This window comes from Saccopteryx bilineata, chromosome 6 (assembly GCF_036850765.1).
Source record: "Saccopteryx bilineata isolate mSacBil1 chromosome 6, mSacBil1_pri_phased_curated, whole genome shotgun sequence".
Classification (NCBI taxonomy): Eukaryota; Metazoa; Chordata; class Mammalia; order Chiroptera; family Emballonuridae; genus Saccopteryx; species Saccopteryx bilineata.
In genome coordinates, this window is record NC_089495.1 from 207,119,283 (window position 1) to 207,260,456 (window position 141,174).

General features: G+C 45.9%; 6 protein-coding genes, 2 long non-coding RNA genes and 1 pseudogene across 17 annotated transcripts in view; 2 read left to right on the forward strand and 7 right to left on the reverse strand.

The window, feature by feature from the left end:
* Positions 1-1,464: 1,464 nt before the first annotated feature.
* On the reverse strand, positions 1,465-18,781 carry LOC136308209 (zinc finger protein 343-like). The gene is made up of 5 exons (XM_066235447.1): positions 18,555-18,781; positions 17,544-17,787; positions 17,306-17,364; positions 6,917-7,043; positions 1,465-3,816 (listed from the first exon to the last, which is right to left on the reverse strand). The coding sequence occupies exons 2-5, from the start codon at positions 17,584-17,586 to the stop codon at positions 2,003-2,005; spliced, it is 2,043 nt and encodes a 680-aa protein (XP_066091544.1). The 5' UTR covers positions 17,587-17,787; positions 18,555-18,781; the 3' UTR covers positions 1,465-2,002.
* A 23,550-nt stretch (positions 18,782-42,331) lies between these two features.
* Positions 42,332-53,084, reverse strand: LOC136309452 (zinc finger protein 343-like). The gene is made up of 8 exons (XM_066237591.1): positions 53,044-53,084; positions 52,498-52,571; positions 52,260-52,318; positions 47,728-47,854; positions 43,781-44,229; positions 43,505-43,609; positions 42,964-43,420; positions 42,332-42,795 (listed from the first exon to the last, which is right to left on the reverse strand). Exons 1-8 carry the CDS (start codon positions 53,082-53,084, stop codon positions 42,332-42,334), a joined length of 1,776 nt encoding a protein of 591 aa, XP_066093688.1.
* A 1,305-nt stretch (positions 53,085-54,389) lies between these two features.
* LOC136308232 (uncharacterized) lies at positions 54,390-81,436 on the forward strand. Of its 2 annotated transcripts, XR_010726074.1 has the most exons (6): positions 54,390-55,116; positions 55,977-56,121; positions 59,408-59,551; positions 60,100-64,308; positions 80,447-81,047; positions 81,372-81,436. It is a non-coding gene; the product is annotated as an uncharacterized lncRNA (long non-coding RNA). The 2 variants fall into 2 exon arrangements; XR_010726075.1 differs by lacking the exons at positions 59,408-59,551; positions 60,100-64,308; positions 80,447-81,047; positions 81,372-81,436 and adding an exon at positions 57,724-58,130 and having other exon boundaries at positions 54,400-55,116.
* On the reverse strand, positions 64,306-75,319 carry LOC136308210 (zinc finger protein 343-like). 5 transcript variants are annotated; one of them, XM_066235453.1, is made up of 5 exons: positions 75,230-75,319; positions 73,532-73,775; positions 73,293-73,351; positions 71,175-71,301; positions 64,306-68,247 (listed from the first exon to the last, which is right to left on the reverse strand). In XM_066235453.1, the coding sequence occupies exons 2-5, from the start codon at positions 73,629-73,631 to the stop codon at positions 66,521-66,523; spliced, it is 2,013 nt and encodes a 670-aa protein (XP_066091550.1). In that variant the 5' UTR covers positions 73,632-73,775; positions 75,230-75,319; the 3' UTR covers positions 64,306-66,520. The 5 variants fall into 5 exon arrangements, with proteins under 5 accessions (XP_066091550.1, XP_066091545.1, XP_066091549.1 ...); XM_066235448.1 differs by having other exon boundaries at positions 64,306-68,250; XM_066235452.1 differs by having other exon boundaries at positions 64,306-68,250; positions 75,206-75,269.
* LOC136309139 (uncharacterized) lies at positions 75,830-77,373 on the forward strand. The gene is made up of 2 exons (XR_010726236.1): positions 75,830-75,888; positions 77,147-77,373. It is a non-coding gene; the product is annotated as an uncharacterized lncRNA (long non-coding RNA).
* Positions 81,387-89,895, reverse strand: LOC136308215 (zinc finger protein 343-like). The gene is made up of 5 exons (XM_066235462.1): positions 89,744-89,895; positions 89,031-89,283; positions 88,792-88,850; positions 85,338-85,464; positions 81,387-84,228 (listed from the first exon to the last, which is right to left on the reverse strand). Exons 2-5 carry the CDS (start codon positions 89,131-89,133, stop codon positions 82,583-82,585), a joined length of 1,935 nt encoding a protein of 644 aa, XP_066091559.1. The 5' UTR covers positions 89,134-89,283; positions 89,744-89,895; the 3' UTR covers positions 81,387-82,582.
* Positions 89,896-110,676: 20,781 nt separating this feature from the next.
* Positions 110,677-127,387, reverse strand: LOC136308202 (zinc finger protein 343-like). 5 transcript variants are annotated; one of them, XM_066235430.1, is made up of 5 exons: positions 127,174-127,387; positions 126,491-126,745; positions 119,895-119,953; positions 116,677-116,803; positions 110,677-113,915 (listed from the first exon to the last, which is right to left on the reverse strand). In XM_066235430.1, the coding sequence occupies exons 2-5, from the start codon at positions 126,522-126,524 to the stop codon at positions 111,955-111,957; spliced, it is 2,181 nt and encodes a 726-aa protein (XP_066091527.1). In that variant the 5' UTR covers positions 126,525-126,745; positions 127,174-127,387; the 3' UTR covers positions 110,677-111,954. The 5 variants fall into 5 exon arrangements, with proteins under 5 accessions (XP_066091527.1, XP_066091525.1, XP_066091526.1 ...); XM_066235428.1 differs by lacking the exons at positions 126,491-126,745; positions 127,174-127,387 and adding exons at positions 120,133-120,345; positions 121,286-121,317; XM_066235429.1 differs by lacking the exons at positions 126,491-126,745; positions 127,174-127,387 and adding exons at positions 120,133-120,345; positions 121,216-121,294 and having other exon boundaries at positions 110,677-113,912.
* Positions 127,388-131,072: 3,685 nt separating this feature from the next.
* Positions 131,073-141,174, reverse strand: part of LOC136308223 (zinc finger protein 343-like) — a 10,735-nt gene continuing 633 nt past the window's right edge. Inside the window, exons 3-4 of the mRNA XM_066235489.1 lie at positions 137,075-137,201; positions 131,073-135,468 (exon numbers count right to left, since the gene is read on the reverse strand). Coding sequence (XP_066091586.1) covers positions 134,372-135,468; positions 137,075-137,201 — 1,224 coding nt within the window. The 3' untranslated portion in view covers positions 131,073-134,371. The remainder of the gene's footprint in view (positions 135,469-137,074; positions 137,202-141,174) is intronic.
* On the reverse strand, positions 140,281-140,896 carry LOC136308230 (selenoprotein H pseudogene; annotated as a pseudogene).

Consider the following 141,174-nt stretch of genomic DNA (forward strand, 5'->3'; position numbering starts at 1 on the left):
AACAGGATAAAGCTCCACCCACAATCCCTGCCCACTTTTCTCTTCCCCTGAGTGTCCCCTGGTGCACTATGAGGTATGACTGATTGCTAAAGCTTCTCACAGAGTCCCTCCCAGGCCACCTAAAGTTTCTCCAAATGTAGTGTAGTAGTGCAGCCCAGTCGGAACTACCAGCGTACAGTGTTGCGGTGAAAAAACCTACTCAAGACACAAATTCATTGCAAGGGGGAGAGGCCTGCGGGGGACAGGCAATGACGACCTCCGGAGCCCTTTTCTCACATCTTTTATTGAGCAGAGGACAAAACTTCTTAACAAGAACAAAGGCAACAGGATTATAGAAGAGGAAGGTCAGGTAATAAGTGGAAAGAATGAATGAATAAGGAACTTTTTCCTAAAGCGAAGAAAGGGCTAGTATGGGTCACAACATTCTTTTTCTTTTGCTAATTAACAAGTACATGGGTAGGAAACATCAAGAACCTCTAGGCTACTTTTCTAAAGCCCCTTCAGGAGCATTTCTCTGTCTGCACAGATCACTCACTCAAGTGCTAGTGTCGCAGCCAAAACACATTCACTCTGGACTGTTAACTAAAGTTTCCCAATCAGGTCATAGAGGGTTCAAGTTACATGGCTGGTTGCCTACAATGCAGCCGTTCTATGATGTATCCTGAGGTGAGCTTTTCCCTGGTCTGTGCCCATTCATCTCACACACAAAGAACTTATACGCTGACATTTGTGAGGGTGGTATATGGTCACAGCTGTGACTGTACTCCTTTTACACTTAAGATGTCTGAAAGTACAGTCCCCACAGAGACAATGGATGTAGAATTGAGTGGTTTATTTGTGAGTGAAAGCTGGAATGGGCAGAGAAAGGAGCTTATACCTGCAGTGTCTTCACAAATGCGATCTCAAGGGCATCTCTGGATCCAAAAAAACTGTCTAAACCCCAGAGTCAAGGGGTAAGGTTTTGTATCCCCATCTCAATCAGCCATTGACCAGGAAACACCTGTGTGAAGAGACCAATCTCTGTGGCTAAGAGAAGGTCCTATAGAAGAACTGATCACCATGGCCAACATCAGCAGTTATCAGCAGCTGCAGGAGTGTGGGTCCTAAGGTGATCTGAGCAGAGCTCCACAGGATCCCCACTGAAGGATCTCCCCACGGCATGAGAACAAGAATGCATGATCACAAGATCCCTGTTCACTATCCCTGCAAACACACGGCCCCTCTGCGAGTATGCTGTCATGGGCCTGCCTGTTGGCCACTGGCTGTTCAGTCAATGTTGATGGATTGCTAACGCCTCACCCACAGTCCCTGCACACACAGTTACTGATTAAGTGCCTCCTCCTTGTGCAATGGGGGCTGACTTACGACTAGAGCTACCTGCATGCTGCATGAATGTGACGCCTCTGATGCATGTGTCCTTGGTGCCTGATGACAGGCGAAAGATCTCTGCAGGTTCACTACACACACACACACACACACAGAGTCTCGTGTTCTGCTGGTGTAAGAAGAGGTCTCACTGATTGCTGCTTTTTGTGTTTTTTTTTCAGACAGAGACAGAGCCAGAGAGAGGGACTGATAGAAACAGACAGGAAGGGAGAGATGAGAAGCACCAATTCTTCGTTGTGGTTCCTAAGTTGTTCACTGATTGCTTTTTCATATGTGCCTTGATCAGCGGGCTACAGCAGACCGAGTAATCTCTTGCTGAAGCCAGCAACCTCGGGGTTTTGAAACTGAATACTCCGTGTCCCAGTCCGACGCTGTATCCACTGTGCCACCCACCGCCTGGTCAGGCGATTGCTGAAGTCTTGATAAAGGTCCCTGTACACGGAAACCTTCCCTTCTCCATGTGTCCTCAGGTGTCCTATGACATGTGACGTGTACCTAAAGCTTCACCCACATTCCCTGCAAATATCACACTTGTCCTTCGATATGTTTTCTACTAATTAAGGAGTGCTGCTTTCCAGCTAACGCCTCGTCCACACTCAACACACATAAAAGGATTTTACCCCGAGTGAGTCCTCAGGTGTCTACTGAGGGTTGACTTATCACCAAATCCTCGTCCACACTCAGGGCACACGAAAGGCTTCTCCCCTGTGTGGGTCCTCTGGTGTGTTATGAGAGTTGCCTTATAACCAAATCCTCGTCCACACTCTGGGCACATGAAGGGCTTCTCCCCTGAGTGAGTCCTCTGGTGTATCCTAAAGTTTGACTTATAAACAAATCCTCGGCCACACTCTGGGCACATGAAGGGCTTCTCCCCCGAGTGAGTCCACGCATGCCTCTTGAGTTTTGAATTAACAATAAATCCTCGTCCACACTCTGGGCACACGAAGGGTTTGTCCCCTGAGTGAGTCCTCTGGTGTGCCCTGAGGGTTGACTTATAACCAAATCCTCGTCCACACTCTGGGCACATGAAGGGCTTCTCCCCTGAGTGAGTCCTCTGGTGTATCCTGAGGGCTGACTTATAAGCAAATCCTCGTCCACACTCTGGGCACACGAAGGACTTCTCCCCTAAGTGAGTCATCTGGTGTCCCCTGAGCAGTGACTCACGACTAAATCCTAGAAAACACTCAGGGCACACAAAGGGTTTCTCCATCCAATGAGTCCTCAGGTGTCTCCTGAGGGCATAATTATCACGAAATCCTCGTCTGCACTCAGGGCACACGTAGGGGTTCTCCCCTGAGTGAGTCCTCTGGTGTTTATTGAGGTTTGACTTATAACGAAATCTTCGTCCACAATCAGAGCACACGAAAGGCTTCTCCTTTGAGTGAGACATCTGGTGTCTTCTGAGATGTGAGTTGATACAAAATCCTCGTCCACACTCTGGGCACACGAAGGAATTTTTCCCTGAATGAGTCATCTGGTGTTTCCTGAGGCGTGACTCGCAAGTAAATCTTACAAAACACTCGGGGCACACAAAGAGCTTCTCCCTGGAGTGAGTCATCAGATGTCTCCTCAGGACCATATTGTCACAAAATCCTTTATTGCACTCAGGGCACACATAGGGCTTCTCCCCAGAGTGAATCCTCTGGTGTATCCTGAGGTTTGACTTTTCAAGAAATCCTCGTCCACACTCAGCGCACTTGTGGGGCTTCTCCCCTGAGTGAATCCTCTGGTGTCTCTTGAGTTTTGACTTAAAAGCAAATCCTCGTCCACACTCCTGGCACAAGAAGGGCTTCTCCCCCGAGTGAGTTATCTGCTGTTTTGTGACTTTTGATTTATCACCAAATCTTTGGCCACATTCATCACAAAGAAATGGATTCTTCATCGAAGAGTGAACCTCAGGGTGTCTGAGGAGGTGGGACTGAAGTGTGAGGCTTCGCCCACACTGCCTGCAAATACAGCGCTTCCCCCCTGAGAGGGTCACCCTTTCTGCCCTAACGTTTGAATCCAGGCTGCAGTCAAGATCAAACTCAATACACTTCACAGCTCCAGATCTCGGGTTTTCCAATTTCTTCCTCCCCTTGTCTGTCTGCACAGGGCTTACCCTTTGGGCTGAGCTGGGCTCTATTTCTAGCACCTCATGACCTTCTCTGGAAGGTCCTCGGGGTGGGCTGTGGAATGTGCCTGAGGTTTCCCTCTCCTCTGTCCTCACAAACAAAGGTCTCAAGCCATCTTTTCTGCCTTCACCTTCTGTGTTTTCCCTCCCGCAACTCTGAGAAAAAGATGTCCGCTCCTGATGCCACAGGCCTGAATCCCCTGGATAAAAGTCACATATGTCTGTGCACATGGGAAGCACTTCTTGGCTGAGTAGTGGCTCCCGAGAGAAGGCCAGAAGACAGGAGGTATGATGGTCCATTTTTAACTTTAATTCTGCTGGAAAAAGAAAGTTTGGTCAGAGAAGCCCCAACATACCTGCAGGGAGTCCCCCCTTCTCTCAGGTAAACTAGGGCCCTCCTGCCACACCTGTTATTAATCATATGTGTACAACATCATTTGTTTCCACTAATGATTTCTTTAGGTTCTGTTTCTACACAGTCCCTTTTCTATGGCAATCCAGTGGAACCATCCCAGAAACATCATTGACATGTCACTCAGACTAGGCCCCTTCCAGGTCAGCAATCTGCCCTGTAAATACCTTCAATACCACCAGCTGTTTCTTTCTAGTAAGTCAGCTAAGCCATGACCCTCCCACTGATGCCCTGTTTACACTTCTGTTGTATTTGGGGTGACAGTTTCTATGACCAATGTGGAAATCACTTTAACGACTTTACTTATTAAAAAAAAAAACCCAAAAATGAACACATAAAAAGTTATTTGGGCCCTGGCTGGTTGGCTCAGTGGTAGAGCGTCGGCCTGGTGTGCAGAAGTCCCAGGTTCGATTCCCAGCCAGGGCACACAGGAGAAGCGCCCATCTGCTTCTCCACCCCTCCCCCTCTCCTTCCTCTCTGTCTCTCTCTTCCCCTCCCGCAGCCAAGGCTCCATTGGAGCAAAGATGGCCCGGGCGCTGGGGATGGCTCCTTGGCCTCTACCCCAGGCGCTAGAGTGGCTCTGGTCGCAACAGAGCGATGCCCTGGAGGGGCAGAGCATCGCTCCCTGGTGGGCAGAGCATCGCCCCCTGGTGGGCGTGCCGGGTGAATCCCGGTCGGGTGCATGCGGGAGTCTGTCTGACTGTCTCTCCCCGTTTCCAGCTTCAGAAAAATAAAAATAAATAAATAAATAAAAGTTATTTGATCAGGAGGGCTTCCAAACACAAGAAATGGTACATTACACAGTGGTTGAACAGAGTGTATATCAACTGAATCTGAATTTCACCCTATGCATCTGCAAACAAATACGAAAAGAAATAATTCCTAAGTACTAAGTTCTCTACTAGGTACTGTGACTCCCGCCATGGATAAGAAAGACACAGTTCATCCTCTCATGATTTTGAAACCCTGCACCCTGTCCAATCTCATCACACTGACATCACACTTGGCAACAGGATTTCCTTGGGCCAACAGAGATTGGTGAAAAGTTATTGCCACTTTGAAACACATTTTTAAAAGCCACATGTGGTTTTCTCATTGCTGGTTTCCCCTTTCTTTTTTAAAAATATGAAACCCAGCCTGACCAGGCGCTGGCGCAGTGTAATCAGACTAGTATGCGGAGCACTGAGGTGCAAAACCCCGAGGTCGCCAGCTTCAGAGCAGATTCATCTTTGAACCAGGCCCACAGGCTCGAGCCCAAGGTGGCTGGCTTGAGCAAAAAGTCACACGCTCCACTGTCAACCCCGCCCCGGGTCAAGGCATGTGAGACAAACAAATTAATGAACTAAGATGCAGCAAGAAAGAATTAATGCTCTTCATCTCTTTCTCTTCCTGTCTGTCTGTCCCTATCTGTTCCTCTTTCTGTCTCTGTCATACACACAAAAACATACCAGCTCCAAATAGAGGCTGGTTCTTTTGCCCAAGATTTCAGGCCGAAAGAGCTGATAAAGAGGCAACAGAAGACATGAGCATTTGGCCCTGGCCTGTGCTCTCAGTGCTAGAGCGTGGCCGAGCATGTAGGTGTCCCGGGTATGATCTCTGGTCAGGGCAACAGGAGAAGCGACCATCTGCTTCTCTACCCCTGTCCATGTATCTCTCTTCTCTCTCCCTTCTCCTCCTACAGCCATGACTCAGATAAAGGAAGGGAGACCCAGATGCTGAGGATGGCTCCATGGCCTCGCCTCAAACGCAAAAGTAGCTCTGTTGCCAAGCAACAAAGCAACGGCCCAAGAGGGGCAGAGCATCACTGGTTCAGGTATTGCAGGTTGATCCCCATCGGGGCCCAAGCGGGAGTTTTTCTCACTGACTCACTGCTTCTCACTTAAGAAAACATTTAAAAAAATTTTACATTTTCATTACATGTGAAATACTTTGAAAGATTACAAGAGATAAGATTGTGAATTTCATCCATTCATGTCTACCTTTTTAAAAATGTAGTTACTAGAAAATTTTATATCATCCCCGTGGCTCACCCTGTATTTGCACAGCACAGCACTGACCTAGAACAAGAGGTGGGAGAAATAGAGCTTGATACCTACTTCATCCTCCACTGTCTCTCTGTACAATTGACCGGCTCAGGCTGGTTTTTAAATTGTTCACAAGATAGAAACAAGTCAAAAGAATGATAGTTAATGACACATAAAACTGATATAAAATTCAAACTTTGGTGTCCAAAGAAAAAGTCTTCCCGGGACACAATCACACTCATTCATCCCCGTACCGTCCTGGCTACTGAGGATGACAGGGAGAGTTCAGAGCAGTTAGAGATCGCATCGCCCACAAAAGACCTAAAATAGCTATTCTCTGGCCCTTTACCGAAAAAGTGGACAAGGGGTGACTCAGGGTAATGTTGCAATCAAAAGTATTTATCAACCTAGGATTAAAGAATCAATGTATGTTTCTTAATAAGAGAAAAAACGTAGTGTATAGAACACAAACCTCTGATGGTTGCAGAAGGCGTTACTCTCTACTCTCCCACGTGCAAACTACACTTCCAGTCCCACCGGCCTCCTTACAATTCCCTACCCCTGGGAGGGACCATCCCTTCTTTAATGTCTTAGCGCCAACACGTCTCTACCTTAAACGCTAGTATTTCCTTTCACACATAGAGTCTAACTGTCACCACATTATGTCTTTGGTGACATGTTACCTCCTCATTGATTTAATATTCAGTTCTCCAGCATATCACAATCGATACTCCTTTATCCTGCTTCATTGGATAATTCTTTTTGACTAGGAAGTGCTTATCACTGTCTAATGTACCATCCTATCCCTGCACGGGATGCTTCTATCTTATTTGTCTCAATACATCCTGAAAAGTAAGCCCCCATGGGCAGGGGCTGCTATTCCCTCACTTCTGTGAGGCTCTAAGTGTCTAGTACATTTTCTGGCCCACGGTAGGTGGTCATCCCGCTACCGCAGTAAGGAAGGACAGAACACAGCCTCACCCAGCGAGAGCAGGTTCCTGATGTTCTCCAGCATCACTTCCTTGTACAGGTTCCTCTGCGCAGGGCTCAGCCTCCTCCATTCCGCCTTTGTGAAGACCACGGCCACATCCCTGAACGTGATCGGTACCTATTAACAAGCAACCCATTAATGAGCAGCAAGTCACCATCAATTTTCCAAGCACAATGAGTAAATCTCATGACAGTGAAAGTTCTGGAGCTACAAAACCTTGTTCCAGTTCTTTCCCTAGTACACAGTTCTATGCACCAAATTCTAATAGCCGCAACCACAGCTTTGTATTAAAATTTAAAAAGCGAAAAGCTGACGTATAAACCAATTCTGAGCCCTAAACATTTGATTCTTTGGAGAAGTGATTTGTAAATCAATTTGAAACTTGTCCTGACCAAGCAATGGCAAAGTGGATAGAGCAGAGAACTAGGACGCGGAGGACCCAGGTTCGAAAAATTGATGTTGCCGTCTTGAGAGCAGGCTCATCCGGCTGGAGCATCGGCTCAATAGCGTGAGTGCAGGGCCGCAGGCTTGAGCTTGGTGTCATAAACATGACGCCATGGTCACTGGATTGAGCACAGAGTCACTGCCTTGAGCAAGGGGTCACTCGCTCTGCTGTAGCTCCCACCTCAAAGCAGAAGTGAGGAAGCAATGATTGAACAGTAAGGTTGTGCAATGAAGAACTGATGCTTCTCATCTCTCTGCCTTCCTGTGTGTCCCTATCAGTCCCTTTCTGACTATCCATCTGTGTCAAAAAAAAAAAAAAAATTGAAACCAAAAGGAGGGCCCAGAAAGCTTACTTTGAGGACACACTATGGAAGATTTTGAGATGGAAGAGTTCTAGGTGGGCAGAAAAGTTCAAATTTGAAAGAGACTTGGTGTCCATAGTTTATCGTCCAACACACACACAATGTCCAGGGACAATGTAACTCAGCACAGAACTGGAAAGCTGTTTTCACTTTGCATAAGGGGGAAATTTATTTAGACTTCTTCTCATTCTCATATTCGTATGTTCTCTCTTAGTTTCTTTCTCACCCTGTATCTCTCCCCTTCAATACACTTTCTTTGTTAAAATAACCTTACATAAAATAAAATGAAAAAGAATCAATGCAATGATTAACACACCAAAGAAACTTCGACTGGGCTGTAGCTGTACACAACACCACCAGACAAAAAAAGAAAAAGGTCAGCCTGAGTCTTAGAGTAATACCTACTTAAAACAACAGACTAAAAAAGAAAGAAAAAAAGAAAGAATTATAACTATATACAAATTCTTAGGTTTCATTTCTTTTCTTTTTTTTTTTTCATTTTTCTGAAGCTGGAAACAGGGAGACAGACAGACTCCCACATGCGCCTGACTGGGATCCACCCGGCACGCCCACCAGGGGGTGATGCTGTGCCCACCAGGGGTGTCGCTCTGTTGCATCCAGAGCCATTCTAGCGCCTGAGGCAGAGGCCATAGAGAGGTTTCATTTCTTTAACCCTGCCAGCATGAGTTTTGTTTCAGGGCATGGGGCAGGTAACCAACCACAAAGGAATGTCGGATGAAGTCATGGCCGGTTGAAACAGCTGACGACTGAAAATGCATCACCACCTGTAATTAGTGGAAAAGCACCCCTGCGCCAAGCGATAGCGGCAGCCAATCAGCAGATGCCCCGCTCATCTTCCTACTTCCCTAAACCCAGCCTGAAAACAAGGCCCAAGTCCGTAGCCGGGGCTGCTCTCCTTAGGAGACAGGCCGCCAGGTTTCCTTTCATTCAAGCTTGTGAGGCCTGACCTGTGGTGGCGCAGTGGATAAAGCGTGGACCTGGAAATGCTGAGGCCGCCGGTTCGAAACCCTGGGCTTGCCTGGTCAAGGCACATATGGGAGTTGGTGCTTCCAGCTCCTCCCCCCTTCTCTCTGTCTCTCTCATCTCTAAAGTGAATTTAAAAAAAAATTAAAGCCTGTTACTCTGGTCTTTCAGACTCTGATTGATTCTCTCAATTGGTACCAAAACCCGGGACAGGGTACTAACTGCCTAGACGATCCCCGTTTGCCGTCAAAACTTACAACCAGGGAAGCAGTGGGCAGCGGCAGATCGTGCCGGGCTTACTCCCTGATTCTGTTTGGACGTGTAATTGTGGGTTGATTGGCCGGCAGCCTGACCCTGTCCCGAACCCCTGCCGAACCAGAGGTAGGAAACTTCTTCGAGGTCTTCCTATCCCTGCTAGGTCCTTGGGCCTCCCACCCGTCCCCGGCCCAGGGTCCTGCTTCGGGAGGACTCTCGTTTAAGTAGCCTGTCTCATTTCTCATTTTCTCAAAAAACATAGAGGTCTAGTCAGGTCACTCGTTCTCATTAGAACCGAGGTCTCGGTGAGGACTGGTCGCCTCACATTCTACTCATTTCACAGGAATAATTGAGGGAGTCGAGGACACTCTTCTCCCTCCTTATTCTCAGCCCATCATGGGCACCTCCCAATCATGACCCTCAGAGGCTACAACCCCAGGCTTTCTCTTAAAAACCTCGTCAAACTCGGTCTCTCGGACCTCAAGCCAAAAAAAAAACCGCATCTTCTTCTGCAATACAGCCTGGCCCCAATATAAACTTGACAATGATTCCTATTGACCAGAAATCGGCACATTTAACATAAATATCCTTTGGGACCTAGACAATTTCTGCCATCGGACTGGGAAGGCCTCAGAAATTCCCTAAGTAACTGGCTTTCTTCTTTCTCCAATCTCGACTCTCCCTCTGTTCCTCTTGTTCGACCTACCAATTACTTTTAGCAAAAAACCCCTTCTCCCCCGTCCTCCTCCATTCTCCTCCAAGCTCTGATCTTTTGACCCCTCTAACCACCTGGTGCCGCCACCAGCACCTCAACCTCCTCCTCCTCCTCCTGCAGATTCTGACCCTCCTTCTTTCCACCCAGCTGTTCACACTGTCTGTGCGTCTGCTTCCTCTCTTCCTCCCCTCTATGCTGGCAACTCCCTGCCATCTCAAGAAGCTTAAAAAGGCAGAGTTGTCTATTGAGCCATGTAAGTAATCTGTTTTGTCTCTTTGTCTGTCAGAAAATATCTCTAGTAAGTCTTTGTTTAATGTGTAACTGTATCTGTTTCTAAGGCCTTAAACCAACGGTCGGGAACCTATTGCTGGAAAGCCATATATGGCTCTTTTGATGGCTGCATCTGGCTCGCAGACAAATCTTTAATAAAAAAAATAATAACGTTAAAAATATAAACATTCTCCAAAAGAAATTTAAATATTTTCATGTATTACAATCCACTCATTTCCTACCGCTCACGTTCATGGTTGTGGGTGGCTGGAGCCAATCACAGCCGTCCTTTGGGACAACACAAAATTTTTATTGGATAATGCGTAAAGTACACGGGTCGTTCGTTGTATGGCTCTCACGGAATTACATTTTAAAATATGTGGCCTTCGTAGCTCTTTCAGCCAAAAAGGGTCCTGACCCTTGCCTTAAACCAATAATTATCCACCTCTTAAATGAAGGCTTAATCATCCCCATAGACTCTCCCTGCAATACCCCCATCTTTCCTGTTCAAAAACCTTCAGGGGCTTATCACCTCGTACAAGACTTACGCCTAATCAATGAGGTGGTAGTTCCCCACCATCCAGTAGTCCCTAATCTCTAAAGGTTACTGTCACACATTCCCTCAGACACCACTCACTTCATGGTCCTAGACCTCAAGAATGCCTTCTTTACCATTCCTCTACACCCTGTCTCTTACTTTCTGTTTGCCTTTACTTGGATTGACCTGGACACTAATGCAGCCCAGCAACTTACATGGACTGTCTAACCCCAGGGGATCAAAAACAGTCCACACCTGTGTAGGCAAGCACTAGCTCAGGATTTAGCAGCATGCAATCTCAAAACTAGTACTCCCTTACAATATGTAGATGACCTACTCCTCTGCAGCCCCTCCCTGCCTCCTTCAAGGAGACACAGAGCAGCCCTTATTAACTTCCTCACCTCTGCTAAGGCTCAACTTCACTCTCAGTCCCTAGTCTATCTGGGCAACATCTTAACCCCCACCACCCGAGGTCGCACCCTAGATCGAATTCAGACCCTCCACATTCTCCAACCACTTACCACCGTGGATCAAATCCTTTCTTTCTTCGGTCTATTAGGCTTTTTTAGGCACTGGATTCCCGACTTTGCTCCCTTAGCCAAACACCTCAACGAGATCTCCTGAGCATGGCCTTTTAAGGTCTATAACAGGGGTCCCCAAACTTTTTTCACAGGGGGCCAGTTCACTGTGCCTCAGACCGTTGGAGGGCCAGACTATAAAAAAAACTATGAACAAATCCCTATGCACACTGCACATATCTTATTTTAAAGTAAAAACACAAAACTGAAATAAATACAATATTTAAAATAAAGAACAAGTAAATTTAAATCAATAAACTGACCAGTATTTCAATGAGAACTATGCTCCTCTCACTGACCACCAATGAAAGAGGTGCCCCTTCCAGAAGTGCAGCGGGGGCTGGATAAATGGCCTCAGGGGGCCGCATGCGGCCCGCGGGCCGTAGTTTGGGGACCCCTGGTCTATAATAACCGAGAGGAACAGGAAAAGGCAGACAGCCCAAAGGAGATCAGGCAAAATACTAACTCTTGGCAGTTGACCTTAAGGTCTCCAACGCCCCTAAGGGCCCTCGTAGAACTTGACCAGGGTCCTGCTTCCAGTGTAGAAAGAAAAGTCATTGAACAAAAGCCTATCCGGCTCCTCAGCCCCAGCCAAAGCCTTGTCCTCATTGTGGGGAAACAGGGACACTGGAAGGTAGACTGCCCCCTCACTCCTCTAAGGGAGGGTTCTGTCTCTTCTAGCCCTACCCCAGTCACCTGTGACCTAACCTTGCCTAGCCTGCTGGCACTTAACACGGCTAACTAAAGGTGGCCAGGGCTGTCGGCCCCATCTCACATCACCATCAAAGAGCCTAGGGTAGCCATCCAAGTAGCAGGTAAGTTTATTTCATTTCTTATACACAGAGGGGCCACATACTCTGCCTTACCCAAATATTCAGGTCCTGCTTATCCCTCAAAGATCTCTGTTGTGGGTGTTGATGGTCTTATTTCCTCCCTATTGGCCACAGATCCACTGCCCTGTCTAATGCATGGTGTCTCCTTTGCACACTCTTTTTTCCTCCCGCCTTAATGTCCTATGCCAATTTTAGGCTGGAACCTACTCTCCAAATTCAAAGTCTCTCTCTCTTTTCACTTCCCCTCCTCAGAGTCGGCCCTGTTACTGCTTCTAGGCCAGCCAGATTTTCCCAATTCTGCTATAAATTTATCTCTACCACCCAGCATAGTGAATCCCAAGGTTCTCCTCACTACACCCACAGAGGTAAAACTCCCGGGAAAGGCCCCCTAGTATCATGTCTCCAGGTTAAAGAAAACAGAAGCTCCATCTCCACACATGCCTACGAATGACCCCAGACAACCTGAGTCATCACCTAAATGCACCTGTTCCCCCTCAGGGTCCACCAAGGTCAGACTAATTAAAATCTGAAAGAAGAAGAGGGACAGCCTGAGCTGAGAGTAACTGTGATCACCCCCTGACAAGAGACAGGATGGAGATTCCAGCTTGCTCTATTCTTTCTTATCTCCTTACCCTTAAAGGCATACTCTGCCCCCATACCCTCCCTCTTGGAATCCTCACCTCTAGAGAGCTCTCTTAATCTTATTAAAATCTCGTAATCAACACTAATTCCTACTATGCTGCCAACTGCTGGATATGTCTGTCCATGTCATCTTCAGCTTACTCAGCTCTCCCTATTCCTCTTAATACTCATCTCCTTCACACCACTCTTATGTACAAGATTCAGAAAGGGGCCACCTTCTTTGAGAGAGCTGGCACTCTCATAGGAGATTACCCCACTTCAGCTGCAAACTGAGCAAACAAGCTATACTAAACCTACAGTTCTCAGCTTGACAAGCTCCTTCCACAGCCCTTTCCAACCAAGGACTCACACCTATCAATCCTCCCTCGGGACCAGTTCTACAAGAGGACACAGGGGAAAAAAAAACCCTGTCCAGCCTACCTGGACAGGGCCCCAAATTGTTGTCCTATCCACCCCTACCACCATCAGAGTGGAAGGAGACTCACACTGGACTCAGCTCTCCCACATGAAGCCTTATCCCACCAATACCCCTAAAACCTACATCTCCACCCCCACAGGTCCTCTGCCTCTCAAAATCTCCACATGTTCCTTTTATTCAAGAAGAACCAGACCAGTCCATCTCATAATGCTCCTCCAAGAGGCCGTATCCCGCCATACCGCCCAGTCCAGCAGGCATTCACAACAGGCAACTGCCAATGACCACCTTGCCAGACTCTTCTGCTTCTTTCTCCAGGCCTCCGAGGACCTCTCCTGGTTTAGGCCTCCCTCCAGTAAATGTGACAGACTCCTCAACTGGATGCAGGACTTGGCCAGACAAGGTTCTCTACTTGAAGTTTCTCCAAAAGAAACAGCAGCTTTTCAATTTCTTCTTCTCTTCCTCTTAATCACCCCTGTGCCCAACCACCATGCCCCCAGTTCTTGATCTCCTCACACCAGCTCTACTTTCTCTCTTACTGGGCACCACATATGCCGCCCCATCTCCTCCCTCCTAGAGGACATGTATATAGAACGCTCTCTTAACCTCACTCAAACTTTTAATTGAAGCTAATTCTTCCTACGCAGTTAACTGCTGGATGTGTATGTCTATGTGCTCCTCAGCCTACTCTGCCCTCCCTATCCCAAACAACAGCACCCACCTTCTACGGACAGTTCTCATATACCAAACCCAAAAATGCGCTTCCTTCCTTGAGAGAGCCGACGCTCTTATAGGAAATTATCCCACTTCAGCTGCCAACCGAGGAAATAAATTATATCAAACTTATTATTTCCAGAACAAAAAATTAAAACCCCCAAATTCCCCCTGTTCCGGGACTAGTCACCCTGAATGCCCCTCTCCATTCACCAGCTCCCCTATGCTTCAAGGCTCAGGGTGACATCCCAGCTGGTCACCTCACCTCTAACCTCTGCAACACCACATAACTATTCAATTTCCCAAAGACCATCAGAACCATCAAATTAACTAGCAGGTTTCTCCAGAAACAAATGGATTAATTTCTAATCCTGTTCGATCCACAGGACCCCCTACCCTTATGGCTCCATCTCATAAATGATCCTATCCCGCTATCTTAACCAACTCTATCCCTGGCTTTCCTCAACAGCTTCAACTACCTATAAATGCTCAAAACAATCCTCTACTCATATCTCCCCACTTATTGGGGTGACTCTGTCCTCCACGCGAACAATCTGGAGCTCAGAAACAGAAAAACAACAATGACCCTTGGTTCATCTCTTCTCTATTCACCTCTCAGCCTGCCTCACCCAAACAGCGGCTTTCTCACCCTACTAACTGGACAGGAACCTGTACCCTAGTCTATCTCACCCCAAATATCAACCTAATCCCACCCCATGAGCCTCTTCCAGTTCCTAGTACATTACCCGTCCATCTAAGGACCAAACGAGCTATACAGGAAATCCCTCTTCTTGTTGCTTTAGGAATCTCGACAGGAGTAGGTCTGGGGCGGGGGACTGGCCACTGCCCTGTCTTATTCCCACTTTCTCTCTCTCTCTCTGAAGCCCAGTGAATCCATGAAAAACAAGTTGAATCTTGGTATCAGTGATTTTGCAAAAACTGGGTATATTGACTATTAATATTGCCTTTCATTGGTCCACTCACTCTCCTATTTATTTTTCTATCTTTTGGACCCGGCCTCTTACATTTGTTCACTAGTTTCTTACAGAACTGCATGCAGACTTTCGCCAATCAGAAAATTGGAGAAATCTACCTAGCCCTACATACCAATCCTGAAACCTGCCCTCACGAAACAGAAAAATCTGGACCCTGTAAATATATCCCTACCTGGCAGAAAGCCATCACTGCATCTCTCTACTCCCCACTGAGAGTGATCCTGACAAAGGCCATAACCACTCACTGCCCCTAATCAGCTGGAAGAAGTTACAAAAGATGATGATGTCCATCCTCTTTTCCCTTCAGGCTTCTCTAGGAATCATTCTCTTTTCTTGTTATATAAATATATCAAATAGTCGGGAATCTTAGGTTTCATTTCTTTAACCCTGCCAGTATGAGTTTTGTTTCAAGGCATGCGGCAGGTGACCAACCACAAAGGAATGTCCAATGAAGTCATGGACGGTTGAAACTGCTGATGATTGAAAATGCACCAAAATCCAAAATTAGTGGAAAAGCACCCCTGTGCCCTGCAATGGCAGCAGCCAATCAGCAATGCCCCGCTAATCTTCCTACTTCCCGAAACTTAGCTCTTAAAACCTGGCCTAAGTCTGTAGCCGGGGCTGCTCTCCCTTGCAAGACAGCCCGGCAGGTTTTCTTTCATTAAATCCTGTTACACTGGTCTTTCAGACTCAGATTGATTCTATCACAAATTTCATCAAACCAGGGAAGCATACATAACCAGACAAGGAAGTTTCAGCCAGGTCTGCAAAATGGGCCTCCCACCGTGCGCATTTACAAGTACGGTCCTCTAGCCCTGGTCGGTTGGCTCAGTGGTAGAGCGTCAGCCTGGCGTGCAGGAGTCCCGGGTTCGATTCCTGGCCAGGGCACACAGGAGAAGCGTCCATCTGCTTCTCTACCCCTCCCCCTCTCCTCCCTCTCTGTCTCTCTCTTCCCTTCCTGCAGCCGACGCTCCATTGGAGCAAAGATGGCCCGGGCGCTGAGGATGACTCCATGGCCTTTGCCTCAGGCGCTAGAATGGCTCTGGTTGCAACATAGCAATGCCCCAGATAAGCAGTGCATAGCTCCCTGGTGGGCATGCTGGGTGGATCCCGGTGGGGCGCATGCGGGAGTCTGTCTAACTGCCTCCCGTTTCCAACTTCAGAAAAATACAAAAAATAAAATAAAAATAACAAGTACAGTCCTCTACAAAGACCTGCAATTCAGTTCTGCCTAAGCCCCAACCAGTTTTTATGGAAAGAGTTTGGCTGGAGGCTTTACCATGAGGACACTTTCTGGGAACAAAGAAAGGTCACCACATTCAGAATAATTAACTAGGTGGGCAATGAAGTGATTAAGCACATCCTTCCCAGTAGAGGGGAAACTAGAATAGGACCTCTTAACCCAGAGACAGTAACTCAGGCCTTCCTGAAAAAATTCTGTTTTTGGTGACATTTACTGTTCATGTTCAATTGAGTTCAAATTCACTATTTTTAAATACTATTCCTACATTCTATACTCTGCTCCTCTACTTGTTCAAAAATTTCAACAGTAAAAAGATGCCCACTGCAAAAGACAGTATCTTTAGCTAGTGTGATGTGAAGTGATATTAAATACATGTAAAGCCAGTAGCCATGGCCACCATCACAGCCGCCTGCCCACACAGGTTCACATTTGATTCGGACAGCCGGTAATAAAACAACGGAGCCAAGAACTGGTGGGCCATTAGCTTTAATCCGTGCTTGCACCCAGCGGGCAAGTAAAACCACAAACTGGCCTCCAAAACCCACTCATTTGGTGTTCACAAAGCTACTGATTTATCCGAGTTTCCTAGAATCACAGGTTTCTAGCTCACCAGACTTATTCAGCTCTGTTCCCCATCTCCTTCTCTCTGTACAAACTGCCTTCTCCCTCAGCACTCCACCATCTTGGCTGCTTCTCCTGGCCTCTTCTACGTGGCTTTCTCTGCTCTCTCCAATACTAATCTCAGAAACTGACAAAGAGCAAGCTCCAGGTCTGCCCCACTTTTATAGTGTAGAAATGAAAATCTTTAATCCAATATACAAATAAGGAAGTCTCTGATACAAAGTCACTTATCTTAGACAAAATGGGATTCCTCATGAGAGTGCACCACCCTACATCAAAAAGGGTGGGAAAGGCTTAGTCCCAAACCAAGCCCCAGGCTACAAAAATCCTGCCCGCCCACAGCCCACCCCCAACACACATTAATATAATCACGCCCATCCAAAGCAAGAAGGGCAACCAATACCATCACCTGGGCAACGGGTTTCCAAGTGGGCACCACTTTCTTTAACAAAGTGAGCATAATATATTTTATCTGCTCAACAATACACATTTAAAATTTTAAATAATCTCAGTTTTAAAAAATATCCCTTTACATACTTTGCACTTTCCTGGGATCTACTAATCCTGGGTAGATTTTCCAACAACAAAAAATAAAACAGACAAATGCAGGAGTCATTCTAAATAGGACAACAATGTGCCTGACACAGGCATGGACTGTCTAATGCTGTTGCTTTTTCCCTTCCCCAGAAAATAAAATATCGTGTTTGCCTATTCTCCGGAAAATGAAGCAGCATTTCAGAAAAAAAGGGGGAAATGTAACCCCAACTCACCAGTGTTTTGGGCTTTACCTTCTTTTCTTGGAGCGAGTCAGTGCAGTTGGAAGGCAGACCTAGGGGAAGAACAAAGCTCTGAGGGTGCAGGCCTCCCAGAATGCCCTGGGAAGCAGCTCCTCGGAGCCCAGGACAGAGGGAGCAGTCCCTTTACTCAGCTGCGGTCACTACAGTGCTCTCAGCTAAGCCCAGAGCCTTACTCCTCCTCTCACCTCTCCAGACTCTCAACAACTCTCACCTTTAGCCTCATGATTTCGGGTCAGATTCTTCCTGGTCTTCATGTCTTCCCTGTTCTCCTCCTGGTCCTGCTCTTCCAAGGCCGAAGATTCAGGCCAGGTCAAGGCCCCAGGGTCAGATCAGTGTTTGCCCTGAAATGTTACCTCCAGGCCAGATAGACGCTAAGATCAATTTCTGCTTCTGAAGGAGGTCACTTCTCCTTATCGCCCTTGTGAAAGTCCTCTGTGTTTCCACGAAGCCAGCACCTGCGGGTGGAGCAGCAATGTGACGTTTCCACAGTCCTTACTGTATAATCAGGCACTGCAGGTCCTGAGAGCTCCCACTCCATCCACATCCACACGCGCTAACCGACGTGGGTCATACTCAGCCACACAAAAACAAGCCCCAAACACAGAACTCTATATTCACCATCAGTCCGGGGTTCCCACAGCCATTCACACACGCTTGACTCAAGTAGGTGTCTCCTGTGTCCCCTTGCCAAAAGCAGGGGGGCTATAGGGTCGGCTCTGCACCCACACCCACCTCAGGGAATGCCTATTTAGGTGTCTTACCTCGTGTGCCCAGAGCCCAAATAAACCTCGGAGATGCACATCTGCAGCCACCACCCTATGTGAATTGTATGTCCCAGAATCATCCCAACTTCTCCCAAAAAACGATATGAGCCTGACCAGGCGGTGACGCGGTGCATACAGCGAAGGACTGGGACGCCAAGGACACTGATACAAATCAGAGGTTGGCAGCTTGAGCGCGGACTCATCTGCTTTGAGCAAAGCTCACCAGCTTGGAACCAAAGTTGCTGGCTTAAACAAGGGGTCACTTGGTCTGCTGTAGTGCCCCCCTCCACCCTACCCCTCTGGTCAAGGCACATATGAGAAAGCAGTCAATGAACAACTAAAGTGCAGTAACTAAATACTGACGCTTCTCATCTCTCTTACTGTCTGTCTGTCCCTATATACCTCCCGGTGACTGTCTGTCAGTATAAAAAAAGAATGATATGAGAGTTTTTGCTCACCAGCCCCAGCGGGAGACGGAAAGACCCTGGAAGGGCCCCGCTACTGAGAATTCCGATCAAGCTGAGTCTCAACCCAGTTCCCCGTCCCTAAATACACGTCTGGGGCGGCGTCCTGGCTTCCAGATTGAGACGTCCACACTTTCCGTTCTATCTACTGCACACCTGCCTTCAATTCACTCAGATCCAATCCACCAGCTCCCCAGCACAGTTCCTAACCTTACGCGCTGCCTCTCCCGTACCTCCTTTCAGCACTGTAGTCACCTCCGCAGGCCCCGCTCACCGGAACTTCAATCAGAGGTCCACGTGGTCTCCCTGATCATTTGTGAAAGAACTACAATTCCCAGAATCCCTGGAGGCGCCGCCTCACAATGTACGCGACAGAGAGAACTTAAACCAAGAGTTTAATATACCTGAACAGTGTATACCGTAGTGACAGCCGACCCCTTTTTCAAACTTTCGAACTTTTGATTTACTGATTTTAGAGAGTGCCAGTGGAACTCAGAAAAACAGAGAGAGCGAGAAACATGGTTAACTTTTCCCACTTATTTTTACATTCCTTGGATGATTCTTGTATGTAACCTGACTGGGGATGAAAACTACAATCTTTTCGTACATTCCACAAAGCTCTAACCAACTGAACAAACCGGCCAGGTCTACCCATCTCTTTTCTTAAGATACTCAACTATAAAACATACAATATTTCCGTAAAGAAGTCTGTTACCAGGGTTTCAAAGGTAAGACTACAATTCCCAGAAGGCTCTGCGGCAGTTGCTCGTGAGGTTTTTTCCCGGTCCACTCAGTCCTCTCCAGAGTTCTATTCGGAGAAGGCATTTCCGGCTTCAGAGTCCTGCTTGTCTCGCGCGCAAGCTGCGGAACTGTTCTGGTATTTTGCGTGTTTTTCACTTCCCCCTGACCCAGGGTAACTCACTGTGTCTAAGCTGACTAGCACACACGCCTCCTTCTGTGCGCGCCTTCTAAGTTTGGCTCCGTGCTACTGCCCCGCCCCTGTGGGCAGGCCCACGTTTTTAGCAGGAAAATCATGGAAGAAATGCAAAGCTGTCACCCACTGTGGATACTGTGCACTCGATTTCCTCTCTCCAAGTCAGCTGATGGCAGAGAAATGCAGGACGGCTTCACAACAGTGATAGAGCTGCATGAAGTGTTTCCTGAGATGGACAGGGAAGCTCTCAGGAGGGTCTAAGCACCGAGGTGACTGGACCTGGCCCTTGCCCACAGCTCCAGACTCATCTCTGTCTTCCTCATTACTCCAGTAGACAGTTCCACCCTCCTAGACCTCGCATTTCCTTCTGAAGGAAAACTCCACCTTGTCTCTCTCTCCAGCCTTCTCCCCATGTTTACTTAGTGGACTCAGCCTCCCTGAGGTGTAGGCTCAGATTTCTTTACCTCCAGGAAGTCTCCTCTGGGCTTCATTGTCTGACATGAATTTCCTTGATCCCCAGAGAACATTTCCCAGAGCTCTTACCATTCTATTCTGTCCTAGTCCGTTCAGAGCTGTCAGTTAGGAGACTGTGACCTTTCTGAAAAATGCACCATCTACTGCAATGATACTCAGCCTGGTCTGTAGCGCCCAGTAGTGGGCGGTAGCAGAGCAACTGAAGTATAAATAGAAAGATAGATTTAAGTATAGTAAGTTGGTTTATAAAGATTTATGCTGCCACACTTAGCAAAAATCCGACATAAAGTACTTAGTAAGTAATTATTATTATATGCTTTAATTTGCTCTAACTCTGCTTCATAAATTTTATAAAGTAAAGTTACTTCCCTACGTTATAAATCACCATTACTGTGGAGCCGGTGGGCGGTTAGAAAATTTTACTTCTAACAGAGATACAAAAGTGGGCGGTAAGTATAAAAAGTTGACTACCACTGATCTACTGTGTGATTGCGGCCTTATATGTCTGGAATAAACCTTGAAAATATTATTCTCAGAATGAATCATTGCATAGATGGATAGTGGATGCATGGAAGATAACTTCATGGAAAAGACTCAAGGACTTTAGCCAATTGCCACCTTCTGTTGGGGTGATGGCTTTCTGTTCAGGGGCAGGGCAGAGATAAGGTGGCAAGGTTGTAGCACATGGTGCCTTTAATTGTTGTTCTTACAGAAAGTCGGACCATCTGTATTCCTCCCAACCCCACATCTCCATCTTCTGTTCCAGCTATCCACTAAAGGCAATCATAACATCAATCGCTGGATTCTCTTCAATTATTACAGCTCTTTGAGGTAAAACGAGAGTTTCCTCCGGCAACCGGTGCGCACTTCTGACTAAATCAGGGTTCTTGCTGGGAGACAGCGTGGGCGCTGTGAGTAGCTGTGCTCTCCTGAGCTCTCCCGTTCTCCCTTTCTCTTACTCCTTTCTGGGTGTTTCCATCTTGAAGCCACTAAAATGTCCAGCCAGTATTTCTCAGGAATGTTCCACCTTTACACTCAACCATGTTTGCTGGGTCCACCTACACCTCTCTCTGCTTCATTCATCAATCCGCTATCACTTGAATTTATTTTCAATTTACCTGTAGATTTCAGTGAGAGCCTAACTAAGGTTCTCCTCCTGGAAATCATTAATATATCAATACTCCTGAAAGTTGAATACAGGACTTTGCGTGTATATGTATCTGTGATTGTATCTGTAAAGACAAAGATATAATTTTATGAGTCTTAAAAAAATGTTTTATTGTGACAGAGACAGAATGAGGAACAGATAGAGACAGACAGGAAGTGAGAGATGAGAAGCATCAATTCTTCATTCCCACATGAGTTCTTTATTGATTGCTCTCTCATATGTGGGACTGTCCAATTGGGATATTTGGGCTCAGATGTAGGAGGAATAGGAAAGGGTGTGGACAAAGTGCCAGGACTTTAGACTAAAAAACAATAGCTGGGATATGACGAAGCTATCTTGGACAATTAGTAGGATGATATGTCTACGCAGGAGTTGTGGGTTGGAAAGCTGAGGTGACTTGGAATTGCAGTTGCATTTATGGGTCTTTAAACCCATAAGTAGCTATGAGGTTCAAAGCAATGACTCATGATGGGAGAACAGGTCACAGCTAAATTATCTGCACTTCAAATACAGAAGTCTAAAAAGAGTGTACCAATAAAGGGTTCGTGAAAAAGCAGGATGTGAACAGACTGTTAAGGAACAATGATGCCTTGTGGGGATGAGAGGTATTTAGCAGAGACCTGAGTAGAGATTAGGGAGAAAAAAACCCAAGATATGGAGCCTGCACAGCAGCCAATGGGAGTAATGATTCAGAAGCAGCAATCCAGGACTTGGTGACCAGGAAGTTTCTCCCCTCTGGAACCTAGATTACCCTGTTTAAAAATTGCCTCAGATTCCCCAACAAATGTACTATATTTGGGACTTATTTATTTCTCAAGGTTTGGATTCATGCAGGAAACCTGGGCTGTGAATATGAAGTCCTTTCCAGATGCATGTGTGAGTAAGGGAAATAGATTGAACTCATTTATGAAAGAGTTTACAGTAAAAGAACAAAAACACACTAGGAGGAATTGTGTATGAAAATAAAACATGTGGTCATTTTTAGGTTACTTACATAGAACCTTGTACTTCTTTATTTCCAGTAATTACTAAAAGTGGGAACATAAGATAAAAACATGTCAATTTAGTTGCGAGTGCCATTCTCACTCTCAGAGTATGGGGGAGGAGTCAGGATGTCTGAAACTCCATCCAAGATGACTGAGGTAGTGGATGGTGGGGGCACAAACACCTCTTGGTCTTTTGAGGATGAACAACAGGATAAATCTCAACCCACAAACCCTGCCGAGATAGGTCTTCTTTCTGAGTATCCCCTGGTGCACAATGAAGTATAACTGATTGCTGAAGTGTCACACAGAGTACTTCCCTGTCCTTGTTGTTAGAATCCATTGGTGTTTGAAAAGACCAGTGTAACAGGTTTTATTGAAAGGAAGAAAGGAACCCTCCTGGGCTGACTTGTAAGGAAGTGTCCTGCCTGGCACAGGCTAGGACGAGCTTTCTAACAGTTTAGGGGAGGGGGAGTAGGAAGGGTTGTGGGGCATTTAGCCAATTGGCTGCTGGACAAAGGATGGTCCTTTATGGTAGTTTGAGTATGTTTAACTTCTAGCAGTTTTCAATCATCCAGAACTTCTCGGCTTGTGACATCAGACATTTCTTTGCGGTTGTTCATCTGCCACAAGCCCTGAAATGGGACTTACTGGGAGGGTTAAAAAAATAAAACCTAAGATTCCTGACTATTTGATATATATAAAAAAAGGAAAGAGAGTGGTTCCTAGAGAGCATCAAGGGAAATGAGACACAGGTCATTATCTTCTGTAACTTCTTCCTACTGAGTATCAGCAGTGAGGGGTTATGGCTTCTCTAAGGATCACTCTCAATGAGGGGAAGAAAGATGCAGTAATTGCTTCTTGTCGGGTAGGGGTGTATTTATAGGATCCCAAATTGTTTTGTTTCTCGAGGGCAGGTTTCAGGATTGCTGTGTAGGGTTAGATAGATTTTTTCAGTTTTCTGATTGGCGAAGGTCTGCATGCCGTTCTGTAAGAAACTAGTGAACAAACATAAGAGGCAGGTTCCAAAAATTAAAAAAATAAATAGGATGGGTGTTGATAGTCCTATTTTCTGCTGCTTTGCTTAATATATAGTGTTTCCTCTATCCCTCCTACCTCAATGCCCCACTCATATTTCAGGCTGGGACCTACTCCTAATTTAGAGCTCTCTTTCCCCCTTTTACCAACTTCTATTATGAATCTACCTTTGCCACCCAGCTTAGTGTATCCCAAGGTTCTCTTTACCATGCCACAGTCGCAGAGCTCCAGGGAAAAGCAACCTGATCTCATCTCTCCAGGCAAAGGAGAACAGAAGCTCCATATCCACGCATGCTGCAAATGGCTTTTCCAGTCTACCTGAATCATTACCAGGTAGAAGCAGCGGTCATTGGGACTTGGACATGAACTGCAAAGTATAGAATGGTGACAACTCCAGTGCCATGTGGACTTTTCCTGGATGTGGACTTTTCCTGGACTCCTGCTCCCTGTGACAGCTCCTAACAGACTGAACTGTGGTTGGGTTGCATTTTTCAGGGATTTGGCATGGTGGTGGGGCCAACTTGGACTTGGTGAACATGTTAAGGACACTACTCTTTTATGGATTCTTGCTGTATTGGCCAAGAGTTTGCTTAAAGGCTTTTAATCACTGTAAAAAAATAGAAGACTGGATAAAGAAGATGGGGCACATATACACCATGGTATAGTATTCAGCTAGAAGAAATGATGACATCAGATCACTTACAGCAGAATGGTGGAATCTTGATAACATTATGCAGAGTGAAATAAGTGAATCAGAAAAAAACAAGAACTGAAGGATTCCATACATTGGTGGGACATAAAAATGAGACTAAGAGACATGGACAGGAGTGTGGTGGTTACGGGGGGTGGGGGGAGGGAAGGACGGAGAGGGGGAGGGGGAGGGATACAAAGAAAACTGGATAGAGGGTGACGGAGGACAGTCTCTCTTTGGGTGATGGGTATGCAACAGAACTAAATAACAAGATAACCTGGAAATGTTTTCTTTGAATATATGTACCCTGATTTATTGATGTCACCCCATTAAAATAAAAGTTTATTTATAAAAAATAAATAAATAAATAAATAGGAGAGTGAGTGGACCAATGAAAAAAATATAGTCAAGACACCCAGTTTGTGTGAAACCACTGATTCCATGACTCGATTTAATTTTTTTACGAATTTGCTGGGCTTCAGAGAGAAGGAGAGGGAGAGAGAGTGGGAATAAGACAGGGAAGTGGCCAGTCCCTCTGCTCCTAGACCTATTATTATAGAAAATTTTGAAACAACAAGAAGAGAAATTACCTTATAGCTCATTTGGTTTGTAGATTGACAGGTAGTGTATTACGAACCGGAAGAGGCTCATGGGGTAGGATTTTGTTGATATTTGGGGTGAGATAGGCTAGGGTACATGTTTCTGGCCAATTAGTAGGGAGACACATATGTATGTTCCCACATAAGTAGAAAGCCCCTTATTGGATGAGACAAGCTGAGAGGTGAATAGAGAATAGAAGAACAAGGAGTCAGTTTTGTTTTTCTGTTTCTGAGCTCCAGACCATCAGGGTGGAGGAAAGAGCTGCCCCAATAAAAGCAGAGAGTAGAGGATTGTTGCCTAGGGTGACTAATTAAACATTTTTCAAAAACCAGTTTTCTGACTGTTCAAATTTTTTTTTCATCTGTACAAACATCCTTCAACCTGCACAAACGTTCTACAACTTACATAACCCTCAGCTTTAATGAACTTTCTTATCCAAAAATAACTGGCTCTCCTAACAACTTGCTTTTTCCTTTTTCTTTCAAAAGTATTTCCATACTCTATGCCTTCTATTATCAAAACCATATAATTATTTTCTAGTCAGAACTCTTGATTTAAAAATCTTTAACCTTTAGTGACAATTAATTTGAATTTCTTTTTACTCTAGTTTCCCTTTTCCAAAAGTCTGATTAAAAGAGTCCTTAGTTTCTTTATATATTCACCATATGTAGACTAACCAGCTTCCAGTTTGTGGTTGGAGTAAAGCATGCCCTTTTTCTACTTTAGCAGCAGTGGGAGTTGTCAGGATCATGGTGTGTGGGCCTGTCCACGTGAAAGTCAGTCCTTGGGTTATATAATGCTGGAAGCACATCTTGGACAGTCTTTGAGCAGTTTGCTCAGTAACCTGTAAATCCTGCAAGTACTTAGGGAAAGGTGGTTACATTTCTTTTACTATTTGATTCATGTATAATAATCTATTTGTTTGGACCTTTTGGTACCTGTGGGCACAATGTAAATTCAAATTAGTTTCTAATTAATACTAGAATGGGCAAGCAATTTCTTAACATGTTAATATAATTTCACTAAGTTTGAGAAATATCCTAAAGAACAGGAGTTACATATATTCAGGAAATCCACAAGGCATTGGAGATATGCTCACATTTCTAACTTTGAAGCTAGAGTTTAAGTTCTAGTGACCACTTCTTCTAGCTGGAGTTAGCAGCAGGTCCAGCCTACAATAGGCATGGAGCATTGAGACAAAAGGAATAAAAGAGACACTATACATTAAATAAAGCAACAAAATCAGACAATACCCACAGTAGAGATCTTCGAGGGATAAATAAAACTCAAATATTCAGGCAAGGCATAGTAGATGGCCCTTGTGTTGACAAGAAATGAGATCAGTTTATCTGCTACTTGGAAGAAATACCTTAGGCTCGTGAATGATGTTCTTGGGATCTCAGTGGCAATTCCCAGCATGCTGGGCAAGGTCAGCTCACAGGTAGCTGGAGAAGGGATAGAAAACACTGAACCCTCCCTCAATGGAGCAAGGGAGCAGCTTACCTTCTCATGTCCCTCGTTCCACAGCAAAGATGGGTCCCTTGGTGGGGTCGAGAAGCCTGGCAGACTTCATTTCAATGACCTTTCTTTTCACTTTTGAAACAGGGCCCTGATGGAATCCTATGAAGACTTTAAGAGCATAAGCCAAAAGCTGGTTTTTTCTGACTTCCTTTGGGCCTAGTTGCCTTTTCTGTTACTCCTTTGGCCATTGTAGACCTTAAAAGCTATATTTAGAAGATCTCACAAAGGGTCTTGACTAAGACAGCAAAATTGGGAATCCAGTGTCTAAAGAAACCTATTAGACCGGGGAAAGGAAGGATTTGATTTGTGATGATAGGTGGTTGGAGACTGCAGAGATGTCTGAGTTTGATTAGTATGAGACCTCAGGTGGTGGGGGTTAAGGCGATACCCAGATAGACAATGAACTAAGAGCAAAGTAGAGTCTTAGTAGTGAAGACGCAATATCCCTTCATGGAGAGGAAGTTAAGAAGCTTGGTGGTGTGTCTCCTTGACGCAGGCAGGTTGGGGCTGCAGAAGAGTAGATTATTTACATATTTTTAGAGAGTACTAGTTTTGACAGTGCATACTGTTAGATCCTGAGCTAGTGTCTGCACAAACAGTTGTGGGCTGTTTCTGTACCCCTGGGGTAATAGAGTCCACATAAGCTGCTGGACTGTGTTAGTGTCCCGGTCAGTCCAAGTAAAGGCAAACAGAAAGGGTGTAGAGAAATAGTAGAGAAGACATTCCTGAGGTCTAGGACCGTGAAGTGAGTGGTGTCTGAGGGAATGTGTGACAGTAACCTATAGAAATTAGGGACTACTGGATGGAGGAGAACTACCCCTCATTGATTAGGTGTATGTCTTGTACAAGGAGATAAGCCCCTGAAGGTTTTGAACAGGAAGGATGAGGATATTGCAGGGAGAGTCCGTGGGGATGAATAAGCCTTGACTTAAGAGGCAGGTAATTATTGGTTTAAGGCCTTAGAAACAGACACAGTCACACGTTAAAGAAAGATTTTACATATAAATTATAAATTAAGAGATTTCAATAAGTGCGCTTTACTTGTTTCAATTAAAATTATACTAGGGATATTTTCTGACAAACAGAGAGACAAAACAGATTACTTACTCACCCAGCTTAATAGACAACTCTGCCTTTTTAAACTTTTTGAAATGGCAGGGAGTTGCCAGCATAGAGGGGAGGAAGAGAGAAAGCAGACGGATGGATAGCGTGAACAGCTGGATGGAAAGAAGGAGGGTCAGAATCTGCAGGAGGAGGAGGAGGAGGAGGAGGTTGAAGTGCTGGAGGTGGCATCACGTGGTCAGAGGAGTCAAAAAGATTAGAGCCTGTGTGGAGAAGGGAGAGAACAAGGGGGAGAAAGGCACAGCTGTAGCCTGTGAGGAGGGGAATTGGGGTGAAAAGAAGAAAGACAGAGCCTGGAAACACAGAGCGAAAAGCGAGACTGAAGGTAGGAGAACGCCTGCACGTAAGGAATCTCTGAGGCCTTTCCAGTCTGGTGGCAGAAATGAGTGAGATCTTTCAGTGTACTATAATTGAAAATAGTGTTTATATTGAGGCCACACCGTCCACGGGGCCAAGTTTGACGAGATTATTTTTAAGAGGCATCCTGAAGGAGGAGTCTCTGAGGCCTGAGATTGGGAGGAGCCCATGTTAGGCTGAGAATAAAAAAAGAGAAGAGCATCCTCAAACTCTTTCAATTATTTTGAGTAGAGTAGAGTGTGTGGGACATAAGGAAACCGGTCATCACCGGAGACCTCAGTTCCAGAGAAGTGAAAGCAACCTGCCTAGGCACCTTGACATTTGAGGAAGTCCATAGAAGCAGGGTGCTCGGAGTAGACGCCTCCCAAACTGAACATCAGAAGAGTAGAGTGAGGGTGAGGGAAGGAGAGGATCCTACTGGAGATTAAGAAAGAGCAGAAATTTCATACTTCTGGTCCGGGCAGGGGTTTGAGACAGGGTTGGGTAGCCGGCCAATCAAACTACATTCAAACAGCCAATAAGAAAGTAAGTCTGGGACAAGCTGCTGCTGCCCACTGCTTCCCTGGTAGTGAGTTGGGCTGGTGAAGGGGATCGTCCAGTCATCCGGTACCATGTCCTGGGTTTTGGCACCAAATGTTAGAATCCATCGAAGTCTGAAAAGACCAGTGTAACAAGCTTTATTAAAAGGAAGAAAGGAAGTCTGCCGGGCTGACTTGTAGGGAGAGTCGTGCCAGGCACAGGCTAGGATGAGATTTTTAAGGGTTTAGGGGAGGGGGAGTAGGAAGGGTCATGGGGCATTTAGCTGATTGGCTGCTGGACGAAAGATGGTCTTTTATGGAAGTTTGAGTATGTTTAACTTCTAGCAGTTTTCAATCATCCAGGACTTCTCAGCTTTTGACATCAGACATTCCTTTGCGGTTGGTCATCTGCCTCAAACCGTGAAATGAGACTTACTGGCAGGGTGAATGAAATGAAACCCAAGACTTGTAAAGTTTCTCCTAATGTAGCTGTTCTATTATGTATCCTGAGCTGAGCTTTTCCCAAATCACTGCCCATTCTGCCCAAACACAGAATGTATATGCTGCACTGTGTTGAGGGTGCTTCATGGCCTATTCATGTCTATACTCCTTATACACTTAAGGTGTCTCACAGTGGAGTCCCTGGAGAGACAATGGATGGAGAATTGAGTGGTTTATTGATGAATGAGTGCTGGAATGGGCAGAGAAAGTAGCTGACCTTCAATGGGTTCACAACTGACATCTCATGGGCATTTTTAGATCCTGGATGACCCTTTGAACCCAAAAGAGTCAAGGGGTGTGGTTTTGTCTCCCCATTTCAATTAGTCATTGACCAGGAAAGACCCTATGTGAGGAGGCCGTTCTCTGTAGCTTAGAGCAGGTCCTAGAAGAATTGATCACCATGTTCATCAACAGCAGTTATCAGTAGCTGCAGGGGTGTGGGTCCTGATAAGGTGATCTGGGCAAGCTCCAGAACATCCTCCATGAAGGATCTCCTCATGGCATAAGAACAAGGATGCATGATCACAGGATCCTTGTTCACAATCCCTGCAAACACACGGCCCCTCCCTGAGAATGCCCTCATGTGCCTGCCTGTTGGCCACTGGCTGTTCGGTCAGTTTTGAAGTAGTGCTAATGCCTCATCCACAGTCCCTGCACACACGCTTCCTGCCTAAGTACCTTCAGCTTGTACAATGGGGGCTGACTTATGGCTAGAGCTACCTACATGCTGCATGCATGTGACTGCTGTGGTGAATGTGTCCTTGGTGCTTGATAACAGGTGACACACCTCTGCAGGTTCACTACTACATATACATACACACACACACACACACACAAATGGTTTGGTGCCTCTCTGGTGTAAGATGAGGTCTCACTGATTGCTGAAGTCTTGACCGAGGTCTCTGCATATGCAAACCTTCCCCCCTCCTGTGTCCTCAGGTGTCTAATGACATCTGATGTGTATCTAAATCTGCACCCACATTCTTGCAAATATCACACTTGTCCTTATATATGTCCTCTGCTGATTAAGGATTGCTGCTTCCCAGCTTTAGCCTCATCCACACTCACCACACTGCCGTGGACCAGCGCGGCTCCTAATAATGGTGCGGAATTAAGGAAACACACTTATCAAAACAAAAACAATGGGACCGGGAGGACTCTTCAAAATGCCTGGCAGTATCCCAATGTTCCATAGCCCCAGTTCACTTTATTATATAGCCATATGCAAATCAAGGACCTTGATACAAAGCTGCACATCCAAGGCTAAGACAGGAGCTCTCCCAAGGCATAAAACAGGATACATTAGTGAAATCTAGCAACATCTGAAAACAAACAGTCAGAGGAAGGGCAGGTATATTGCTTCCAGCAACCTAAGGAAGCAAGTGAAGTGGGTGCAAATACTCAGCATCACAGCCAATACGGAGATGGAGGGGGGAGAACTTAGCCTTTTGCTAAGCCTCGAATCTACAATGGCTTTTTGCCATTTACGGTCCACAACATATCCCCCTTTTCTTTTTTATTTTTAATTTGTGTGCTGAGATTTGCACTCATCTGATTTCCTAGTTTCCTAGATTCTAATTTGGAGGCAGACTGAAAAAATACAGGACAAACACAAAATTAGTATAGTCAATGCTAACAGATACCCAAACAAGTATTCTAATACATTACAGTGATTAAAGCCTTTAAGCAAATTTTTAACCAATATAACAAGAATCCATAAAAGAGTAGTATCCTTAACATGTTCACCAAGTCCAAAGTTGACACCAACACCATTCCAAATTTCTGCAAATGCAACCCAACCCCAGTTTAATCCATCAGGAGCTGTCACAGGAGCAGGAGTCCAGGAAAAGTCAGCATGGCATTGGAATTGTTGTCACACTTCCACACTCTGCAGCTAGCGCCCAGAGGGGTCGGACATGACAGGGAGAGAGTTGAAGGTTGGTGAAGAAGGAAAAATCAGAAGTGAAGGGTGTAGCTGAGGTGTCTCTGGCCAAAAGGGGCCTGCGTCATAGAGCAGATGGCACAGAGATTAGGACGAGAGTGCAAACGCTGGAAACCCTGAGTGTAAGGGATCTCCAACCATTTCCCCTTCTTCAGAAATAGTTAAATTGGTGAAGGTCTTAACATCGAAAGTCTCCTGCCTGACCAGGTGGTGGTGCAGTGGATAGAGCGTCGGACTGGGATGCGAAAGGACCAAGGTTCGAGACCCTGAGGTCGCCAGCTTGAGCGCGGGTTCATCTGGCTTGAGCAAAGAGTTCACCAGCTTAGACCCAAGGTCGCTGGCTCCAGCAGGGGGTTACTCGGTCTGCTGAAGGCCCGCGGTCAAGGCACATGTGAGAAAGCAATCAATGAACAACTAAGAAGTCGCAACGCACAACAAGAAACTGATGATTGATGCTTCTCATCTCTCTCCATTCCTGTCTGTCTGTAAAAAAAAAAAAAAAAAAAAAAAGAAAGTCCCTTCAGTGGCCTGGCCACATTGGAGAAGAAGATCAATTTCTTCTTCCTTAGGGAGGAAGAGATTCTGGATAAGGCACACGAGGAGTGTTTTTGAGTCAGATTTAGATTCCTGTGTCTCAATGGCCACTCTCAGCCCTCAGAGTAATCAGAAATGACAATTGGCGTCACACAACTCAAGCTCTGGCCATCGGACGGTTAGGTAGAGTGGGAGTATCCGGGACATCTCTACGGGCACACACTCACTTGGAACAGATAAGAGGTCCCTAACACAGCTGTGATTACGGACATGGATCTCCCGGGTTTTTGCACCAAATGTAAGGTACTTTTCCCCACCGAGAAAGAACAAAGGGCATAGCCATACAGTGTGGAATAGCAAAAGCTTTATTTAGTAGTGCGCCTCTCGGATGACGTTCTCTGGTCCAGAAAACGGGCCAGAGAAGTCGTGCCACCTGCCCCGTTTGGGTGTAATTTACAGCGTCAGTATGGTGGTCAGGTAGATATGACATGGCAAAATTTAATTGGCTGAGAGGCAGTCTTTCTTTTTCAAAGGGCCTCTGAGCTTTTGGCAGGCATGAGTGTGGGTGGTTCCAGCCACAGTTCCTGAGCCTGGTTCCGCATGTGACCTTCCCCCATTGCCCACTGACCTCACACTTTCTGTTACCCCTTTCCTGGGTATTTCCATGTTGAAGCCACCAAAATGTCCAGCCAGTATTTCTCAGGAGGGTTTTACCTTTACATGCTTCCATGTTTCCTGGGCCTATCTAAAATTATTTCTGCTTTATTCGTCAATCAGCTATCACTTGAATTTACTTCCAGTGTACCTGTAGATTTCAGAGAGATCCCAACGAAGGATCTCCCCTTGGAAATCATAAATAAATACTCCTGAAAGTTGAACAGGATCGTGTGTGTATGTGTATGTGTGCATGATTCTGTAAGGACAATCAATAGTTATTCTTAGTCACTAAAAAGTTTTATTGCTGCGACAGAGACAGAGAGAGGGTCAGATAGGGACAGACAAACAGGAAGGGAGAGATGAGAAGCATCAGCTCTTTATTCCAGCACCTCAGTTTATCGATTCCTTTCTGATATTTGGAACTGTCCAATTGGGCTACATGGGTTCAGGGGAGGAGGAGTTGGAAAGGGAGTGGCCAAAGCACCAGACCATGGACTAAGAAACTGTTGGAATCCATGGGAGTCCGAAAGACCAGAGTAACAGACTTTATTAAAAAGAAGAAAGGAACCCTGCCCGGCACTTCTCAGGGGAGAAGAGCGCCGGTTACAGACTAGGGGCCAGTTATATAGTGTTTGGGAGAGCCTGAGGGGATACTGAGGCAAAAGTCCTGGTATGTCCAGAATGCTCCTCCTTGGGGGGCTTCGAGCATATGGGTGTTGAGTCAAATGTCCTGGTATGTCTGGAGCCCCTCCTTGGGGCGGCTTGTCAGCTTTTTGGAATTCCTCTCTCTCAGGGGCGATAGTCCAGTAAGGGTGAGGTCCGACAGAGAAGCGGAACATCAAGAGGGCAGTTTGGAATACACATATCTATCATTTCTCAACTCTGTGGTTACATATAAAAGAAAGGCAGTTATTAATTTTATAATATATGGCGAGGGGTGATGAGGAGAAAGAGGAGAAAAAAATGGAAAATTATTGCTTCTTCTGGAGAGAACTCAAGAAGGGAACCTTGCCAAGCCAAGGTTCCAGTTAAGGAGGTTGTCGATTTCCATGCTGTAAGGTCTGAACCAGGCGATGTTTCTGAAAACCTGACTGAGGAAGTAAAAAAAATGTGTGAGGTAATAGTTGTTAGTTGCTTGCTGCGAGTGCTGTTTGAACACATGACCTGGTGACGCATGGTCTCCTGGATGAGCCTCATGAGACGTGCTGGTCTGGTTCCTCTCGAATGGGAGGACATGTGGAGATTTTTAGAGACAGGGAATCTGTTAGAAGGACTGAGTATGTGTGGTTAAAAGGAAGGGAGTTTGGAGAACATTCAGGAGGGAACTTCTCGGGCTGAGGGGCGGCTTCTTCCTGCTGTCATCCCTACCTATTTGATATTTCCCTCGTGAAGTTCTCCTCGGGGTATTGGCAACAGGAGTGTAGGAGCATTTGATTATAGGTAATCCCAGTGATTTCTCTCATCCGGGCCTGTAGGAACTTGATAAAGAAGGGGGCAAGTATTTGGATATCAGGAATGCAGAGATAAGGAGGGTTGTATAGCGGGGGTGAAAGATTTTCCATGGTAAAGTTAGAGATATTTTTTCCTGGCAGCCCTGGAGAGAGCAGTTAGCTTGAGCTAAAAGAAGTGTTTCATGTCTGTTTGTAAGCTCTTCTTTGGCCAAAAAGACCCAGCAATCTTGTCCCCTTACTATGTAAAGGGTAAAAAGATTGAGAAGCGTTAAGAGGTAAGTGCTATTCATTCTCCTAGTTCTTCAAGGATATGGGAGAGCTTTAGGGTTAGGGGACCTGTAGGGTTTGAAAGATAGGGTTTAGGAGGTTTGCTGATATAGGGTTTCAGATTTTTCACTTTGCGAGGGCAAGTTTCAGGGTTGGCATGTAGGGTTAGGTAGATTTTTCCAATTTTCTGATTGGCGAAGGTCTGCATGTGGTTCTGTAAGAAACTAGTAAACAAGCATAAGAGGTAACATCTAAAAGTTAGAAAAATAAATAAGAGAGTGAGTGGACTAATGAAAAGCATTAGTCAAGACACCCAGTTTTTGTGAAACCACTGATTCCATGTTTATGAATTCGCTGGGCTTCAGAGAGAAAGAGAGAGAGAGAGAGAGAGAAGGAATAAGACAGGGCAGTGTGGCTAGTCCCCCTGTTTCTAGATCTACTTTTATAGAAAATTTTAAAGCAACAAGAAGAGAAATTACCTGTATAGCTCGTTTGGTCCTTAGATTGACGGATAGTGTATTAGGAACTAGAAGAGGCTCATGGGGTGGGATTAGGTTGATATTTTGGATGAGACAGATTAGGGTACATGTTTCTGTACAATTAGCAAGAAGACACATATAGGTGTTGGTCTCATACAAATAGAAAGCCCTTGATTGGGTGAGGTAGGCTGAGAGGTGAATAAAGAATAGAATGACAAGTGGTTGGTTTTGTTTCTCTGTTTCTGAGCTCCAGATGGTCAGGGTGGAGGAAAGAGTCGTCCCAATAAGTGGGGAGAGTAGAGGATTGTTAGCTACAGTGACTGATTAAACATTCTTTAAAAAATTAGTTTTCTGATTGTACAAATTCTTTTTTCTTGGTACAAACCTATAACCTGCACAAACCTTCTAGAACTTACATAAACCTTCAGCTTTCATGCACTTTCTTATCCAGAAATAACTGGCCTTCATAACAACTTGCTTTTCCTTTTTCTTTCAAAAGTATTTCCATACCTTATTACCTTCTATTATCAAAACCATACGATTCCTTTGAAGTCAGAACTCTTGATTTAAAAATCTTTAACCTTTAGTGACAATTAAGTTGACTTTCTTTTTACTCTAATTTCCCTTTTCCCAAAGCCTGACTAAAAGAGCCCTTAGTTTTTTCATATATTTGCCATATGTAGACCAACCAGCTTCAGGTTTGTGGTTGGAGTAAGACATGCTGTTTTTCTATTTTAGCAGCAGTGGGAGTTGTCAGGATCATGGTGTGTGGACCTGTCCATGTGAAAGTCAGTCCTTGGGTGATGTAATGCTGGAAGTGCCTCTTGGACAGTCTTTGAACAGTTTGCTGAGTAACCTATAAATCCTGCAAGTACTTAGGGAAAGGGTTACATTTCTACACTTTGCAGTTAGAGTTTAAGTCCTAGTGAATATACTGCTTCTAGCTGGAATTAGCAGCAGGTCCCAGCCTATAACAGGTATGGGGCATTGAGATAAGAGGAATAAAGGAGATACTATACAGTAAATAAAGTAACAAAATCAGACTGTCAATACCCACAGTAGAGATCTTTGAGGGATAAATAAAACTTAAATATTCAAGGGAGGCATAGTACATGGCCCTTGTGTTTACAAGAAATGAGATCAGTTTATCTGCTACTTGGAAGAAATACCTAAGCCTCCTGAACTATGTCCTTGGGCCTCCAGTGGCAATTGCCAGCATGCTGGGCAAGGTCAGGTCACAGGTAACTGGAGCAGGGCTAGAAGAGACTGAACTCTCCCTTCATGGAGCAAGGGGGCAGCTTACCTTCTCATGTCCGTCTCTCCACAGCACAGGTGTGTCACCGGTGGGGCTGGGAAGCCTGGCAGGCTTCAGTTCAATGACCTTTCTTTCCACTCTGCAGCAGGGCCCTGATGGAATCTTATGAAGCCCCTAAGGGCGCTGGAGCCAAACACCGGTATTTCTTGACCTCTTTTTGGCCTTATTTGCCTTTTCTGTTACTTCTTTTATCATTATATACCTTAAAAGCCACCCTCAGAATACCTCACTGAGGGGCTTGACTCAGAGCAAAATCGGGAATTCAGCGTTTATAGAAGCCTATTAGATCGAGGAAAGAAAAGATTTGATCTTCAGTGGTAGGTGGTTGGAGACTGTGGAAGGTCTGAGTTTGATCTAGAGTAAGACTTCAGGTGGTGGGGGTTAAGGTGATGCCTTAGATAGACTAGGGACTGAGAATCAAGTTATGCCTTAGCAGAGAACACACAATATCCCTTCATAGCGAGGAAGAATGGTGGTGGTGTGTCTTCTTGAGGCAGGTAGGAAGGGGCTGCAGAGGAGTAGGTTATCTACATATTGTAAGAGAGTGCTAGTTTTGAGATTGCATGCTGTTAAATCCTGAGCTAGTGCCTGCGCAAACAGGTGTGGGCTGTTTCTGATCCCCTGGGGTAAAATAGTCCAAGTTGCTGGGCTGCATTAGTTTCTGGGTCAGTTTAAATAAAGGTAAACAGGCCTGACCTGTGGTAGCACAGTGGATAAAGCATCGACCTGGAAATGCTGAGGTCACTGGTTTGAAACCCTGGGCTTGCCTGGTCAAGGCACATATGGGAGTTGATGCTTCCAGCTCCTCTCTCTCTGTCTCTCTCTGTCCCTCTCTGTCTCCTCTCTAAAATGAATAAATAAAATTAAAAAAATTTTTAAAAATAAATAAATAAATAAAGGTAAACAGATAGTAAGGGTCATGGTGTAGAAGAATGGTAAAGAAGGCATTCTTGAGGTCTAGGATCCTGAAGTGAGTGGTGTTTGAGGGAATGCGTGATGGTAACATGTAGAGATTGGGGACTACTGGATGGAGGGGAATTACTGCCTCATTGATTAGGTGTAAGGCTTGTATGAGGTGATAAGCTCCTGAAGGTTTTCAAACAGGAAGGATGAGAGTATTGCAGGGAGAGTCCGTGGGCTTGTGTAAGCCTGGTTTAAGAGGTGGGTAATTATTGGTTTAAGGCCTTAGAAACAGACACAGTTACACATTAAACAAAGATTTCACATATTATGAATTAAGAAATTTAAATGAGCAGGCTTTACTTGTTTCAATTCAAATTATACTAGAGATATTTTCTGACAAAGAGACAAGATGGATTATTCACACACAGTTCAATAGATGATTTTGTGGGCTTTTTTAAAGCTTTTCAAGATGGCAGGGAGTTGCCAGCATAGAGGGGAGGAAGAGAGAAAGCAGAAGAATGGACAGTGTGAACAGCTGGATGGAAAGGAGGGTCAGAATCTGCAGGAGGGGGAGGAGGAGGTTAAAGTATTGGTGTGGCGCCACATGCTCAGAGGAGTCAAAAAAGATTTAGAACTTTGAGGAGAGGGGAGGGGGCGAGAAGGAAAGAGGCACAGTCACAGTTTGTAAGGAAGGAGGAGGAATCGGAGAGGAGACAGACAGAACTGCAGTTCATAAGGGGTCAGAAAAGAGACAGGCACCGCAGCCAGAGCCACAGCTGCTAAAGGGGGGGGGGGGGACGAAGAACACAGTGGAGAAGGGAGAGGCCCCCGGCCAGCAGGGGAGGAGAAAGAGACTGGTGAATGAGAAAACAGGATTTAGTAAAGGGAGGGGGCTTTCTGGAGGGAAGAGACTCCAGAAAAAAAAGATTTGCTGAGGGAGTAGAGAGGGGTCCTGAGAGAGGGGTGCCCCGGGGGTCAGGCAGGAGGGAGAGAGTTGGGAGTCCACAGAGAAGGAAAGATTAGGAGCAGAGGTTTTAGGTGAGGTTTCTTTGGCCAAAACGGCCTGCGTGTAGAACAGAAGGCACAGAAATTAAGGACAGGAGAGAAGGGAGAAGAAAGCCTGCATGTAAGGAATTTCTGATGCCCTCACTGTCCGGTGGCAGAAATTGTCAAGATCTCTTAGGATATTGTAACTGAATGTCCTGTTTTCAGGCCAATGGGAGTCATTGTCTAGTCTGTACTGAGGCCATGCTGTGTTACAGAAGATTAATTTCTTCGGTTTGAGGTCTGAGAGACCGAGTTTGGTGAGGTTTTTTATGAGACATCCTAGAGGGGTCTGGTCAGAAGGCTTAGACTCTGAAGAGCCCATAGTGGAGACAGGTGAGCAAGAGGGGGCGTCCCCGCCTTTTGTCACTGTCCCAAGAGGAGAGAATCTCCGTGTGGGGGAGTCGTCCCTGATAGAGGTCATCACCACCTGTCAGGGAGCTCCGAGGACGAGAAGTCTGAGAGAGTGGAGAGGTTTGGCTAGGCGCCTAGTCTTCCGTGCAGTCCACTGAGACTGAGTCAAACCCCTCAAAACGTGAGGCGTGTCAGAGAAAACCGTCCGACCAGGAAGGAGTGTTTTTAGAGAGAAATTTAGAGGCCAACTGGGGAAGGGGAAGGGAGAAACTCCTTACCTTCTGGTCCAGCAGGGGTTCAGGACAGGGTTAGACTGCCAGCCAATCGACCTACAATTACACGTCCAGACAGAATCAGGGAATAAGCCCGGGACGAGCTGCCACTGCCAATTGCTCCCCTGGTTGTAAGTTTGGACGGCAAAGAGGGATCGTCCAGGCAGTTAGTACCCTGTCCCGGGTTTCGGCACCAAATGTTGGAATCCATGGGAGTCCGAAAGATGAGTAACAGGCTTTATTAAAAGAAAGGAACCCTGCCGGGCACTTCTCAGGGGAGAAGAGCACTGGTTACAGACTAGGGGTGAATTATATAGTGTTTGGGAGAGCTTGAGGGGATACTGAGGCAAAAGTCCTTGTATGTCTGGAATGCTCCTCCTTGGGGGGCTTTGAGCATGTGGGTGTTGAATCAAAAGTCCTGGTATGTCCGGAGCCCCTCCTTGGGGCAGCTTCTCAGCTTTTTGGAATTCCTCTGTCTCAGGGGCGATAGTCCAGTAAGGGTGAGGTCTGACAGATAAGCGGAATATCAAGAGGGCTGTTTGGAATACACATATCTATCAGAAACAACAGCTGGGGTATGACGAAGCTGTCTTGAACAAATTAGTAGGATGATGTTTCTTAGCAAGAACGGTGGATTGGAGAGCTGAGGTGACTTGGTATTGCAGCTGCATTGATGGGTTTTTAAACCCATGAGGACCTAACAGACACAAAGCAATGATTTATGATGCGAGGAGTGGTCAGAGCTAAAAGACCTGCACTTAGAATATAGAATATAAAAAGTCTGTGAAAAAGCCAAACTGGAAAATACCGTTAATGGACAGTGATGTCTTGATGAGGTTGAGAGGTATTCAGCAAAGACCTGAGTAGAGAATGGGAGAAAGAAAACCCAGGAGATGGAGCCTCCACTGCAGCCAATGGGAGTAGTAAACCTTCAGGAGAAGCATCAATCCAGCCCTTGGCAACCTGGGTAGTTCCTCCCCTCTGGAACCTCAGTCATCCTCTCCACGCAAAAGCTCAGATGCCCCAACAAATCTACCAGATTTATTTGGGACTTATTTATTTCTCAGGGGTTGGATTCATGCAGGAAACCTGGGCTGTGAATGTGAACTCTTTTCCAGATGCATGTGTGACTAAGGGGCACAGACTGACTTAGTAAAGAGTTTACTGGAACAGAAGGATGAGAAAACATGAGGATAAACTGTGTATGAAAATTGTAAAGCTGGTGGCCCCGGACACGGCCATGCAGATGCAGGTTCACATTGGATTCCGGCAGAAGGTAAAGGAACAGTGGAGACAGGAAATGGTGGGCCACTCTGTTTATTAATCTTAAACGCAGAAGAGCAAACAGGCAGGGGAGACCCCTTCCCTCTCACTCAAGGCTCCCAAACCCAGACTCATGCTCAGGTTTTTCGGGAGTCCTGGGCCCCCACAAAACTCAGCAGGGCTACCAAACACCTCAACACTCCGTTTCTCCCTATGCACTCTCCAGCAAAAACAGTCTGGGGGGAAAAAAAACATTCTCCAGCAAACAATAGGAAACAATACACCCCCCCCCCCCCAAGCAGGAAGGCAATCCAGTTTGCAATCTCCTTCCCTGAGGGCAGCACCTGCATCCTTCCATACACTATACACACAGGGCGCTGCCCCAACACAAAGGAGCAAACCTAGAAACATTTGTTTTGACCCTACACGAATATAAAAGTGGTCTTTCTTAGGTTACTTAAATGAAACCTTTTATTTCTTTATTCCACTTAGAAAAAGTAAAAAAAATAAAGATATGTCTATTTAGCAGTTAGTGCCATCCTCCCTCTCACATAGAGCAGGAAGGAGGGCTCAAGACTTCTGAAAGCCCCTCAAAGGTGACTCATAACTGAGGTAGTAATTTCTGCGATCAAGAATGTCCTCTTGGCATGACCAGGCGGTGGTGCAGTGCATAGAACTTCAAACTGGGATGCAGAGGACCCAAGTTCGAGACCCTGAGGTCGCACGCTTGAGCGTGGGCTCATCTAATTTGAGCAAAAGTTCACCAGCTTGGACCCAATGTTGCTGGCTTGAGCAAGGGGTTACTCAGTCTGCTGAAGGACTGTGTGGTCAAGGCACATATGAGAGAGCAATCAATGAACAACTAAGGTCTCGCAATGAAAAACTGATAATTGATGCTTCTCATCTCTTTCTGTTCTTGTTTGTTTGTTCCTATCTATCTCTCTCTCTGACTCTCTCTGTCCCTGTAAAAAAAAAAAAAAAAAAAATGACCTCTTGGAAGGTAGAGGAGAAACATCAGGATAAAGCTCCACCCACAAACCCTGCCCACTTCTCTCTTCTCCCTGAGTGTCCCCTGGTGCCCTGTGAGGTGTGACTGATTGCTAAAGCTTCTCACAGAGTCCCTCTCAGGCCACCTAAAGTTTCTCTAAATGTAGTGTAGTAGTGCAGCCCAGTCGGAACTACCAGCATCTAGTGTTGCAGTAAAAAATCCTACTGAAGACACAAACTGACTGCAAGGGGAAGAGGGAGAGTCCTAGGGGACAGGCAATGATGACCTCCAGAACCCTGTTTCTCACAGCTTTTATTGCCCAGAGGACAAAACTTCTTAACTAGAACAAAGGCAACAGGATTACAGGGGAGGAAGATCCAGTGAAAAGGGGAAAGAATGAATGAATGAATGAATGAAGGCCTTTGTGCTGATGTGAAGATAGGGCTAGTATGGGTCACAATGTTCTTTGTTTTCCTAATTAACAAGCACAAAGGAAGGGGAAAATTAGAACCTCTAGGCTACTTTTTTAAGCCCCTTCAGGAGCATTTCTCTGTGTCAGCACAAAGGTCACTCACTCAGAGTGTCCATGTTGCCATCAAAACACACTTACTGCCTGACCAGGTGGTGGCGCAGTGGATAGAGCGTCGGACTGGGATGCGGAAGGACCCAGGTTCGAGACCCCGATGTCGCCAGCTTGAGCGCGGGCTCATCTGGCTTGAGCAAAAGCTCACCAGCTTGGACCCAAGGTCGCTGCCTCCAGCAGGGGGTTACTCGGTCTGCTGAAGGCCCGCGGTCAAGGCACATGTGAGAAAGCAATCAATGAACAACTAAGAAGTCGCAACGCGCACAACGAGAAACTGATGATTGATGCTTCTCATCTCTCTCCGTTCCTGTCTGTCTGTCCCTGTCTATCTCTGCCTCTGTAAAAAAAAAAACAAAAAAAAACACACACACTTACTCAAGGCTGTTAACTAAAGTTTCCCAATCAGATCATAGAGGATTCGAAGTTAGACTGGCTAGTTGCCTACAATGCAGCTGTTCTATGATGTATCCTGAGGTGAGCTTTTCCCTGGTCTGTGCCCATTCCTGTCACACACATAGAATGTATACGCTGCCATTTGTGAGGGTGGTATATGGTCACAGCTGTGATTGTACTCCTTCTATACTTAAGATGTCTGAAAGTTCAGTCCCCACAGAGACAATGGATGTAGAATTGAGTGGATTATTAGTGAGTGAAAGCTGGAATGGGCAGAGAAAATAGCTTACCTGCAATGTCTTCACAAATGCGATCTCAAGGGCATCTCTGGATCCAGAAACACTGTCTAAACCCCAGAGTCAAGGGGTAAGGTTTTGTATCCCCATCTCAATCAGCCATTGACCAGGAAACACCTGTGTGAAGAGACCAATCTCTGTGGCTAAGAGAAGGTCCTATAGAAGAACTGATCACCATGGCCAACATCAGCAGTTATCAGCAGCTGCAGGAGTGTGGGTCTTAAGGTGATCTGAGCAGAGCTCCACAGGATCCCCACTGAGGACCTCCCCATGGCATGAGAACAAGAATGCATAATCACAGGATCCCTGTTCACTATCCCTGCAAACACACAGCCCCTCCCTGAGTATGCCCTCATGGGCCAGCCTGTTGGCCACTGGCTGTTCAGTTAATATTGAAGTATTGCTAATGCCTCACCCACAATCCCTGCACTCATGGTTACTGATTAAGTGCCTCCTCCTTGTGCAATGGGGGCTGACTTATAACTAGAGCTACCTGCATGCTGCACGCATGCGACTCCTCTGGTGAATGTGTCCTTGGTGCCTGATAACAGGCGACACATCTCTGCAGGTTCACTTACTACACACACACACACACACACACACACACATGCAGTCTGGTGTTTATCTGATGTAAGATGAGGTCTCACTGATTGCTGCTTTTTTAATTTTTCTGATAGAGACAGAGCCAGAGAGAGGGACAGACAGAAACAGACAGGAAGGGAGACACGAGAAGACCCAATTCTTCGTTGTGGTTCCTTAGTTGTTCACTGATTGCTTTTTCATATGTGCCTTGACTGGGGGGGCTACAGCACACCGAGTGACCCCTTGCTCAAGCCAGCAACCTCGGGGTTTGAAACCTGGGTACTCCATGTTCCAGTCTGACGCTGTATCCACTGTGCCATGGCCTGGTCAGGCAATTTCTGAAGTCTTGACAAAGGTCCCTGTATATGGAAACCTTCCCTTCTTTATATGTCCTTAGTTGTCCTATGACATCTGACTTGTATCTAAAGCTTCACCCACATTCCCTGCAAATATCACACTTCTCCTTCGATATGTCCTCTGCTGATTAAAGTGCTGCTCTCCAGCTAACGCTTCATCCACACTCACCACACATCAGAGGATTCTACCCCGAGTGAGTCCTCAGGTGTCTACTGAGGGTTGACTTATGACGAAATCCTCGTCCACACTCAGGGCACACGAAGGGCTTCTCCCCTGAGTGCGTCAACTCGTGCCTCTTGAGTTTTGAATTAAAAATAAATCCTCGTCCACACTCTGTGCACATGAAGGGCTTGTCCTCTGAGTGAGTCCTCTGGTGTGTCCTGAGGGTTGACGTATGATGAAATCCTCGTCCACACTCAGGGCACACGAAGGGCTTGTCCCCTGAGTGAGTCCTCAGGTGTCCACTGAGGGTTGACTTATGACGAAATCCTCGTCCACACTCAGGGCACACGAAGGGCTTCTCCCCTGAGTGCGTCAACTCGTGCCTCTTGAGTTTTGAATTAAAAATAAATCCTCGTCCACACTCAGGGCACACGAAGGGCTTGTCCCCTGAGTGAGTCCTCTGGTGTGTCCTGAGGGTTGACTTATAAGCAAATCTTTGTCCACACTCTGGGCACTCGAAGGGCTTGTCCCCTGAGTGAATCATCTGGTGTTTCCTGAGCAGTGACTCATGTCTAAATCCTCGAAAACACTCAGAGCACACAAAGGGCTTCTCCACCGAGTGAGTCCTCAGGTGTTTCCTGAGGCCATAAATATCACAAAATCCTCGTCTGCACTCAGAGCACACATAGGGATTCTCCTTTGAGTGAGTCCTACGGTGTTTCTTGAGGTCTGACTTATAACGAAATCCTCGTCCACAATCAGGGCACACGAAGGGCTTCTCCAATGAGTGAGACATCTGGTGCTCCCTGAGCTTTGAGTTAACACAAAATCCTCGTCCACACTCTGGGCACATGAAGGGCTTCTTCCTTGAGTGAGTCATCTGGTGTTTCCTGAGCAGTGACTCATGTCTAAATCCTAGAAAACACTCGGGGCACACAAAGGGCTTATCCGCCGTGTGAGTCCTCAGGTGTCTCCAGAGGACATACTTATAACGAAATCCTCGTCTGCACTCAGGGCACACGTAAGGCTTCTCCCCTGAGTGAATCCTCTGGTGTTTCCTGAGGTTTGACTTTTCAAGAAATCCTCGTCCACACTCAGGGCACTTGTGGGGCTTCTCCCCTGAGTGAATCCTCTGGTGTTTCTTGAATTTTGACTTAAAAGCAAATCCTCGTCCACACTCCAGGCACACGAAAACCTTGTCCCCAGAGTGAGTCCTCTGGTGTGTCCTGAGGGTTGAGTTATCTTCAAATTCTCGTCCACAGTCTGTGCATAAGAAGGGCTTCTCCCCCAAGTGAGTCATCTGCTGTATTGTGACTTTTGATTTATCACCAAATCTTTGGCCACATTCATCACAAAAAAGTGGATTCTTCATCGAAGAGTGAACCTCAGGGTGTCTGAGGAGGTGGGACTGAAGTGTGAGGCTTCGCCCACACTGCCTGCAAATACAGCGCTTCCCCCCTGAGAGGGTCACCTTTTCTGCCATAACGTTTGATTCCAGGATGCAGTCAAGATCAAACTCAATACACTTCACAGCTCCAGACCTTGGGTTTTCCAATTTCTTCCTCCCCTTGTCTGTCTGCACAGGGCTCACCTTTTGGGCTGAGCTGGGCTCTATTTCTAGCACCACATGACCTTCCCTGGAATGTCCTTGGGGTGGGTTGCAGAATGCACCTGAGGTTTCCCTCTCCTCCGTGCTCACAAATAAAAGTCTCAAGCCATCTTCTCTGTCTTCACCTTCTGTATTTTCCCTCCCGCAAATCTGAGAAAAAGATGTCTGCTCCTGATGCCACAGGCCTGAATCCCCTGGATAGAAGTCACACATGTCTGTGTGCATGGGAAGCACTTCCTGGCTGGGCAGTGGCTCCCGGGAGAAGGCCAGAAGACAGGAGGTATGATGGTCCATTTTTAACTTTGATTCTGCTGGAAAAAGAAAGTTTGGTCAGAGAAGTGCCAACATACCTGCAGGGAGTCCCCCATTCTCTCAGGTAAATAGTGCCCTCCTGCCACACCTGTTATTAATCATATGTGTTCAACATCATTTGTTTCCACTAATGATTTCTTTACGTTCTGTTTCTACACAGTCCCTTTTCTATGGCAATCCAGTGGAACCATCCCAGAAACATCTTTTACATGTCACTCAGACTAGGAGCCTTCCAGGTCAGCAATCTGCCCTGTAAATACCTTCAATACCACCAGCTGTTTCTTTCTAGTAAGTCAGCCAAGCCATGACCCTCCCACTGATGCCCTGTTTACACTTCTGTTGTACTTGGGAGTTACAGTTTCTATGACATATGTGGAAATCACTTTAATGACTTTACTTGTTTAAAAAAAAAACAAAACTAAAAAAACTGAACACAGAAAAAGTTACTTGATCAGGAGGGCTTCCAAACACAAGAAACGGTACATTACACAGCGGTTGAACAGAGTGTATAACAACTGAATCTGAATTTCAGCTTCGCCATCTGCAAATACTTAGAAGAAATAATTTCTAAGTACTAAGTTCTCTACTAGGTACTGTGACTCCCGCCATGGACAAGAAAGACGCAGTTTATCCTCTCATGATTTTGGAACCCTGCACCCAGACCAATGTCATCACACTGACATCACACTTGGCAACAAGATATTCTTGGACCAACAGAGATTGGTGAAAAGTTACTGCCACATTGAAACACATTTTTAAAAGACACATGTGGTTTCCTCATTGCTGTTTTCCCCCTTCTTTTTTAAGAATATCAGACCCAGCCTGACCATGCGCTGGCGCAGTGTAGTCAGACTGGGATGCAGAGGACTCAGGTTCAAAACACCGAGGTCGCCAGAGCAGACTTATGTCCTTTGAACCAGGCTCACTGGCTTGAGCCCAAAGTGGCTGGCTTGAGCATGAAGTCACTCGCTGACTGACCAGGTGGTGGCGAAGTGGATAGAGCGTCGGACTGGCATGCAGAACACCCAGGTTCGAGACCCTGAGGTCGCCAGCTTGAGAGCGGGCTCATCTGGTTTGAGCTAAAGCTCATCTGGTTTGAACTAAAAGCTCACCGGCTTGATCCCAAGGTCACTGTCTCGAGCAAGGGGTTACTCGGTCTGCTGAAGGCACACAGTCAAGGCACATATGAGAAAGCAATCAATGAACAACTAAGGTGTTGCAACGTGCAATGAAAAACTAATTATTGATGCTTCTCATCTCTCTGTTCCTGTCTGTCTGTTCCTGTCTATCCCTCTCTCTGACTGACTCTCTCTCTGTCTCTGTAAAAAAATAAAATAAAATAAGAAGTCACTTGCTCCACTGTCACCCCCACCCTGGGTCAAGGCATATACGACAAACAAATTAATGAACAGCCAAGATGCAGCAAGAAAGAATTGATGCTTTTGGACCTGGCCGGTTGGCTCAGCGGTGGAGCCTCGGCTTGGCGTGCGGGTGACCCGGGTCGATTCCCGGCCAGGGCACATAGGAGAAGCACCCATTTGCTTCTCCACCCCCCCTCCTTCCTCTCTGTCTCTCTCTTCCCCTCCTGCAGCCAAGGCTCCATTGGAGCAAAGATGGCCCGGGTGCTAGGGATGGCTCTTTGGCCTCTGCCCCAGGCGCTGGAGTGGCTCTGGTCGTGGCAGAGCATCGCCCCCTGGTGGGCAGAGCGTCGCCCCCTGGTGGGCAGAGTGTAGCCCCCTGGTGGGCGTGCCGGGTGGATCCCGGTCGGGCGCATGCAGGAGTCTGTCTGACTGTCTCTCCCCGTTTCCAGCTTCAGAAAAATACAAAAAAAAAAAAAAAAGATGCTTTTTATCACTCTCTCTTCCTGTCTGTCTGTCCCTATCTGTCCCTCTTTCTGTCTCTGTCACACACACGGAAAAATACCAGCTCCAAATAGAGGCTGGTTCTTTTGCCCAAGACTTCAGAACCAAAAGAGCTGAACAACCGGCAACAGAAGACGTGAGCATTTGGCCCTGGCCTGTGCTCTCAGTGCTAGAGCGTGGCCGAGCATGTAGGTGTCTCGGGTATGATCTCTGGTCAGGGCAACAGGAGAAGCGACCTTCTGCTTCTCTACCCCTGTCCATCTATCTCCCTTCTCTCTCCCTCAATCTCTCTCTTCTCCTCCTCCAGCCATGACTCAGATAAAGGAAGGGAGACCCAGATGCTGAGGATGGCTCCATGGCCTCGCCTCCAATGCAAAAATAGCTCTGTTGCCAAAGAATAAAGCTATGGCCCCACGGGGGGCAGAGCATCACCTGGTTCAGGCCTTGAGGGTTGATCCCCATCGGGGCCCAAGCGGGAGTTTTTCTCACTGACTCACTGTTTCTTACTTAAGAAAACATTAAAAAAAAATTTTATATTTTCATTAAATGTGAAATATTTTAAAAGATTGGATGAGATAACATTGTGAATTTTACCCATTCATGTCTACCTTTTTAAAAATGTAGTTACTAGAAAATTTTATATCATCCCCGTGGCTCACACTGTATTTGCACAGCCCAGCACTGACCTAGAACAAGGGGTGGGAGAAATAGAGCTCGAGACCTATTTCATCCTCCCCTCTCTCTCTGTACAGATGACAGGCTCAGGATGGTGTTTAAATTGTTCACAAGATGGAAACAAGTCGAAGGAATGATAGTTAATGACACATAAAACTGATATAAAATTCAAACTTTGGTGTCCAAAGAAAAAGTCTTCTTGGGACACAATCACACTCATTCATCCCCGTACCGTCCTGGCTACTTAAGATGACAGGGAGAGTTCAGAGCAGTTAGAGATTGCATCGCCCACAAAACACCTAAAATAGCTATTCTGTGGCCCTTTTCAGAGAAAGTGGACAACGGCTGACTCAGGGTAATGTTGCAATCAAAAGTATTTATCAACCGAGGACTAAAGAATCAATGTAAGTTTCTAAATAAGAGAAAAACGTAGCGTATAGAACACAAACCTCTGACGGTTGCAGAAGACGTTACTCTCTACTCTCCCACGTGCAAACTACACTTCCAGTCCCACCGGCCTCCTTACAATTCCCTACCCCTGGGAGGGACATCCCTTCTTTAATGTCTTAGCGCCAACACGTCTCTACCTTAAACGCTAATATTTCCTTTCACACATAGAGTCTAACTGTCACCACATTATGTATTTGGTGACATATTACCTCCTTATTGATTTAATATTCAGTTCTCCAGCATATCACAATCGATACTCCTTTATCCTGCTTCATTGGATAATTCTTTTTGACTAGGAAGTGCTTATCACTGTCTAATGTACCATCCTATCCTTGCACGGGATGCTTCTTCTTTCTTATTGGTCTCAGTACATTGCGAAAGGTAAGCCCTCATGGCCAGAAGTTGTTATTTCTTTACTTCTGTGAGGCTCTAAGTGTCTAGAACATTTTCTGGCCACGGTAGGGGGTCCGTCCCGCTACCGCAGTAAGGAAGGACAGAACACAGCCTCACCCAGCGAGAGCAGGTTCCTGTAGTTCTCCAGCATCACTTCCTTGTACAGGCTCCTCTGCGCAGGGCTCAGCCTCCTCCATTCCGCCTTTGTGAAGACCACGGCCACATCCCTGAATGTGATCGGTACCTATTAACAAGCAATTCATTAATGAGCAGCAAGTCACCATCAATTTTCCAAGCGCAATGAGTAAATCTCGTGACAGTGAAGGTTCTGGAGCTACAAAACCTTGTTCCAGTTCTTTCCCTAGTACACAGTTCTATGTACCAAACTCTAATGGCCACGACCATGGCTTTGTATTAAAATTCAAGGGGCGAAGAGCTGACGTATAAACCCATTTCTGGGCCCTAAACATTTATGATTCCTTGGAGAAGTGATTTGTAAATCAATTTGAAACTTGTCCTGACCAAGCAGTGGCAAAGTGGACAGAGCATAGCACTAGGAGGCGGAGGACCCAGGTTTGAAAAATTGATGGTCCTGTCTTGAGAGCAGGCTCATCCGGCTGGAGCGTCGGCTCAATAGCGTGAGTGCAGGATCGCAGGCTTGAGCTTGGTGTCATAGACATGACCCCATGGTCACTGGCTTGAGCAAGGGGTCACTGTACAGCTCTGCTGTATGTCCCACCTCAAAGTAGAAGTAAGGAAGCAATGATTGAACACTAAGGTGCTGCAATGAAGAACTGATGCTTCTCATCTCTCTCCCTTCCTGTCTGTCCCTATCGGTCCCTCGCTGACTGTCCAAATCTGTGTCAAAAAAATAAAATTGAAACCTGAAGGAGGGCTCAGAAAGCTTACTTTGAGGACATACTATGGAAGATTTTGAGACAGAAGTTTTCTAGATGGACTGAAAAGTTCCTATTTGAAGGAGACTAGGTGTACACAGTGTATTATATACACACACAATGTCCAGGGACAATGTAACTCAGCACAGAACTGGAAAGCTGTTTTCACTTTGCATAAGGGGGAAATTTATATAGACTTCTTCTCATTCTCATATTCGTATGTTCTCTCTTATTTTCTTTCTCACCCTGTGTCTCTCCACTTCAATACACTTTCTTTGTTAAATACTGAGCATTGTAGGTAAAACATTGTAGCAACTCTGGAGACCAACCCAGCTCCCTCTCAGGCTCTGGCTCTCCTCACTTGTTCATGTTTCCTGACTCGTCTTGGCAAGTTCAGTAAAGGCTACAGCCCCCGAACATGGGGCAAATGAGCAGGGGAGGCCTGGACATTCACAATTGCGCTGACCCCCCCAGCTCCAGAAATGACAGTCCTCTTAGCAGGGCTCTCTTGGCCATTCTCCCGGAACTACTTATGTAACCTTACATAAAATAAAATGAAAAAGAATCAATGCAATGATTAACACACCAAAGAAACATCAACTGGGCTGTAGCTCTACACAACATCACCAGACAAAAAAAGAAAAAGGTCACCCTGAGTCTTAGAGTAATACCTACTTAAAACAACAGACTAAAAAAGAAAGAAAAAAGAAAGAATTATAAGTATGTACAAGTTCTTAGGTTTCATTTCTTTAACCCTGCCAGCATAAGTTTTGTTTCAGGGGTATGCAGCAGGTGACTAATCAGAAAGGAATGTCCAATTGTATAGCCAGTATACAAGGCCAGGGCCACCATCACAGCCGCCTGGACCATGCAGGTTCGCATTGGATTCGGACAGTCAGTAAAGAAACAATGGAGCCGGCCCTGGCCAGTGGTTGGCTCAGCGGTAGAGCGTCAGCCCGGCGTGCAGGGAACCCGGGTTCGATTCCCGGCCAGGGCACATAGGAAAAGCGCCCATTTGCTTCTCCACCCCCCCCTTCCTCTCTGTCTCTCTCCTCCCCTCCAGCAGCTGAGGCTCCATTGGAGCAAAGATGGCCTGGGCGCTGGGGATGGCTCCTTGGCCTCTGCCCCAGGCGCTAGAGTGGCTCTGGTCATGGCAGAGCGACGCCCCGGAGAGGCAGAGCATCGCCCCCTGGTGGGCAGAGCATGGCCCCTGGTGGGCGTGCCGGGTGGATCCCGGTCAGGCGCATGCGGGAGTCTGTCTGACTGTCTCTCCCTGTTTCCAGCTTCAGAAAAACACAAAAAAATAAAATAAAATAAAAATAAAAAAAGAAACAATGGAGCCAAAAACTGATGGGCCATCATCTTTAATCCTAGCTTGCACCCGGTAGGCAAGTAAAAACACACACTGGGCTCCAAGACCCACTCATTCAGTGCTCACAAAGCCATGGACTTATCCGAGTTTCCTAGAATCAAAGGTTTGTAGCTCATCAGACTTATTCACCTCTGTTCCCCATCTCCTTCCTTCTCCCAGATACAAACTCTGCACAAACTGACCTCTCACTCAACACTCCATCTTGGGTGCTTCTCCTGGCCTCCTCCACGTGGCCTTTCTTTGCTCTCTGCTCTTTAATGCTAATCTCAGGAACCAAGAGAGTAAACTCCCGTTCTGCCCCCATTTTATAGTGTAGAAATCAAAATCTTTAATCCAATATACAAAATAGGGAAGTCTCTAATACAAAGTCACTTCTGAGGCATGATGGGATTGTACCACCCCACATCAAAAATGTGGGAAAGGCTTAGTCCTATAACCAAGCCCCAGGCTACAAGGATTTTGCCTGCCCATACCCCACCCCCAACGAACATTAATATCACCTGGGCAACGGCTTCCACGTGGGCAGCGCCATCTTTACCAAAGTGAGCATAATATATTTTATCTGCCCAACACTGATGAAGTCATGGACGGTTGAAACTGATGATTGAAAATGCACCAACATCCAAAATTAGTGGAAAAGCACCCCTGTGCCCAACAATAGCAGCAGCCAATCAGCAATGCTCCGCTAATCTTCCTACTTCCCTAAACCTAGCCCTTAAAACATGGCCTAAGTCTGTAGCCGGGGCTGCTCTCCTTTACAAGACAGCTTGGCAGGTTTTCTTTCATTAAAGCCTGTTACACTGGTCTTTCAGACTCAGATTGATTCTGTCACAAATTTCATCAAACCAGGGAAGCACACAGAACCAGACAAGGAAGTTTCAGCCAGGTCTGCAAAATGGGTCTCCCACCATGCGCATTTACAAGTGCAGTCCTCTACAAAGACCTGCAATTCAGCTATGTCCGAGCCCCAACTGGTTTTTATGGAAAGAGTTTGGCTGGAGGCTATACCATGAGGACACTTTCTGCACAGCCTCTCGGAACAAAGAAAGGTCACCGCATTCAGAATAATTAACTAGGTGGGCAATGAAGTGATTAAGCACATCCTTCCCAGTAGAGGGGAAACTAGAATAGGATCTATTAACCCAGAGACAATAACTCAGGCCTTCCTGAAAAAATTCTGTTTTTGGTGACATTTACTGTTCATGTTCAATTGTGTTCAAGTTCACTATTTTTAAATACTATTCCTACACTCTATACTCTGCTTCTCTACTTGTTCAAAAATTGCAACAGTAAAAATGTAAAAAGATGCCCACTGCAAAAGACAGTATCTTTAGCTAGTGTGATGTGAAGTAAACTTAAATACATGTAAAGCCAGTAGGTATGGCCACGATCACAGCCTCCTGGCCCACGCAGGTTCACATTTGATTCGGACAGCCGGTAATAAAAAAATGGAGGCAAGAACTGGTGGGCCATTAGCTTTAATCCTAGCTTGTACCCAGCGGGCAAGTAAAACTACAAACTGGGCTCCAAAACCCACTTATTCGGTGTTCACAAAGCTACTGATTTATCTGAGTTTCCTAGAATCACAGGTTTCTAGCTCACCAGACTTATTCAGCTCTGTTCCCCATCTCCTTCTCTCTGTACAAACTGCCTTCTCCCTCAGCACTCCACCATCTTGGCTGCTTCTCCTGGCCTCTTCTACGTGGCTTTCTCTGCTCTCTTCTCCAATACTAATCTCAGAAACTGACAAAGAGCAAGCTCCAGGTCTGCCCCACTTTTATAGTGTAGAAATGAAAATCTTTAATCCAATATACAAATAAGGAAGTCTTTGATACAAAGTCACTTATCTGAGGCATAATAGGATTCCTCATGAGAGTGTACCACACTACATCAAAAAGGGTGGGAAAAGCTTAGTCCCAAACCAAGCCCCAAGCTACAAAAATCCTTCCTGCCCACAGCCCGCCCCCAACACACATTAATATAATCACGCCCATCCAAAGCAAGAAAGGCAAATAATACCATCACCTACGCAACAGGCTTCCATGTGGGCACCATCTTTAACAAAGTGAGCATAATATATTTTATCAGTCCAACAATACACATTTAAAATTTTAAATAATCTCAGTTTTAAAAAATATCCCTTATACATACTTTGCACTTTCCTGGAATCTACTAATCCTGGGTAGATTTTTCAACAAAAAAATAAAACAGACAAATGCAGGAGTCATTCTAAATAGGACAACGATGTGCCTGACACAGGCATGGACTGTCTAATGCTGTTGCTTTTCCCTTCCCCAGAAAATAAAATATCCCATTTGCCTATTCTTCAGAATATGAGGCAGCATTTCTGAAAAAAAGGGGGAAATGTAACCCCAACTCACCAGTGTTTTGGGCTTTCCCTCCTTTTCTTGGAGCGAGTCAGTGCAGTTGGAAGGCAGACCTAGGGGAAGAACACAGCTCTGAGGGTGCAGGCCTCCCAAAATGCCCGGGAAGCAGCTCCTCGGAGCCCAGGACAGAGGGAGCAGTCCCTTTACTCAGCTGGGGTCACTACAGTGCTCTCAGCTAAGCCCAGAGCCTTACTCCTCCTCCTCATCTCTCCAAACTCTCAACAACTCTCACTTTTAGTCTCATGATTTAGGGTCAGATTCTCCATGGTCTCCATGTCTTCTCTGTTCTCCACCGGGTCCTGCTCTCTCCCAAGGCCGAAGATTCAGGCAAGGTCAGGGTCCCAGGGTCAGATCAGTGTTTGCCCTGAAATGCTACCTCCAGGCCAGGTAGACGTTAAGATCAATTTCTGCTTCTGAAGGAGGTCACTTCTCCTTATCGTCCTTGTGAAAGTCCTCTGTGTTTCCACGAAGCCAGCACCTGCGGGTGGAGCAGCAATGTGACGTTTCCACACTCCTTACTGTATAATCAGGCACTGCAGGTCCTGAGAGTTCCCACCCCAACCACATCCGCACGCACTAACCGAGGTGGGCCATACTAAGCCCCACCCCCACCCCCCAAAAAGCAGAGAACACAGAACTCTATATTCACAATCAGTCCGGGGTTCTCACAACACAGTCATGACCCTAGTAGGTATCCCCTTGCCAAAAGCAGGGGGGCTATAGGGTCGGCTCTGCACTCCCACCCACCCCAGGGATGCCTGTCTTTTAGCTGACTTACCTCATGTGCCCAGAGCCCAAATAAACCTCGGAGATGCACATCTGTAGCCACCACCCTATGTGAATTGTATGTCTCAGAATCATCCCAACTTCTCCCCAAAAATGATATGAGCCTGACCAGGCGGTGACTCAGTAGATACAGCGAAGGACTGGGATGCGGAGGACCCTGATACAAATCACCGAGGTCGCCAGCTTGAGCACGGACTCATCTGCTTTGAGCAAAGCTCACCAGCTTGGAACCAAAGTTGCTGGCTTAAACAAGGGGTCACTTGGTCTGCTGTAGTCCCCCCCTCCACCCTACCTCTCTGGTCAAGGCACATATGAGAAAGCAGTCAATGAACAACTAAAGTGCAGTAACTAACTATTGATGCTTCTCATCTCTCTTACTGTCTGTCTGTCCCTATATACCTCTCCCGGTGACTCTCAGTCAGTATTAAAAAAAAAAAAAAAAAAAAAAATGAGCCTGACCAGGCGGTGGCGCAATGGATAGAGTGTCGGACTGAGATGCAGAGGACCCAGGTTCGAGACTCCAGCAATGGGTTACTCAGTCTTCTGAAGGCCCGTGCTAAAGGCACGTATGAGAAAGCAATCAGTGAACAACTAAGGTGTTGCAATGCGCAATGAAAAACTAATGATTGATGCTTCTCATCTCTCTCCGTTCCTGTCTGTCTGTCCCTGTCTATCCCTCTCTCTCACTCTCTGTCTCTGTAAAAAATAAATAAATAAATAAATCATATGAGTTTTTGCTCACCAGCCCCAGCTGGAGACGGAAAGACCCTGGAAGGGCCCCGCTACTGAGAATTCCGATCAAGCTGAGTCTTAACTCAGTTCCCCGTCCCTAAATACACGTCTGGGGCGGCGTCCTGGCGTCCAGATGGAAACGTCCCACACTTTGCGTTCTATCTACTGCACACCAGCCTTCAATTCACCCAGATCCAATCCACCAGCTCCCCAGCACCGCTCCTAACCTTACGAACTGCCTCTCCCGTACCTCCTCCAGCACCGTACTCACGCCCGCAGACCCCGCTCACCAGAACTTCAATCAGAGGTCCACGTGGTCTCCCTGATCATTTGTGAATGAATTACAATTCCCAGAGTCCCTGGAGGCTCCGCCTCTCACTGCCCGCAACAGAGAGAACTTAAACCAAGAATTTAATATACCTGAACATTGTATACTCTAGTGACAGCCGACCCGTTTTTGAAACTTTCGAACTTTTCATTTACTGATTTTAGAGAGTGACAGTGGAACTCAGAAGACAGAAAGAGCGAGAAACATGGATAACTTTTCCCACTTATTTTTACATTCCTTGGATGATTCTTGTGTGTAACCTGACTGGGGATGAAAACTACAATCTTTTTGTACACTCCACAATGCTAACCAACTGAACAGAGGGGCCTGGTCTACCCATCTCTTTTCTTAGGATACTCAAGTATAAAACCTACAATATTTCCGGAAAGAAGTTTGTTACCAGGGTTTCAAAGGTAAGACTACAATTCCCAGAAGTCTCTGCGGCAGTTGCTCGTGAGGTTTTCTTCCGGTCCATACGGTCCTCTCCGGGGTTCTATTCCAAGAAGGCATTTCCGGCTTCAGAGTCCTGCTTGTCTCGCGCGCAAGCTGCGGAACTGTTCTGGTATTTTGCATGTTTTTCACTTCCCCTGACCCAGGGTAACTCACTGCTTTTAAGCTGACTAGCACACACGCCTCCTTTTTTTTTTTTTTTTTTTTTTTTCCACACGCCTCCTTCTTTGCGCGCCTTCTAAGTGTGGCTCCGTGCTACTGCCCCGCCCCTGTGGGCAGCCCCACGCTTTTAGCAGGAAAATCATGGAAGAAATGCAAAGCTGTCACCCCACTGTGGATACTGTGCACTCGATTTCCTCTCTCCAAATCAGCTGGTGGCAGAGAAATTCAGGACGGCTTCACAATAGTGATAAAGCTGCATGAAGTGTTTCCTGAGATGGACAGGGAGCACAGTGACTGGACCTGGCCCTTGCTCATCGCTCCATCCTCATCTCTGTCTTCCCCGTTCCTCCAGTAGACAGTTCCACCCTCCTGGACCTCGCATTTTCTCTCGAGGTAAACTCCTCCCTGCCTCTCTCTCCAGCCTTCTCCCCATGTTTACTTAGTGGACTCATCCTCCCTGAGGTGTAGGCTCAGATTTCTTTACCTCCAGGAAGTCTCCTCTGGGCCTATTGTCTGACATGAATTTCCTTGATCCCCAGAGAACATTTCCCAGAGCTCTTACCATTCTATTCTGTCCTAGTCCGTTCAGAGCTGTCAGTTATAAGACTGTGACCTTTCTGAAAAATGCACCATCTACTGCAATGGTAGTCAGCCTGGTCCCTAGCGCCCAGTAGTAGGTGGTAGCAGAGCAACCGAAGTATAAATAAAAAGATAGATTTAAGTATAGTGTTGTTTTATAAAGATTTATGCTGCCACACTTAGCAAAAATCCAACATAAAGTACTTAGTAAATAATTATTATTATATGCTTTAACTTGCAGTAACTCTGCTTTATAAATTTTATAAAGTAAAGTTATTTCCCTACTTTATAAATCACCATTACTGTGGAGCCGGTGAGCAGTTAGAAAATTTTACTATTAACAGAGATACAAAAGTGGACGGTAGGTATAAAAAGGTTGACTACCCCTGATCTACTGTGTGACTGCGGTCTTATATATCTGGAATAAACCTTGAAAATGTTATTCTCAGAATTAATTATTGCCTAGATGGATGGTGGATGCATGGAAGATAACTTCATGGAAAAGACTCAAGGACTTCAGCCAATTGCCATCTTCTGTTGGGGTGATGGCTCTCTGTTCAGGGGCAGAGATAAGGTGGCAAGGTTGTAGCAGATAGTGGCTTTAACTGTTGTTCTTACAGAAAGTTGGACCATCTGTATTCCTCCCAACCCCACATCTCCATCTTCTGTTCCAGCTTTCCACTAAAGGCGAGCATAACATCAATCACTGGACGCTCTTCAATTATTACAACTCTTCCAGCTAAAATGAGAGTTTCTTCCAGCAACTGGTGCACACTTCTGACTAAATTAGGGTTCTTGCTAGGAGACAGCGTGGGCACTGTGAGTAGCTGTGCTCTCCTGAATGTTTATTCCCTTACTCCTTTCTGGGTGTTGCCATCTTGAAGCCACTACTATGTCCAGCCAGTATTTCTCGGGAATGTTCCACCTTTACACTCACCCATGTTTGCTGGGTCCAGCTACACCTTTCTCTGCTTCGTTCATCAATCCACTATCACTTGAATTTATTTTCAATTTACCTGTAGATTTCAGTGAGAGCCTAACTAAGGTTCTCCTCCTGGAAATCATTAATATATCAATACTCCTGAAAGTTGAATACAGGACTTTGCATGTATATATATCTGTGATTGTATCTGTAAAGACAAAGATATAATTTTATGAGTCTTAAAAAAATGTTTTATTATTGTGACAGAGACAGAATGAGGAACAGATAGAGACAGACAGGAAGCAAGAGATGAGAAGCATCAATTCTTCATTCCCACATGAGTTCTTTATTGATTGCTCTCTCATATGTGGGACTGTCCAATTGGGATATTTGGGCTCAGAAGTAGGAGGAATAGGAAAGGGTGTGGACAAAGTGCCAGGACTTTAGACTAAAAAACAACAGCTGGGGTATGACGAAGCTATCTTGGACAATTAGTAGGATGATATGTCTACACAGGAGTTGTGGGTTGGAAAGCTGAGGTGACTTGGCATTGCAGGTGCATTTATGGGTCTTTAAACCCATAAGTAGCTATGAGGTTCAAAGCAATGACTCATGATGGGAGAACAGGTCACAGCTAAATTATCTGCACTTCAAATACAGAAGTCTCAAAAGAGTGTACCAATAAAGGGTTCATGCAAAAGCAGGACATGAACAGACTGTTAAGGAACAGTGATGTCTTGTGGGGATGAGAGGTATTTAGCAGAGACCTGAGTAGAGATTAGAGAGAAGAAAACCCAAGATATGGAGCCTGCACAGCAGCCAATGGGACTAATGATTCAGAAGCAGCAACCCAGGACTTGGTGACCAGGAAGTTTCCCCCCTCTGGAACCTTGATTACCCTATCCAAAAATTGCCTCAGATTTCCCAACAAATGTACTATATTTGGGACTTATTTATTTCTTAAGGTTTGGATTCATGCAGGAAACCTGGGCTGTAAATGTAAAGTCCTTTCCAGATGCATGTGTGAGTAAGGGAAATAGATTGAGCTCATTTATGAAAGAGTTTACAGTAAAAGAACAAAAACACACTAGGACAGTGTTTCCCAACCTTTTTTGTGCTATGCCCCACCTTAACCTTTCTAAAATTTTTATGTCCCCCCCCATGTAACATACATAATTTTTAACATTAAAAAATTGATTTGTTCACTTAATAAACATAAATGATAGGTTCTAGGAAGAAATCACTATGAAATTGTTAACAAAACACAGTAAGTAAAATTTCAAAACATATAATGAAAAGCAGAAATTTAAATTCCAAATAATTTTAATACAGATTTTTCTATATTAATTTATTATTTTAACTTAGTGTGATCCTTGCGCTTGATGCTTGCTGCACGGAGATTTTATATTAGGTTCCAATTTGGTTAGCTTTAGTCTCAAGTCTCCACGTTGTGTTATATCCAGCCAATTTCTTTTTTCTTTTTTTTTTTTTTTAACCAGTAAATCATTTACAGCACTAAATCCACATTCAGCTAAAAATGAAGATGGAAACGGGCCTGACCTGTGGTGGCGCAGTGGATAAAGCGTCGACCTGGAAATGCTGAGGTTGCCAGTTCGAAACCCTGGGCTTGCCTGGTCAAGGCACATATGGGAGTTGATGCTTCCAGCTCCTCCTCCCTTCTCTCTCTCTGTCTCTTCTCTCTCTCTCTCTCCCTCTGTCTCTCCCTCTCCTCTCTAAAAAATGAATAAATAAATAAATAATTTAAAAGAATAGTTTAAAAAAAAAAAAGATGGAAACGGTAGCAATAGTTTTCTTGCACATTTGGTTGAATTTGGGTATTTGATTTGTTTCCTCACAAAGCCATGCCATCGCTCCTTTGATATTAAATAAAGCTTTAACTGACTTATCATTTTGCAATTCTGTGAGTTCTTCTTGATACTGCATATTTGATATATCAGACAAATCCACTAACACTGGCTGCATCATCCATGTTGGGAAATCAATTTGTTTTAAATCAGAAAATCTTTCTTTTAAATCAGCTGATAGAATATTCAAATGATTGACAATAACAAGTAAAGCGGTATCAGTTACTTCACATTTTTGGAGCCAATGAAACTGTTTAAAGTTTTTGTTGTTAATATGTTTCTGACATAACTCAATATTGGTAATGAAACCAAATATCTTTGCTTTTGCATCAACAAGAGTTTTATTTGTTCCTTGAAGTTGCTTATTTAATATATTTAGTTTTTCAAAGATAGCAGCTAAATAACTCACAAATACTTCACCATCTATTGTTAACAGATACTTCATTTCAGGTTTGTCGCTTAAAAAATCACTAAGAGTATCAAACAGTTCTATAAATCTTTTCAAACAGTTTCCTTTAGATAGCCATCTTACTTCAGTATGAAGTAAAAGTCTCACATGGTCTTCATTTTGTTCTTCACAAAATAGCTTGAAAAGATGCTCACATTTGGCACTATAGTGCTTTAATAGCATTAACACACTTTATTACTGTATGTAATACTTCATTCAGAACAGGCGAGATGTTTTTAGCTACCAAGTTTTCCCTATGAATAACACAATGCACAAGAATCATTTCTGGATTCGCATCTTTCATCAATTTTAAGCAGCCATTTTTCTTGCCCATCATATTGGGAGCACCATCTGCAGCACAAGATGTTATATTTTTCATTGGTATATCATTGACATCTAAGTAGTTTTTTAGCTTATTATATATATCTTTGGAGGTAGTGGTGCTTTCTAATCTTTTACAGAACAACATTTCTTCAGCAAAATGTCCTTTATCAATATATCTTATGTAAGTTATCAATACTGCCTCGCTGTCTCTCAAAGTTGATTCATCCATTTGCAAGGAGAATTTTCTTGTTTTCAGCTTTTCAATAAGTTGTTTTTCAATATCCTCATTCATTTTGTCTATTCTTCTGCTAACAGTATTGTCACTGAGTGGCATAGTTTTTACATCTTTGTCATCTTTTTCAAGAACCGTTTTAAGAAATGCTGATATTGACGGTTTTATTAAATTCTCTCCTATAGTGTGATTTTCTCCAGTTTTAGCAATGAATAAAGAAATTTGATAACTAGCCTCAAGAACACGATTATTAGTTGAAGTATGAGCAGTAAATAGAGACTTTAATGTTCTTTTTTCAATTTTTTTCTTTAAAGTTTTAAAGTAACTCAAATCTGAATTAATATGAGCACTATGTTTCGTCTTCAAATTCGCCTCAATACGACCTCGTTTCATTGATGTGTTGGTCAAGTATTGCTGGCATAAAAGACAAAAAGGAATCCACTCATCATGAACAGCAGGTATGAACCCAAATTTTAAATATTCCTCTGAATATTGACGAGTTTTTTTCTTGCTTGCACCACTCATTTTACTATGGGCTATAAGAAATAAAAATAAGATCAATTAAAAACTAATATTAAAATATGTGTTAAAATATATTCAATGTGACATAGAGTAAATGTATACTAAAAATTCATATTTATTTAAATGTATATAACATATTTACTACACTACCACCGCAAATCAAAAGGTATCTATATTTTTTCCACTTGACAAAATTTTCTGGAAAGTTATGCTTCTAAAATTAAAATTGTCATGCATGCACTATTATAGCCCCAATAATATTTATAAAATATTAGTGCTTTCTAGCCCTGATGCAAGAAGTACTTAATAAAGAGTTTAATATTGATAAAAATAAAATCAGGCCCTGGCCGGTTGGCTCAGCGGTAGAGCATCGGCCTGGTGTGCGGGGGACCCGGGTTCGATTCCCGGCCAGGGCACATAGGAGAAGCGCCCATTTGCTTCTCCACCCCCCCTTCCTCTCTGTCTCTCTCTTCCCCTCCCGCAGCCAAGGCTCCATTGGAGCAAAGATGGCCCGGACACTTGGGATGGCTCCTTGGCCTCTGCCCCAGGCGCTAGAGTGGCTCTGGTCTCGGCAGAGCGACGCCCCGGTGGGGCAGAGCATCGCCCCCTGGTGGGCAGAGCGTCGCCCCCTGATGGATGTGCCGGGTGGATCCCGGTCGGGCGCATGTGGGAGTCTGTCTGACTGTCTCTCCCCGTTTCCCGCTTCAGAAAAATACAAAAATAAAATAAAATAAAATACTTACCAATTATATCTATACAATATATATGTATATTTATTAAATCAACGAGCTTTTACAACAGTTTTGACTGACACTTATTTCAAATTAACACCAACTGAATGATGTGAAACACTACAGAAGTTGTGATGGGCCAATTAGATGAGAATAACTGCGTTGTTTAGCGAGTTTTTAAAACGTCCGGAGTTCCCTGCGGCGGACGGCACGCTCCGCGGTGAACCCAGGACAAAGTTTACTTGACAACACCAATCACCCAGTTGATATTTTGGTCTCGTCAAACAAAATTATACTTAATAATTATTTACCGCAATTATTTAAGAATTGCATTTTTTGTTAAATTTGGCAACGATATCTAGCATTGCATTTAAATGGCCCGGGGCGAAAGAGTTAAAGTCGTGTCGAGTCCATTTTCAAATTGCCCCCCTTAACTATCGAATTGCCCGCCTGTGGGGCGTGGGCCCCACGTTGGGAAACACCGGGCTATAGGGTCCTACTTTCCTGCCCTGGCCCACATGTGAGCCAACCTACACGCTGAGCTCAACAAGCTGCTACCCCAACCTTTCCAACAACTAAGACACACTTTTCACTCCAACCCGGAGACCAGGTGTACAAGAGGACCTGAGGAAAAACACCACTCCAGCCAGTTTGGATGGGATCCCACACAGTCATCCTGAGTACTCCCACAGCTGTTAAAATAGAAGGAGATACCCCCTGGACTCACCTCTCTCATATCAAACCCTACATTAGCAAACCTCCTAAATCCTCTCTGTCCACCCCTACAGGACCTCTAACCCTCAAACTCTCCTCTATTCCGGAGGAATGAGCCCACTTCTGTGCCGAGTCGGCTTAGCTCTCTACACTCTCCTGTCATTCTCTTGCCCCCAATCCTATGGCCGATGGCATGTCTGGAGATTCTTCATAAATGAAACTGTTGGGCTTTCATATTCACCACAATCTCCACGCACAGTTGGAACTGCGGATTGTTCCCGTACAGGGTGTCAATCTTCCATAATAGTCCCAATTCTATTACAAAATCTCCAATCCCTACAAAAATCTACCCCCTGAAATCCTACCTTATGTTTTCCTCATACACAAAGCAAACTTCACTGCTCTGCCAGGAAATCTGGACCCTGGGGGGCATTCCCTGGGGGACCCAAAGAGGCCATAACCACTAGCTACAAATTCTCACCCCTTCCCCTCTACAGACTATTTCAATTTTACTATAAATGACCCCTGGGCCCCATTTTGGGAGAGAGGCATAACAGCTTCTATCTTCCGATCCTCATCATCGCAGAACCCCTCTGGATTACTGTCTTTAAACCGACAATGGGTAAGGAAAAAATCTCCTTCAAAACTCCTAAAGGAGCTAACATTCTATCCTTACCCATGAGGATAAACTTAAAACACAAGCATCTAACCCCTACTCCCGACCCTTCTTGTGGCTAGGACTCATCAAGCAGGGCATCCAAGTTCTCAACCTCACTTCTGTATACAACACTTCTCACTGCTTTCTCTGCGCCTTTCTAAACAAGCCTCCCATCACCACGGTTCCTTTACCATACCCACTCAACACCACCAAAATTCAAGACCCCTTTCCTCTCTCTGGAGTTCCTCCCTTCCTAGAAGACCCCACTTCAACCTTGAATGTCTGCTACAATAATCGTCTTTTAATAATACTATCCCAATCAAAACTTCTCTAACAAGCCCTAATGGAACTCACTTCTGGTGTAATAGAACTATTCTAAAAACTGTGAACACCTTCTCCCCTCTCCCTGTGTCCCGGTAATAATTGCACCACAATTAACATATTATGGAGAGGAAGAATTCTCAGCCCAGCTGAGGAAAGACAAGAATAAGTGGGCTGCCTTCCTTCCAGTCCTCCTTGGCCTTACCCTTGCCACCTCTAGAGCGGCTCTAGGGATGGGCGGGGCTGGCTTAGGCCATAGTATATGGACTACTAACCAACTAAAGGCAGACTTGGAACAGGCCCTTGATAATTCAGCTACCTCTCTAGCATCCCTCCAGAGACAACTGACCTCTCTAGCTCAGGTCGCCCTACAAAACCAGAGAGCTTTAGATCTACTGACAGCTGAGAAGGGCGGTACTTGCTTCCTTTTACAGGAACAGTGTTACTACTACATTAACGAGTCTGGCCTGGTCGAGGAGAGTATCAACTCTCTCTGAAAACTTCAAGAACGAATCCACAGTGGCAGGGCTGGTACTGACCCCTACTCCGAACAATGGTGGGAGAACCCCTTGTTCTCCATGCTAACACCAATTATAGAACCAATCCTAATTCTGTGCCTAATTTTAATGCTTGCCCCCTTCTTTATCAAGTTCCTGCAGGCCCAAGAGAAATCTCCAGAATCACCTACAATCAAATGCTTTTACAACCCCTACTCCAACTACCCCAGGGGGGGTTCACGAAGGAGGCCCCCAATAGGGATAACAGCAGGAAGTAGCTCCAGATGGCCGGTCTGAGACCAACCTCCTTCCTGAACCCTACACCCTTTCCTTCCCCCACCTCTTTTCCTTTTATTCATACCACAGAGTTGAGAAATGATAGATACATGAGTTTACCAGACTTTCAACTGTCCTTTCACTGTTGCTTACTTACTATCGCCCCTGAAGCAGCACAGTTCCAGGAAGCTGGTCGACCGCCCCAGGAGGAGCGTCCCAGGAAGCCGAAATCATAGGACTGCAGAAGGGAGCACACCAGAACTGCTGACTCGACGCACACTTGCTCAACGCTCTCCACTATACTATAAAATTTTGCCTCAGAGTCTGTTTCAGTGCCCTTCTCCCCCGAGAAGTGCCCAACAGAGTTTCTTTCTTCCTTTCAATAAAAGCCTGTTAACTCCAGTCTTTTCAGACTCCCATGGATTCCAACAAAGGCTCCCTAAAATACTGAACTTAAACATACCAGTAACAAACAGTAATGTCCTGATGGGGATGAGAGGTACTCAGCAGACACTTGAGTAGATTGGGAGAAAGAAAACCCAGGAGACGGAGCCTTCACAGCAGCCAATCGTAGTAATTCTTTAGAAGCATCAATCCAGGTCTTCGTCACCTGGGAAGCCCCTCCCCTCTGGAACCTCAATCACCCTCTCCATGCCAAAGCTCAGATTCCCCAACAAATCTACTAGATTTATTTGGGATTTATTTATTTCTCAGGGGTTGGATTCATGCAGGAAACCTGGGCTGTGAATGTGAACTCTTTCCCAGAGGCATGTGTGACTAAGGGGCACAGACTGAGTTTATGAAAGACTTTCTTGGAACAGAAGGACAAGAAAACATGAGGAAGAACTGAGTATGAAAACTGTAAAGCTGGTGGCCCCAGACATGGCCATGCAGATGCAGGTTCACATTGGATTCCGGCAGTAGGTAAATGAACAGTGGAGACAGGAAATGGTGGGCCATTCTGTTTATCAGTCTCAATGGAGAAGAGCAAACAGGCAGGGGAGATCCCTTCCCTCTCACTCAAGGCTCCCAAACCCAGACTCATTCTCAGGCTTTTTGGGAGTCCTGGGCCCCCACAAAACTCAGCAGGGCTCCCAAACACCTCACCACTCCCTCTCTCCCTATGCACTCTCCACCAAAAACAGTCTGGGAGAAAAAAAAAACATTCTCCAGCAAACAATAGAAAAACAATTGCCCCTCCCAAGAAGAAGGCAATCCAGTTTGCAATCTCCTTCCCTGAGGGCAGCACCTGCATCCTTCCCTACACTATACACACAGGGCGCTGCCCCAACACAAAGGAGCAAACCTAGAAACATCTGTTTACCCGACACAAATATAAAAGTGGTCATTCTTAGGTGACTTCAATGAAACCTTTTATTTCCTTATTCTGATTACAAAAGGTGAAAAAATAAAGACATGTCTATTGAGTAACTAGTGCCATCCTGTCTCACACAGAGCAGGAGGGAGGGCTCAAGACTTCTGAAAGCCCCTCAAAGGTGACTGACAACTGAGGTAGTGCCTGACCTGTGGTGGCGCAGTGGATAAAGCGTTGACCTGGAAATGCTGAGGTCGCCGGTTCAAAACCCTGGGCTTCCCTGGTCAAGGCACATATGGGAGTTGATGCTTCCAGCTCCTCCCCCCCTTCGGTCTCTCTCTCTCTCTCTCTCTGTCTCTCCCTCTCCTCTCTAAAATGAATAATAAAAAATAATAATAATAATAAAATTAAAAAAAAAAAAAGAATGTCCTCTTGGAAGGTAGAGGAGAAACAACAGGATAAAGCTCCACCCATAAACCCTGCTCACGTCTCTCTTCTCCCTGAGTGTCCCCTGGTGCACTGTGAGGTGTGACTGATTGCTAAAGCTTCGCACAGAGTCCCTCCCAGGCCACGAAAAGTTTCTACAAATGTAGTGTAGTAGCGCAGCCCAGTCGGAACTGCCAATATCCAGAGTCACAGTGAAAAAACCTACTCCAGGCACAAACTGACTGCAAGGGGAAGAGGGAGAGGCCTGCGGGGACAGGGAATGACGACCTCCGGAGTCCTGATTCTCACAGCTTTTACTGAGCAGAGGACAAAACTTCTTTACAAGAACAAAGGCAACAGGATTACAGGGGAGGAAGGTCAGGTGATAAGGGGAAAAAATGAATGAATAAGGGACTTTGTGCTGAGTGCAGAAAGGGCTAGTATGGGTCACAACATACTTTTTGTTTTCCTGATTAACAAGTAAAAGGGAAGGGGAAAACTAGAACCTCTAAGCTACTTTTCTTTTTCTTTTTTAAATTTAATGTAGTGACATTGATAAATCAGGGTACGTATGTTCAGAGAAAACATCGGCAGGTTATTTTGACATTTGATTATGTAGCATACCCAAAGTCAAACTGTCTTCTGTCCCCTTCTCTTTGATTTTCTTTGTGCCCCTCCCTTCCCCTCACCCCCTCACTCTCTACAGCCTCTTCAGGAGCATTTCTCTGTGTCTGCACAAAGATCACTCACTCACAGAGTATCTTGGTGTTGTAGCCATAACACATTCACTCAGGGCTGTTAACTACAGTTTCCCAATCAGGTCATACAGAATTCAAATTTAGATGGCCGGTTGCCTACAATGCAGCCGTTCTATGATGCATCCTGATGTGAGATTTTTTCTACTTTGTGCCTATTCAACTCACACACATAGTGTACGCTGACATTTGTGTGGGGTGGTATATGGTCACAGCTGTGACTTTACTCCTTATACACTTATGGTGTCCCATAGTAGAGTCCCTGGAGACAATGGGTGGAGAATTGAGTGGTTTATTGGTGACTGAGGGCTGGACTGGGCAGAGGAAGAAGCTGACCTGCAGTGTGTTCACAGCTGAGATCTCACGGGCACTCCTGACCCAGGATGACCCTCTGAACCCAAGAGAGACAAGGGGTGAGGTTCTGTCTCCTCGTCTCAATCACTCATGGGCCAGAAGTGACCCTGTGTGAGGAGGCCATTTCCTGTGGCTGAGAGCAGGTCCCATAGAAGAATTCATCACCCCGCCCATCAGCAGCAGTTATCAGCAGCTGCAGGGGTGTGGGTCCTGATAAGGTGATCTGGGCAGAGCTCCCCAGGATCCCCACTGAAGGATCTCCCCACGGCATGAGAACAAGGACGCATGATCACAGGATCCCTGTCCACACTCCCTGCAAACACACGGCCCCTCCCTCAGTATGCCCTCATGGGCCTGCCTGTTGGCCACTGGCTGTTTGGTCAATGTTGACTTATTGCTAATGCCTCACCCACAGCCCCTGCACACATGCTTCCTGCCTAAGTGAATCCTCCTTGTGCAATGGGGGCCGATGTATGGCTAGAGCTACCTGCATGCTGCATGCATGCGACTCCTCTGGTGAATGTGTCCTTGGTGCCTGATGACAGGCAACACATCTCTGCTGGTCACTACTACACACACACACACACACACACACACACACACACACACACACACGGTGTGGTGTCTCTGGTGTAAGATGAGGTCTCACTGATTGCTGAAGTCTTGACTGTGATCCCTGCATACACAAACCTTACATACTCCTTGTGTCCTCAGGTATCCGATGACATCTGATGTGTAAATAAAGCTTCACCCATATTCCCTACAAATATCACACTAGTCCTTCAATATGTCCTCCACTGATTGAGCAGTGCTGCTTTCCAGTAAAACCTCATCTACACTCAGCACACATAAAAGTATTCAACCAGAGTGAATAATCAGGTGTCTCCTGAGGTGTGTCTTTTGACCAAATCCTTGTCCACATTCTGGGCACACAAAGGGCTTCTCCCCTGAGTGAGTCCTCTGGTGTGTCCTGAGGATTGTTTTCCGACCAAATCCTCGTCCACACTCTGGGCACACAAAGGGCTTCTCCCCCGAGTGAGTTCTCTGGTGTGTCCTGAGTTGTGAGTTATCACAAAATCCTCGTCCACACTCTGGGCACACGTAGGGCTTCTCTCCTGAGTGAGTCATCCGGTGTTTCCTGAGTTGTGGGTTAAGACAAAATCTTCGTCCACATTCGGGGCACACGTAGGGCTTCTCTCCTGAATGAGTCCTCTGGTGTGTCCTGAGGTGTGACTTAAGACAAAATCTTCGTCCACATTCTGGGCACACATAGGGCTTCTCTCCTGAGTGAGTTTTCAGGTGTCTCCTAAAGCATGAAGGATCGCGAAATTGTCGTCTGCACTCAGGGCACACATAGGGCTTCTCCCCTGAGTGAATCCTCTTGTGTATCTTGAGTGCTGATGTTTCAACGAATCCTCGTCCACACTCCGGGCACACAAAGGGCTTCTCCCCCGAGTGAGTCCTCTGGTGTGTTATCAGCCTTGATTTTTGACCAAATCCTCGTCCACATTCTGGGCACACAAAGGGCTTCTCCCCTGAGTGAGTCCTCTGGTGTGTTATCAGCCTTGATTTTCGACCAAATCCTCGTCCACACTCCGGGCACACAAAGGGCTTCTCCCCCGAGTGAGTCCTCTGGTGTGTTATCAGCCTTGATTTTTGACCAAATCCTCGTCCACATTCCGGGCACACAAAGGGCTTCTCCCCCGAGTGAGTCCTCTGGTGTGTTATCAGCCTTGATTTTTGACCAAATCCTCGTCCACACTCCGGGCACACAAAGGGCTTCTCCCCCGAGTGAGTCCTCTGGTGTGTTATCAGCCTTGATTTTTGACCAAATCCTCGTCCACACTCCGGGCACACAAAGGGCTTCTCTCCCGAGTGAGTCCTCTGGTGTGTTATCAGCCTTGATTTTCGAACAAATCTTCGTCCACACTCCGGGCACATGAAGAGCTTTTCCCCAGAGTGAGTCTCCTGCTGTATCGTGAGATTTGATTTATCACCAAATCCTTGAACACAGTGATAACACAGAAAAGGATTCTCCATTGGCGAGTGCATTTCAGGGTGTGTGAGGAGGTGTGACTTCAGTGTGAAGCCTCGCCCACACTGCCTGCAAACGTAGGACTTTTTCCCTGAGAGGGTCACCCTGTCTGCCATTACGTTCGGTTCCAGGCTGCTGTCTTGTTCGAGCTCATTACATCTCAAAGCTCCAGATCTTGGGGTTTCTAATTCCTTCCTCCCCTTGTCTGTCTGCACTGGGCTTACTCTTTTTGCTGAGCTGGGCTCTATTTCCAGCACCACATGACCTTCTCTGGAAGGTCCTCCGGGCAGGCTGTGGAATGTGCCTGAGGTTTCCCCCTCCTCAGTCATCACAAACAAAGGTCTCCAGCCATCTTCTCTGCCTTCACCTTCTGTGTTTTCCCTCCAGCAACTCTGAGAAAAAGACATCCGCTCCTGATGCCACAGGCCCGAGTCCCCTGGATAGAAGTCACACATGTCTGTGCACATGGGAAGCACCTGCTGGCTGGGTAGTGGCTCCCTGGAGAAATCCAGAAGACTGGAGGAGCGATGGTTTGTTTCTAACTTTGATTCTGCTGGAGAAAGAGAGTTTGGTCAGAGAAGCCCCAATATAGCTGCAGGGAGTCCCCCCTTCTCTAAGGAAAACGAGGGCCCTCCTGCCACACCTGTTATTAATCATTGGAGTATTAATCATTGTGATGTTGTCACTTGTTTCCACTAATGATTTCTTTAGGTTCTGTTTCTACACAGTCCCTTTTCTATGGCAATCCAGTGGAACCATCCCAGAAACATCTTCTACATGTCACTCAGACTAGGCCCCTTCCAGGTAAGCAATCTGCCCTGTAAATAGCTTCACTACCACCAGCTGTTTCTTTCTAGTAAGTCAGCCAAGCCATGACACTCCCACTGATGCCCTATTTATTACACTTCTGTTGTATTTGGGGCTGACAGTTTCTATGACCAATGTGGAAATCACTTTAATGACTTTAATCATTAAACAAACAAAAAACCCTGAACACATAAAAAGTTACTTGATCAGGAGGGCTTCCAAACACAAGAAACGATACATTACACAGTGGTTGAATAGAGTATATAGCAACTGAATCTGAGTTTCAGCTTCCCCATCTGCAGACAAATACTTAGAAGAAATAATTTCTAAGTACTAAGTTCTCTACTAGGTACTGTGACTCCCGCCACGGACAAGAAAGACGCGGTTCATTGTGTCAGGATTTTGGAACCATGCGCCCAGATTAATCTCATCACACTGACATCACACTTGCCAACAGAGACTGGTGAAAAGTTATTGCCACGTTGCAACACATTTGTAAAAGCCACAATGGTTTCCTCATTGCTGCTTTCCCCTTCTTGTTTAAGAATACCAGACCCAGCCTGACCCAGCGCGGGCACAGGGTAGTCAGACAGGAATGTTGAAAACTCAGTTTTGAAACCTCGAGATTGCCAGCTTGAGCACGGGCTCCTCTGTTCGGAACCAGGCTCACTGGCATGAGCCCAAAGAGGCTGGACTAAGGAAGAAGTCACTCACTCCACTGTATCCCCAGCCCTGGGTCAAGGCATATATGACAAAAAAAATTAATGAACAACTAAGGTGCAGCAAAGAAGAATTGATGCTTCTCATCTCTCTCTCTTCATGTCTGTCTGTACTTATCTGTCCCTCTCTCAGTCTCTTTCTATCACCCACACAAGAAGATACCAGACCCAAATAGAGGCTGGTTCTTTTGCCCAGGATTCCAGAACCGAAAGAGCTGAACAACCGGCAACAGAAGACATGAGCGTTTGGCCCTGGCCTGTGCTCTCAGTGCTAGAGCGTCGGCCGAGCATGTAGGTGTCCCGGGTTTGAACGCTGGTCAGGGCAACAAGAGAAGCAACCATCTGCATCTCTACTTCTCACCATCTCCCTAATCTCCCTCAATCTCTCTCTTCTCCTCTTCCAGCCATTACTCATTTGAAGGAAGTGGGACCGAGATGCTGAGGATGGCTCCATGACCTCGCCGGAAGTGCTAAAATAGCTCTGTTGCCAAGCAACAAAGTAATGGCCCCAGGGGGGCAGAGCATCACCTGGTTCAGGCCTTGTGGGTTAATCCCAGTTGGGGCTTAAAGGGGAGTCTTTCTCACTAACTCACTGCTTCTCACTTAAGAAAAAAACATTTAAAATTTTTTTTATATTTTCATTACATGTAAATATTTTTAAAGATTGGATGACATAATATTGTGAATTTCACCCATTCATGTCTACATTTATTAAAACGTAGTTACCAGCACATTTTTAATCATTCCTGTGGCTCACACTGTATTTGCACAGCACAGCACTGACCTAGAACAAGGGGTGGGAGAAATAGAGCTTGAGACCTATTTCATCCTCTCCTCTCTGTCCGTATAGTTGACAGACTCAGGGCAGATTTTAAATTGTTAACAAGACAGAAACAAGTCAAAAGAATAATAGTTTATGACACATAAAACTGATATAAAATTCAAACTTTGGTGTCCAAAGAAAAAATCTTCCTAGGACACAATCATACCCATTCATCCACGTACCGTCCTGGCTACTTAGGATGACAGGGAGAGTTCAGAGCGATTAGAGATCACATCACCCACAAAACACCTAAAATAGTTATTTTCTGGCCCTTTACCGAAAAAGTGGACAAGGGCTGACTCAGGGTAATGTTACAATCGAAAGTATTTATCAACCTAGGATTAAAGAATCAATGTATATTTCTAAATAAGAGAAAAAACGTAGCATAAAGAACACAAATCTCTGGCCTGACCTGTGGTGGCGCAGTGGATAAACCGTCGACCTGGAAATGCTGAGGTTGCCGGTTCAAAACCCTGTGCTCGCCTGGTCAAGGCACATATGGGAGTTGATGCTTCCTGCTCCTCCCCCCCTTCTCTCTCTCTCTGTCTCTCTCTCTCCTCTCTCTCTCCTTTCTAAAATTAATAAATTAAAAAAAAAAAAAAAAAAAAAGAACACAAACCTCTGATGGTTGCAGAAGGCTTCCTCTCTACTCTGCCACGTGCAAACTGCACTTCCAGTCCCACCGGCTTCCTTACAATTCCCTACCCCTGGGAGGGACCATCCCTTCCTTAATGTCTTAGTGCCAACACGTCTCCACCTGAAATGCTACTTCCTTTCACACACAGAGTCTAACTCCATCACCACATTATGTCTTTGGTCACATGTTACTTTTTCATTGATTTCATATTCAGCCCACCACCATGTCACAATTGATATTCCTTCATCCTTTCTCATTGGATCATTACTTTTGATTAGGAACAATTACCATTGTCTAACGTACCATCCTATCCCTGCACGGAAGCTTCTTATTTCTTATTTGTCTCAATACATTGTGAAAAGTAAGCCCCCATGGACAGGGGCTGCTATTCCCTCACTTCTGTGAGGCTCTAAGTGTCTAGAACATCTTCTGTCCCACGGTAGGTGGTCCATCCCGCTACCGCAGTAAGGAAGGACAGAACACAGCCTCACCCAGCGAGAGCAGGTTCCTGTAGTTCTCCAGCATCACTTCCTTGTACAGGCTCCTCTGCGCAGGGCTCAGCATCATCCATTCCTCCTCTGTGAAGACCACGGCCACATCCCTGAATGTAGTCAGTACCTATTAACAAGCAATTCATTAGTGAACAGCAAGTCACCATCAATTTTCCAAGTGCGATGAGTAACCCTCAGGTCTCATGAGCCTCAAGGGTCGGGAGCTACAAACTTTTTTTTTATAACAGAGACGGAGCAAGAGTCAGAAAGATAGATAGGGACAGACAGACAGAAACGAAGAGATGAGAAGCATCAATCATCAGGGTTTTGTTGCGGCACCTTCATTGTTCATTGATTACTTTCTCATATGTGCCTTGACCGTGGGCCTTCTGCAAACTGAGTAACCCCTTGCTCAAGCCAGCCACCTTGGGTCCAAGCTGGTGAGCTTTGCTCACACCAGATGAGCCCGCGTTTAAGCTGGCGACCTCTGGGTCTGGAACCTGGGTCCTCCTCATCCCAGCCTGACACTCTATCCACTGAACCACCACCTGGTCAGGTGGGAGCTACAAACTTTATTCCAGTTTTTTTCCTAGTACACAGTTCTATGTACCAAATTCTAATGGCCACAACCATGGCTTTGTATTAAAATTCAAGGGGCCCTGGTCGATTGGCTCAGTGGTAGAGCATCAGCCTGGCGTGCAGAAGTCCCGGGTTTGATTCCCGGCCAGGACACACAGGAGAAGCGCCCATCTGCTTCTCCACCCCTCCCCCTCTCCTTCCTCTCTGTCTCTCTCTTCCCCTCCCGCAGCCTAGGCTCCACTGGAGCAAAGATGGCCCTGGCGCTGGGGATGGCTCTGTGGCCTCTGCCTCAGGCGCTAGAGTGGCTCTGGTCATGACATAGCGACGCCCCCGATGGGCAGAGCGTCGCCCCCTGGTGGGCGTGCCGGGTGGATCCCGGTCAGGCGCATGCAGGAGTCTGTCTGACTGCCTCCCCGTTTCCAGCTTCAGAAAAATATAAATAAATAAATAAATAAACAAACAACAGACCATAAAAATAAAATAAAAGACTTAGAAGTATGTAAATCTCATCCAACCCGGGAAGCACACATAACCAGACCAGGAAGTTTCAGCCAGGGCTGCAAGATGGGCCTCCCACCGTGCGCATTTACAAGTGCAGTCCTCGCCTGACCTGTGGTGGCGCAGTGGATAAAGCGTCAACCTGGAAATGCTGAGGTCGCCGGTTCAAAACCCTGGGCTTACCTGGTCAAGGCACATATGGGAGTTGATGCTTCCAGCTCCTCCCCCTTCTCTCTCTCTGTCTCTCTCTCTGTCTCCTCTCTAAAAATGAATAAAAAATAAAAAAGAATCCAGTTAAAAAAAAAACACAAAAAACAAGTGCAGTCCTCTACAGAGACCTGCAATTCAGCTATGTCTGAGCCCCTACCAGTTTTTATGGAAAGAGTTTGGCTGGAGGATATTCCATGAGGATCTTTGCTGCATAGACTCTAGGAAGAAAGATAGGTCACCACATTCAGAATAATTAACTAGATCGGCAATCAAGTGACTAAGAACATCCTTCCCAGTTTAGGGGAAACTAGAGCAGGATCTCTGAACCCAGAGTCAATACCTCAGGCCTTCCTGCAAATATTCTTTTTTTGGTGACATTTATTGTCCACATTTAATTGAGTTCAAATTCACTATTTTTAAATACTATTGCTCCACTCTATCCCCTCCTTCTCTACTTGTTCAAAAATTTCCATAGTAAAAAGGTAAAACGATGTTCGCTGCAGAAGACAGTATCTTAGCTAGTGTGATGTGAAGTGAATTAAATACATATTTAAAATTTTTAATAATCTCAGTTTTTAAAAATATCCATTATACTTTACACTTTGCAGGGCTCTACTAATCTTGGGTAGATTTTCCAACAAAGAAAATAAAACACATAAAGGCAGGAGTCATTCTAAATTGGACAATATGGTGCCAGGCACAGGCATGAACCGTCTAATGTTGATTGCTTTTTTCCTTCTCCAGAAAATAAAAAATATTCTGTTTGTCTATTCTCCGGAAAATGAGGCAGCATTTCAGAGAAAAGGGGAAAAAAACGTTACCCCAACTCACCAGTGCTTTGGGCTTTCCCTCCTTTTCTTGGAGCGAGTCAGTGCAGTTGGAAGGCAGACCTAGGGGAAGAACACAGCTCTGAGGGTGCAGGCCTCCCAGAATGTCCCGGGGAGCAGCTCCTCGGAGCCCAGGACAGAGGGAGCAGTCCCTTTACTCAGCTGGGGTCACTACAGTGCTCTCAGCTAAGCCCAGAGCCTTACTCCTCCTCCTCACCTCTCCAGACTCTCAGCAACTCTCACCTTTAGCCTCATGATTTGGGGTCAGATTCTTCATGGTCTCCACGTCTTCCCTGTTCTCCTCCTGGTCCTGCTCTCCGAAGGCTGAACAATCAGGCAACATCACCGCCTAGGGGTTACACCAGTGTTTGCCCTGAAATGCTACCTCCAGGCCAGGTAGAGGTTAAGATCAATTTCTGCTTCTGAACCAGGTCACTTCTCCTTATCCTCCTTGTGAAAGTCCTCTGTGTTTCCACAAAGCCAGCACCTGCGGGTGGAGCAGCTGTTACATCCCAGGAGACAGACCACAGCAGACCCAAAGTAAATTTTATAAGTTTTATTGCAAACCTGTGCAGGGACTGCAGGTAACCCACACAGGGGAACACTGCAGCCCCCCCAAACCTGCGCAGGGACTGCAGGCAACCCACGCCTCCGAAGAGACTGGAGCACTGCAGCCCCGAGCTTCTAAAATGGCTCCTTTTTATAGGGTGGCTATCTAGGATGAGCAAGCACCATACAGAAGCTGATGTGGCTGTTAGCTATTTGCTAGGGAGGTCGTGCGCAGTTACGGGGGGGGGGGGGGGTATTACTCAGTGGAGAATTTCAAACATAAACTTCTGATAAGGGTCTCTGACTCATCTGAACTCTTTGTTCTCAGGGTCACAGGGGCCTTTGTCAGCACTCCCTGTTCCTTCAATAGTTACACTCTCGGCAGCTCCCACATATCAGCACTCCCTGAATCTAACAGCAGCAATGTGACGTTTCCACACTCCTTACTGTACAGTCAGGCACTGCAGTTCTTGAGAGCTCCCACCCCAACCACATCCCCACTCACTCACTGACTTGAGACATCCTCAGCCCCACACAAACAAGCCCCCAAACCCAGAATTCTATATTCACAATCAGTCCAGGGTTCCCACAAAATTCACACACGCATGTCCCTTTTAAGTGTCCCCTTGCCAAAAGCGGGGGGGGGGGGGGGCTATGTGGTCGCCTCTGCACCCCCACCCACCACAGGGAACGCCAGTCTATTTAGCTCTGACTGACCTCGTGTGCCCAGAGCCCAAATTAACCTCGGAGGTGCAAGTCTGCAGCCACCTCCGTATGTATAGTGTATGTCCCAGAATCATTCCAACTCCTTCAAAAAGTGGTATGAGCCTGAGCAGGCGGTGGCGCAGTGCATACAGCGAAGGAATGGGACGCGGAGGACCCTGATACAAAACAACGAGGTCGGCAGCTTGAACGCGGGCTCATCTGCTTTGAGCAAAGCTCACCAGCTTGGACTCAAAGTTGCTAGCTGGAACAAGGGGTCCCTATGTCTTATGTAGCCCCCCCGGTCAAGGCAGATATAAGAAAGAAGTCGATGAACAACTAAAGTGCTGTAACAAAACATTGATGCTTCTCATCTCTCTCTTACTGTCTGTCTCTGTCCCTATCTACCCCTCCCGGTGACTGTCAGTATCCCAAAAAAAAAAAAAAAAAAAGATATGTGAGTTCCTGCTCACCAGCCCCAGCGGGAGACGGAAAGACCCTGGAAGAGCCCCGCGACTCAGAACTCCAATGAGGATAAGTCTCTACCCACTTCCCCGTCCCTAAATACATGTCTGGGGCGGCGTCCTGGCTTCCAGATTGAAACCTCCCGCACTTCCCGTGCCATCTACTGCACACCAGCCTTCAATCCACGCGGATCCAACCCACCAGCTCCGCAGCACCGCTCCTAACCTGACGAACTGCACTCTCCATCCCTCCTTCCAGCACAATAGTCACCTCCGCAGCCCGCGCTCACCAGAACTACAGGCAGAGGTCCACGTGATCTCCCGGATCATTTGTGAAAGAACTACAATTCCCAGAGTCCCTGGAGGCTCCGCCTCGCGGCGCAACAGAGAGAATTTAAACCAATTCTTTAATACACCTGTACATTGTATATTCTAGTGACAGCCGACTCATTTTTCAAACATTTCATTTACTGCTTTTAGAGAGAGAGAGAGTGGGACTCAGAAAGACAGAGAGAGAGAGAAAAACATGTATAACTTGTCCCATTTATTTTTGCCTTCATTGGATGATTCTTGTATGTAACCTGACTGGGGATAAAAACTGCAATCTTTTTGCATATTCCACAATGCTCTAACCAACTGAACAAACGGGCGAAGTCTACCCATCTCTTTTCTTAAGATACTCAAGTATAAAACATACAATATTTCCGGAAAGAAGTCTGTTACCAGGGTTTGAGACGGTAAGACTACAATTCCCAGAAGTCTATGCGGCCGTCACTCCTGAGGTTTGTCCGCTCCCGATGGCCCTCTTCCGGGTCCTATTCTGAGGAGGCATTTCAGGGTTGCCGAGTCCCGTTTGTCTAGCACGCAGGCTGCGAAGCTGTTCTGGTATTTTGCATGTTTTTCCCTTCCCGTGACCCAGGGAAACTCACTGCTTTTAAGCTGAATAGCACACACGCCTCCTTCTGTGCCCACCTTCTTAGTGTGGCTCCGTGCTACTGGCCCGACCCTGTGGGCAGCCCCACGTCACTAGCAGGAAAACCATGGAAGGAATGCAAAGAGGTCACCCCGCTGTGGATGCTGTGCACTCCATTTCCTCTCTACTAGTCAGCTGGTGGCAGAGAAATGTAGGACGGCTTAACAACAGAGTACAGCACACGATGTGAAAACTGAAATGTGACGTGGGAAAGCCAGGTTCCCCCAAATTATAATGAAGCTCCTCTCTCCTACTCCTCCTTCCACGTGATAGAGCTGCATGAAGTCTTTCCTGGGATGGGCAGGGAAGCTCTAAGGAGGGTCTAAGAATGGAGGTGACTGGACCTGGCCCTTGCCCACAATTCCATCCTCATCCCTGTCTCCCCCCTACTCTAGTAGACAGTTCCACCCTGGTAGACCTCGCATTTACCCTGGAGGTAAATTGCTCTATACCTCTCTTTCCACCCTTCTTCCATGATAGATTAGTGGACTAATCCTCCCTGGGGTGTAGGCTCAGATTTCTGTGCCTCCAGGAAGTTTCCTCTGGGCCCATGGTCTGATAAGATTTTTTTTGATCACCAGAGAATATTGCCCAGATAATTAACATTCTATTCAATTTTAGCCTGTTCAGATTTCTCATTTAGGTGACTGTGATCTTTCTGAGGATGGCACCATCTACTGTGTCATTGCTACCTTATATGTCCTGAATAAATCATGAAAATATCATTCTCAAAAGAGATAATGATTGGATTAATGGCTGGATGGATAGATGAAGGATCATTTCAGGAAAAGACTCAAAGACTTCAGCCTATTGCCCCTTTCTGTTGGGAGATAGAGCTCTGTTTAAGGGCAGGGCACAGATACGGTGGCAGGGTTGTAGCAAATGGTGGCTTTAATGGTTGTTCTTACAGAAAACAGACCATCCCATTTTCTCTGAACCCCACATCTCCAAATTCTGTTCCTGCTTTTCAATGAAGACAATCAAGAACATCACTCACTGAGCTCTGTCCAATTATGACAACACTTCGACTCAAAACGAGTGTCTCCCAGTCAGCCCTGCCCTCTGCTAACATGCCTACTGGTCTTCCTGGGGCACAGCTGTGGGCATTGTCAGTAGTGTGCTCTCCCAAAATGTTTATTCCTGTGCTCCCTTCCTGTTACTTCTTTCTAGGTGTTTCCAGGTTGAAGTCACCAAAATGTTCAGCCAGTATTTCTCAGGAAGATTTCACCTTTACCAAACTCCCAAGTTTCCTGGGTCTTCCTACACCTGTTTCTTCTTCATTCATCAATCTGCTATCACTTGAATTTATTTCCAGTTTACCTGTAGATTTTAGTGAGATCCTACCTAAGAATCTCCCACTGGAAATCATGAATAAATAAATACTCTTGAATGTTGAATATAGGATCATGTGTGTAAATGCATGTGTGCATTATTCTGTAAGGACAATCCATAGTTTTTCTTTCTCTAAAAATTTTTATTACTGTGACAGATACAGAGAGAGGGTCAGATAGGAACAGACAGAAAGGGAGAAATAAGAAGCATCAATTCTTCATTCCTGCACCTCAGGTGTTTATCAATTTCTTTCTCATATTTGGAACTGTCCAATTGGGCTCCATGGGCTCAGGGGGAGGGGAAGTAGGAAAGGGAGTAGCCAAAGCACCAGACCATGGACTAAGAAACAACAGCTGGGGTGTGACGCAGCTGTCTTGGATAAAATAGTAGGATGACATGTCTAAGCAGGACCTGTGGACTGGAGAGCTGAGGTGACTTGGCATTGTAGCTGTATTGATGGGTGTTTAAACCCATGAGTTGCTAACAGGCCCAAAGCAATGATTCATAATGTGAGGACAGGTCTTACAGACCTGCACTTATAATATGGAATATAAATTGTCTGTGAAAATGCTGGAATTGAAAATACTGTTAACAAACAGTGATGTCTTGATGGGGATGAGAGGTCTTCAGCAGACACCTGATTAGAGATTAGGAGGAAGATAACCCAGGAGACGGAGTCTTCACTGCAGCCAATAGGAGTAACCCTTTAAGAGAAGCAGCAATCCAGGCCTTGGTGACCGGAAGTTCCTCCCCTCTGTAACCTGGATCATCCTCTCCATGCAAAAGCTCAGGTTCCCCAACAAATTTACTAAATTTATTTTAGACTGACTTGTTCTTCAAGGGTTGGATTCATGCAGGAAACCTGGGCTGTGAATGTGAATTCTTTTCCAGATGCATGTGTGACTAAAGGGCACAGACTGAGCTCATGAAAGACTTTATTGGAACAGAAATACAAGAAAACATGAGGAAGAATTATGTATGAAAATTGTAAAGCTGGTGGCCCCGGACATGGCCATGCAGATGCAGGTTCACATTGGATTCCGGCAGAAGGTAAAGGAACAGTGGAGTCAGGAAATGATGGGTGTTAGGCAGATAAAATATATTATGCTCACTTTGTTAAAGATGGCGCTGCCCAAGTGGAGGCCATCACACAGGTGATATTAATGTGTGCTGGGGGTGAGCTGTGGGCAGGCAGGATCCTTGTAGCCTGGGGCTTGGTTTTGGGATTAAGCCTTTCCCTTTTTGATGTGGGGTGGTACAATCCCATCATGCCCCAGATAAGTGACTTTGTATGATATTAGACACTTCCCTATTTTGTATATTGGATTAAAGGTTTGGATTTCTACACTATAAAATAGGGGCAGGACGGGGGCTTGCTCTCTTGGTTCCTGAGATTATCATTAGAAGAGAGAGAAGAGAGCAAAGAAAGGCCACGTGGAGAAGGCCAGGGGAAGCAGCCAAGATGGAGAGTGTTGAGTGAGAAGCCAGTTTGTGTAGAGTTTGTGCAGGGAGAAGGAAGGAGATGGGGAACAGAGGTGAGTTTTAAACTGGCTTTACAGTGAGTCATTCTGTTCATTAGTCTGTTAACAAAGAAGAGCAAACAGAAAGGACAGACTGCTTTCATCTCACTCAAGGCTTCTGTGAAGCCAGTATCCAGGGCCACCATCACAGCAGCCTGGCCCATGCAGGTTCACATTGGATTCGGACAGACGGTAAAGAAACAACAGAGCCAAACACTCGTGGGTCATCATCTTTAATCCTAGCTTGCACCCGGCGGGCAAGTAAAAACACACACTGGGCTCCAAAACCCACTCACATTCAGTGCTCACAAAGCTACTGACTTATCCGAGTTTCCTAGAATCAAAGGTTTCTAGCTCACCAGACTTATTCACTTGTTCCCATCTCCTTCCTTCTCCCTGCACAAACTCTGCACAAACTGCCTTCTCCCTCAGCACTCCGCCATCTTGGCTGCTCCTCCTGGCCTCCTCCACGTGGCCTTTCTCTGCTCTGCTCTCTAATGTTAATCTCAGGAACCAAGAGAGCAAGCTCCTGTTCTGCCCGCATTTTATAGTGTAGAAATCAAAACTTTTAATCCAATATATAAAATAGGGAAGTCTCTAATACAGGGGTCCCCAAACTACAGCCCGCAGGCCGCATGCGGCCCCCTGAGGCCATTTATCCAGCCCCGGCTGCACTTCCGGAAGGGGCACCTCTTTCATTGGTGTCAGTGAGAGGAGCATAGTTCTCATTGAAATACTGGTCAGTTTGTTGATTTAAATTTACTTGTTCTTTATTTTAAATATTGGATTTGTTCCCGTTTTGTTTTTTTACTTTAAAATAAGATATGTGCAGTGTGCATAGGGATTTGTTCATAGTTTTTTTTATAGTCCGGCCCTCCAACGGTCTGAGGGACAGTGAACTGGCCCCCTGTGTAAAAAGTTTGGGGACCCCTGCTCTAATACAAAGTCACTTATCTGAGGCATGATGGGATTGTACCACCCACATCAAAAAGGGTGGTAAAGGCTGTCCTAAAACCAAGCCCCAGGCTACAAGGATCCTGCCTGCCCACAGCCTGCCCCCAATACACATTAATATCACCTGGGTGAAGGGCTTCTACGTGGGCAGCGCCATCTTTAACAAAGTGAGCATAATATATTTTATCTGCCCACGTTTCCAAACCCAGACTCATTCTCAGGCTTTGGGGACTCCTGGGCCCACACAAAATTCAGCATGGCTGCCACACACCTCAACACTCCCTCTCTCCCTATGCACTCTCCAGCAAAAACAATCCCAGGGGGGAAAAAAGCATTCTCCAACTAACAATAGAAAACAACTGCCCCTCCCAAGCAGGAAGGCAATCCAGTTTGCAATTTACCTCCCAGAGGGCAGCACCTGCATCCTTCCATACACTATACACACAGGGCGCTGCCCCAACACAAAGGAGCAAACCTAGAAACATTTGTTTACCCAATACAAATATAAAAGCAGTCATTCTTAGGTTACTTCAATGAAACCTTTTATTTATTTTATTTAGAAAAAGTAAAAAAAATAAGGACATGTTCATTTAGAAGTTAGTGCCATCCTTCCTCTCACACAGAGCAGGAGGAAAGGTTCAAGGCTTCTGAAAGCCCCTCAAAGGTGACTGACAACTGAGGTAGTGATTCCTGGAATCAAGAATGTCCTCTTGGAAGGTTGAGGAGAAACATCAGGATAAAGCTCCACCCACAAACCCTGCCCACTTCTTTCTTCTCCCTGAGTGTCCCCTGGTGCACTATGAGGTATAACTGATTGCTAAAGCTTCTCACAGAGTCCCTCCCAGGCCACCTAAAGTTTCTCCAAATGTAGTGTAGTAGCGCAGCCCAATTGGTAAAACCAACGTCCAGAGTTGTGGTGAAAAAACCTACTCAACATACAAACTGATTGCAAGGGGAAGAGGGAGAGGCCTGCGGGGACAGGGAATGAAGACCTCTGGAGCCCGGATTCTCACAGCTTTTATTGAGCAGAGGACAAAACTTCTTTACAAGAACAAAGGCAACAGGATTACAGGGGAGGAAGTTCAGGTGATAAGTGGAAAGAATGAATGAATAAGAATCTTTTTTGCTAAAGTGAAGGGCTACTATGAATCACAACATACTTATTCTTTTACTAATTAACAAGTAAAAGGGAAGGGGAAAACTAGAACCCCTAGGCTACTTTTCTAAAGCCCCTTCAGGAGCATTTCTGTGTCTGCACTCACACAGTATCTTTTTTTTTTTTTTTTTACAGAGGCAGAGATAGACAGGGACAGACAGACAGGAACAGAGAGAGATGAGAAGCATCAATCATCAGTTTCTCGTTGTGCGTTGCAACTTCTTAGTTGTTCATTGATTGCTTTCTCACATGTGCCTTGACCGCGGGCCTTCAGCAGACCGAGTAACCCCTTGCTGGAGCCAGCGACCTTGGGTCCAAGCTGGCGAGCTCTTTGCTCAAGCCAGATGAGCCCGCGCGGGACCTCGGAGTCTCGAACCTGGGTACTTCCGCATCCCAGTCCGACGCTCTATCCACTGCGCCACCGCCTGGTCAGGCACACACAGTATCTTGATGTTGCACCCAAAACACATTCACTCAGGTCTGTTAACTAAGTTTCCCAGTTAAGTCATACAAAATTCAAATTGAGAAGGCTGTTTGCCTACAATGCAGCTGGTTCCATGATGTATCCTGAGGTGAGCTTTACCCTAGTTTGTGCCCATTCATTTAACACACATAGAACGTATATGCTGGCATTTGTGAGGGGTGGTTTATGGTCACAGCTGTGACTATACTCTTTGTACACTTCAGATGTATCCTGTGAGGGGAGTCCCTGGAGAGATCATAAATGGTGTACTGAGTGGTTTATTGGTGAATGAGGGCTGGAATGGGCAGAGGAATGTGTTCACAACTGAGATCTCACGGGCACTCCTGACCCAGGATGATCCTCTGAACCAAACAGAGTCAAGGGGAAAGGTTTTCTCTACCCGTCACAATGATTCCTGGGCCAGGAAACACCCTCTGTGAAGAGGCCATTCTCTGTGGCTCAGAGCAGGTCCTATAGAAGAATTCATCACCGTGCCCATCAGCAGCAGTTTTCAGCAGTTGCACAGGTGTGGGTCCTGATAAGGTGATCTGGGCAAAGCCCTGGAACATCCTCACTAAAGGATCTCCCCAGAGCATGAGAACAGGGAGGCATGATCACAGGATCCCTGTCCACACTCCCTGAAAACACACGGCCCCTCCCTGAGTATGCCCTCATGGGCCTGCTTGTTGGCCACTGGCTGTTCGGTCAATGTTGACTTATTGCTAACACCTCACCCACAGCCCCTGCACACTCGCTTTCTGCCTAAGTGCATCCTCCTTGTGCAATGGGGACTGATGTATGGCTAGAGCTACCTGCATGCTGCATGCATGCGACTCCTCTGGTGAATGTTCCCTTGGTGCCTGATGATAGGCAACACATCTCTGCAAATTCATTATTACACACACACACACACACACACACACACACACACACACGGTCTGGTGTCTCTCTGGTGTAAGATGAGGACTCACTGATTGCTGAAGTCTTGACAGAGGTCCCTGAATACACAGACCTTCCCTCCTCCTGTGTCCTCAGGTGTTTGATGACATCTGATGTGTATCTAAAGCTTAACCCACAATCCCTGCAAATATCACACTTCTCCTTCAATACGTCCTCTGCTAATTAAGGAGTGCTGCTTTCCAGCTAAAGCCTCATCCACACTCATCACACATAAAAGGATTCTACCCTGAGTGAGTCCTCAGGTGTCTCCTGAGGGTTGATTTATCACCAAATCCTCGTCCACACTCCAAGCACACGAAGGGCTTCTCCCCCGAGTGAGTCCTCTGGTGTGTTTTGAGATTGGACTTATAACCAAATCCTCGTCCACACTCCGGGCACACATAGGGCTTCTCCCCTGAGTGAATCCTCTGGTGTATCTTGAGCTTTGACTTAAATGTAAATCTTCGTCCACACTCTGAGCACACAAAGGGCTTGTCGCCCGAGTGAGTCCTCTGGTGTGTCTTCAGGGCTGATTTGTCACCAAATCCCCGTCCACACTCTGGGCACACGCAGGGCTTCTCCCCCGAGTGAGTCATCTGGTGCCTCCTGAGGAGTGACTTAAGAACAAATGCCCGTCCACACTCAAGACAGACGAAGGGCTTCTTCCTTGAGTGAGTCATCTGGTGTCTCCTAAGAAGTGACTTATGAACAAATGCTCGTCCACACTCAAGACATACAAAGGGCTTCTCCCCCGAGTGAGTCCAATTGTGCCTCCTGAGGATTGACTTATCACCAAAGCTTCGTCCACACTCTAGGCACACAAAGGCCTTGTCCCCTGAGTGAGTCCTCTGGTGCTTCTTGAGGTATGACTTATCACCAAATCCTCGTCCACACTCTAGGCACACAAAGGGCTTCTCCCTCGAGTGAGTCTTCTGGTGTCTCCTGAGGAGTGACTTATGAACAAATGTTCGTCCACACTCAAGACACATGAAGGGCTTCTCTGCTGAGTGAGTACTCTGGTGTCTCCTGAGGGATGATTTATCACCAAATCCTCGTTTACACTCCGGACACACAAAGGGCTTGTCCCCTGAGTGAGTCCTCTGGTGTATCTTGAGTGCTGACTTATCACCAAATCCTCGTCCACACTCTGGGCACACACAGGGCTTCTCCCCCGAGTGAGTCATCTGGTGTCTCCTGAGGTGTGGCTTATGAACAAATGCTCGTCCACACTCAAGACAAACAAAGGGCTTCTCTTTTGAGTGAGTCATCTGGTTTCTCCTGAGAAGTGACTTATCACCAAATATTTGTCCACACTCATTACACAGGAAAGGATTCTCCATCAATGAATGCACTTCAGGGTGTCTGAGGAAGTGTGACTTAAGTGTAAAGATTCGCCCACACTGCCTGCAAACATAGGGCTTCTCCCCTGAAAGGGTCACCCTGTCTGCCATAACATTTGATTCTAAGCTGAAGTCTGGTTCGAGCTCACTGCACCTCACAGGTCCAGATCTCAGGGTTTGTAATTCCTTCCTCCCTTTGTCTGTCTGCACTAAGCTTACCCTTTGGGCCGAGTTGGGCTCTATTTCTAGCACCGTATGACCTTCCCTAGAATGTCCTCTGGGTGAGCTGCAGAACGCACCTAATGTTTTCCCCTCCTCCATCTGCACAAATGAAAGTCTCAAGCCATCTTCTCTGCCTTCACCTTCTGTGTTTTTCCTCCAGCAACTTTGAGAAAAAGATGTCTGCTCCTGATGCCACAGGGCCGAATCCCCTGGATGGAAGTCACACGTGTCCGAGCACATGGGAAGCACCTGCTGGCTGGGCAGTGGCTCCCGGGAGAAAGCCGGAAGACAGAAGAAGCGAGGGTTTTTTTCTGGCTTTGATTCTGCTGGAGAAAAAAAAGTTTAGTCAGAGAAGACCTAACATCACTACAGGGAGTGCCCCCTTGTCTCAGGTAAACTAGGGCCCTCCTGCCACACCTGTTATTCATCATATGTGTACAACATCATGTTTCCAGTAATGATTTCTTTAGGTTCTATTTCTACACAGTCCCTTTTCTATGGCAATCCAGTGGAACCATCCCAGAAACATCTTCTACATGTCACTCAGACTGGGTGCATTCCAGGTAAGCATTCTATTATGTAAACCCCTTCAGTACCACCAGCTGTTTCTGTCTCGTAAGTCAGCCAGACAGAGAGAGAGAGGCAGGGACAGACAGACAGGAACAGAGAGAGATGAGAAGCATCAATCATTAGTTTTTTGTTGTGCATTGCGACACCTTAGTTGTTCATTGATTGCTTTCTCATATGTGCTTTGACCACGGGCCTTCAGCAGACCGAGTAACCCCTTGCTCGAGCCAGCGACCTTGGGGTCTCGAACCTGGGTTCTTCCACATCCCAGTCCGACGTTCTATCTACTGTGCCACTGCCTGGTCAGGCGAATCTCTGTAAGTTTTTAAATAAGACAATAAACATAGTTTATAAAACACAAACCTCTGACTGTTGCAGAAGGCGTTTCTCACCATTCTGCCACATGCAAACAGCTCTTCCAGTCCCACCAGCCTCCTTACAATTCTTTACTCCTGGAAAGGACTTCACGTCCTTGAGGCTGAAGCACCAACAAGTCTTTACCTGAAATGCTATTTCCTTTCAGACAGAGTCTAACTCCGTCACCACATTATGTCTTTGGTCCCATGACTTCCTCACAGATTTCAAATTCAGTCCACCACCCTGTCGCAATAGATAATTCTTTATCCTGCTTCATTTAATCATTATTTATGACTAGGAATGCTTATCACTCTCTAACGTACTATCCTATCAATGCACAGGAGGCTTCTTCTTTCTTATTTGTCTCAATATATCATGAAAAGTAAGCCCGCATGGGCAGAGGTTGCTATTCCTTCACTTCTGTGTGGCTCTAAGTGTCTAAAGCATTTTCCGGTTCCAGTAGGTGGTCCGTCCCGCTACCACAATAAGGAAAGAGAGAACACAGCCTCACCCAGCAAGAGCAGGTTCCTGTAGTTCTCCAGCATCACTTCCTTGTACAGGCTCCTCTGCAGAGGGCTCAGCATCCTCCATTCCGCCTTTGTGAAGACCACGGCCACATCCCCAAACGTGATTGGTACCTATAATCAAGCAACCCGTTAACGATCAGCAAGTCACCATCAATTTTCCAAGTATACAATGAGTAAATATGTGCTTATTTACTCTATGAGCATGGGTTCATAGATATGACCCCATGGTCACTGGCTTGAGCACGGGGTCGAAAGCTCTGCTGTATTTGCCTGACCTGTGGTGGCGCAGTGGGATAAAGCGTCGACCTGGAACACTGAGGTTGCCGGTTCGAAACCTTGGGCTTGCCCGGTCAAGGCACATATGGGAGTTGATGCTTCCTGCTCCTCCCTCCCCTTCTCTCTCTCTCTCTCCTCTCTCTCTAAAAATTAATAAATAAAATATAAAAAAAAAGAACTCAAACTACTTAAAAAGCTAAAATAAAATCATATTAAAAAGAAAGCTCTGCTGTACCTTCCACGTCAAAGCACAAGTGAGGAAGCAATACTTGAATACTAAGGTGCTACAATGAAGAAATGAAGCTTCTCATCTCTCCCTCTTCCCATCTTTTCCTATCAGTCCCTCTCTAACTCTCCATCTGTGTCAAAAAAAACCCAAAAAAACAACTGAAACCTGTAGCACTGCTCAGGAAGGTGACCATGAGGACAAACTATGGAGGAATATTGAGATGACAGAGTTCCAGATGGCATCTAAGTTCCAATTTGAAAGGGACCTGGTGTCCACAGTGTATCGTCCAACATACATCTCATAACCAGTAAGGGAAGGATGAATGTACAATCCAGGGAGACTGTAACTCAGCACAGAACTGGAAAGTTGTCTTCATTTTACATAACAGGAAAATCTATTTAGACTTCTTCTGATTCTCATATTCGTATGTTCTCTTTTATTTTCTTTCTCACCCTGCATCTCTCCACTTCAATACACTTTCTTTGTTAAATACTGAGCATTTTAGGTAAAACATTGTAGCAACTCTGGAGACCAACCCTGCTCCTTCCTCAGGCTCTGGCTCTCGTCACTTGTTCATGTTTTCTGACTCATCTTGGTGAGTTCAATAAATGCTTTTGCCCATAAATAATGGCAAATCAGCAGGAGGGGTCTGGACATGCACAATCATGCTGTCCCTCCCAATCCAGAAATGACAGTCCCTTTATATGGCTCACTTGGTTGTCCTACCTGAACTACTTACATAACCTTAACTAGAATAGAAAAAAAAAAAAAGAATCAATGCAATGAGGAGTTACACAGCATCAGCAGATGAAGAAAACATTTGCCTGGGCTGTAACTCGACACATCACCAGACAAAAAAAAAAATTAGCCCGAGTCTTAGAGGAGCCCTGAGGAGCCACTGCGCCACCTCACCCGCAGGCGTTGTAAAGTACCAAAAGCTACAGAATCGATATTAATATTTTAAGAGGCTTAAAGAACATTTTATCAATTTAGGTTAAGGTGTGCAGAGAAATTTTGTGAATAATCTCTGTACTGTGTGATTGGCATAAAACCAGGATGGCCCTTGGCATTGTATTGTAAATGCAAAGGGAAGGAAAACATGGATTCCCTGACATTCCACCACACCTGTGGGGATAGGGATGAATAGCTAGCCAGGTGCGGGAAGAGAAAAGCCAAAATAAACCTTTTCTTATAGTAATGAGCCATTTGTGGGCATTTGTCCCCCAGGAAACTACCTCTCCCATATAAATGCATATAGTTAATATGTGTGACTCTGGACAAAGAGATGGCGGATAAACATTAGAAAATATAGGAATGTCCCTTAATATGTAAAGAGACATCTTTCTATCATTGTGTTAACTTGTAAATTTTGTGTTCTCCAAAATGATGTATGGCTTGCAAATTGAACATGGTCCTATCGTATTAAAGGGCATATGACTATAACCAATAGTGGTAAAGGGAACCTAATTGCAATTTTTGCTTCTATACTTCCTGATTGCAAAACTATAAAAACTAAGTAGAACAAAGGGCTGGCACACTCTCCCTTAGATTTCTGTCGGAGTTGCCACCGCTTGGCCAAGCTAGACAATAAAGCTTTGGTGTGTAATCGACGGGTTTTGTTCGTGTCTTCAATGTTTCGAGTCCCTCTGGATTAGGCTTAACAGTAATAGCTAGTTAAAACATTAAACTAAGAAAGAAAGAAAAAAAAATTATAAGTATGTACCGATCTCACCAAACACTGGAAAAACACATAACCACACCAGGAAGCTTCAGCTGTGACTGGGAAATGTGCCTCCCACCGTGCGCATTTCCAATCAAGAGTCCTCTAGAGAGGACCGCCCATTCAGGGGTGTCTGAGACCCTACCAGTTTTTATGGGAAAAGTTTGGCTGGAGGCTATTAATAGCAGGAGGCCTCTTCCTTCATAGTCTCTAGGAACAAAGAAAGGTCACAGCACTTAGAATAATTAACTAGGTTGGCAATCAAGTGATTAAGAACATCATTCTCAGTTTAGGAGAAAATAGAGCAGGACTTCTCAACTCAAGAGTCAATAATCAGTAATTCCTGCAAAAAAAAATTTTTTTGTGATCTTTTCTGTTTGTGCATTTGAGTTAAAATTCTCTTATTTTTTAAATACTGTTCATCCACATTATGCTCTGCTTCTCTAGTTGTTCAAAAATTTCTAAAGTAAGAGAGTATAAAGATGTCCACGGCAAAAGACAGTATCTTTAGCTAGTATGATATGAAATGAAATACTACATTTAAAATTTTTAATAATCTGCCTGACCAGGAGGTGGCGCAGTGGATAGAGCGTCGGACTGGGATGCGGAAGGACCCAGGTTCGAGACCCTGAGGTCGCCAGCTTGAGTGCAGACTCATCTGGTTTGAGCAAAGCTCACCAGCTTGAACCCAAGGTCGCTGGCTCGAGCAGGGGGTTACTCGGTCAGCTGAAGGCCCGCGGTCAAGGCACATATGAGAAAGCAATCAATGAACAACTAAGATGTTGCAACGTGCAATGAAAAACTAATGATTGATGCTTCTCATCTCTCTCCATTCCTGTCTGTCTGTCTGTCCCTGTCTATCCCTCTCTCTGACTCACTCTCTGTCTCTGTAAAAATAAATAAATAAATAAATAAATAAAATAAAATAAAATAAAATAATTAAAAAAATTTTTTTAATAATCTCAGTTCTTCAAAAATATCCCTTATACTTTGTACTTTCCTGGGATCTACAAATCTTGGGTAGATTTTCTAACAAGAAAAATAAAACAGAAATGCAGGAGTCATTCGAAAACATGCTGCCTGACACATGCATGACTGTCTAATGCTCTTTGCTTTTTCCCTTCCCGAGAAAAGAGACTATCCCGTTTGCCTCTTCTCTGGAAACGGAGCCAGCATTTCAGAAAAAAGGGAAAAAAATGTAATCCCAACTCACCAGTGTTCTGGGCTTTCCCTCCTTTTCTTGGAGCGAGTCAGTGCAGTTGGAAGGCAGACCTAGGGGAAGAACAAAGCTCTGAGGGTGCAGGCCTCCCAGAATGCCCCGGGGAGCAGCTCCTCGGAGCCCAGGACAGAGGGAGCAGTCCCTTTACTCAGCTGGGGTCACTACAGTGCTCTCAGCTAAGCCCAGAGCCTTACTCCTCCTCCTCACCTCTCCAGACTCTCAACAACTCTCACCTTTAGCCTCATGATTTGGTGTCAGAATCTTCATGGTCTCCACGTCTTCCCTGTTCTCCTCCCGGTCCTGCTCTCCCAGGGCCGAAGGATCATGCAACCTCATGGCCCCCGGAGTAAGACCACTCTTTGCCTGAAATGCTACCTCCCAGTAACGTAGACGTTATTTCATCTCAAGACCAATTTCTGCTCCTGCCCCAGGTGACTTCTCCGAACCTCCTTGTGAAAGCCCACCGCGTTTCCATGAAGCCAGCACCTGCGGGTGGAGCAGCAATGTGACGTTTCCACAGTCCTTACTGTACAAATCAGGCACTGCATCTCCTGAGAGCTCCCACCCCAACCGCAACCCCACTCACTCACCGCCTTGGGACAGAGTCAACCCCACACAAACAAGCCCAAAACCCAGAACTCTATATTCACACACAATCTGGGGTGCCCAGAACTACTCACACACGCATGACCCCAGTACATGTTCCCTTGCCAAAAGCAGGGTGGCTCTCAGGTCGCCTCTGCACCCTCACCCACCACAGGGAACGCCTGTCTATTTAGCTCTGGCTGAACTCGTGTGCCCAGAGCCCAAATGAACCTCGGAGAAGTACGACTGCAGCCACCTCCCTATGTGAATTACACGGCCCAGAATCATCCCAACTTGTCCAAAAAACAAACAAACAAACAAACAAACAAACAAAAAAAACGATATGACAGCTCCTGCTCACCCGCTTCAGCGGGAGAAGGAAGGACTCCGGGTTCGACCCGCAACTCAGGGACTCCGAGGAAACTGAGTCTCACCCCACTTCCCCGCCCCTAAATACACGTCTGGGGCCGCGTCCCGGCTCCAAAAAATGAAACCTCCCTTAGTTCCCGTTCCATCGACTGCACACCAGCCTCACTCATCCCGGGTCCAACCCTCCAGCTCCCACCAGGAATCCTAAGCCTAACCTTCGCCGCACTCGTCCCTCCTTCCAGCACCGTAGTCAACCTGGCTGACCCCGCTACCCGGAACCAGCAGCAGAGGTCCACGTGGTCTACCGGCTCATCTGAGTAAGAACTACGATTCCCAGAATCCCTAGAGGCTTCGGCTCCTGCAACACAATGATCTTTAAACCACGAGTTTAATATACGTAACATTATATACTGTAGTGACAGCCGACCTGTTCATCCAATTTTTTTATTGATTGATTTTTTAGAGAGAAAAAATGGATGCCTGACCTGCGGTGGCGCAGTGGATGAAGCGTTGACCTGGAATGCTGAGGTTGCCGGTTCGAAACCCTGCACTTGCCTGGTCAAGGCACATACGGGAGTTGATGCTTCCTGCTCCTCCCCCCCTTTCTCTCTCTCTCTTTCTCTCTAAAAATGAATAAATAAAATCTAAAAAGCAAACAAAAAAACATTTAAAAAAAAAAAAGAGAGAGAAAATGGAAGGCAGAAAAAGAGAAAGGCAGTGAGAGAAAGAAACATGGATTCGTCCCACTTATTTATGCAATCATGGTTGATTCTTGTATGCACCCTGACTGAGATTAATACTGCAATCTTGGCATATCCCACGATGCTTCCTTCAACTACTTGAAAAAACCGGCCTAACTTACCCATCTGTTTTCTTAAGATACCTACGTATAAAACAGACAATGATTCCTGAATAAAGCCTTTTCGCCCGGCTCCAATCGCCGGAAAGACTACAGTTCCCGGAAGCCTTTGCGCCGCGTCCCCTGAGGTTTCTCCTGTATGACAGTCCTCTCCCGGGTTCTATGCGGAGAAGGCATTTCTGGTTGAAAGGTCCAGTAGCTCTAGTGCACAGGCTGTGGGGCCGTTCTGCGCTTTAGCATGTTTTTCTCTTCTCATGGCGCAGTGAAATTCACTTAGTTTAAGAAGGAAAGCAAACATGCCTCCTTCCGTGCGCCTCTGCTAAGTGTGGCTCCGTGCTAAGGGCCCGCCCCTGTAGGCAGCCCTGCGTTACTAGCCGGACAACCACGAACGGCAAAGGGGTCACCCCACTGTGGATGCTGTGCAGTCGATTTCCTCTCGCCAAGTCAGTTGATGGCAGAGAAATACAGGACGGCTTAACAACAGAGTACAGCACACGACGTGAAAACTAAAATGGAAGGTGAAGATGCCAGGCTTTCCCAAATTATAATGAAGCTCCTCCTTCCTAGCCTTCCTTCCACGTGATAGAGCTGCATGAAGTGTTTCCTGAGATGGACAGGGAAGCTCTCAGGAGGGTCTAAGCACGGAGGTGATTGGACCTGGCTTTTGCCCAGAGCTCTGTCCTCATCTCTGGCTTCCCTCCTACTCCAGTAGACAGTTCACCCTCCTAGACCTCGCATTTCCTTCTCGAGTTAAACTCCTCCCTCCCTCTCTCTCCAACATTCTCCCCATGTTTGGTTACTGAACTAATCCTCCCTGAGCTGGAGGCTCAGATTTTTTTGCCTCCAGTAAATCTCTTCTGGCCCCTTTGTTTGATAGGTATTTTTTTTTTGATTCCCCGAGAAAAATTCACAAAACAATTATTATTCTATTCTGTCTTGGTTTGTTCATAGCTGTCACTTAGGAGACTGGCTTTTCTGAGGCATGCACCATCTACTGTGGCACTGCTGTCTTATATGTCCGGAATAGAGGCTGAAAATATTGTTCTTAAAAAAATTAATGATTCAATGGATGTATGGATGATATCTTCATGGAAAAGACTCAAGAACTTCAGCCAATTGCCACTGTCTTTTGGAGGGTGGCAATCTGTTTAGGGCCAGGGAAGAGATGAGGTGGCAAGGTTGTAGCAACTAGTGCCATTGTTGTTTCTATAGAAACACTTGGACCAACCCTCTTTCTCCAAACCCCACATCTCCAACCTCTGTTCCAGCTTTCCAGTGAAGAGACCATCAAGAACAGCACTCACTGAACTCTGTTCAATTATTACAAGTCTTTCGGCTTTTTTTTTTTTTTACAGAGTCAGAGAGAGGAATAGATAGGGACAGACAGACAGGAACAGAGAGAGATGAGAAGCATCAATCATCAGTTTTTCCTGCAACACCTTAGTTGTTCATTGATTGCTTTCTCATATGTACCTTGACTGTGGGCCTTCAGCAGACTGAGTAACCCCTTGCTCAAGCCAGTGACTTTAGGTCTATGCTGGTGAGCTTTTTGCTCAAGCCAGATGAGCTCATGCTCAAGCTGGCGACCTCGGGGTCTCAAACCCAGTCTTCCTCATTCCAGTCTGACGCTCTATCAACTGCACCACCGCCTGTCAGGCAACTCTTCGGGCTTTAATAAGACTATTTCCTGGCCACTTTTGCACCTTGCTGACATGCCCAGGGATCTTGCTGGGAGACAGCCATTGGCATTGTGAGTAGCTGTGTTCTCCTGAAATGTTTATTCTGGTTCTCCCTTCCTGTTACCCCTTTCTGGGTGTTTCCATGTTGAAGCAACCAAAATCTCCAGCCAGTATTTATCAGACAAAGTTCACCTTTACACTCAACCATGTTTCCTGTTTCCACCTAAACCTCTGCTTCATTCGTCAATCTGGTATCACCTGAATTTATTCCCAGTTTACCTGTAGAATTCAATGAAAGCCTAGTTAAGGCTCTCCCTTTAGAAATCATGAATAAGTACTCCTAAAAGTGGAATGCAGGACCTTCCGTGTATATGCTTCTGTGCATTTTTCTGTAAAGAGAATTAAGTTTTTATTAGAGTCTCAAAAAATAACATTTGTATGTGACAGTGATAGAGAGACACAATCAATTCTTCATTCCGCACATCAGTTTTTCATTAATTGCTTTCTCATATGTTGAACTCTCAAATTGGACCATGTGGGCTGAGAGGAAGGGAGATTAGGAAAGGGTGTGGCCAAAGTACCAGGCCTTTGGGATAAAAAAACAACACCTAGTGTAAGAATGAGCTGTCCTGGACAAATTGGTAGAATAATGTATATAAGCAGCACCCTTGCATTGGAAAAATGAGGGGACTCAGCATTAAACGTGTATTTATGAGTCTTTAAACCTGTGTGTACCTACCAGGCCCAAACCAATGATTCATGGCTGGAGGAAAGGTCATAGCTAAAGGACCTGCATCTAGAATACAACACCCTGAAGGAAGTATGTCTATAAAGCCTCCATAAAAATTCAAGACTTGAACAGACTTTTGAAGAACAGTGATATCTTGATGGGGATGAGAGGTATTCAGCAGAGACCTAAGTAGAGATTAGGAGGAAAAAAACCAGGGGATGGAGCCTTCACAGCAGCCAATGGTAGTAATCATTTAAAAGAAGCAGCAATCTAACCTGACCAGCGGTGGCGCAGTGGATAGAGTATCAGACTGGGATGCAGAGGACCCAGGTTCAAGACCCCGAGGTTGCCAGCTTGAGTGTGGGCTCATCTGGTTTGAGCAAAAATTCTACCAGCTTGAGTCCAACTCGGTCTGCTGAAGGCCCGCGGTCAAGGCACATATGAGAAAACAATCAATGAACAACTAAGGTGTTGCAACGCGCAATGAAAAACTAATGATTAATGCTTCTCATCTCTCCGTTCCTGTCTGTCTGTCCCTGTCTGTCCCTCTCTCTGACTCTCTCTCTGTCTCTGTAAAAATAAATAAATAAATAAAATAAAATGAGCAGCAATCCAGAACTTGGTGACCTAGGAAGTTCCTCCCCTTTGGAACATTGCTCGTCATCTCTATAGAAAGGTTCAGATTACCCCTAAAATCTACTAGATTTTTTTGAGATTATATTTTCTCAAGGGTTGAATTCAGGCTGGAAACCTGGGCTGTGAATGTAAATTCCTTTCCGGATGCATGAGAGACTAAGGTACACAGGCTGAGCTTATTTATGAAAGAGTTTACTGGAACAGAAGGACAAGAGAACATAGGGAAGGATTGTGTATGAAAATAAAAAAAAGTGGTCTTTTTTAGGTTACTTACATAACACCTTTCACTTCTTCATTCCCAGTTATTTAGAAAAGTAAAAAAATAAAACCATGTCTATTTAGTTGCTAGTGCCATCCTCACTCATACAGAGGATAGAAGAGGAGTCAAGACTTCTGAAACCACCTCAAAGGTGACTGAGGTAGTGAATGCTGAGGAAAAAAACAATCTCTTGGTCTTATGTAGATGTAAACAAGATAAATGTCCACCCACAAACCCTCCCCAGCTAGGTCTTTGCCCTGAGTGTCCTTTGTTGCACAATGAAGTATAACTGATTGCTAATGCATCACACAGAGGCTCTTCCTGTCCTCATAAATTCCTCTTTCTGTTCTCTTAATGCAGCGTTTCTATGATGTATCCAGAGGTAAGCATATCCCCAGACCCTGCCCATTCTCCCTGCACACATAAAATGTATAAGCTGGGATTTGTTTGGTGTTATTCATGGTTACAATCATGTCTACACTCCTTGTTTACTTAAGGTATTGAGTGCAGTCCTTGGAGAGACAATGGGTGGAGAATTGAGTGGTTTATTGGTGACTGAGGGCTGGAATGGGCAGAGGAAGGAGCTGACCTGCAGTGTGTTCACAGCTGAGATCTCATGGGCATCTCTAGATCCGAAATGACCCTTTTAACCCAACAGAGTCAAGGGGTCAGGTTTTGCCACCCCATCTCAATCAATTATTGGCCAGGAGCTACCCCAATTAAAGGGCCTGTGGCTGAGAGAAAGTCCTCGAAAAGTATTCTTCACCATGGCCATCAGCAGCAGTTATCAGCAGCTGCAGGGCTGTTGGTCCTGATAAGGTGATCTGGGAAGAGCTCCACAACTTTCCCAGAGAAGGATCACCCAATGGCATGAGAATAAGCTTTCATGACACGAGCCTTCTCCAAAATCCCTGCAAACACACGGTCCCTCCCTGAGTATGCCATCATGTACCTGCCTGTTGGCCACTGGTGTTCAGTCAATGTTGACTTATTCCTAACGCCTCAGTCACACTCCCTGCACAAATGCTTCCTCTCTAAAGGCATTTTCCCTGTGTAATGGGGGCTGACATACGGCTAGAGTTACCCACATGCTGCATACATGCAATTCCTCTGGTGAATGTGTCCTTTGTGCATGATAGCAAGCGACACATCTCTGCAAGTTCAATACTACACAATCACATACAGACAGTCTGGTGTCTCTCTGGTGTAAGATGATGTTTCATGGTTGGCTAAAGTCTTTTTTATTTTTTTACAAGAACAGAGAGAGAGTTAGAGAGAGGGATAGGTAGAAACAGACAGACAGGAATGAAGAGAGATGAGAAGCATCAATCATCAGTTTTTTGTTGTGACACTTTAGTTGTTCATTGATTGCTTTCTCATATGTGCTTTGACCACTGGCCTTCAGCAGACCAAGTAACCCCTTGCTTGAGCCAGCGACCTTGGGTCCAAGCTAGTGAGCTTTTTGCTGAAGCCAGATGAGCTCATGCTCAAGCTGGCAACCTTGGGGTCTCAAACCTGGGTCCTTGGCATCCCAGTCCGATGCTCTATCCACTGCACCACCACCTGGTCAGGCTTGCTGAAGTCTTGACCGAGGTCCCTGCACACGTAAACCTTCCCCCCTCCATGTGTCCTCAGGTGTCTGATGACATCTGTCTTGTAGCAAAAGCTTCATCCACATTCCCTGCAAATATCATGCTTGTCCTTCAATATGTCCTCTGCTGATTAAGGAGTGGTGCTTTCTGGCTAAAGCCACATCCACACTCAAAACACATGTAAGGATTGTTCCCTCAGAGAATCCTCTGGTGACTTCTGAGGACAGAGTTATCACCAAATTGTCATTTACACTCTGGGTTCAGGTAGGGCTTCTTTGCCAAGTGAGTCTACTGGTGTTCCCGAAAGTCTGATTTATCAACACATCTACGTCAGCACTCTGGGCACACAAAGGGGTTCTCCTCTGAGTGAGTCATCTGGTGTCTCCTGAGGTGTGACTTCAGACCAAATACTTGTCCACACTCTGGGCACAGGTAGAGCTGCCTTACCCAGTGAGATCACTGTGACCGAATGCAGTCTGAACTCTGTCTGAAGCTCTGCCACACTCCCTGAAAGCTTACATGTACCGTGAGTGTTCTGGTGAAACTGGAGGGATGACTTGTGGACAAAGAGTTGCCCACACTCACAGCACAGGTACGGCTTCTTCCTTGAGTGAGTCCTCTGGTGTGTCCTAAGGTTTGACTTTGCATCAAATGCTCGTTCACACTCTGGGCACACAAAAGCCTTCTCCCTTGAATGCGTCCGTTGGTGTGTCATGACTTTTGATTCATCACCAAATCTTTGGCCACACTCATCACAAAAAAAAAGGCTTCATCATCGATATGCGCACACATGGGTGTTTGATTAAGTGTGATTTGAGTGTGCAGCCTCGCCCACACTGCCTACAAATGTAGGGCTTCTCCTGAGAGGGTCACGCTGTCTGTCATAACGTTTGATTCCACACTGCAGTCTGGTTCATTCTCACTACAGCTCACAGCTCCGGATCTCGGGGTTTCTAATTCCTTCCTTCCCTTTTCTGTGTGCACAGGGCTTACCCCTTGGGCTGAGCTGTGCTCTATTTCTAGCACCGCATGACCTTCCCGGAAGGTCCTCTGGGTGAACTATGGGATGCACTTGAGTTTTCCCCTCCTCAGTCTGCAGAAAAAATTGTCTCAAGCCGCCTTTTGTGCCTTCACCTTCTGTGTTTCCTTCCGGCAACATTGAAAAAAAGATGTGCGCTTTTGATGTCACAGGTCTGAATCTTTTGGATAGAAGTCACACATGCCCGAGCACATGGGAAGCACCTGCTGGCTGGGCAGTGGCTCCTGGGAGAAGGGCGAAAGTCGGAAGCTGTGGGGGTTCGTTTCTGGTGTTGATTCTGCTGGAGAAAGAAAGTTCGGTCAGAGGAGCCCAAACAGGGCTGCAGGGCAGTCACTCCTGGTCTCGAGAAAACAAAGCCCTCCTGCCACACCCGCTATTAATAATATATTTACAAAAAACTCTCTCCTTTAGGCTCATGATTTGGGGTCAGATTCTTCATGGTCTCCACGTCTTCCCTGTTCTCCTCCCGGTCCTGCTCTCCCAAGGCCGAAGGATCAGGCAACATCCCAGCCCTGAGAGTCAGACCAGTGTTTGCCCTGAAATTCTACCATCCCAACCATGTGGACCTTATTTCATCACAAGATCAATTTCTGCTCCTGCCCCGGGTCATTTCTCCAACCTGTCCTTATGAAACCCCCCATTTTCCCACAAAGCCAGCACCTGCGGGTGGAGCAGCAATGTGACGTTTCCACACTCCTTACTGTACAAATCAGGCACTGCAGGTCCTGAGAGCTCCCACCCCAACTACATCCTCACTCATTCACTGACTTGGGCCATACTCAGCCTCACTGAAACAAGCCAAAATACCCAGAACACTATATTCACAATCAGTCCAGTTTTCCCACAAACATTCACACTCGCATGACCCAAGTACGTGTCCCGTTGCCAAAAACAGGGGGCTATATTGTGGTAAGGTACCAAAAATTTGCAAAATTAATATGGATATTCTAGGAGGAAAAGTCAGGCTTCCTATTTCATCCTTTCTTTAGGGAAGGGAAGGAGAAGAATGTAGAAGCTTCCTAACTTACAAGTACAATGGGTCATTTAGTTTTAACTATAGATTGAAGGTTGTCTGAGGAACTTCTTTTCTCTTTCAGTAAGAGGCTGAATTTATATACCACCCTACATTTATTTTGGCTCTTCCTCTCTTCCTGGAATCCTGAGAGTAACATACCTCTAGGCTAAGGAGGACAGACAGACACTGACAGATTTGTAAATGTCTTTGATTGTATTGCCTTGAAAGTTTTAATGTTCTTTTTTGTTTGTGTGTGTGGCATAGACAGAGAGATTCAGAGAGAGGGATAGATAGAGACAGACAGACAGGAAGGGAGAGAGATGAGAAAGATCAATAGTTGATTGCAATTTTTTAGTTGTTCATTGATTGATTTCTCATATGTGCCTTGACCGGGGGGCTACAGCAGACCGAGTGACCCCTTGCTCGAGTCAGCGATCTTGGGCTCAAGCTGGTGAGCCTTGCTCAAACTCGATGAGCCCACGCTCAATCTGGCAACCTTGGGGACTTGAACCCGGGTCTTTCACATCCCAGTCTGATGCTCTATTCACTGCTATACCACCTGGTTAGGCAGTTTTAATATTCTTGTGAATCCTCTAAACAAATGTTGTGGGTTTGTTAATAATTGTGTCATGATGTCATGCTCCCCCCAGCCTGTGTGTGTGATCTGATAGATATATGAAATTCCAACTGCCCTTTTGTTGTCCCACCTGGCTGCCTGACCACACCCTTACTTACTAGATAATTGTCCCTGAGGCAGAAGAGTTCCAAGAAGCTGGTCAACCACCTCAAGGAGAAGCGTTCCAGGAAGCCAAAACCATAAAATCATAAAAGGGAATATACCAGAACTTCTGACTCAGTACTCCCTCAGGATCTCCCAAACCCTATAAAACTCACCACTAGTCTGTAACCGATGCCTTTCTCCCTGGAGAAGTGCCGGCAGGGTTCCTTTCTTCCTTTCAATAAAGCCTGTTACTTTGGACTTTTTGGATGCCCATAAATTCCAACATAATCATGGGTATATAACCAGCTTCTGAGATGTATTTGGTATGCACAATTTGAGTCTGCAATGCCCCGTATTAGTCATATGTGGCTGGCATATTTAATAAATCTCTTCCTTTAATAAAACCCTTCAAAATTCATCTGGACTTGGTGTCTCTTCATAAACCCACAGAAGTGAGGTACAGGTACTTTACAACATTTGGCGCCCAATGTGGGGTGCTGTGTTTTGCTTCACCGGGTATAGACACCCCAAATAGGCTGGTCTCTTCGGGGGACTGCCTGACATCACTGGAATCTGGAGGAGAGGCACTCCTCCTGAGACATTTTCAAGTTTCCCTGTTTTTCTGTAGGGTTTGGACAGTTCTTCAGCAGACGCCCCCAGTTCCCAAATTTAACGATTTGGACAATTCAGCAGAGAAATCAAGGAGGTAGGTAAAGCAACTTTTTGCTTTACTGAATTCTAGCTTTTCTCTGAATTCTTGTTTTTCTGTTCTATTTGGGACTAGTCAATTTTTTTTAATTTTATTTATTCCTTTTTAGAGAGAAGAGAGAGAGAGGGAGAGAGAGAAATAGAGAGAGAGAAGGGGGTAGGAGCTGGAAGCATCAACTCCCATATGTGCCTTGACCAGGCAAGCCCAGGGTTTCGAACCAGCGACCTCAGCATTTCCAGGTCGACACTTTATCCACTGAGCCACCACAGGTCAGGCGGGACTAGTCAATTTTAACTACTGTATGTGGATTGGACACAATCTTACTCATGCAGTAGGCTCTCCAAGCCCAAGATGTCAATGGGGAGTTTTTTGGTCCTGCCTTGTGCTCCTCTGGGAGACATCTGGTTGTACTCTGGAAGGATAATTATTGGGGATTAGGTCCTGCCTCAGACTCCTGGGGATATCTGCTTGTACTCTAGGAGGGCGTTAGTGGGAACTGAGATAACCAGGTTAGTCAGTTCAGCCTTGGACCTCCAGATACGTCTGTTTATGCTCTAGGGAGATGATTAGTGGGGTCTTCATCCTTCCCAGAACTTCCAAAGACATCTAGTAGTGTTCTCTGAGGGAGACATTAGTGGGGACATTTGTTCATGCTCTAGGAAGAAATAGTTGAGACTGAATTGACCAGGATTAATCAGTTTCACATCACACTGCATCAGTGGAGACTAAGTTAACCAGGATTGATTGGTCTCGCCTTGGACTTCCAGAGACATCTCTGTGTTTGTCAGATCTCGTTCTTTCCTTTTTAATGTTTCTGTGTAAACACCCTGAGTAATTGGTGTATAAGTGAAAATCTCTGGTGACTGAACCTAAGCCCTACCAGGGATGGGGCCTGCAAGCACCTGAGAGGCCACTAGGTGGAACCCTTTCCCTTATCTATTGAGCAGTGTGCTTAAATAGTAAGTAATCTGTTTTGTCTTTTTGTTTGTCAGAAAAAATATCTGACATAATTTTAATTGGAATAAGTAAAGCACGCTCGTTTAAATTTCTTGATTTATAATTTGTGTATGTGAAGTCTTTGTTTAATGTTTAAATGTGTATGATTTTAAGGCCTGGCTTAAGTTCTTGTGTCAAAAATTGGAAGTTTCTGGCTTAAACCTAGAGGGCGATCTTAAATGGTGAATTGTCTGTACTGTAGATTCTCTTTGTTCATCCGAGAAATCTCTCGTGACATTTCATGGTTTGAACCTCTCTCCCTGAACCCACTATGTCTCTTTTCATGGATTCAAGATCTCTGGCTTCAGGGCACTCTGTCTGATTTCTCCCCTGAAGAAATTATTCTCTTCTGTTGGCTCTTTCTCCTTGTCCTGTGTAATAATTAATACCTCTATAGTCAAACAACCTTTATTTTGAGTACTAATTATTGTCTGTCTTAACTTTCTTGCTTTTATTGGTGTGCTAATTCCTGCCTTCTCCTGGAAAGTTTCCATTTTGTAAATCGGCACCCCAAACGTGAAATATGGGAAAAGAAGGCTGGTGAGGTAGAAACCTTTGATTCCAGGAAATTCGAATGAGTCAGTGTTTTGGGGAGCCCTGAATGGAAAGGGAAGTGTTTCTTCAGCCCCTGGGGGGGAAGGGCTGGCAAGTAAGTGGTTTGGGTGAGAGAAGAATGGAAGGCAGGGCCAGGATGTGCTGTGTGCAGAACAGCGGGGGAAGGGTGCGGGAGTAAGGGGGAGGTGACCGGAGGCAGTATAAAATAGAAACTAATTTCAGATATTCACCTACTGGTCAAAAGTAGTTTTGTCCATTTGGAAAATACAAGATAGGAATAGTATTAAAAATCAGAACTTTGCTTTAGAAAAATCTTAGAAAAACAGAAAAAAAATACATGGCAGGTAAAAAGATTTAGAAATTAACAAACCATGGGTGTGGACCTTGCTGGTTATCAGTTTCTTGAAATAAATGGCAACTCCAGAATAAGTGATAAAACCACAAATAATAGGATTATAGGAAATAGAATGATCTGATACGGGCCTTCCAGCTGCCTCTACCCTTCCCCTCTTTAGGACATAGGTGTCGCACGTGGGCCCTTCATGGGTTGAGGATGGTGGCTTGTTGCCCTCCACTGGTGTGTAAAAAATTATAGAAGGGAAAAATAAATGTAAAATATGCAAGACTAACAATGGAAGAAGGGTTCTGACTCTCTCCCGTGGGACCAAGGTGGGTGTTGGGTCCCCTCCAAGTTTCACCTACCCTTCCCCAATTCCTTTGTGTGGCAAGGTTGTTGTCTGATGTGGTAGGCATGGGATTCATGGGGGAGATCCACTGCTTTAGCAATAATAATAGAAAATTGTAAAAAGAATTCTCAGGGAATTGTGGAATAATTAAAAACCTCATGTGGGCTAAAGCAGCCCACTGTTGGGAAGGTAAATTTGTAAAATTTGTATTTTTAAAAAAAGGATCTTATTTATTCATTTTAGAGAGAAGGGGGGGAGGAGCAGGAAGCATCAACTCCCATACGTGCCTTGACCAGGCAAGCCCAAGGTTTTGAACCGGCAACCTCAGCGTTCCAGGCTGATGCCTTATCCACTGCACCACTACAGGTCAGGCTGAAATTTATATTTTTAATTTGCTGCTTTTGTTGTGGAAAATAGCACTGAGCAGCTGCTCAGAGCAAGGTGGTTAGTTTCAGGTGATGGATTGGATTAAAGTCCTTCTTGGGAAAAACCATTGTCTTGCTAATGGCTTGACTGAAGGAAAATCAATGGAGAAAAGAAAAAAAAAGTAGCAGACTCCTCTCACAGCTCCCAGAGCCTGCTCCAGGAATCCCAGGCACACTGACCCTTATATTGACTTAATAATATAAAGCACTGTAGGTCAAAAAGAGGGTTAGTATCTCTTTGTCAGCTGAGTAGTTACAAAATAGTGAGTGCATTTTGACCATTCCTTATTTTTCTCAGTAAATCAATAGTTCATTGGGATAGTAGTTTACAATCCTCTTATTGTAAACTGTACTAAAACTGTACTAATGATAAAGCATATAGAATTGTATACTATGCCAAATCCAAAGACTTCCTTTTTGTACCAAGGATCCCTTATTGTGTAAAAAGTATTTTCCAAGTTAGAAATGTATATGTTATTTTAAAAGCCTTTTGTTAATTCTCCTTTTATTTGCTGTTTCATAGCCCTGTTGATATTGAAATCGTGGTTTAGATATTTGGGAAATATGTAATATTTATTAATAATGTCTTTTATATAGTGTATAAATGTTCAGCCTATTATCATTTTGAAGCAGTATTGTTCAGTGTTAAATCACCCAAAACCCAGAGTAACAGATAGTACTATTAATTAGCCTACCAGTAAAACTCAACAAATGCTTAAAGGTCAATTGTAAATAATATAAAAAAGAGGGAAGTTATATCCTGGAACTACTGCAAATCTATTTTTATAATGCTCTTTACTTAAAGATTTCTTTTGAATGCTAATGTACAGAGTTATTCAGCAGCAGAGAGACTCTGGGATCCTACAGGAGACGCCAAACTGTTTCTTCTGCAAACTTCTACCCTCTTTTATTTGGTCCAGCTAGTAATGCTGTTTTGTCTATTTCCAATTAGTTCCAGATATACGAAAAAAGTTTATATAAGCAGATAAGTACCCACAAGCCCCTCAGCAAGATCTTCTGAGCATGGCTTTTAAGCCCCTCAGCAAGATCTTCTAAGCATGGATTTAAGGAACAGAAAAGGCAAATAGAGCCCAAAAAGAGATCAGGCAAAATACCAGCTCTTAGCATACACCAGGGGTCCCCAAACTATGGTCCGCGGGCCGCATGCGGCCCCCTGAGGCCATTTATCCGGCCCCCATCGCACTTCTGGAAGGGGTACCTCTTTCATTGGTGGTCAGTGAGAGGAGCATAGTTCCCATTGAAATACTGGTCACTTTGTTGATTTAAATTTACTTGTTCCTTATTTTAAATACTGTATTTGTTCCCGTTTTGTTTTTTTACTTTAAAATAAAATATGTGCAGTGTGCATAGGGATTTCTTCATAGTTTTTTATAGTCCGGCCCTCCAGTGGTCTGAGGGACAGTGAACTGGCCCCCTGTGTAAAAAGTTTGGGAACCCCTGGCATACACTCTTAAAGGCTCCAATGCCATGAAAGAGCTTCCATCAGGGCCCTGCTTCAAGAGTGGAAAGGAAGATCATTGAGCTAAGGCCTGCCAGGCTTCTTGGCCCCCACCAGGGACATGTCTTTGCTGTGGGAAAAAGAGACACTAGAAGGTAAGCTGCCCCCTCACTCCTCTAAGGGAGGGTTCAGTCTCTTTCAGTCCTGCTCCAGCCACCTGTGACCTGACCTTGCCCAGCCTGCCAGTTATTGCCAATAAAGGCTAAAGGTGCCCAGGACTGTCAGCCCCATCTCATGACACTTTGGACGAACCTAGGGTGTTTCTTCCAAGTAGCAGGAAAACTGATCTTCTTTCTTATAGACAAGAGGGTCACTTCCTATACCTAGCCTGAATATTTGGGGTTTGTTTATCCTTCAAAGATCTCTGTTGTGGGTATTGATAGCCCTATTTTCTGCTGCTTTGTTTAATGTAGAGTGTCTCCTTTATTCCTCTTGTCTCAATGCCCCATACATATTTTAGGCTGGGACCTGCTCCTAATTTGAATGAATTTACCTCTCTCACCCAGCATAGTGTATACGAAGGTTCTCTTCACCACACCACGGTTGCAGAACTCCAGGGAAAGGCATCTTAGGTTCGTCTCTTCAGTTTAAAGAAAACGAAAGCTCTGTCTCCATACGTGCTGCAGACGGCTCTTCCATTCTACCTGCATCATTGCCAGCTAGAAACATGGTCATTGGGACCTGGACACTAACTGCAAAGTGTGGAAATGTGACCATAACTCCAGTGCCTTGTAGACTTTTCCTGAATGTGTGACTTCTCCTCCTTAGGACAGTTCTCAGACTGACGTGGGGTTGGGTTACATTTACAAATAATATGAAGCAGTAATAGTGTCAACATGAACTTGGTGAAATTACATTAACATGTTAAGGACATTTAAGAGTATAAGAATTTTATTTTAGATCCTGTTGTATTAGTTAAGACTTTGCTTGATAATGTAATAGGCTTTAATCACTTCATTGTATTAGGACACTTGTTATAGTACCTATTAGCATTGGTTATTTTTAATTTTATTGTTTATTTTATATTTTTCCAGTCTGCCTCAAAATTGGATCACGGGAATTCAAATGAATATGAAGATGCTACCTAAAACCAGTGAGGGCTTTTAGGAAATTTTAATCTAGCCCCCTGTCGCACTTCTGGAAAGGGCACCTTTTCCACTGGTGGTCAGTGAGAGGAGCACTGTATGTGGCGGTCCTCCAACAGTCTGAGGGACAGTGAACTGGCCTCCTGTGTATAAAGTTTGGGGACCCCTGCTCTAGAGAATCTGATGTCTCTGAAGCCCCAAGGCAGAACTGGTGGACCTGGTCCACTCAGTTCTCACCTATGTTCCTCCAGAGTATGAATAGATATCCCCTAGAGTTTGAGGCAAGACCTAGAACTCTCCATCAATGTCTTGGTCTTGGAGAACATACTGCGAACATGCCGACCACATCTGATCTATTTTGCTGTACCCCAAAACATAAAGACTATAGACTAGTTACAAACAGCAAAGCAGTTTTGAAAGCCCTACCTACTCCACCAGGGTTCCACATCCCCAGAGTCCCAAATCAGCAAAGCTTCCAAATCTGCCCTACCTACATTCTAGTCCCAAACAAATTTGACCAGTACCAGTCCCGGACAGAAAAGCAAAAGCAAGAATTCAGAGAAAAGCCAGAAAATTAATTCAGTAAAGCAAAAAGAGTGCTTTACCTACTCCTTAATTTTCTGCTGAATTGTCCAAATTGTTGAATTTGGGAAACAGGAGGCATCTATCGTAGAACTGTCTGGACTTCAGAGAAAAACTAGGAGCCCTGAATGTCTCAGGTGGTCCTCTCCTCAGGATTCAAGTGGGGCTGGGCAGCTCAGTGGAGAGTCTGTTCAATTCAGGGTGTCTCTATCTGGTGATGCAAGACACCAGATCTCGGACGAGCCCCCAAATGTGATAAAGTACTGCACCCCAGATTCTGAAAAGTACTGTACCTCACTTCATCGAGTCCACATAGAGACACCCCGTCCAGATAAATTTTGAACAGTTTTATTAAAGAAGGAGATTTATTGATATGCTGGCCACATATGGCTGACACGGGACATCAGGCCCAAATTGTGCAGTCCCCAAAATAGTTCAGGGACTGCTTATATACCCTTGATTACACACTGGAAGGGGAGAGCATGACATTATGGCACAATTATTAACAAGATTATAACATTTGTCTAGGGGATACACAGAAACATTAAGACTCTCAAGGTAACTCAACCAAAGACATTTACAAATCTTTCAGGGTTCCTCTTCCCTCACTAGCCTAGACTTATTTTACTCTCAAGATTCCAGGAAAGGGAGGAACTACAATCAATGCAAGGCGGTATGTAAATTCTGCCTCCTATTGAAAGAGAAGTTTCTCTCAGGAGACTTTTACATTCCTTTTCCTCCATTTTCCAAGGAAAGGATAGGAAATCCTGACCTTTTCTTCCTAGAATATCAATATTAATTTTCAGCTTTTTGGTACCTTACAACAGCATATTTAATAAATCTCCTTTAATAAAACCCTTCAAAATTCATCTGGACTTGGTTTCTCTACATAAACCCGCAGAAGTGAGGTACGGGTACTTTACAACAATATGGTTGACTCTGCTCCCCACCCTAGCACAGGAAATACCTATTTAGCTCTCGCTGTACTCCTGTGCCCGGAGCCCAAGTAAACCTCGAGGAAGCACGCCTGCAGCCACCTCCCTATTTGAAATGTATGGCCCAGAATCAGCCCACTTCCTCTAAAAAATGATATGAGAATTCCTGCGCACCCGCTACAGAGGAAAAAGAAAGGACTTCGGTAGCGACCGGCAACTCAGGAACTCAAAACAACCTCTCTCATCTCATTTCCCCGCCTTAAAATATTGTACATGTCTGAAGCCGCATCCCTGCTCCAAAAAGGAAACTTTCCAGTTTCCATTCTATCTACTGCACACCAGCCGCACTAATCCTGGGTCCATCCCACCAGCTCCCATCACAGCTCCTAACACTACGCAGCGCTTCTCTCATCTCTCCTTCCAGCACGGTAGTTTGTCCAAGCAGCTGCGCTGACTAGAATCAGCGGCAGAGGTCCACGTGATTTTCCGGGTCATCTGAGAAAGGACTACCATTCTCAAAATCCCTGGAGGCTTCGCCTCCCATTTGTTAGAACACAACGACCTCTAAACCATGAGTTTAATATACTTTGCACATTCTCTTTTGTAATGACAGCAGACCACTTTTTAAAATTTTTTATTTATTGATTTTAGAGAGAGAGAGAGGGGGGGGGAAGACAGGAAGACACAGAGAGACAGAGAGAGGCTACGAAAGAGAGAGATAGAAACATGGATTTCATGCCCCACTTATTACTGCATTCATTGGATGATTCTTGTATGTAGACTGACTTGGGATCAAAAGTGCAATTTTGGCATATCCCACGATGCTCTAACCACCTGAACAAACCGTCCAGCTCTACCCATCTCTTTTCTTAAGATGCACAACTATAAAACAGACAATAATTCTGGGAATAAGTCTGTTCCCACGGTGTCAATCGGAAAGACTACAGTTCCCAGTAAACACTGCGGCAGCAGCACCGGAATTTGTTCCTGTTCGCACGGTCCTCTCCCAGTTTCTATCCGGGGAAGGCATTTCCGGTTTCTGAATCCAGTTTGTCTAGACCGCAGGCTGAGAGGCTGTTCGGCGCTTTGGCATGTTTTACCCTTCCCGTGATACAGCGATACTCATTGCATTTAAGCTGAATAGCACACACGCCTCCTTCCGTGAGCGCCATCTACATGTGGCTCCGTGCTACTGGCCCGACCCTGCGGGCAGCCCCACGTTACTAGCAGGAAAATCAGGGAATGCAAAGCTGTCACCCCACCGTGGACGCTGTGCACTCGATTTCCTCTCTCCAAGTCAGCTGGTGGCAGAGAAATGCAGGACGGCTTAACAACACAGTACAGGACACGATGTAAAATCTGAAATGGGACGTGGGGAAGCCAGGTTCCCCCAAATTGTAATAAGGCTCTTCTCTCCTACTCCTCCTTCCACGTGATAGAGCCGCATGAAGTGTTTTCTGAGATAGACAGGGAAGCTCTAAGGAGGGTCTAAGAACGGAGGTGACTGGACTTGACCCTTGCCCACCATTCCATCCTAATCCTTATCTACACCTCTATCCAGTAGACAGTTCCACCCTCGTAGACCTTGTATTTCCCTTAGAAGTAAACTGCTCTATTCCTCTCTCCACCCTTCTTCCATGAAGATTAGTGGACTCATCCTCCCCAGGGTGTAGGCTCAGATTTCTTTGCCTCCACGAAGTCTCCTCCGGGCTCATGGTCTGACAGGAATTTTTTTTGATCACCCAAGAAAATTGCCCAGAGAATTTAATATTCTATTCAATCCTAGCCTGTTCAGATCTCTCATTTAGGTGACTGTGATCTTTCTGAGGATGGCACCATCTACTGTGTCACCACTGCCTTATATGTCCTGAATAAACTGTGACAACATTATTCTCCAAAGAGATAATGATTAGATTAATGGATGAATGATGGATGGAAGGATGGAAGATCATTTCATGAAAAAGACTCAAAGACTTCAGCCTATTGCCACCCTCTGTTGGGGGATGGGTCTTTGTTTAAGAGCTGGGCACAGATAGGTGGCAGGGTTGTATCACATGGTGGCTTCAATTGTTGTTCCTACAGAAACAGACTATCCCATTTCCTCCAAACCCCACATCTCCAAGTACTGTTCCTGCTTTCCAATAGAGATGACCAAGAACATCACTCACTGGACTCTGTTCAATTATTACAACTCTTCACTTTAAAACGACACTGTCTCCCAGGCAGCCCTGCCCCCTGCTGACATGCCCAAGGTTCTTGCTGGGAGACAGCTGTGGGCGATCTGAGTTGCTGTGCTGCCCTGAAATGTTTATTCCAGTGCTCCCTTCCTGTTACCCCTTTATGGGTGTTTCTATGTTGAAGCCACCGAAATGTCCAGCCAGTATTTATCAGGAAGGTTTCACCTTCACATGCTCCATGTTTCCTCGGTCCACCTACACCTCTTTCTGCTTCATTCATCAGTCTGCTATCACTTACATTTATTTCCAGTTTAAATCTTGAATTTATTTTCAGTGAGATCCTAACTAAGGATCTCCCCCTGGAAAAAAATGAATTAATAAATACTCCTGAAAGTTGAATACAGGACCTTGCCTGTATATATATGTGTGTGCATTATTCTGTAAGGACAACCAACAGTTTTTTCTTAGTTTCTAAACAGTTTTTATTACTGTGAGGGAGACAGAGAGAGTGTCAGATAGGGACAGACAGACAGTAAGGGAGAGATGACAAACATCAATTCTTCATTCCGGCGTCTCAGGTGTTTATCGATTCCTTTCTCATATTTGGAACTGTTTGATTGGGCTCCATGGGCTCAGAGGGAGGGGGAGTAGGAAAGGGAGTGGCCAAAGCAGCAGGCCTTTGGACTCAAGAAACAACAGCTGGGGTATGACGCAGCTGTCTTGGACACATTAGTAGGATGATGTGTCTAAGCAGGACCTGTGGATTGGAGAGCTGAGGTGACTTTGCATTGCAGCTGCATTTATAGGTGTTTAAACCCATGAGTAGCTAAGAGGCCCAAAGCAATGATTCATGATGGGAGGACAGGTCTTACCTAAAGGACCTGCACTTCGAATATGGAATATAAAGGGTCCCTGAAAATGCTGAACTTGAACATACCAGTAACAAACAGTGATGTCTTGATGGGGATGAGAGGTCTTCAGCAGAAACCTGAGTAGATTGGGAGAAAGAAAACCCAGGAGACGGAGTCTTCACTGCAGTCAATGGGAGTCATCCTTTAAGAGAAGAAGCAATCCAGGCCTTGGCGACCTGGGAAGTCTTCCCTCTGGAACCCTGATTATCCATCAAGGCAAAAGCTCAGATTCCCCAACAAATCTACTAGATTTTGGACTTATTTCTTTCTCAGGGGTTGGATTCATGCAGGAGACCTGGGCTGTGAATGTGAACTCTTTTCCAGATGCATGTGTGACTAAGGGGCACAGATTGAGCTCATGAAAGACTTTACTGGAACAGAAGGACAAGAAAACATGAGGAAAAATTGTATATAGAAATTGTAAACCTAGTGAGTACGATCACTGCCATGCAGATGCAGGTTCCATTGGATTCCAGCAGAAGGTAAAGAAACAGTGGAACCTGACCAGTTGGTGGCGCAGTGGATAGAGCGTCGTACTGGGATGCAGAAAACCCAAGTTTGAGACTCCGAGGTCGCCAGCTTGAGCACAGGCTCATCTGGTTTGAGCAAAGCTCACCAGCTTGAGCCCAAGGTTGCTGGCTTGAGCAAGGGGTCACTTGGTCTGCTGTAGCCCCCGGGTCAAGGCACAGATGAGAATGCAATCAATGAACTAGGAACCGCAACGAAGAATTGATTGATGTTTCTCATCTCTCTCCCTTCCTCTCTGTCCCTATCTGTCCCTCTCTCTGACTCTCTCTGTCTCTGCCACACACACAAAAAAAAAAAGAAAGAAAAAAAAAAGAAAAGAAACAGTGGAGACAGGAAATGGTGGGCCATTCTGTTTGTTAGTCTTGTAACGCAGAAGAGCAAACAGGGCGGGAAAACTGCTTCCCTCTCACTCGAAGTTTCCAAACCCAGACCCATTTTCAGGGTTTTTCACGTGTCCTGGGTCCTCACAAAACTCACCAGGGCTCCCACACACCTCAACACTCACTCTCTCCCTATGCATTCTTCAGCAAAAACAGTGGGGTGGGGGGGGGACCATTCTCCAGCAAACAATAGGACACAATTGCCCCTCCCAAGCAGGAAGGCAATCCAGTGTGCAATCTACTTCCCAGAGGGCAGCACCTGCATCCTTCCATACACTATACACACAGGGCGCTGCCCCAACACAAAGGAGCAAACCTAGAAACATTTGTTTACCCGACACAAATATAAAAGTGGTCATTCTTAGGTGACTTCAATGAAACCTTTTCTTTATTCTAATTACAAAAAGTGAAAAAATAAAGACATGTCTATTGAGTAACTAGTGCCATTCTCACTCTCATACACAGAGCAGGAGGGAGGGCTCAAGACTTCTGAAAGCCCCTCAAAGGTGACTGACAACTGAGGTAGTGATTCCTGGGATCAAGAATGTCCTCTTGGAAGGCAGAGTAGAAACATCAGGATAAAGCTCCACCCACAAACTCTGCCTACTTCTCTCTTCTCCCTGAGTGTCCCTTGGTGCACTATGAGGTATAACTGACTGCTAAAGCTTCTCAGAGTCCCTCCCTGGCCATCTAGTTTCTCTAGATGTAGTGTAGTAATGGAGCCCCACCGGAACTACCAACATCCAGTGTCGAGGTTAAAAAGCCTACTCAAGGCACAAAGTGACTGCAAGGGGAAGAGGGAGAGGTCTGACAGGACAGGCAATGAAGACCCCCAGAGCACTGTTTCTCACAGCTTTTATTGAGCAGAGGACAAAACTTCTTTACAGGAACAAAGGCAACAGGATTACGGGGGAGGAAGATCCAGTGATAAAGGGAAAGAATGAATAAATAACGAATTTTTTTGCTGAGATGAAGATAGGGCTAGTATGGGTCACAAAATACTTTTTTTTTCCTAATTAACAAGTCAAAAGAAAAAGAAAGAAAAAAATCTAGAACCTCTAGGCTACTTTTCTAAAGCCCCTTCAGGAGCATTTCTCTGTGTCTGCACAAAGATCATCACTCAAACTCACTCACAGAGTATCTTGGTGTTGTATCCAAAACACATTCACTCAGGGTTGTTAACTCAAGTTTCCCAGTCAAGTCAGACACAGTACAAATTTAGATGGCCAGTTGCCTACAATGCAGCTGTTCTATGATGTATCCTAAGGTGCGATTTTCCGTACTCTGTGCCCATTCATCTCACACACATAGAACGTATACACTGGCATTTATGAGGAGTGGTTTATGTCCACAGCTGTGACCACACTCCTTATACACTTAAGATGTCTCCTGAGAGTGGAGTCCCTGGAGAGACAATGGGTGGAGGATTGAGTGGTTTATTGGTGACTGAGGGCTGGACTGGGCAGAGGAAGAAGCTGACCTGCAGTGTGTTCACAGCTGAGATCTCATGGGCACTCCTGACCCAGGATGACCTCTGAACCCAACAGAGTCAAGGGGTGAGGTTTTGTCTCCCCATCTCAATCAGTCATGGGCCAGGAAACACCCTGTGTGGAGAGGCCATTCCGTATGGCTGAGAGCAGGTCCTAGAGAAGAATTCATCACCATGGCCATCAGCAGCAGTTATCAGCAGCTGCAGGGGTGTGGGTCCTGATAAGGTGATCCAGGCAGAGCTCGGATCCCCTAGTCCCTGCACACACGCTTCCTGCCTAAGTGCATCCTCCTTGTGCAATGAGGGCTGACGTAAGGCTACAGCTACCTGCATGCTGCATGCACGTGGCTCCTCTGGTGAATGTGTCCTTGGTGCCTGATGACAGCCGACACATCTCTGCAAGGTCACTGCACACACACACACATGCACGCGCACACACGTTCTGGTTTCTCTCTGGTGTAAGATGAAGCCTCGCTTCTGAATTCTTGGTCAAGATCCCTACATACGCAAGGCTTCCCCCTCCTTGTATCCTCAGGTGTCTGATCACATCTGATTTGTAGCTAAAGCTTCACTCACATTCCCTGCAAATATCACGCTTGTCCCTTGATATGTCCTCTGCTGATTCAGAAGTGCTGCTTTCCAGCTCAAGTCTGGTCCACTCACCACACATAAAAGGATTCTACCTCAAGTGAGTGCTCAGCTGTCTCCTAAGTTGTGGTGAGTTTTCACAAAATCCACATCGGCACTCTGGGCAGACATAGGGCTTCTCCCCTGAGAGAGTCCTCTGGTGTCCCCTGAGGAGTGACTTACAACTAAATGCTTGAATACACTCAGGGACACAAAGGGCTTCTTCCCTGAGTGAGTCTGTTGGTGTCTGCTGAGGTTTGACTTATAACCAAATCCTCTTCCACAATCTTGACACATGAAGGGCTTCTCCCCTGAGTGAGTCTGCTGGTGTCTCCTGAAGTACGATTTATATGCAAATCCTTGTCCGCACTCCGGACACAGGTAGGGCATCTCCCCAAAATGAGACCACTGCGGCCCAATGCGGTCTGACCTATGTCTGAAGCTCTGCCCACACTCCCTGAAAGTGTGCATGTCCTGGGAGTGTTCCCTCTGGTGAAAGAGGAAAGATGACTTCCAGACAAAGCGGCACCCACAGTCACCGCACACGTAAGGCTTCTCCCCTGAGTGAATCCTCTGGTGTCTCCTGAGGTCTGACTTATCACCAAATCCTTGTCCACACTCAAGGCACATGCAGGACTTGTTTCCCGAGTGAGTCCTCTGGTGTCTCCTGAGGTTTGACTCATCACCAAATCCTCGTCCACACTCTGGGCAAACAAAGGGCTTCTCCTTCGAGTGAGTCCACTTGTGTCTCTTGAGTTTTGAATTAAAACTAAATCCTCGTCCACACTCAGGGCACACAAAGGGCTTCTCCCCCGAGTGAGTCATCTGGTGTCTCCTGAGGAGCAACTCATGACCAAATGCTTGTCCACACTGAAGACACACAAAGGGCTTTTCCCCCGAGTGAGTCCTCTGGTGTCTCCTAAGGTCTGACTTATCAACAAATCCTCGACCACACTCAGGGCACACGAAGGGTTTCTCCCCTGAGTGAGTCTGCTGGTGTCTCCTGAGGTTTGACTTATAACCAAATCCTCGTCCACACTCTGGGCACATGAATGGCTTCTCCCCCGAATGAGCCTGTTGGTGTCTTCTGAAGTATGATTTATACGCAAATCCTTGTCCACACTCAAGACACACAAAGGGCTTTTCTCCCGAGTGAGTCCACTTGTTCCTCCTGAGTTTTGAATTAACACTAAATCCTCGTCCACACTCTGGGAACACAAAGGGCTTCTCCCCTGAGTGAGTCCTCTGGTGTCTCCTGAGGAGCGACTTATAAGCAAATGCTTGTCCACACTCAAGACACACGAAAGGCTTCAGCCCCAAGTGAGTCCTCTGGTGTCTCTTGAGGACTGACTTATCAACAAATGTTCGTCGACATTCCAGGCACACGAAAGGCTTTTCCGCTGAGTGAGTCCACTGCTGTATTGTGACTTTTGATTTATCACCAAATCTTTGACCACATTCATCACACAGGAAAGGATTCTCCATTGATGAGTGCACTTCAGGGTGTCTGAGGTGTGACTTACATGTAAAGCTTCGCCCACACTGCCTGCAAATGTAGGGCTTCTCCCCTGAGAGGGTCACCCTGTCTGCCATAACGTTTGATTCCAGGCTGCCGTCTGGTTTGAGCTCACTACAGCTCACAGCTCCAGATCTCGGGGTTTCTAATTCCTTCTTCCCCTTTTCTGTCTGCACAGGGGTTACCCTTTGCGCTGAACTGGGCTCTATTTCTAGCACCGCATGACCTTCCCCGGAATGTCCTTGGGATGGGCTGCAGAATGCGCCTGAGGATTCCCCCTCCTCAGTCCTCTCAAACAAAAGTCTCAAGCCATCTTCTCTGCCTTCACCTTCTGTGTTTTCTCTCCAGCAACTCTGAGAAAAAGACGTCTGCTCCAGATGCCACAAGCCGAAATCCCCCGGATAGAAGTCACACGTGTCCGAGCACATGGGAAGCACCTGCTGGCTGGGCAGTGACTCCCGGGAGAAGGCCGGAAGGAAGGAGGAGCGAGGGTCCATTTCTGGCTTTGATTCTGCTGGAGAAAGAAAGTTCGGTCAGAGAAGCCGCAACATTTCTGCAGGGAGTCCCCCCTTCTCTCAGGTAAACTAGGGCCCTCCTGCCACACCTGTTATTAACCGTAACTGTACAACATCATTTGTTTCCACTAATGATTTCTTTAGGTTCTGTTTCTACACAGTCCCTTTTCTATGGCAATCCAGTGAAACCATCCCAGAAACATCTTCTACATGTCACTCAGACTGGGCACCTTCCAGGTCAGCAATCTGCCCTGTAAATAGCTTCAATACCACCAGCTGTTTCTTTCTAGTAAGTCAGTCAAGCCATGACACTCCCACTGATGCCCCGTTTACACTTCTGTTGAATTTGGGGGTGACAGTCTCTATGACCTATGTGAAAATCTGCTTCATGACTTTACTTATTAAAAAACAAACAAACAAAAACAATAAAAAACTGAACACATAAAAAGTTACTTGATCAGGAGGGCTTCCAAACACAAGAAACGGTACATTACACAGTGGTTGAACAGAGTGTATAAGAACTGAATCTGAGTTTCAGATTGCCCATCTGCAAACAAATACTTCGAAGCAATAATTTCTTCTAACTACTAAGTTCTGTATTAAGTACTGTGACTTCTGCCATGGACAAGAAAGACTCAGTTCTTTGTTTCAGGATTTTGGAACCCTGCGTCCAGACCAATCCAATCACACCGACATCACACTTGGTAACAGGATTTGCTTGGGCCAACAGAGATTGGTGAAAAGTTACTTCCACTTTGCAACACATTTTTAAAAAGCAAAATGTGATTTCCTCATTGCTGCTTTCCCCTTCTTCTTTAAGAATACCAGACCCAGCCTGACAAGGTGCTGGAGCAGTGAAGTCAGACTGGGATGTGGAGGACCCAGGTTCAAAACCCTGAGGTCACCAGCTTGAGTGCAGGCTCATCTGCTTTGAGCTAGGCTTAGTGGCTTGAGCCCAAGGTCACTGGCTTGAGCAAGAAGTCACTCGCTCTGCTGTTCGCTCTCCCCTCTCCAGTCAAGGCACATATGACAAAGAAATCAATGAACAACCAAGGTGCAGCAAAAAAGAATTGATGAGTCTCATCTCTTTCCCTTCCTGCCTGTCTGCCCATATATGTCCTTCACTCTGTCTCTGTTACACACACACACAAAAATACCAGATTTAAAGAGAGGCTGTTTTTTTCAAAGATTGCAGAACCAACAGAGCTGAACAAGAGGCAACAGAAGACATGAACATTTGACTGTGGCCTGTGCTCTCAGTGCTAGAGCGTCGGCCTAGCATGTAGGTGTCCTGGGTTTGATTCCTGGTCAGGGCAACAAGAGAAGCAAGCATGTGCTTCTCCACCCCACATCAACTCCCTTCTCTCCCTCTATCTCTCTCTCCTCCTCCTACAGCCATGACTCAGTTGGAGGAAGATGGACCCAGACACTGAGGATGGCTCCATGGCGTCGCCTCAAGCACTAAAATAGCTCTGTTGTCAAGCAACAAAGCAGTGGCCCCAGGGGGACAGAGTATTACCTGGTATAGGCCTTGAGGGTGCATCCCACTCGGGGTCCAAGCAAGAGTCTTCCTCACTGACTCAACGCTCTTACTTAAGAAAAACAATTATAAGTTGTTTTTTTTTAATATTTTCATTACGTGTAAAATATTTTGAAAGATTGGATGACATAAGATTGTGAATTTTACCCATTCATGTCTACCTTATTAAAAATGTAGTTACTAGAAAATTTTAAATCATCCCTGTGGCTCACGGCACAGTACTGACCTAGAACAAGGGGTGGGAGAAATAGAGCTCGAGACCTATTTCATCCTCCCCTCTCTCTCTCTGTACAGTTGACAGGCTCAGGAGAGTTTTTAAATTGTTCACAAGATGGAAACAAGTCAAAAGAATGATAGTTAATGACACATAAAACTGATATAAAATTCAAACTTTGGTGTCCAAAGAAAAAGTCTTCCCGGGACACAATCACACTCATTCATCCACGTTCCGTTCTGGCTACTTCAGCGTGACAGGGAGAGTTCAGAGCAGTTAGAGATCGCATCGCCCACAAAACACCTAAAATAGCTATTCTCTGGCCCTTTACAGAAGAAGTGGACAACGGCTGACTCAGGGTAATGTTGTAATCGAAAGTATTTATTTAACAAAAATTTTAAAAAAAGAAAGAAAGTATTTATTACCCTAGGATTAAAGAATTAATGTAAGTTTCTAAATAAGGGAAAAATCATAGTGTATAAAACACAAACCTCTGATGGTTGCAGAAGGCGTTACTCTCTACTCTCCCACGTGCAAACTGCACTTCCAGTCCCACCGGCCTCCTTACAATTCCCTACCCCTGGGAGGGACATCCCTTCCTTAAGGCCTTAATGTCTTAGCGCCAACACGTAACGACCTGAAATGCTATTTCTTTTCACACAGAGTCTAACTCCGTCACCACATTATGTCTTTGGTCACATGTTACCTCCTCATTGATTTCAAATTCAGCTCGCCGTCTTGTCACAATCGATACGCCTTTATCCTGCTTCATTTAATGATTATTTTTCACTAGGTATTTTTATCACTGTCTAACGTTACCGTCCTATCCCTGCATGAGAAGCTTTTTATTTCTTATTTGTTACAATACATCGTGAAAAGGAAGCCCCATGGGTAGAGGTTGCTATTCCTTGCCTAATGTGTGGCTCTAAGTGTCTAGAACATCTTCTGCCCACGGTAGGTGGTCCATCCCGCTACCGCAGTAAGGAAGGACAGAACACAGCCTCACCCAGCGAGAGCAGGTTCCTGTAGTTCTCCAGCATCACTTCCTTGTACAGGCTCCTCTGCGCAGGGCTCAGCCTCCTCCATTCCTCCTTTGTGAAGACCACGGCCACATCCCTGAATGTGAGTGGTACCTATTAACAAGCAATTTGTTAACAAAGAGCAAGTCACCATCAATTTTCCAAGTGCCATGAGTAAATACTGTCACCCTGGAGGGTATAGATCTATAAAAACTTGGTCCAGTTTGTTCCCAAGTACAGAATTCTATGTACCAAATTCTAGTAACCACAACCATGGCTTTGTATTAAAATTGAAAGGGCACAAAGCCGACACATACACCCATTGCTGGGCCCTGGACATTTATGATTTCCTTGGAGAAGTGCTTTGTGAATCAATTTGAAATGTGGCCTGACCAGGCGGTGGCACAGTGGATAGAGCGTAGGACTAGGATGCGGAGGACCCAGGTTCAAAACCCCGATGTCGTTGTCTTGAGAGCAGGCTCATTTAGCTGGAGTGTGGGCTCAACAGCATGAGTGCGGGGACGCTGGCTTGAGCGTGGGTTCATAGGTATGACCTCATGGTCGCTGGCTTGAGGACAATGTCACTGGCTTGAGCAAGGGACCACTCGCTCTGCTGTAGCTCCTACCTCAAAGCACAAGTGAGGAAGCAATGATTGAACACTAAGGTGCTACAATGAAGAATTGATGCTTCTCATCTCTCTCCCTTCCTGTCTGTCCCTATCGATCCATCTCTCACTCTTCGTCTATGTAAAAAAGAAAATTGAAACCTGAAGCAGTGCTCAGGAAGGTGACGGTGAGGACACACTATGGAGGAATACTGAGATGAAAGAGTTCTAGATGGGCAGAAAATTTCCAATTTGAAAGAGACTTGGTGTCCACAGTGTATCATTCAACACACAACTCATCACCAATAATGGAAGGATGAATGTACAGTCCAGGGAGATTAAAACTCAGCACAGGGCCCTGTCCGGTTGGCTCACTGGTAGAGCGTCGGCCTGGCGTGCAGGGGTCCCAGGTTTGATTCCCGGCCAGGGCACACAGGAGAAGCGCCCATCTGCTTCTTCATCCTTCCCCCTCTCCTTCCTCTCTGTCTCTCTCTTCCCCTCCCGCAGCCAAGGCTCCATTGGAGCAAAGTTGGCCCAATGAATGGACACTGAGGATGGCTCTATGGCCTCTGACTCAGGCGCTAGAATGACTCTGGTTGCAACAGAGCAACACCCCAAATGGGCAGAGCGTCACCCCCTGGTGGGCATGCCCGGTAGATCCCGGTCGGGCGCATGCGGGAGTCTGTCTGACTGCCTCCCCGTTTCCAACTTCAGAAAATAATTAATTAATTATAAAAAACAAACAAACAAAAAACCTCAGCCCAGAATTGAAAAGTTGTCTTTATTTTACATCACAGGAAAATTTATATAGACTTCCTCTCATTCTCTTATTTGTATGTTCTTTCTTATTTTTTTTTCCTCACTCTGTATCTCTCCACTTCAATACACTTTATTTATTAAATACTGAACATTTTTAGGCAAAAACTTGTAGCAACTCTGGAGACCAACCCAGCTCCCTCTCAGGCTCTGGCTCTCCTCACTTGTTCATGTTTTCTGACTCGTCCTGGCGAGTTCAGTAAAGACTACTGCCCCCGAATATGTGGCTAATGAGCAGGAGAGGCCTGGTCATGCACAATCACACTGACCTCCCCCTCCAGAAATGACAGTCCTTTTAGCAGGGCTCTCTTGGCCCTTTTCTCTGGAACAACTTATGTAACCTTAAATTAAATAAAATAAGAAAGAATCAATGAAACGATTACCACACCAAAAATACATCCGCCTGGGCTATATCTCTACACAACATCACCAGACCAAAAAAAACAAAACAAAAAACGTAAGCATGAGTCTTAGAGTAGTAACTAGTTAAAATAACAGGCTAGGCCCTGGCCGGTTGGCTCAGCGGTAGAGCGTTGGCCTGGCGTGTGGGGGACCCGGGTTCGATTCCTGGCCAGGGCACACAGGAGAGGCACCCATTTGCTTCTCCACCCCCTCTCCTTCCTCTCTGTCTCTTTCTTCCCCTCCCGCAGCCAAGGCTCCATTGAAGCAAAGATGGCCCGGGCGCTGGGGATGGCTCCATGGCCTCTGCCCCAGGCGCTAGAGTGGCTCTGGTCGCGGCAGGGCGCCCCCCCCAACCCCACCCCACTCCCGCCCAGGGGCAGAGCGTCGCCCCCTGGTGGGCAGAGCTTCACCCCTGGTGGGCGTGCCGGGTGGATCCCGGTCGGGCGCATGCGGGAGTCTGTCTGACTGTCTCTCCCTGTTTTCAGCTTCAGAAAAATACAAATAAATAAATAAATAAATAAATAAAATAACAGGCTAAAAATTAAAGAAAAAGAATTATAAGTATTTACAAATCTTATCAAACCCGGGAAGAACACATAACCAGACCAAGAATTTGCAGCCAAGGCTGCAAAATGGGCCTCGTACAGTGCGCGTTTACATGTAAGAGTCCTCTAGAGAGAACTTCCCCTTCAAGTATGTCAGAGACCCTACCAATTTTTATGGGAAACATTTGGCTGGAGAATATTGCAGGGGGGCCCTTCCCGCATAGCCTCTGGAACAAAGATAGGTCACTGCATTCAGAATAATTAACTAGATCAGCAATCAAGTGGTTAAGAACATCCTTCCCAGTTTAGGGGAAACTAAAGCAGGACCTCTTAACCCAGAGTTAATAACTCAGGCCTTCCTGCAAAAATTCTTTCTTTGGTGATGACATGTACTGTTCATGTTCAATTGAGTTCAAATTCACTATTTTTAAATACTATTCCTCCACTCTATCCTCTGCTTCTCTACTTGTTCAAAAATTACAATAGTAAAAAAGTAAAAAGATGTCCTCTGCAGAAGACAGTGTCTTTATCTACTGTGATGTAAAGTGAAATTAAATACACATTTAAAATTTTAATAATCTCAGTTTTTTAAAAAATCCCTTATACTTTGCACTTTTCTAGGATTTACTAATCTTGGGTAGAATTTCCAAGAAAAATAAAACACATAAATGTAGGAGTCATTCTAAATTGGATAATATGGTGCCTGACACAGGCATGATCTGTCTACTGCTCTTCGTTTTTTCCCTTCCCCAGAAAAGAAAATATCCTGTTTGCCTTTTCTCCGAAAAATAGGGCAGCATTTCAGAAAAAAAGGGAAATAATGTAACTCCAACTCACCAGTGTTTCGGGCTTTCCTTCCTTTCCTTGGAGCGAGTCAGTGCAGTTGGAAGGCAGACCTAGGGGAAGAACAAAGCTCTGAGGGTGCAGGCCTCCCAGAATGCCCCGGGAGCAGCTCTTCGGAGCCCAGGACAGAGGGAGCAGTCCCTTTACTCAGCTGGGGTCACTACAGTGCTCTCAGCTAAGCCTAGAGCCTTACTCCTCCTCCTCACCTCTCCAGACTCTCAACAACTCTCACCTTTAGCCTCATGATTTATGGTCAGATTCTTCATGGTCTCCATGTCATCCCTGTTCTCCTCCAGGCCTAGGGGTCAGACCAGTGTTCGCCCTGAAGTGCTACCTCCCGGCCACGTAGACATTATTTCAGCACAAAATCAATTTCTGCTCCTGCCTCGGGTCACTTCTCCTTATCGTCCTTGTGAAAGCCCCCGTGTTTCCACGAAGCCAGCACCTGCGGGTGGAGCAGCAATGTAACGTTTCCACACTCCTTACTGTACAAATTAGGCATTGCAGGTCCTGAGAGCTCCCATCCCAATCGCATCCCCACTCACCCACAGACTTGGGTCATACTCAGCCCCACACAAACAAGCCCCAAAACACAGAACTCTATATTCACAATCACTCCAGGGTTCCCACAACCACTCACACACGCATGACCCAAGTAGGTGTCCCTTGCCAAAAGCAGGGGGGGGGGGCTATGTGGTCGCCTCTGCACCCCCACCCACCTCAGGGAATTCCTGTCTATTTAGCTCTGACTGACCTCCTGTGCCCGGAGCCCAAATTAACCTCGGAGATGCACGTCTGCAGCCACCTTCTCATGTGAATAACATGGCCCAGAATCATCCCTTCTCCCAAAAATTATATGAGCCTGACCAGGCGGTGGCGCAGTAGATACAGGGAAGGACTGGGATGCGAAAGACCCTGATACAAAGCACCGAGGTCGCCAGCTTCAGCGCGGACTCATCTGGTTTGAGCAAAGCTCACCAGCTTGGGAGCAAAGCCGCTTGCTGGAACAAGGGGTCACTAGGTCTGCTTTAGCCCCCCCAACTCGGTGAAGGCAAGTACGAGAAAGCAATCAATGGACAACTAAAGTGCCGTAACAAAAATTTGATTCTTCTCATCTCTCTCTTACAGTCTGCCCCTATCTCCCCTCCCAGTGAGACGGAAAAAACACAGGTAGCGCCCCGGAACTCACGGACTCCGGCCAACCCTAGTCTCATCCCATTTACCCGTCCCTAAATACACTTCCCGTTCTATCAACTGCACACCAGCCTCACTCATCCCGGGTCCAACCCACCAGCTCCCCAGCACCGCTCCTAACCTTACACACTGCTTCTCCCGTCCCTCCTTCCTGCACTATTGTAATTTCGACTCCCGCAACCCGCGCTCACCAGAACTACAGAAACAGGTCCACGTGGTCTCCCTGATCATTTGTGAAAGAACTACAATTCCCAGAATCCCCAGTGGCCCCGCCGCTCTCTGGCCGCAACAGAGAGAACTTAAACCAAGAGTTCAATATACCTGAACATTGTATACTCTAGTAACAGCCGACCCGTTTTTCAAACTTTTCGTTTATTGATTTTAGAGAGAGTGGAACTCAGAAAGTCAAAGAAAGAGAGAGAGAAACATGGATAACTTGTCATAATTATTTATGCATTCATTGGATGATACTTGAATGTAACCTGACTGGGGATGAAAACTACAATCTTTTTGCATATTCCACGATGCTCTAAGGAAGTGAACAAACGAGACAGGTCTACCTATCCCTTTTCTTAAAATACTCAAGTATAAAACACAATATTTCCGAAAAGAAGTCTGTTACCAAGGTTTCAAACGGTAAGACTACAATTTCCAGAAGTCTCTGCGGTAGTGTCTCCTGAGGTGTTTTCGGTCCAGATGGTCCTCTCCCGGGTTCTATATGGTGAAGGCATTTCCGGCTTCAGAGTCCCGCTTTTCTAGCGAGCTGGCTATGAGGCTGTTCTGATATTTTGCATGTTTTTCACTTCTCGTGACCCAGGGTAACACTGCATTTAAGCTGACTAGCACACACGCCTCCTTCTGTGCGCGCCTTCTGAGTGTGGCTCCGTGCTATGCCCGCCCCTGCGGGCAGCCCCACGTAACTAGCGGGAAAACCAGGGAAGGCAAAGCGGTCACCCCACTGTGGATGCTGTGCAATCGATTTCCTCTCTCCAAGTCAGCTGGTGGCAGAGAAATGCAGGACGGCTAACAACACAGTACAGGACACGATGTGAAAACTGAAATGGGACGTGGGGAAGCCAGGTTCCCCCAAATTATAATGAGACTCCTCTCTGTTTCCCCTCCTTCCACGTGATGGAGCTGCATGAAGTGTTTCTGAGATGGACAGGGAAGCTCTAAGGAGGGTCTAAGCACGGAGGTGACTGGACCTGGCCCTTGCCCACAGCTCCATCCTCATCTCTGGATTCTCCTACTCCAGTAGACACTTCCACACTCCTAGACCTCCCATTTTCTCATCTAGAAAAACTTTTTTCTGCCTCTCTCCAGCCTTCTTCCCATGTTTACTTAGTGGACTCAGCCTCCCTGAGGTGTAGGCTCAGTTTTCTTTGCCTCCAGGAAGTCTCCTCTGGGCCAGTTGTCTGATATGAATATCTTTGATCCCCAGAGAACATTTCCCAGAGCTCTTACCATTCTATTCTGTCTTAGACTGTTCAGAGCTGTCAGTTATGAGACTGTGATCTTTCTGAGGAATGCACCATGTACTGTGTCACTGCTGCCTTATATGTCTGGAATAAACCTTGAAAAAAAATATTATTCTCAGAGGAATTAATGATTGCATGGATGGATAATGGATGATGGATGCATGGAACATAACTTCATGCAAAAGACTCAAGGACTTCAGCCAATTGCCACTTTCTGTGGGGGGATGGCTCTCTGTTCAGGGGCAGGGCAGAGATAAGGTGGCAAGGTTGTATCAGATGGTGGCTTTAATTGTTGTTCCTACAAAAACATTCGGACCATCCCTGTTCCTCCCAACCCCACAACTCCATCTTCTGTTCCAGCTTTCCAATAAAGGCAATCTAGAACATCAATCGCTGGACTCTTCAATTATTACAACTCTTCGAGCTAAAACGACAGTTTCTCCCGGCAACCCCAGCACCCTGCTCAGGTACCTGGGGTTCTTGTTGGGAGACAGCCGTGGGCATTGTCAGTAGCTGTGCTCTCCTGAATGGTTTTATTTTAAATGAAATTTTTTCAGGCAGGATTTGTTCTTTTAATTATAAAATATTTTTTTAATCTTTAAAAAAAATTTTTTTTTACAGAGACAAAGAGAGAGTCAGAGAGAGGGATAGACAGGGACAGACAGGAACAAAAAGATGAGAAGCATCAATTATTAGTTTTTTGTTGTGCATTGCGACACCTTAGTTGTTCATTGATTGTTTTCTCATATGTGCCTTGACCGTGGGGCTACAGCAGATCGAGTAACCCCTTGCTCAAGCCAGCGACCTTGGGTCCAAGCTGGTGAGCTTTTGCTCAAACCAGATGAGCCCACGTTCAAGCCAGCGACCTTGTGGTCTCGAACCTAGGTCCTTCTGCATCCCAGTCCGATGCTCTATCCACTACTCCACTGCCTGGTCAGGCCTTTTAATTATTTTTATTTATTCATTCATTCACTTTAGAGAGAGAGAGAGAGAGAGAGAGAGAGAGAGATGTGGGGAGGAGCAGGAAACATCAACTCCCATATGTACCTCGACCAGACAAGTCCAGGGTTTTGAGCCAGCAACATTATCGTTCCAGGTAGACGCTTGATCCACTGCGCCACCACTGTTCAGGCTCTTCTGAATGTTTATTCCCGTGCTCCCTTCCTGTTACTCCTTTCTGGGTGTTTCCATGTTGAAGCCACTAATATGTCTAGCTAGTATTTCTTGAGAACGTTCCTTTACACTCACCCATGATTGCTGGGTCCACCTACACCTCTCTCTGCTTCGCTCATCAATCCACTATGACTTGAATTTATTTCCAATTTACCTGTAGATTTCAGTGAGATCCTAACTAAGGTTCTCCTCCTGGAAATCATTAATATATCAATACTCCTGAAAGTTGAATACAGGACTTTGTGTGTATAAGGTTCTGTAATTTTTTCTGTAAAGACAAAGATAAAATTTTATGAGAGTCTCAAAAAATGTCTATTATTGTGAGAGACAGAATGAGGAACAGATAGAGATGGACAGGAAGGGAGAGATGAGAAGCATCAATTGTTCATTCCCACACATCAGTTACTCATTGATTGCTTTCTCATGTGTGGAACTGCCAATTGGGCTATTTGGGCTCAGAAGAAGGAGGAGTAGAAAAGGGTGTGAACAAAGTGTCAGGGCTTTGGACTAAAAACAATAGCTGGGGTCTGACGAAGCCGTCTTGGACAAAATAGTAGGATGATGTGTCAATGCAGGACCCTTGGATTGGAGAAGTGAGGTGACTTGGCATTGCACCTGCATTTATGGGTCTTTACGCCCATGAGTAGCTAAGAGGCCCAAAGCAATGATTCATGATGGGAGGAGAGGTCTTACCTAAAGGACCTGCACTTCGAATACAGAAGTCTAAAGAGAGTGTACCAATAAAGGGACTGTGAAAAAGCAGGACTTAAACAGTCCTTCAAGGAACACTGACACCTTGATGGGGAAGAGAGGTACTCAGCAGGGATCTGAGTAGAGATTAGGAAGAAGAAAACCCAGGGGACGGAGCCTGCACAGCAGCCAATGGGAGTCATCATTCAGAAGCAGCAATCCAGGCCTGGGTACTGGGAAGTTCCCCCCCTCTGAGTTCCTCCCCTCTGGAACCTCGATCAGCCTCTCCTTGCAAAGTCTCAGATTCCCCAACAAATGTACTATATTTGGAACATACTTTTTTCTCAAGGATTGAATTCATGCAGGAAACCTGGGCTGTGAATGTGAACTCTTTTCCAGATGCATGTGTGACTAAGGGGCACAGACTGAGCTCATTTATGAAAGAGTTTACTGGAAGAAAACAAAAACACACTGGGAAGAATTGTGTATGAATATAAAACACGTGATCATTTTTAGGTTACTTACATAGAACCTTGTACTTCTTTATTCCTGTAATTACAAAAAGTGGGAACATGAAATAAAAACATATCAATTTAGTTACGAATGCCATCCTCACTCTCAGAGGATGGGGGAGGAGTCAAGACGTAGAAAACCCCATCCAGGTGACTGAGATAGTGGACGGTGGGGGCAAACAGAATGTCTGGGTCTTTTGAGGATGAACAACAGGGTAAATCTCCACCCACAAACCCTGCTGAGATGGGTCTTCTCCCTGAGTGTCCCCCGGTGCACAATGAAGTATAGCTGAATGCTAAAGCGTCACACACAGTACTTCCCTGTCCTTGTAAAGTTTCTCCTAATGTAGCTGTTCTATGATGTATCCTGAGCTGAGCTTTTCCCAATCACTGCCCATTCTGCCCAAACACAGAGAATGTATATGCTGCACTGTGTTGAGGGTGCTTCATGGCCAGTCATGTCTATACTCCTTATACACTTAAGGTGTCTCACAGTGGAGTCCCTGGAGAGACAATGGGTGGAGAATTGAGTGGTTTATTGGTGACTGAGGGCTGGAATGGGCAGAGGAAGAAGCTGACCTGCAGTGTGTTCACAGCTGAGATCTCATGGGCATCTCCTGACCCAGGATGACCTCTGAACCCAACAGAGTCAAGGGGTGAGGTTTTGCCTCTCCATCTCAATCAGTCATGAGCCAGGGCACCCTGTGTGAGGAGGTCATTCTATGTGGCTGAGAGCAGGTCCTAGAGAAGAATTCATCACCATGGCCATCAGCAGCAGTTATCAGCAGCTGCAGGGGTGTGGGTCCTGATAAGGTGATCTGGGTAGAAATCCAAAACATCCCCACTGAAGGATCTCCCCACGGCATGAGAACAAGGACACATGACTACAGGATCCCTGTCCACAATCCCTGCAACACACGGCCCCTCCCTGATGCCGTCATGGGCCTGCCTGTTGGACACTGGCTGTTCTGTCAATGTTGACTTATTTGTAACGCCTCAATCAAATTCCCTGCACACATGCTTCCCGCCTAAGTGCATCCTCCTTGTACAATGGGGTCTGATATATGGATAGAGCTACCTGCATGCTGCATGCATGTGACTCCTCTGGTGAATGTGTCCTCAGTGCCTGATGACAGGCGACACATCTCTGCTAGTCACTACTACACACACACACACACACACACACACACACACACATGGTGTGGTGTCTCCGGTGTAAGATGAGGTCTCACTGATTGCTGAAGTCCTGATTTCGTCTGCTGATCTCTCTCTCTGCGCCCCCGACTCACAACAACACTCTGACTCACCAGTGTTCTGGGCTTTCCCTCCTTTTCTTGGAGCGAGTCAGTGCAGCTGGAAGGCAGACCTAGGGGAAGAACAAAGCTCTGAGGGTGCAGGCCTCCCAGAATGCCCCGGGGAGCAGCTCCTCGGAGCCCAGGACAGAGGGAGCAGTCCCTTTACTCAGCTGGGGTCACTACAGTGCTCTCAGCTAAGCCCAGAGCCTTACTCCTCCGCCTCACCTCTCCAGACTCTCAACTCTCACCTTTAGCCTCATGATTTGGGGTCAGATTCTTCATGGTCTGCACGTCTTCCCTGTTCTCCTCCTGGTCCTGCTCTCCCAAGGCCGAAGGATCAGGTAACCTCACGGCCCCGGAGTCAGACCACTATTTGTCCTGAAATTCTACCACCCAGCCAGGTAAGACGTTATTTCATCTCAAGACCGATTTCTGCTCCTGCCCCAGGTCATTTCTCCGAACCGTCCTTGTGAAAGCCCACCGTGTTTCCAGGAAGCCAGCACCTGCGGGTGGAGCAGTAATGTGACATTTCCACACTCCTTACTGTACAAATCAGGCACTGCAGCTCCTGAAAGCTCCCACCCCAACCGCATCCCCACTCACTCACCGACTTGGGACATACTCAGCCCCACGCAAACAAGCCCCAAAACCCAGAACTCCATATTCACAATCAGTCTGGGGTTCCCACAACCAGTCACACACGCTTGACCCAAGTAAGTGTCCCCTTGCCAAAAGCAGGGGCTATATTGTCGCCTCTGCACCCCCATCCACCACAGGGAATTCCTGTCTATTTAGCTCTGGCTGAACACGTGTACCCAGAGCCCAAATAAACCTCAGGGAAGCACGTCTGCAGTCGTCTTTCTATGTAAATTCCACAGTTCAGAATCATCCCAACTTCTCCCAAAAAAGTGACATGAGAGTTCCTGTTTACCTGCTTCAGCGGGAGAAGGAAGGACCCGGGTGCACCCCGCAACTCCAAGGAAGCTGCGTCTCACCCCACTTCCCCGTCCCTAAATACACGGCTGGGGCCGCGTCCCGGCTCCAAAAATGAAACTTCCCGCACTTCCCGTTCCAGCTACTGCACACTCATCCCGGCTCCTAACCCTACACACGGTCTCTCTCATCCCTCCTTCCAGATTGGTGGTCACCCGGGCACCCCGCGCTCACGGAAACTAGCAGAGGAGGTCAACGTAAACTCCCGGCTTACCTAAGTAAGAACTACGATTCCCAGAATCCATAAGAAATTTGCCTCCCATTGGCCTCAACACAATGACTTGAAAACCACGAGTTTAATATACCTTAACGTTATATACTGTAGGGACAGCCGACCCGTTTATCCCATTTCTTATTGATTGACTTTAGAGGGAAAGAGTGGAAGGCAGAAAAAGAGAAGTGAGAGAAAAAAAGATGGATTTGTCCCAATTATTTACGCATTCACTGGTTGATTCTTGTATGAATCCTGACTGGGATTAAAACTGCAATCTTGTCATATCCCACGGTGCTTCAATACCTGAAAAAACCGGCCAGCTCTACCCATCTCTTTTCTTAAGATACCCACGTATAAAACAGATAATGATTCCGGACTGAATTAACTTCGTCGGGTACCAAACGTAGGAAAGACTACAGTTCCCAACAGCCTCTGCGCAGCGTCTCCTGAGGTTTCTCCTGCACGACAGTCCTCTCCCGGGTTCTATGCGGAGAAGGCATTTCCGGTTAGAAGGTGCAGTACCTCTTATGCGCAGGCTGCGGGGCTGTTCTGCGCTTTGGCATGTTTTTACCTTCTCATGGCGCAGCGAAATTCACCGAGTTTAAGCAGGACACGCCCCCCTCTGTGCGCCTCTACTAACTGTGGCTCCGTGCTAAGGGCCCGCCCCTGTGGGCAGCACCACGTTACTAGCCGGACAACCACGAATGGCAAAGCTGTCACCCCACTGTGGATGCTGTGCAATTGATTTCCTCTCTCCAAGTCAGCTGATGGCAGAGAAATGCAGGACAGCCTAACAACAGAGTACAGGACACAATGTGAAAACTGAAATGAAACATGTGAAAGCCAGGTTGCCCCAAATGATAAGGAGCTCCTCTCTCCTACTCCTTTTTCCACGTGATAAAGCTGCATGAAGTGTTTCCTGAGATGGACAGGGAAGCTCTCAGGAGGGTCTAAGCACAGAGGTAACTGGATCTGGCCCTTGTCCACTGCTCCATCCTCATCTCTGGCTTCCCTCCTACACCAGTGGACAATTCACCCTCCTAGACCTGGCATTTCCTCCTCGAAGTAAACTCCTCCCTCCCTCTCTCTCCAACATTTTCCCCGTGTTTGGTTAGTAAACTAATCCTCCTTGAGCTGTAGGCTCAGATTTCTTTGCTTCCAGGAAATCTCTTCTGGTTCCTTTGTGTGAGAGGTATTTCTTTGATCCTCAGAGAAAAAGTCACAAAACATTTATTATTCTGTTCTGTCCTGGTTTGTTCATAGCTGTCACTTAGGAGACTGGTTTTTCTGAGGAATGCACTATCTACTGTGGCATTGCCGCCTTATATGTCTGGAATAAAAAATGCAGAAAATATTATTCTCAGAAGAATTAATGATTTGATGGTTGAACAGTTGGATGATGGACGGACAGATGGATGATGGATGGCTGGAAGATAACTTCAGGGAAAAGACTCAAGCGCTTCAGCCATTTGCCACCTTCTGTAGGAGGGTGACAAACTGTTCAGGACCAGGGCAGTGATGAGGTGGCAAGGTTGTAGCGAATAGTGCCTTTGTTGTTCCTATAGAAACACTTGGACCCACCCTCTTCCTCCCAACCCCACATCTCCAACCTCTGTTCTGTCCTTCCAGTGAAGAGATGATCAAGAACATCACTCACTGGACTTACTACAACTCTTTGGGTTTAATGAGAGTATCTTCTGGCCACCTTTGCACCTGCTGACATGCCCAGGAGTCTTGCTGGAAGACAGCCATGGGCATTCTGAGTAGCTGTGCTCTCCTGAATTGTTTATTCTGCACTCCCTTCCTGTTATCCCTTTCTGGGTGTTTCAATGTTGAAGTCACCAAAATCTCAAGCCAGTATTTATCAGAAAAAAAATCACTTTTACACTCAACCATGTTTCCTGGGCTCAACCTAAACCTCTGCTTTGTTTGTCAATCTAGTATCACCTGAATTGATTCCCAGTTTACCTGCAGAATTCAATTAAAGCCTAAGGTTCTCCCTTTAGAAATCATGAATAAGTATTCGTAAAAGTGGAATGCAGGACTTTTTATGTATATGCTTCTGTGCATTTTTCTGTAAAGAGAATTAAGTTTTTATTAGATTCTCAAAAAACAACTTTTGTGTGTGACAGTGACCGAGAGACAGAGAGATAGGAATGGAGAAAGAAGCATCAATTCTTCATTCCACACCTCAGTCTCTCATTAATTGCTTTTTCATATGCTGAGCTGTCAAATTGGACCATGTGGGCTGAGAGGGAGAGTAGGAAATGGTGTGGCCAAAGTACCAGGTTTTGGGCTAAAAAACAGCACCTGGTGTAAAAATAAGCTGTCCTGAACAAATAGTAAGACAATGTATATAAGCAGCACCCTCTAATTGGAAAAATGAGGGGACACAGCATTGGAGATGTATTTATGTGTTTTGTTTTGTTTTTAACAGAGACAGTCAGAGAGAGGGATAGACAGGGACAGACAGGAATGGAGAGAGATGAGGACCATCAATCATGTTTTTTGTTGCGCATTGCAACACCTTAGTTGTTCAATGATTGCTTTCTCATATGTCTTGACCGTGGGCCTTCAGCAGACCAAGTAACCCCTTGCTGGAGCCAGCGACCTTGGGTCCAAGCTGGTGAGCTTTTGCTCAAACCAGATGAGCCCGCGCTCAAGCTGGCGACCTCGGGGTCTCGAACCTGGGTCCTCGGCATCCCAGTCCAACGCTCTATCCACTGTGCCACTGCCTGGTCAGGCATAACCTCGTAAAGTTGTTCTTAATGTAACAGTTCTATGATGTATCCAGTGGTGAGCATTTCCCAAGTCCCTGCCCATTCTTCCCACACAAGCTAGGATTTATTTGATGCTCTTCATGGTCACAACCATGTCTGCACTCCTCGTTTCTACGATATTAAGAGTAGAGTCTCTGGAGAGACAATATATGGAGAATTGAGTGGTTTATTGGTGAATGAGGGCTGGACTGGGCAGAGGAAGAAGCTGACCTGCAGTGTGTTCACAACTGAGAACTCATGGGCATCTCCAGGTCCAGAATGACGCTTTAAACCCAGCAGAGTCAGGGGGTGAGGCTTTGTCTCTGCTTCTCAATCAGTCACTGGCCAGGAGCCACCCTAATTAAAGGGCCTGTACCCTGTGGCTGAGAGCAGGTCCTAGAGAAGAATTCACCACCATGTCCATCAGCAGCAGTTATCACCAGCTGCAGGGGTGTGGGTCCTGATACGGTGAACTTGGAGAGCTCCACAACATCCCAAGGAAAGGATCACCCAATGGCATGAGAACAAGCCTTCATGAACCTTCTCCACAATCCCTGCAAACACACGGTTCCTCCCTGATTATGTCATCATGGGTCTGCCTGTTGGCCACTGGTGTTCAATGTTGACTTATTGCTAATGCCTCAATCACATTCCCTGCAGAAATGCTTCCTCACTAAGGACATTTTCCTGGTGTAAGGGGGGCTGATTTATGGCTAGAGTTACCCACATGCTGCATGAATGTGACTCCTCTAGGTAATGTGTTCTTGGTGCATGATGACAGGTGACACATCTCTGCAGGTTCAATACTACACAATCATACACATGGACAGTCTGGTGCCTTTCTGGTGTAACATGAGGTCTCACTGATTGCTGAAGTCTTGACCATCATCCCTGCATATGCAAGGCTTCCCCCCTCCGTGTGTCCTCAGGTGTCTGATGAGATCTGACTTGCAGCCAAAGCTTCACCCACATTCCTTGCAAATATCACGCTTGTTCTTTGATGTGTCCTCTGCTGATTAAGGAGTGGTGCTTTCTGGCTAAAGCTGCATCCACACTCATCACACATGTAAGGATTCTTCGCCGAGTGAGTCCTCTGGTGAATTCTGAGGACAGACATATCACCAAGTTCTCATCCACAGTCTGGGTACAGTAGGGCTTCTTTGTCAAGGGAGTCCACTGGTGTTCCCTGAGGTGTGGTTTATCAACAAATCTATGGCAGCACTCCTGGCACACAAAGGGTTTCTCCCCCGAGTGAGTCATCCAGTGTCCCCTGAGGTTAGGCTTTTCACCAAACCCTCATCCACACTCCGGGCACACTAAGGGATTCTCACCGAAGTGAATCCTCTGGTGTCTCCTGAGGTGTGACTTAAGACCCTAATGCTTGTGCACATCCCTTCCTTAAGGCGCAGCTCCAATCCAGGCCTTGGTGACCTGGGATGTTCCTCCCCTTTGGAACCTCGATCATCCTCTCCATGCAAAGTCTCAGATTCCCCAACAAATGTACTTTATTTGTGACATTTCTTTCTCAGGAGCTGGATTCTTGCAGGAAACCTGGGCTGTGAATGTGAACTCTTTTCCAGATGCATGTATGACTAAGGGGCACAGACTGAGCTCATGCAAGAGCTGACTGGAATAGAATTAACAAGCACAAAGGAAGGGAACTCTAGAACCTTTAGGTTATTTTTCTAAAGCCCCTTCAGCAGCACTTTTTTAAAATTTTTATTTATTTATTCATTTTAGAGAGGAGAGAGTAAGAGTGAAAGAGAAAGGAGGAGGAGCAAGAAGCATCAACTTCCATATGTGCCTTGACCAGGCAAGCCCAGGGTTTTGAGCTGGTGAGCTCAGCGTTCCAGGTCAACGCTTTATCCACTGCGCCACTACAGGTCAGGCCAGGAGTATTTCTTTGTGTCTGCACAAATATCACTCACTCACAATGTCTTGGTATTGCATCCAGAAGACATCCACTCAGGGAAGTTAAATAAAGTTCTGCAATCAAGTCATACAGGGCTTAGTTAGATGGCTTATTGCCTATAATGCAGCTGTTCTATGATGTATCCTGAGGTGAGCTTTTCCCTCCTCTATCCCCATTAATCCCAAACATATAGAATGTATATGCTGGCATTTGTGAGGGGTGGTTTATGGCAACAGCCATGTCTGTACAGTGGTACTTTGAGATACAAACAGACCAACATATGAATTTTTCTTTAGAAGCTGCAACTCAGTCCCTATTTTTGTTTGAGATCCGAGTGAAATTCCGAGATATGAGTCATGATTTGGGAAGCTGACGCTAGCTGGCACATTGGCGCATGGTTCCAGTACTGGCAGTTTGATATACAAGTTGACTGACTTTCAAACTCGGTTTCAGAACAAATTAAATTCGTATCTCAAGGTACCACTGTACTACTCATACACTTAAGGAGTCTGAGAGTGGAGTCCCTGGAGAGACAATGGATGGAGAATTGAATGGTATTGGTGAATGAGGGCTGGAATGGGCCGAGGAAGAAGCTGAGCTGCCATATGTTCACAAGCAGGATCTGATGGGCCCTTATAATTCTAGGATAACTCTCTGATCCTAACAGAGTCAAGGGGTGAGATTCCGTCACCCCACCTCAATCAGTAATTGGCAAGGAGCCACTGTTTGTGAAGGGGCAGATCCCTGTTGCTGAGAGCAGGTCCTAGAGAAGAATTCATCACTGCGGCCATTAGCAGTACATATCAGCAGCTGCAGGGGTGTCAGTCCTGGTATGGGTTTCTGGCCAGAGCTCTTCAGCATCCAGAGTGAAGGATGTCACCAGGGGATGAGAGCAAGGGCTCATGACAAGAGCTTTGTCTACAATCACTGAAAACACACGGCCCCTCCCTGCATATGCCCTCAAGGGCCAGCCTGTTGGCCACTGGCTGTTCGGTCACTGTTGACTTATTGCTCACACCTCACTCAGGCACACACACTTCCCATTTAAGTGCACCCTGCTAGTGCAATGGGGACTGATGTACGCCTAGACATACCCTACATGCTGGATGCATGCGACTCCTCTGGTGAATGTGTCCTTGGTGCCTGATGACAGGTGACACCACTATGCAGGCTCACTTACTTTACATACAAACAGAAGGATGGTTGGGTGTCTCTCTGGTGTAAGATGAGGTCTCACTGATTGCTAAGTCCTGACCGTGATCCCTGCATACACAAGGCTTCCCCCCTCCATGTGTCCTGAGGATTCTGATGACATCACACTTGTAGCTAAAGCTTCCCCCACACTCTATGAAAATATCACACTTGTCCTGATGTGTCCTCTGCTGATTAAGAACTTTTGATTTCCAGCTACAGCCTCATCCACAGAAACCACACGTGTAAGGATTTTCCTCTAAGTACGTTTTCTGGTGTCTCCTCAGGGATGACTTATCACCAACTCTTTGTCCACACTCCGGGCAGATGCACGGCTTCTCTCCGAAATGAGTCCAATTGAGTTGAATGAGACCTGAACTATGCCTGAAGCTCTGTCCACATTTCCTGCAAACATGCTTCTCCCCTGAGTGTTTCCTCTGGTGAGTCCAGAGAGATGACTTCCAGCTGTAGCCTCGGCCACACTCACTACACATGTCAGACTTCTCCGAGTTAGTCTTCTGGTGTCTCATGACATTTCCCTTAAAACCAAGTCCATCCACACTCGGGGCATAAGCATGTTCTCACTCGGGGTCTAAGCAGGGCTTCCATTCTGAGTGAGCACACAGTCCTTCCTGAAGTAGGACTTCAAAGTAAATCTTCGTCCATACTCTGGGCACAGGAAGGGCTTCTCCCAAGAGTGAGTCTGCTGGTGTCTCCTGAGGTGTGATTTATATGCAAATCCTCATCCACACTCTGGACACAAGAAGAGCTTCTTCTCCAAGTAAGATCACTGTGGCTGAATGAGGTCTGATCTATGTCTGAAGCTCTGCCACACTCCCTGAGAGTGTGCATGTCCTGTGAGTGTTCCCTCTGGTGAAAGAGGAAAGATGACTTCCAGACAAAGTGGCACTCACATTCACTGCACACGTAAGGCTTCTCCCCTGAATGAATCCTCTGGTGTCTCCTGAGGTGTGACTTAAGACCAAATCCTTGTCCACACTCTGGGCACAGGTAGAAGTGCCTTACCCAGTGAGATCACTGTGACCAAATGCAGTCTGAACTATGTCTGAAGCTCTGCCACACTCCCTGAAAGCTTGCATGTACCATGAGTGTTCTTCTGGTGAAACTGGAGGGATGACTTGTGGACAAAGAGTTGCCCACACTCACAGCACAGGTACGGCTTCTCCCCTGAGTGAGTCCTCTGGTGAACCCTAAGGTTTGACTTTGCACCAAATCCTCGTCCACACTCCAGGCACACAAATGGCTTCTCCCCTGAGTGAGTCCTCTGGTGTCTCTTGAGGGCTGACTTATCACCAAATCCACGTCCACACTCAGGGCAGATGAAGGGCTTCTCCCCCGAGTGAGTCCTCTGGTGCGTCCTGAGGGCTGACTTGTCACCAAATCCTCGTCCACACTCTGGGCACACAAAGGGCTTCTCCCCTGAATGAGTCATCTGGTGTCTCCTGAGGAGTGAATTATAACCAAACTGTCGTCCACACTCCGGGCACACAAAGGGCTTCTCCCCCAAATAAGTCCGCTGGTGTGTCGTGGCTTCTGATTTATTACCAAGTCTTTGGCCACACTCATCACAAAAGAAAGGCTTCATTGTCGATAAGTGCACCCCAGGGTGTCTGAGGAACTGTGACTTGAGTTTGAAGCTTCGCCCACACTGCCTGCAAACGTAGGGATTCTCCCCTGAGAGCGTCACCCTGTCTGTCATAACATTTGATTCCAGGCTGCAGTCTGGTTCGAGCTCACTACAACTGACAGATCCAGATCTCAGGGTTTCAAATTCCTTCCTCCCCTTGTCTGTCTGCGCAGGGCTTATCCTTTGGGTTGAGCTGGGCTCTATTTCTAGCACCGTACGACCTTCCCTGGAAGGTCCTCTAGGTGAACTATGGAATGCACCTGAGGTTTCCCCCTCCTCGGTCCTCACAAAATAATGTCTCAAGTCGCCTTCTGTGCTTTCAACTTCTGTGTTTTCCCTCTGGTAACTCTGAAAAAAAGACGTCTGCTCCTGAGGCCACAGGCCCAAATCCCCTGGATAGAAGTCACACATGTCCGAGCACATTGGAAGCATCTGCTGGCCGGGCAGTGACTCCCGGGAGAAGGTCGAAAGTTGGGAGCAATTCTGGTCCGATTCTGGTGTTGATTCTGCTGGAGAAAGAAAGTTCGATAAGAGAAGCCCCAAACAGGGCTGCAGGGAAGTCTCTCCTGATCTCGAGAAAACTAGGGCCCTCCTGCCACACCTGCTTTAATAATATATGTACACGTCATTTGTTTCCACCAATTATTATTTTAGGTTCCATTTCTATGGCACAGCATGGGGACCTTTTCTATGGCAATGCATGGGGACCATCCCAGAAACATCTTCTACATGTCACTCAGACTGGGCGCCTTCCAGGTATGCATTCTACCATGTAAATCCCTTCAGTACACCAGCTGTTTCTTTCTTGTAAGTTAGAGAAGCCATGACTCTCACTGGTGGCTTGTTTACACTTCTGTTGTACTTGGAGGCGACAGTCTCTATGACCTACGAGGAAATCTCCTTCCTGAATTTACTTATTTTAAAAAAAAAAAAAGACTGAAAACTTTAAAAATTACTTAATCAGGAGGGCTTCCATACACAAGAAATGGTACATTACACAGTGGCTGAACACAGTGTATAAGAATTCAATCTGAATTTCAGGTTGCCCATCTGCAAACAAATACTTATAAAAAATAATTTCTAACTTCCAAGTTTTCTATTAGGTACTGTGACTTCCCCCACGGACAAGAAAGACACGGTCCATGTTTCAGGATTCTGGTAACCAGCGCCCAGACCAACGCAATCACACTGACATCACACTTGTCCACAGGATTCCCTGAGCTAACGGTCATTGGTGAAAACTTAGTGCCACACTGAAACACATTTTGAAAAGGCACACTGTGGTTTCCTGATTGCTGTCTTTCCCCTTCCTCTTTAGGAATCCCACACACAGAGGCGGGTCCTTTTACCTGGATTCCAGAACCAACAGAGCTGACCAAGAGGCGATACAAGACATGAACATCCGGCCCTGGCCTGTTGGCTCAGTGGAGAGCACCGGCCTAGCACGTAGGTGTCTCGGGTTTGATTCCAGGGGCTGAGGATGCTTCATGGCCTCGCCTCAGGCACAGATATATATCTGTTGCCAAACAACAAAGCAATTTCCCCAGGTGGTGAGAGCATCTCCCTGCAGAGGACTCGCGGGTGGATCCCAGTTGGGACCCATGCGGGAGTCTTTCTCTTTGACTTTCTGCTATTCACTTAAGAAAAACATTTAAAAAACTTTTTAAAATATTTTCATTATGTGTTGAAGTAATATTTTGATACATTAGAAAACATAAGATTGTTAATTTCACCCATTTACATCAACTATTTTTAAAATGTGGTTACTAAAATATTTAAAATATCCCTACAGCTCACTTTATATTTGTACAGCACAGCACTGACCTAGAAAAATTAGAGAGAATACAACTTGTGACCTATTTAATCCTCCTCTCTCTCTTTGTACAGTTGATAACCTCAGGATGGTTTTTAAGTTGTTAACAAGACGGAAACAAGACAAAGAACAAAGCTGCTTGTTTCTTAACTGTCTCAATAAAATGAGAAAAGTAAGCCCCAATAGGAAGGGGTAGTTATTCCCTCACTTCTGTGTGGCTCTAAGTGTCTAGAACATCTTCTGGCCCACGGTAGGTGGTCCATCCCGCTACCGCAGTAAGGAAGGACAGAACACAGCCTCACCCAGCGAGAGCAGGTTCCTGTAGTTCTCCAGCATCACTTCCTTGTACAGGCTCCTCTGTGCAGGGCTCAGCATCCTCCATTCCGCCTCTGTGAAGACCACAGCTACATCCCTGAACGTGATCGGTACCTATTAAGAAGCAATTCATTAATGAACAGCAAGTCACCATCAATTTTCCAAATATGATGGAAAAATCTCATGGCCCTGGAGGGTCTGGATCTATAAAAAGTTGGTCCAGTTCTTTCCCTAGTACACAGTTCTATGTACCAAATTTTTTCTAGCCATTACTATGGCTTTGTATTAAAATCTAAAGGGCACAGAGCCAACACATACACCCATTCCTGGGCCCTAAACATTTATAATTTCCTTGGAGAAGTGTTTTCTCAATAAGTTAGACACCTGGCCTGACCAGGTAGGGGCACAGTGGATAGAGCATCAGACTGGGACGCAGAGGCCAAGGTTCGAAAACCCAAATGTTGCTGTCTTGAGCTCAGCCTCATCCAGCAGGAGCGTGGGCTCACCAGCATGAGTGTGGGGTCACTGGCTTGAGTGTGCAATCATAAATTTGACCACATGATCACTGGCTTGAGCCCAAGGTTACTGGATTGAGCAAAGGGTCACTCACTCTGCTGTCTGCTGTACCTCCCACCTCAAAACACAAGTGAGGCTGACCAGGCAGTGGCGCAGTGGATAGAGCGTCGAACTGGGATACAGAAGACCCAGGTTCGAGATCCTGAGGTTGCCAGCTTGAGCGCGGGATCATCTGGTTTGAGCAAAAGCTCACCAGCTTATGCCCAAGGTCACTGGCAAAAGCAAAGGTTACTTGGTCTGCTGAAGGCCCACAGTCAAGGCACATATGAGAAAGCAATAAATGAACACCTAAGGTGTTGCAACACACAACGAAAAACTAATGACTGATGCTTCTCATCCCTCCGTTCCTGTCTGTGTGTCCCTTTCTATCCCTCTCTCTGACTCTCTTTCTTTCTCTTTAAAAACAAAACAAAAAAACACAAGTGAGGAAGCAATGATTGAACACTAAGGTGCTGCGATGAAGAATTGATGCTTTTCATCTTTCTCCCTTCCTATCAGCCCCTATGGGTCCCTCTTTGAGACTCTCTCTCTGTGTCAAAAAAAAAATTGAAATCTGAGACAGTGTTTTAAGAACATGACCGTGAGGATGCACTATGGAGAAATTTTGAGATATAAGAGTTACAGATAGGCAGAAAAGTTTTATTTTGAAAGGGACTTGCTGTCCATCATGTATCATCCAACAAAGAATTCATAATTCATAAGGGAATAAATGCACCGAGGGACATTGTAACTCACACAGAAATGAAAAGCTATTTTCATATTACATAACAGTGAAATTTATTTTTACTTCCTCTCATTCTCCTATTTTTATGTTCTTCCTTCCCTCCCTCCCTTCCTCTCTCCCTCCCCCCCTCTATTCCTTCCCTTCCTCCTTTCCCTTCATTTCTTCCTCATCCTGTGTCTCTCCCCTTCATTTCTTCCTCATCCTGTGTCCCACTGTCTTTGTTAAATACTAGACATTTTAGGTAAAAGATTATAGCAACTCTGGAGACCAACTGTAAGGCCAGGAGCTGCCATCGTGGCCACTCACATGCAGGTTCCCATTGGATTCGGACAGATGATAATGAAACAACAGAGCAAAAAAAACTGGTGGGCCATCATCTTTAATCCTAGCTTGCACTTGGCAGGCAAGAAATACACACACTGGGCTCTAAAACCCACTCATTCAGTGCTCACAAACCTACTGACTTATCCGAGTTTCCTAGAATCAAAGGCTTCTAGCTCACTAGACTTATTCACCTCTGTTCCCCATCTCCTTCCTTCTCCCTGCACAAACTCTGCACAAACTGGCTTTTCCTTCAGCACTCCACCATCTTGGCTGCTTCTCCTGGTCTTCTCCACATGACCTTTCTCTGCTCTGCTCTCTAATGCTAATTTCAGGAACCAAGAGAGCAAGCTCCTGGTCTGCCCCACTTTATAGTGGAGAAGTCAAAACCCCTTTAATCCAATATACAAAATACGGAAGTCTCTAATTCAAAGTACACCCCACATCAAAAAGGCTTAGCCCTAAAACCAAGCCCCAGGCTGCAAGGATCCTGCCTGCCCACAGCCCGCCCCCAACACACATTAATATCACCTGGGCAAAGGGCTTCCTCGTGGGCAGCGCCATCTTTAACAAAGTGACCATAATATATTTTATTTGCCCAACACCAACCTAAATTCCTTTTCAGGCTCTGGCTCTTGTCACTTGTTCATGTTTCCTGACTCATCTTGGTGAACTCAGTAAAGGCTCTTGCCCTCTGAATATGTGGCTAATCAGCAGGAGAGGCCTGGACATGCACAGTCACGCTGACTCTCCCCCTTCAGAAATGACTATCTTTTTGGCAGGGATCATGTTGCAGTTCTGCCTGATCTACTTATATAAACTTAAGTACTAAAAAAAAAAAAAAAAGGCCTGACCTGTGGTGACGCAGTGGATAAAGCGTCGACCTAGAAATGCTGAGGTCGCCGGTTTGAAACCCTGGGCTTGCCTGGTCAAGGCACATATGGGAGTTGATGCTTCCAGCTCCTCCCCCCTTCTCTCTTCTCTCCTCTCTCTCTCTCTCTCTGTCTCTCCTCTCTAAAAAATGAATAAATAAATTTAAAAAAAAAAAAAAAAGAAGCAACACAAGGATGAGCTATACAACAACACGACGAAAAAGCATCAGCTTGGGTCTTACAGTAACAGCTAGTTAAAACAATAGAACACGAAAGAAATAAAAAAAAAGAATTATAAGTATGTAAAAAATATCACCAAACCATAGAAGAACATATAAGGAGACCAGAAGCTTCACCTAGGACTGCAGAATAGGCCTCCCACTGTGCGCATTTACGAGGAAGTGTCCTCTAGAGAGAACGGCATATTGAGGTGCATCTGACACACTACTAGTTTTTATAGGAAGACTTTGGCTGGAGGCTATTGAATGAGGGCCCTTCCTGCACAGCCTCAAGGAACAAAAAAGGTCACCCCATTCAGAATAATTCACTAGGCAGGCAATCAAGTGATTAAGAACATCCTTCTCAGTTTAGGGGAAACTAGAGCAGGACCTCTCACCCAGAGTCAATATTTCAGTCATTTCTACAACCATCTCTTTTTGTGATCCTTACTGTTCATATCAGTTGAGTTCAAATTCACACATTTTTTTTTTCTTTATTTCAACTTTTATTAAACAAAATCCAAGAACTTTTCAGTGCCTTACTAGAGGGTTGCCTCACAACTGAACCATCATTTCTGGAGGTGAAGAAATCAGCTTCAGGCACATGACTGAAATTCGGCCATGTTCCGTCATAAATTCTCCAACATCAACAGAGACAGAAGGCTCAGCATGAGGATTTCTGCCCAGACGGCCCTACGCAAGGTACTTCTTCAGCTTCTACACCACCTCTTGCGGGTCAGGGAACTTGAGTTTGCATGGGGGCCCCTTCTTAATCCCAGTCCAGAGCTCCGCACTGCTGCCCTTGGGGCGCAGCAGCATCACCTCGAAACTCCCCCTCTGGGGCTTGGTAGGATTCACCTTCACTGGAAGCTCCGGGGCCTCCAGGTGCAGCGCCTGGCTCAGGGCCATGGCGTTGCGCCCATACACGTACGTACACGCGTCAACTCGCCAGTACACGCGTCAACTCGTGCAATGCTCGATAACGACAGTTGCCTCCTCCTACTTCCTTCTGGCCGCCAGCCAGCTTCTCCTGCTTCTCGGCCGCAGCGGCCACCGCCGCCTCGGCCTTTCGCTTCCTCCTCCGGGAAGCCATGGCACCTGGAGTCGAGCCCGGAACCGAGCCGAGGGCGGCCACAGGGCAGTGGACAACCCCTCAGCGAGCTCTAAGCCGCAGGCCAAGAGCTCCGCTCCCAGAACAAAACCTCTCCCAAGTCCAAATTCACATATTTTTAAAATACTGTTCTCCACACTATGCTCTGCTTCTCCACTTGTTCAAGAACTTCAATAATAAAAAAGTAAAAAGATGTCTGCTGCAAAAGACACTATCTTTAGCTTCGTGTGATGTGAAGTGAAACTGAATACATTTAAAATTCTTA

What these genes read in the sequence shown, in the direction of transcription:
- LOC136308202 (XM_066235428.1), bottom strand. Translation starts at nt 120,175, where the DNA reads ATGGAGACCATGAAGAATCTGACCATAAATCATGAGGCTAAAG. An exon ending in AAGGAAAGCCCGAAACACTG is followed by an intron (nt 116,804 to 119,894) that starts GTGAGTTGGAGT and finishes GCTTGTTAATAG; the next exon opens with GTACCACTCACATTCAGGGA. An exon ending in CAGGAACCTGCTCTCGCTGG is followed by an intron (nt 113,916 to 116,676) that starts GTGAGGCTGTGT and finishes TTCTTTCTCCAG; the next exon opens with CAGAATCAAAGCCAGAAATG.
- LOC136308209 (XM_066235447.1), bottom strand. Translation starts at nt 17,586, where the DNA reads ATGAAGACCAGGAAGAATCTGACCCGAAATCATGAGGCTAAAG. An exon ending in CCGAAATCATGAGGCTAAAG is followed by an intron (nt 17,365 to 17,543) that starts GTGAGAGTTGTT and finishes TTCTTCCCCTAG; the next exon opens with GTCTGCCTTCCAACTGCACT. An exon ending in CAGGAACCTGCTCTCGCTGG is followed by an intron (nt 3,817 to 6,916) that starts GTGAGGCTGTGT and finishes TTCTTTTTCCAG; the next exon opens with CAGAATTAAAGTTAAAAATG.
- LOC136308210 (XM_066235448.1), bottom strand. Translation starts at nt 73,631, where the DNA reads ATGTTGCCTGATTGTTCAGCCTTCGGAGAGCAGGACCAGGAGGAGAAC. An exon ending in AGGGAAAGCCCAAAGCACTG is followed by an intron (nt 71,302 to 73,292) that starts GTGAGTTGGGGT and finishes GCTTGTTAATAG; the next exon opens with GTACTGACTACATTCAGGGA. An exon ending in CAGGAACCTGCTCTCGCTGG is followed by an intron (nt 68,251 to 71,174) that starts GTGAGGCTGTGT and finishes CTCTTTCTCCAG; the next exon opens with CAGAATCAAAGTTAGAAACA.
- LOC136308215 (XM_066235462.1), bottom strand. Translation starts at nt 89,133, where the DNA reads ATGAGGTTGCATGATCCTTCGGCCCTGGGAGAGCAGGACCGGGAGGAG. An exon ending in AGGGAAAGCCCAGAACACTG is followed by an intron (nt 85,465 to 88,791) that starts GTGAGTTGGGAT and finishes GCTTGATTATAG; the next exon opens with GTACCAATCACGTTTGGGGA. An exon ending in CAGGAACCTGCTCTTGCTGG is followed by an intron (nt 84,229 to 85,337) that starts GTGAGGCTGTGT and finishes TTTTTTCTCCAG; the next exon opens with CAGAATCAAAGCCAGAAAAA.
- LOC136309452 (XM_066237591.1), bottom strand. Translation starts at nt 53,084, where the DNA reads ATGTGCATCTCCGAGGTTTATTTGGGCTCTGGGCACATGAG. An exon ending in CCTAAATCATGAGACTAAAA is followed by an intron (nt 52,319 to 52,497) that starts GTGAGAGTTGTT and finishes TTCTTCCCCTAG; the next exon opens with GTCTGCCTTCCAACTGCACT. An exon ending in GTGCAGACGAGGATTTTGTG is followed by an intron (nt 42,796 to 42,963) that starts ATATTTATGGCC and finishes AAAGATTTGCTT; the next exon opens with ATAAGTCAACCCTCAGGACA.